Source organism: Asparagus officinalis, chromosome 4 (genome assembly GCF_001876935.1).
Source record: "Asparagus officinalis chromosome 4, Aspof.V1, whole genome shotgun sequence".
Taxonomy (NCBI): domain Eukaryota; kingdom Viridiplantae; phylum Streptophyta; class Magnoliopsida; order Asparagales; family Asparagaceae; genus Asparagus; species Asparagus officinalis.
The window spans coordinates 64,120,917-64,265,095 of record NC_033797.1 but is presented as its reverse complement, the minus strand read 5'-3'; the positions used below and the strand labels follow the sequence as shown (position 1 = coordinate 64,265,095).

At 40.4% G+C, this 144,179-nt stretch overlaps 2 protein-coding genes across 3 annotated transcripts; one reads left to right on the top strand and one right to left on the bottom strand.

Moving 5' to 3' along the window:
• Nucleotides 62,205–101,382, top strand: LOC109837594 (ribonuclease J). Of its 2 annotated transcripts, XM_020405907.1 has the most exons (17): nucleotides 62,205–62,470; nucleotides 64,140–64,368; nucleotides 64,985–65,108; nucleotides 68,340–68,396; nucleotides 68,655–68,846; nucleotides 68,927–69,004; nucleotides 86,026–86,208; nucleotides 86,335–86,415; nucleotides 87,559–87,624; nucleotides 87,717–87,809; nucleotides 92,493–92,618; nucleotides 92,790–92,903; nucleotides 94,670–94,765; nucleotides 94,848–94,945; nucleotides 98,732–99,192; nucleotides 99,756–100,189; nucleotides 100,751–101,382. In XM_020405907.1, the coding sequence occupies exons 1-17, from the start codon at nucleotides 62,356–62,358 to the stop codon at nucleotides 100,835–100,837; spliced, it is 2,634 nt and encodes an 877-aa protein (XP_020261496.1). In that variant the 5' UTR covers nucleotides 62,205–62,355; the 3' UTR covers nucleotides 100,838–101,382. The 2 variants fall into 2 exon arrangements, with proteins under 2 accessions (XP_020261496.1, XP_020261497.1); XM_020405908.1 differs by lacking the exons at nucleotides 62,205–62,470; nucleotides 64,140–64,368 and having other exon boundaries at nucleotides 64,991–65,094.
• LOC109837593 (DNA repair protein recA homolog 3, mitochondrial) lies at nucleotides 102,106–118,947 on the bottom strand. The gene is made up of 8 exons (XM_020405906.1): nucleotides 118,659–118,947; nucleotides 118,150–118,207; nucleotides 110,565–110,782; nucleotides 109,478–109,565; nucleotides 108,089–108,261; nucleotides 104,258–104,404; nucleotides 103,526–103,657; nucleotides 102,106–102,938 (listed from the first exon to the last, which is right to left on the bottom strand). The coding sequence occupies exons 1-8, from the start codon at nucleotides 118,710–118,712 to the stop codon at nucleotides 102,549–102,551; spliced, it is 1,260 nt and encodes a 419-aa protein (XP_020261495.1). The 5' UTR covers nucleotides 118,713–118,947; the 3' UTR covers nucleotides 102,106–102,548.

The following is a 144,179-nucleotide window of genomic DNA, read 5'->3' as shown; positions in this document are numbered from 1 at the left end:
TTATCTATTGTTCACATTGTCCACTATCTTGTTTATCTTGTTTATGTTTATATCACCCTTAGTTTATATATCCTTGCATATATATTTCATCATATAGGATATATCACTTTGTGTATATTGCATTTTCTTGCCCATAATAGATTGTATACCTATCTTGCAAGAATATAGTTGTTAATTATTTTTAATTGGCATTTAATCGGATTAGATTAGCATAAGACCCTAATCACCCCCCCTCTAGGGTCTAACACATCGTACATATCAGAGCTCGCTAAAGCCGCTGTTGATGTTACATTAGGGACCTAAAATACAATAAGATTTCAGAACCGTATAACAAAATGGGCTCGTAGGAAATTGAATTTAATACCCTATATTTTTTATTGTTGCAGATAGACCCCCCTTGACCCTATAAGAGTTTGATTCTTACAAGTAGATCCCCTGAGTGAAAATTTGTTGTTGAAGATAAATCCTTTGAAAACGGTTAATATTTTTCACTCAGCAAGTCAGCGGGTCAATCTGTAGCAATAGAACTACATGAAAAGTAAGTTCAAATTGGCAATAGTACAGTGAGTCTATCTGCAATTAACCCAGAAAAATATGTGTATTTACTTGGGTTTATTATTAATGACAATAAAAATGAAACCAACCTCATCTGTACTTGTGTCTGATATGAACACAGAACTAAGAGGAATATTGAAGGATGAGGCTGCGATCTGTGCAATCTGAGGCTGTGATTTTTGGTATTAAATTCATTTACAGAATCAAGATTCTTTGAAAAATCACAGGATGCCTTTAATTCATCCCAAACCTGATCCTACAGTTGCTGACCATAGTGGGTCACATATCCTTCTATGTGAAAATTTATTTCATGGTAAAAGGAACATTATAGTCATTATAATAACATCAAAGTATGATCAAATTTTCCACTAGAATAAAAATTTACCTTTATTTCCTCGGGTCTTTTCTGAAGCTCAGAAGCAATCCTTTCAATTCAATTTTTAGCAATAAGCATACTTTGAGGGGCACCAAATCCCCTGAAAGCAGTATTACTAGAAGTATTAATATAGCAAACTTGGCCTTTGATCCTCATGTGTGGTATATCATAGACATTTTCAGGATAGAACATCGCACAGTCAAGGACTTAAAGAGACAAGTCTTTGTATTTCCGCCATTATTATAGATCTGAAGATCCAAAGCCATAATCTTTCCCTCATTAGTGAACCCAACCTGCAAAATTTGGCTTTTGATTAAGAGACAAAGAGCGAACTAATGTAACAAATTGAAAACTCCACCACTTTAGTTTCTTGTGAACTTTAATCAGGTGATGATGAATAAAAGCATAGCTAAGTTTCATTTGTTTGATCATCTAGTTTCTTGTGAACTTTAATCAGGTGATGATGAATAAAAGCATAGCTAAGTTTCATTTGTTTGATCATCAACAAGATGACACAGTAATTTCTATTGATCATGAATAAAAGCATAGCTAAGTTTCATTTGTTTGATCATCAACAAGATGACACAGTAATTTCTATTGATCGGTCTACTTTAACAACAAGATGACATAGTTTAATCAAGCAATTTAAAACTTACAAATAGCTATCAAATATATAATGTGAAACAGTTAGATGTGTGTTTCGAAGGAAAAAAGAGATTAATATTACCATCCCCATGTTATATTATATATATCATAAGAAAACTTTAAAAAAATCACATAAAATTTTGTACCTTATAACACTTTCCATTAATTTCAACCTCATATGATTCCATAACCTCTTGGATTGCAGCACTAACATCACAGAGTCGCACATCTATTCCAGATTCCCGTGTATACACAAATGAGAAATTAATAAAAAGAAATGAGTGGAAGACAATATCTTCATAATGAGTCATTATATTATCTTTTTCTTATGAAGCTTCAATAACTTTTGACAAACATATTAATGTGGATAAGTGAACAGAGCTTAGCGTTAAGCGTAAACATGCTCCAGTTATGTGTCCCCTTCACAAGAGTAGCAATTCAAGATGTATCAACACATCAAGACACACCACGGTGTTGTATTTCCCATCCAAGCTCTCCAAATCACAATTCAAGATGTATCAACACATCAAGACACACCACGGTGTTGTATTTCCCATCCAAGCTCTCCAAATCCTTCACCTCGAATCTCGAGGGCGAGGGTGTTGTATTTCCCATCCAAGCTCTCCAAATCCTTCACCTCGAATCTCGAGGGCGAGGGGGATAGTATCGATGGTTTCTTTCTTTTATCTCGACTAAAGGGCCTCGGTTAGAACTCAAAAAAAATATCTAGAAATTTCTCAACCAAGCTCAACCGAGCTCTCACTCTCTTAATAAATTCATTCGCATAATTTCCTTTAGGTTCTTCAATTTTATTGGGATCCATTGACCAGAGACTACATTTTTCGCTGCAAATTTGGGTGCTAACTATCACGAGCATTTCCCATTATTAGTCGATATGCTATCATAGAAAACATGTTCAAGGATAGCCACAAACACATGATTAAATCAAAAATGCTGGCAGACCTATCTTTTATTTCTTAATTTGTTTACCCTTTATCTAGTCAAAGTCTTCAAATCTCTGTGACAACAAGAAAACAAATGCAAAAAAGCTTACCAGCAAGAATGAAATAAGTTCGGTGCTTGTAGCCAAACACAAATGGAGACGCCGGCGAGGGGCCCGTCATCCTTGAGCATCTCTAGGGTTTTCTCGACGGTTTTGGAGTGGCCGAGGCGGACGTCAAGCTGGACCTTGTTGACGCCGTTGGTGGATTCGTCGTAGATCTTGCGCTAGCGCTAGAAGCCAGTGTTGTTGAAGTAGTTGCGGACAACCTCTTTGTCGTCAAGGCCGCGAGGGCTTCGGATTGTTGCTAGCGGTAGCGGTCGGGGTCTAAGAGGGATTTGAGGGGATGGAGACGATGATGATGATGAAGACGAGAGGCAGATTCTTAGTAGATTGAGATGAGGGATTTGAGAGATTGGGGTTAGGGCACGGGGATTTTAGAGTTTGGGGGAAATTTTTGGGGGGAAGCCAGTTTAGTAGGAAGAGAACGGACAAATAAATATATCTAATCTAATACTATTATAAAAGTATGTTATCATGTTAAAATATTTCTTCCAAAAATACCTTCCAAGTCATGCTAAAACACATACATGCATACATAAAAACATATATATGAATACACAAAACACATACATATATAAACCATACCGCTTCAAATCTTTTTCATAACCACCAATTAAATTAAATGTAATAAATACACCTCCAATTTGCATTCACTACCATTAAAAATTAATTCAATTAAAGTCCTTCTTTATTATTATATAATAATAACTCAATATAATAATACTATGTAGTAGTAATAATAGTAATACTATGTAATAACATAGCCTACTATGCAATAGCTTCAAATTCGTATCGTAACTACCAATTAAATATCATCATCAATTTAATGGATTGGGATCCTCTACTAATAAATAGTGTTCCTAATATCTCCTAATAAATAGATCTTAGCCTTTGATTTATCAATCAAAGGCTAAGATCTCATCCTTATCCTCCCCTACTTTTGCTCATGATGAGATCTTGGTCTTTGATTGATAAATCAAAGGCCAAGATCCCATTAGGAGATATTAGGAACCTCCTTATTAGTAGATGATCCCAATCCCAATTTAATAGCCCTACTAACTACAAATTAAACTCTAACCATTCATATCATTAATGTCTCTAGGATCATTTCCTATCATAACCATCAATTAAATTAAATGTAATAAATACACCTCCAATTTGCATTCACTACCATTAGAAAATTAATTCAATTAAACTTTTTCTCTATTATTATATAATAATAACTCAATATAATAATATCTATTAACATGTACTAAAGAAATGATAATAAAAAATAAATATTTATACTTAGATTAATAGGAATATTAAATATTTAATGTTAATAAACTAATAAATACTTAGCAATATATTAACAATTATTTCTAGTATATCAAGTATATCATGAGTAAGCGTAAAAGTCCCAAGACAACAAGGCGTTCGGATTCTTTTAGAGACATTTACTCTGTAATCAATACATATAGGTGTGCGTTATAATTCTTTCAGTTTATAACAACTTATTGTTAAAAATAATAAATACATACATATTTTTCCAGTAACACGCAAACAAAATAAAGATGCATAATATAACGCACATATTGATATTTCAGTTTACAACAACTTATTTGTCACAAGGCGGCAAGATGTTCGAGATTCTTATACCAAATTAAGATTTCCGATCAATGTACCATGAAGCTCAATTGATTCACCCAATAGGTAAATTTTATCCTTCTTTCTTGAGTGAAGGTTTATTAGAAAATTAAATCTCATTTATTGGTTTCGTATAATTATTGGAATCCAGTAAATAAGTTTAATTTTATCGATAAATGGGTGCAGCTACCGAAAAAGTGAGGGCGGAAAGAAGGCACTAGCTTTGGAGGTATCTGAGCAGGTCAATATCTTTAATTCTTCATTCTCTATTTTTTATGTATTTTTGATCTCATTTCTTGCCACATATCCATGTATGTATGTTTTTATGTACACACCTATGTCAATATATAGTACGTAGAAGCTAGAAAGAGACTATTAAGGATTCTGAGCTCTCTAAGTGAGGGAATCCGAATTCTCTCCAATTAGATGATAATTAGAGTAGAGGTTCGACTTCTCTCCAATTAGGGGGATCATGATCTTCTCCAATAATCTCAATATTTATCCTATATTTAGATTTCAATGAATGAATCTACGACACGTAGGATTTCTGCTATTGTTTTGAAAACCACTTTTCTATTAAAATCCTCTATTGTGAAAACCAATATGACAATAGTGAAAAAGGAAAAAGAATAGTTAAAACAAAAGTTCTAATTTTTACAATTTGTACCTAAGATCTTGCCTTAAAATACATAATTGTTGTAGGCGTCAAAAATTGTCTATAGGTTTCCACACACAGCTCAAAATGAAGAGAAGGTGATGAACGTCATTATCCGAGTTAAAAGAGAATTATCCGATACCTAGAGAAGTAAAAGCGAGTCGGCAAAGCATACAAGTCAAAGAAACATCGAAACGTGCGCAACACGACTAAACAAGACAAAAACAAGACATAGTCGCTTGGAAATCGCATCAAAGTGATCCTCACTCGTGCGGGTCACCTTAATGTGACCCTCACACCCTCGGGACACCTTAATGTGACCCTCACACCCATGGGTCACATTGAACTGACTCGCATCTCGGTTCCCGAAAACGCGTATTTCGATGTTTTCTCAGGATTTGTTCGTTCCAGAGCCTCCCAACTTCTTGGATATCATCCCTAAACATGGTTAGGCCATTATTAACTGAAGATGAGGTCAAATCACTTATTCTTATCTAAAAACACCGTAACTAAAGCCTATAAATACAAGCCTAGGGTCCTATACGCAGAAGATCTGAAATTCAGGAGAGGTGTTGTCCCTGTGAAGAGTGGTCCATGAATTTTAGAGAGGCTAATAGATCTTGGCGAACTCCAGCATAAAGAGGGGGATATTTGAAGGATTTGAGGCCCGTTTCATCATTCCTTGAGATCAGACTTTGTTTTGATCTCAATAAGAGTAGTAATCTCACTTTGTTGAGATTATTTACTTCTGCGATTGTTTCCTTTGTGAAGCAAGAGCATTGAATTTTCGTTCTGTTAACCGGATCTGATACGCAGTGGTCTGCGGACTACCGCGTCCCCCATACAGTCAAAGATCCTACGCAAACAGCGGGTGATAAACGTCCTCTGCGTGTACTTTAAAGAAAGTTATAATCTTTTTTATTTTCATTGTGTAAGAAGTCTGATAAAATGTCCTTCCTTTTGAACTTATTGTAACGACTGAAGGTGTAATGAGTCCTGCAATAAAGAAACCAACTTTCGAATCAAACAATTGTTAATTTCTACAAATGATGCATATGATCGGCCCTTGAAATTAGAACAAAAGTTAATGACTCGAATAATTGGACCATCTCTAACTACCACCAAATTAGAGAGAAACTAAATCTGAAGTGAGGGCAGCGTCCATTTTATGGTGAGTTTTTACTTTTATTTTAATAAAAATTTGTTGTAAATTATTTATTAGTTTTAAATTAGTTCTTATTTTTGTTTCCTGGGATGGTTTTATATGATCGAGTAATTGAGATTTTTCTAAACTTTCCCAACTTCCCCTAAATTAACTATTGCTCGGAATTATTTAAATGAGTTTTGATATAGGTTATGGTGTAGTTTTTAAAGTTTATGGAGGGTGAAGAGGGAAGCTTATAAATGTTCCTAGGGCTTATATGCAATTTATAAATTTGTGGGGGTGCATCTACAACTCAACTTAAGAATCTAAATTCGCCCCTGGTTTCACATATTTTGCACATATAGATCCTTAGTTGTATCTAGATTCACTTAAATACCCTAAAGTTTCTATAAATTATACTTTTAGTACTGATTCCAGAGCCATTGGTGCTTAGGAGTAATAGTGCTCGAGTGGTGCATAGTTACAAGAAGTTCCATGCTGAAGGAACTGAAGTCTAAAGAGGATATTGGCTTACGTCCTTGGGCTATGTATTTTGCTTGATTTGTCGGTGATTGTGTAGAGGCTTAACACTATTTGATTTGTTGGTGGTGTGTAGTAATTTGGGGCTCTCATCAAGTACCCTCAGTCATGCAAACATGATAATTCTCCCTCAAGAACTCTCATGCAATGCTGGGGCTCTCATCAAGTACCCTCAGTCATGCAAACATGATAATTCTCCCTCAAGAACTCTCATGCAATGCTAATTTTAAAACACTTTAACTCTTTCAAGAACTCTCATGCAATGCTAATTTTAAAACACTTTAACTCTTACTATTTGTTAAATTTACTATTAAAGCTATCAAAATATTTAAATTTGATTAAGCCTTTTTTATATTTGTGGTTCATCTGTAGTTATCTTTATGAGTGAACATTCAAATATATATTTATACATGACAAGGATAACAACTTTAATTATTCGTTGTGTTAGATAAGTTCTTATATAATTAAAAAATTTAGAACAATAAAATATACAATTTCACGTGTAACGCACGTGCACTATACTAGTTTTATTTTAAAAAAGAAAAATAACAAAAATACCCTAACAGTTTAAACTGTTTGGGTTAAACATCCCAAATAGTTGTACCTGTTTGGCAATTGCGTTTGGAATCTCCTAACAGCCCAAACGGTTTCAACCGTTTGGGCTTTGTTATCCCAAACGGTTTCAACCGTTTGGACTGTTCTGTTTCGTACTAGTGAGGGTGATACAATATCATAGAATCTCCTTACATACTCATTGTTTGAGAAAATATAATTTAAGCAAAGCACAATGCACTAATTCTTGGTAAACCTTTAGTTTTTTTGGCTAAAATATCGGATTAGCCTATAGAGTAACACTCATTTTCTAATAAGATATACAAACTAATGTTGGCATCAACAAAATCTAAAAATTGATACACTTTCCAATAAAGTCTACTCCGATTAGTAGAGTTTTGATTCAAGTGGGAAAATTAAATGTTTTTACATATATACCCTTCAAATCTCCCACACTTACAAATTTGTTCTCTAAAATTCAAGTATTTACCAAAAAAATTCATCTCTCTCCACCATCTTCTCCATCCTTCTCTCTTCCCCTCTCCTACTCTCTCTCCTCTTTCCTCCTCCCCAAGATCCTCAACCTCACATCCTACTCCGGTTTTAACCCTCTTCTCAAACTCTCTCTCCTCGCTCATCTCACTCTCCTCTTTTCCCTTCCTCTCCCTCCTCTCTTCCCTCAAATATTTATCAAAAGCCGGAGGAGGGAGTGAAGGAAAGGGAGAGAAGGTAAGAAAGAAAGGGAGGGAGTGAGAAGAGAAAGGTTGAGAAGATGAGTAGTGTAAATGAGGGGGGGGGGGCATGAGCCAAAGCCGGCCCGGCATCCGGCCTAGACCTAGCCGAGCGAGTGGCCCGCCTGGACCCGGGAAAAGCTTACGAAATCCGCCCGGCTTGGTTAGGCTTCGGCCTGGGTTCATGGTGGGTTTGGCAAAACCTGCACTGGACCCGGCCCTGGCCTGGCCAGGTTTCTAGCCAGGTTGAACTATTCAGGTCTGGGTATGGCCTGGACCTGGACCTAGACCCTGTCGGATTTGGACCGGACCGGGTGTCTACGCCCGGCCCGACCCGAGGATTGGACTCGGTCCAACGGGCAAAAAAATGTCTATTGGACTGAATGACCCAGACCCAGGCCTAGCATCACCCTGTCCACCTGTCTGTGTTTTGACTGTTGGACCGGGCGGCCAGGACTTGGCCTAGTTCGGTATGCCTAAATAGCCTAAAATAGTTATTTTTTATCATTTGACAAAAATACCCCAAAAAAGGCTAAAACGATCAAAATTTGAGGGTATTTTGGTCATTTGACTAGGGGACCGATTCTACAAATAAAGGGGATTTCATTTGATTTTCTCATTCCAAACTCATCTACTGTGGGCAATGAAGATGCAGCCAATAACATATTCTTCTCTTATGACATATATAGGAATAACATTGACCACTCCTTGAAGAATTCCATGAGTATGAAGATAAAACAAAGCTTGGTGATTTAAATCCTTTATCCAAGCGATTCTCATCCCCTAGGAATTCCTAATCAAAAGAAAGACACCCCCCGGCTAAGAGATGTGTTACAACAAAGAGTCAAACTTAGAGAAGCTAATTGTTGCATCTGATTAGAAATAGAATTTGAATCACTCTTAACAAATCTCCATCTTGATTCAAATACGTAGAAAATTCCTCACTCCAAAATAAGCTAACTTACTCCACCTTCTCCAAAAGCCTCATTGGGCACTAAGTACGGCAAAAACTAATCAAGCCCAAGCACTTATTGGACTCGCTAACTGAAAGAGACTTCGGCAACATACCGAATGAATAATCTGCACAATTAGCAAACCACTCCACAGAGCCATAACCTGAAGTAGCTCCTAAATAGCACAAAGACACATAATCATCAATTGATGATATACAAGCTACTTTATCTTCATATCTCCGCAGCAGTCGAATCCAATCATCTTCATGCATGACATCCGAGTACTTTGACTTCTCGAACAAAGCCTTCTTTAATCCACTCTGTGTCAACACGATGATCATCCTAACTTTCCAAAAGCTAAAACTGATGTTGCCGTCAAACTTCTCGATATCTCACTTCGTAGTAGTTGTCATCTTCTCGTTTGATCGATAGCTGAGGGCTCTGATACTAATTTGTTATACAAATTCCCCAAGATAAGCTAATATCAATCACACGAGAGCACGAAAAATATCAAGAATACACGAACACAAAAATATACGTAGTTCGACTTGTAGCCTATGTCCACGGGCGAAGAAGGAGAAAAGCTTTACTAATTGAGAAAAATACAAAGTGAAATCTCTCAATCACTCGATCTCAAATCGCACCCCTGAAAGCACTTAATCTCTCTAACAATCTCTAACACCTAGAGAGCTAACCAAATAGAGAGCCAAATCAAGAAACTCTTAAATCTATTGCTTTAGCTTGCAATACCCATCACAAAGCTTACTGTTAGTGTTGAGTGGATCACACAATCTCTCTTCGAAGAAGGAACACAAAAGGAGAGCATACTGAAAACATAATTACATCTCATGGCTTCAAAGAGAAACTAATTTCTCGTCTTCATGAGGCCTGTAACCTTGACTATTTCCTTGAATTTGCTGCCATCGTAAAACTCATAGATGAATCACCAAAGAGATTGTGGGTAATGAAGATGCAGCCAATAACATATTCTTCTCTTATGACATATATAGGAATAACATTGACTACTCCTTGAAAAATTCCACGAGTATGAAGATAACACAAAGCTTGGTGATTTAAATCCTTTATCCAAGCGATTCTCGTCCACTAGGAATTCCAAATCAGAAGAAAGACACCTACTGGCTAAGAGATGTGTTACAGCAAGGAGTCAATAAAACTTAGAGAAGCTAATTGATGTGTCTTATTAGAAATAGAATTTGAATCATCCTTAACAATGTCAATTGTTAGTTTCGAGAAGTGCAGGCTCAAACCTAGATCAAAATCAACAAAACTGGAAAACTCAGCCTCGATCGACCGACATGCATGGATAAATCGACCGAATCGACTATAGGAAACTAAGCATGAAAATTTGCTTTGGTTGGTCGACCGAAGTAGGGACACTGGTCGACCGATGTGAAGTTAAAAACATTACAGGAGTTTCGGGACGGTCGACCGATGAACTTGCCCCGGTCGACCAAAACAAGCATGAGAACCCTAAAGAAAACAAAGTTTTGGATGATCGACCGAAGCAATACTATCAGCCGACTGATGGCGATCAACCGGTCGACCGATATCAGGTTTGGCGGTTTCCTGGTTTGGGTTGGATTCTGTTTTTGGGCTGAGTATATATATGTTTCCTAAAACATTTTTTAGGGTTATGTGAGGACGTCCTTAAGAGGATTTTGACGGCACTTTGAGATCAGAGATCTTACAGAAAGAGTGACCTATTGCGAGTATTGTAATATTCTTTAATAATCAAAGAATTTCTAGTATGGCTCTCGAGGACGTAGGCACATTTGCCGAACCTCGTTAAATCTGGTGTTTTCTTTTTTGTTTGTTCTTTCTTACAAATTTTCTTTTATTTGCTGTGATTTCTTGCTTGCCTACTCTTGATACAAGATCCGGAAGGGCACGAGTTATAGTTTGTGTGTTCAACCCTAACAACTGGTATCAGAGCTTCGTTCGGAAAAGTTTGTGTTTTGAAAGAGATGGCAGAAGAAAGCAAATCAAAGATCGAGAAGTTTGACGGATCAGATTTCGGCTACTAGAAGTCACAAATGGAGGACTATCTGTACCAGAAGGATCTTTACCATCCGTTGATAGGAAAAGCTAAAGGAAAGAAGAAAGAAGAATCAGGCAAGGATTGGGAAATACTGGATCGGAAGGCACTAGGGTAGATTTGGTTGTCGCTCACCAAATCAGTCATCCATAATATTTTGAAGGAGAAGACGACAGTGGGGCTTATGGAAGTACTTGCGAAGATGTACGAGCAACCGTCAGCCGTAAATAAGGTGCATCTCGTCAAGACACTCTTCAACCTCAAGATGACAGAAAGATGCTCATTCACGTTGCATCTTAGTGAGTTCAACATGATCGTTGATCAACTTATCTTCATCGATGTAGGTAATAAAAATTGCCTTAATTTCTAGCAAAGAAGCTCAAAACTGACAAAAACGCTAATATCTCTCAAAACATAAGGAATTTGGCGAAACAGACAGAAACAAACCGAACCCTTTGGGGTGGATTTAATCTGCCCCATCTCGTCGAGATAGTCGATTTTTATATATAATTCATCCAATTCTAACTTACGGTTTGAAAGTTATAACCCATTCTTCGTAGCATGTTCTAAAATCTGCCTACAAGACTAGAGTTCACCTGAACATTAAAGTTCGCTTGCAATGCTAAGTTCGCCTGACAACTTAGCTCGCCTGAACTGATTGAAGCTTGCCTGACAGCTTTGCATACGAGGTTCGCCATGCAACGAAGCTCAACATCAAAATACGAGGTTCGCCACACATGTGAAGCTCAGCATGAAAAGACGAGGTTCGTTGCATCACGAAACTCGACATCGAAGTTCATCACTGTAGACAAAGATACTCTAGAAGATGAAGCTTGTCATTGAAGATAAGGTTCGAAGCTCGTCATTGGATATGAAGTTCGAAGTTCGTCATTGGATACGAGGTTCATCGTTAGATACGAGGTTTGGAGCTCCTCACTAGATGTAAAGATTAAATGAGGTGAAGCTCATCAAAAGGAAATTCACAAGATTTACTATGCAGTTGGACCCATCTACCGAAGACGAAATTCATTAGTGAAGACGAGTTCGTCAGACTAAGTTCATTGGTGAAGATGAAGTTCGTCAGACGAAGTCAGTGAAGACAAAATTCATCAGAAGAAGCTTGCTTACTGCAAAGTTTGCCTTGTAAGACGAACCTCGCTGCGTATCGAGGCTCGTCTAATTTGAAAAACTTTGTTTCAATCAAAGACGAGATTCGTCATCCACATGAGACCTAGTTGTAACGGCTTCGAAGACTTAGTCAGCCACGTGGGCTAATCTTCAGGAGCACGTTACGGTGTGCGCTAATTTAAAGAAGGCAGTTACGCCCCTCTACCTGTGATCTTAGTACGTCGGTTACGTGCTTAAACCCTATAAATAGCTATGGATGGCTACAGAGGAGGGGGATCGGAGGTTCGAATTTTTAGACTTTTGGCAATTTGGACTTCAAGAATCATTAGAGATCAGAGCTCCTGCGTATAGATTTGGAATTCGAACCTCAGTTCTAGCAGTCTAACGAGCGTCAGAAGCTTCAGCAATCTTGTTTTGATCGTCAACAAGAGGCAATCTCGACTCAAGCATCGAGCGAAGCATCCTTTCGCCACCAAGAGCTCATGTTAAACAAGGAGAAACTGAATTAATCTTCTCTTCATCTGTAATCGAGAGAGAGAGAGAGAGAGAGAGAGAGAGAGAGAGAGAGATTGTAAGGGTTTCGTACCAAGTAACTGAATTAATCTTCTCTTCATCTGTAATCGAGAGAGAGAGAGAGAGAGAGAGAGAGAGAGAGAGAGATTGTAAGGGTTTCGTACCAAGTGATCGAACCTAGTTTTCTTAAAACAAAGGAATCAATCAATCAATTTTTTGACCCTACAGTCAACATCACGTTTGATAACGAAGTGTAGGCCCTCTTGATTCTATCGCAATTATAGGATAGTTAGGCAGGTTGCGTGACCATAATTAGCAACTCGGTGGGGAAGGAGAAGTTGAAGCTGAGCGAGGTTGTCAGCATGATTATATTTGAGGAGGTTAGAAGAAAATCATCCGAATCAGAAGGTTCAAGTTTAGCCCTAAATCTCAAGCAAAGAGGCTGAAGCCAGAAGAAGGGTAACCAGAATAGGAATCGGTCAAAGTCGAAGAAGAAGAGGTCGAACTCAAAGGTTAGGCCTATCAAAGGAAAATGTTGGAACTACGGCCAGGAGGACCATATGTCTTCAGTCTGCAAAGCGCCAAAGAAGGATGCGAATGAACACGAGGCTCATATCGTGCAAGATGCATTGATCCTTGATATGGACAATGACTCAGACTCATGGGTTATTGATTCAGGAGCCTTATTCTATGCCACTGCTAATAGGAAGCTTCTTCACAACTATGTAGCAGGGGGCTTTGGGAAGGTATACTTGGAGGACAATGAGCCTTACAGTATTGTTGAAAGAGGCGATGTGAAGATTTAGATGAAGGGCTCTAAGTGGAATCTGAAGAATATCAGACATGTACCAAAGCTGAAGATGAATCTTATTTCGGTTGGTCAACTTGGAGTAGAAGGCTATGTTTCAACATTCACCGGGAATTCGTGGAAGATCTCCAACGATATTATGGTGATTGCCCGCGGTAACAAAACAAGAACTCTCTAGCTTACTTCACATGCGAGTGACACATTCATAGTTGCAGCTGGCAATGAGAGTGCAAATCTATAGCATAATAGGCTGGGACACATGAGTGAGAAGAGTATAACAATTCTACACTCATAAGGAAAGCTAACTAGAATTAATTCAGTTGAAGTTGGTGTTTGTGAGGATTGCATCTACAAGAAGTAGAAGATGGTCAGCTTTCAGAAGAGTGAAAAACCACATAAAGCTCAGAAGCTAGAGCTTGTCCATACAGATGTTTAGGATCCAGGTAGCGTGTCTTCTCTTGGCACTTCAGCATACTATGTTACTTTTATCGACGATCACTCAAGAAAGGTGTGGGTATACTTTATAAATCATAAGTCAGAGGTATTCGGGAATTTCGTTACTGTGCGGAAAGCGGCACCTTCTTCACCCCCAACGGTGAACTCGGTATGTCCCCTCACGAGATGTATGCACCTTCTTCACCCCCAACGGTGAACTCGGTATGTCCCCTCACGAGATGTATGACGTGTCAGGGCTGCCCCTGGGGGACTTTCCTTACGAGGAGTACGTCCCAGACCAAGATGAGATCGACCAGCTTTCCGATTGTTCCCCCTTGGTAGTGGAAACTCTGTGGAAGTTGCTCTGCCATTATCACATCTGCCTCAACACTTTAGGGGCTAGGGATCACAAGGGGAAGAAGAAGAGGACTCCGGGGATCAGTCACAAGAATTGGGCTGACTATCTGTTCCCGGGGAACGACGTTAAAGGGAGCGCTGCTCTTCCTCTAGGCGGGTCTTTGTTTTGTGTGGGGACTTTAGGTGGCTATAGGACGCTTCGCTCGATGCTCAGGTCGAGTCTGCTTCCCTTGGACCATTTGATCGGGGTTGCTGGAGAGCTTCAGTATGCAGTAGAAGCTCGAGTCGAAAGAGTTCGAATCTGCTTAGTTCGCCGGCGATCGGAGCTCGGAACTAGGCAGCAGTGCTGTAATGCAAGGATTATGCGAACAACTGGGTCTCAACTCTTTCTCAGCAGGCGACCATCGACTCTCTAAGAGAGATGATGGAGCAACTGCTGAATAAGAAGAAGAAGAAGAAGCAACGTCCCTTACCCCGGCAAACTAGGGACAAGGAGTGGGTACCTCCTCACCGTCCAGCGACTGAGACGGAGGATAATCAGCATTCCGATTACTCCTCCAAAACGTCGATAGGAACGTCGCACACTGGGGATAGCACCCATGACAAAAGATTCGACGAGTTCCAGGACCAACTCAACGCGCTAAAGTTGCAGCAAAACATGAACAAACTAGGGGTGGTACGTCCCTACCCTATCGAATGGGACACGGTCCCATACCTAGCGAAGTTCAAGCCAATCAGCTTGGTACAGTTTGATGGCAAGGGGTCACCCTCGCAGCACATCTACTACTTCATGGCGCAGACCGGATTCCTTACAGGGAATGACGCCATCCTCACTCGCCTATTCATAGGTACCCTCAAGGGGGTGACCTTTGAATGGTTCCGCAAACTGGAGCCGGGCTCTATCAAGGCATGGGCCGACGTTGAGAAGCTCTTCCTCGCCCACTTCTTCGACGATGACATGGAAGTGTCAATGGCCACTCTCCTCGCTGAGAAGCAGCGGAAGTCGGAGTCGGTCAACGACTTCGTGAAGAGATTTCGGAATCGATCAGTCCATTGTCGGGACCAAGTTTCCGAGTCGACACTGATTGAGATGTGTCGCAACAACCTGTCGATCCATATCTTGTCCAAGATCGGGGCAGTAGAGACCCAGACTTGGAAGGAGCTTGTTCGCCAAGGCGAGCAAGTTGAAAATATGATCAAGAGGCTGGAGGCCGAAGAGCCACAGTCCAAAAAGGGAGCAGCAGAGCCAGCTGCGCCGAAGAATCCTCCTCGGTCGAGAGGAAAAGAAATCATGGCGGTCGACACCGCCCCGGCACCAAAGGCTGCTCAAAAGCCTAAACCCAGGCACACGCAAGCCAGTTTAGGTCTGAAAACTTTGAAGGGGATCTTGTAGACGGTAAAAAATACCTCTGATAAGCCTACAGGAAATTCGCCCTCAAGAAGTCGCCTGCCTAAGCCGCATGGTCGTCAAACGTGCTCGGTTCCAGATTCGCCTAAATAATCGACTCGCCTGCACGAGTTGAGATCAGTTGGAATAGCGGAAATTCGCCTTTCACGCAACTTGCCTGCCCGAGTCCAAAGTCGAATCCGCCTGCAAATCTCGAGGCCGCCCGCACCCGCTACCCCACGTGCTAAGATGGGCCTTCCCATCTCTCTCTCTCTCGACCCAAAGGGATAGGGCACAGTACCCCAAGGCCGTCAAGCGGCCGCTCACAGTACGTACAGTGCGAAGGACTGGACAGGTGTCGAGTCGACCTGAGCATTCATAAATGCGACTCACCTCGGCTGTCTGAGTCAGGAGACGGATCCGCCAGCATTCGACGAACTGTCCAAACCCACTCGAGTACCAGGAACACGCTTTCCCGCCCCTCTTGGCCTGAAGAGAGAAGACACGGTACTCCAGGCCCGCCGAATAGCCGCCTACAGTACAAGTGAGCAGACAGGTGTCAAACAGCCTGCACCCTCGTAAATGCGGCTCACCTCAGTTGTCCAGGCGAAAGGACGAGAGCCGCCGACGCTTGGTGGTTGGTCAGATCCACGCAAGCATCTGACAGCCGTTGTCACGCATACGAGGAGGGGCTTTCCCACTCCTACGTAGCGTGATGCAGAGCACAGCTCTTCGAATGACTACTGACGGTACGAATGAACAGCAGGACGTCTTCGAACAATGTATGGTCACATCCCATAATTCAAGGAGTAGTCAAGCTGTCCTTCTTCCATTTAAAAGCCTCTTCCAGCAAGCTTTAAGGGGGGTCAAAAAACTTGGAGAAAGAGTTGAGACCCAGCTGTTCGCATAATCCTTGCATTACAGCACCGCTGCCTAGTTCCGAGCTCCGATCGCCGGCGAACTAAGCAGATTCGAACTCTTTCGACTCGAGCTTCTACTGCATACTGAAGCTCTCCAGCAACCCCGATCGAACGGTCCAAGGGAAGCAGACTCGACCCGAGCATCGAGCGAAGCATCCTATAGCCACCTAAAGTCTCCACACAAAACAAAGAGGGCATTCCCTCTGCTTCTGTTGTAAATATTTGATTATTAGTTTGTAATAAGCTTTCTTATTAATACAAACGAAATTTCCTGTTTTCGAGAAATCAAATTTTCACCCTACAGAAGATGGCGACCACAGTGGGAGAAGCTGTTTCATCGAACGAAATGGTGGTGGCTCAGTTTGATGAGGTTGCTGTCGGGACGACCGTGGAGTCCATGGAAATTAAGTTCGACCAGGCCAAGTACGAAGAGTACTTGTCTTCCTCCTCCTCTGGTGGCAATGCGTCCCGCAAGTGCCACAGAGTCGTGCGCCGAGGCCGACCTCAAACGGTCAAAGCCTCTGCACCTACGGGTTCCACCCGAGTCCTATCGGAAGAACTCACTCCGTTGCAATCGATCAAGGCCAAGCCAGAGATCGAGCACAAGGGGCAAGGGTCTGCCAAATGGGTCGCCAAGCGATCCCCGCAGACCCCTACCCCAAAGGAAACGCCGGCTCACTCCGGCACAAACTGCACTGCCACTGCCCGCGGTGACGCTCTCCTCGCTGGGAGAGTTAGCCGACAGCGGCGACAAATGCTCGTCAGACAGGAGGTCCGAACCTCCGTTTCTCATAATGGCCCGAATCATTGTACAGGCCCGAGAGACGCTAGACGAGAGGGCAAACTGCCCGACATCGGAAGGCCCTCCAAGTCAGGAGAGCCGACCGAGGAAGGCAAAGCCGCCCGCCCAGGAGGACTTCGCTTCTCAGGTCACATCCCTGATGCGAATAGATCTCCTCGAGTGAGCGAGCCTACCCGAGTAGGCAAATCCTCGAAGGCTGGCGAGCCTCGCCAAATCCTCGAAGGCTGGCGAGCCTCGCCATAACCATTTGGCGGATAAACGTAAAGGTAGAGAGGAAGGCGACTCCTCGTGAACTCGCTCTTCCAAACGAAGGGTTGAAACCCGCCTACGTACTGGAGCTCGCTCAAACGCGAAGACTCGCCAGTCAAGGCGAGATCGCCCAACTCCAGCACCAAAGCATTCCACCCAAGGCACACCGGAGAGCACGTCCAAAAATCTCCCGTACACTCACCCGAGTGACTCTTCTGAAGCTGGGGGTTGTCACCAACCGCCTACGAGCGATGGCGAACTAAGCAGATTCGAACTCATTTGGCAGACCCTTGCCCCGATCACAGAAGTAAGGATTGGCGCCACCAAAGCCGGTGTGACCAATGACGCCCTCGGAGTAGCGGTCACAGCATCAACGGCCGCCGCCGACAAGGAAGTGGTCACTTGCAGAGTAGGAGTCTCCCTTTGAAGCAGAGACTCTCGCACTGATGAAAGATCCCCAGGGCTGTCAAGCGGCCGCTCACAGTATGTACAGTGCGAAGGACTGGACAGGTGTCGAGTCAACCTGAGCATTCATAAATGCGACTCACCTCGGCTGTCTGAGTCAGGAGACGGATCCGCCAGCATTCGGCGAACTGTCCAAACCCAGGCCTGAAGAGAGAAGACACGGTACTCCAGGCCCGCCGAATAGCCGCCTACAGTACAAGTGAGCAGACAGGTGTCAAAATAGCCTGCGCCCTCATAAATGCAGCTCACCTCAGTTGTCCAGGCGAAAGGACGACTCGTTCTACAGTTGCGGAAGAGCCATTGAAAAAGGGAACGGGCCGGTCAAAGCCCGAAACCTGAACCAAAACTCACGACTTGATCTAACGGCCGGGTTCGAAAACCACGGCCATGATGCATCATGGGGCGAAACACACAAAGCTGACATCATGTTGTCAAGTCACGATCACCACGACCCGACGAGACCGCGCCGCCTTAGCTGGGAAGCGACTTGATCTAACGGCCGGGTTCGAAAACCACGGCCATGATGCATCATGGGGCGAAACACACAAAGCTGACATCATGTTGTCAAGTCACGATCACCACGACCCGACGAGACCGCGCCGCCTTAGCTGGGAAGCACGAAGCCCTATCGGCAGACACATGGCCCATCCTCGCTGGGAGAGTTAGCCGACAGCGGCGGCAAATGCTCGTCAACCGGAGAGCGCGTCCAAAAATCTCCCGTACACTCACCCGAGTGACTCTTCTGAAGCTGGGGGTTGTCACCAACCGCCTACGAGCGATGGCGAACTAAGCAGATTCGAACTCATTTGGCAGACCCTTGCCCCTATCGCAGAAGTAAGGATTGGCGCCACTCCACAACCGTAGAAGTGGTGATTGGCGCCGCCAAAGCTGGTATGACCAATGACGCCCTCGGAGTAGCGGTCACAGCATCAACGGCCGCCGCCGACAAGGAAGTGGTCACTTGCAGAGTAGGAGGGAATGCCCTCTTTGTTTTGTGTGGGGACTTTAGGTGGCTATAGGACGCTTCGCTCGATGCTCGGGTCGAGTCTGCTTCCCTTGGACCGTTCGATCGACAAGGAAGTGGTCACTTGCAGAGTAGGAGGGAATGCCCTCTTTGTTTTGTGTGGGGACTTTAGGTGGCTATAGGACGCTTCGCTCGATGCTCGGGTCGAGTCTGCTTCCCTTGGACCGTTCGATCGAGGTTGCTGGAGAGCTTCAGTTCGCAGTAGAAGCTCAAATCGATGGAGTTCGGGTCTGCTTAGTTCGCCGGCGATCGGAGCTCAGAACTAGGCAGTGGTGCTGTAATGCAAGGATCTGCTAACAGCTTGGTCTCAACTCTTTTTTCTCCAAGTTTTGCGACCTCTCTTCCATCGTGCTGGAAGGGGTTTTTAAATGAAAGAAGGACAGCTTGACTTCTCCTTGAATTGTGGGATGTGACCACATCCTCTTCAGAGACGTCTCGCCGTTCCTCGATACCATGAACGGTCATTCCAGGGATTGTGCTCTATGTCCTGTCACCTACGATGGGAAGGCCCATCTTGTGTGTGAGGCAACGAACGACTGCTATCCGAGTGGATTTGACCAGCATTAATGAACCGCATTTATGAGTTCGCAGATCGATGAAGTGTCTGTCCGATCACTTGTACTGTGCGTGACCGCCCGACGTGCTTTGAGCACGGTGCTTTCTCCTTTCCGGTCAGGAGAGACGGTGAAGTAGGTGTACAGTACTCGAGTGGGTCTAGCCAGCTTGCCGAGTGCCGGCGGATCCAGCTCCAGACTCAGACAGCCGAGGTGAGTCGCATTTATGAATGCTCAGGTTGACTCGACACCTGTCCAGTCCCTTCGCGCTGTGCGCACTGCGAGCGGCCGTTTGACGGTCCTGGGGTACTGTGCTCTCTCTCCCTTCGGGTCGAGAGAGATGGGAAGGTCCATCTCAGCACGTGGGGTAGTGGATACCCAGCTGTACTGACGGTTTTGGGGCTTGCTGGCGGATTCGACTCCGAACTCGGGCAGGCGAGTTGAGCGAAGAGCGAATTTCCGCCATCCTGATCGACCCTGACTCATGCTGGCGAGTCGACCGTTAGGCGAACCTGGACTTGAGTACAGTCGACGTCTACGCGGTTTAGGTCCGTGCCAGAGAACTGGGCGTGCGAACTCTTCTCGTAGGCAAATTTCCTGTAGACCCATAGAGGTATTTTTTACCGTCTACAAGACCCCCTTCAAAGTTTTCAGACCTAAACTGGCTTGCGTGTGGTCTGGAATACTTTGAATGAAGAAATTGTTGGCGAAGCAAGTGCCTTCGATTTCTCTTAGGATTTTTAGCAAATCCTCAGCTATCAACGGGTTTGATGTGCCTTTACCGATTACCGTTTGAATCGGGCTAGCCATACTATTCTCCTCAGTATGATGAGTTGTCGAACAGTTTCTCTTAGGCTTAATGCTAAGATTTCTGCTCTAACCCTTAGCCATCTGGGGCGTGGGTTTCAACCGTTTAAGCAAGGTCATTCTTTTGGCTTTGTTCGTAATTTTACCTTTGAGGGCGAATGCATCGTCAAGGCGAAATTAGTTTTTGAGAGCCAATTTTCGCGCGACTCGTGGGGTTATGCCCAGTATTTGCAGGCGAAACCCTTCCTTTTGTAGGCGGAACCGGATCTGACGGGAGATGAGCCACGTGTCTGCTGATAGAGCCTCGTGCTTCCCAGCTAAGACATTGGATCGTGGCGATCGTGACTTGACAGCACGATCTTCGTGCGTTTCGCCCTGCGACGTATCGTGGCCGTGGTTCTCGGACTCAACCGTCGGATTCAACCGCTAATCTCGGTCCCTTCGATGCACTGAGGGTGATCTGGGCCGTCGAATTTGATCGTGGCCCCGTTTCCTGTCCGTTAGGGTTTTCGCCTTTCGAGGGCAGTCGTGGCCACGTGGACAACTCCGCCCTTCTAAATCAGCCGTTTTCAAGGCCGTCAAGCAGCCGCTCACAGTATGTACAGTGCGAAGGACTGGACAGGTGTCGAGTCAACCTGAGCATTCATAAATGCGACTCACCTCGGCTGTCTGAGTCAGGAGACGGATCCGCCAGCATTCGGCGAACTGTCCAAACCCACTCGAGTACCAGGAACACGCTTTCCCGCCCCTCTTGGCCTGAAGAGAGAAGACACGGTACTCCAAGCCCGCCGAATAGCCGCCTACAGTACAAGTGAGCAGACAGGTGTCAAAATAGCCTGCGCCCTCATAAATACGGCTCACCTCAGTTGTCCAGGCGAAGGGACGAGAGCCGCCGACGCTCGGTGGTTGGTCAGATCCACGCAAGCATCTGACAGCCGTTGTCACGCATACGAGGAGGGGCTTTCCCACTCCTACGTAGCGTGATGCAGAGCACAGCTCTTCGAATGACCACTGACGGTACGAATGAACAGCAGGACATCTCTGAACGACGTGTGGTCCCAACAGCGGCGGCAAACGCTCGTCAAACAGGAGGTCCGAACCTCCGTTTCTCATAATGGCCTGAATCATTGTACAGGCCCGAGAGACGCTAGACGAGAGGGCAAACTGCCCGACATCAGAAAGCCCTCCAAGTCAGGAGAGCCGACCGAGGAAGGTAAAGCCACCCGCCCAGAAGGACTTCGCTTCTCAGGTCACATCCCAGATGCGAATAGATCTCCTCGAGCGAGCGAGCCTACCCGAGTGACTCTTCTGAAGCTGGGGGTTGTCACCAACCGCCTACGAGCGATGGCGAACTAAGCAGATTCGAACTCATTTGGCAGACCCTTGCCCCTATCGCAGAAGTAAGGATTGGCGCCACTAAAGCCGGTGTGACCAATGACGCCCTCGGAGCAGCGGTCACAGCATCAACGGCCGCCGCCGACAAGGAAGTGGTCACTTGCAGAGTAGGAGGGAATGCCCTCTTTGTTTTGTGTGGGGACTTTAGGTGGCTATAGGACGCTTCGCTCGATGCTCGGGTCGAGTCTGCTTCCCTTGGACCGTTCGATCGGGGTTGCTGGAGAGCATCAGTACACAGTAGAAGCTCGAGTCGAAACAAAAACCAAACTCGATTGATGGCAAATTTGAGTTGTAGGCGAAACTCGTATGATGGCGAGTTCACACTGAGTTTGTCCAACAGTCAGGAATTCAACCGTGGGCGAAGCTTGTGCCACGCGTCCAGCTGCGGGCCTAAGTGCTCGCCAGCTAATCAGGAATTCAACCGTGGGCGAAGCTTGTGCCACGCGTCCAGCTGCGGGCCTAAGTGCTCGCCAGCTAATCCTCTGCGGGCGCATTAATGCTCATTTAATGGTGAAGCGACTGAACGCCTCGCCTCTCGTTCTCAACAAGAATTTCTTCGTTCAAATTATTCCAGACCCCACGCAAGCCAGTTTAGGTCTGAAAACTTTGAAGGGGGTCTTGTAGACGGTAAAAAATACCTCTGATAAGCCTACAGGAAATTCGCCCTCAAGAAGTCGCCTGCCTAAGCTGCATGGTCGTCAAACGTGCTCGGTTCCAGATTCGCCTGAATAATCGACTCGCTGGGTCAGCTTTCAGAAGAGTGAAAAACCGTTGGATCTTGGCCGTCCAGGTAAGATCCGATTTGTTCGGCCTTACCCTTCAACTGTTTTAGCTTTGAACGGTCTAATCAAGTATTGAGTGACCGCCTAGGGTTCTTAGGGTATTTAACACCCTCACTCTCTATCAAGAGGATTTACAGCCTTTTCGTTGTCTTCCCCAGAGTAAACCCAAATTCCCCCTTCCTCATACCCCCGATGGCGCCGAAGGTGAAGAGGGTCGCTTCTAAGAAAAGGAAAGAACCGTCTTCTTCGGGCGCTGCTGAGGCTGCCGCGGCCGAAGGTATCTTCTTGTTCAAACTCTCACGTGGGCTGAACAGGTATGCTCGGGTCGAGTCTGCTTCCCTTGGACCGTTCGATCGGGGTTGCTGGAGAGCTTCTGTAGGGTGAAAATTTGATTTCCTAAAAACAGGGAATTTCGTTTGTATTAATAAGAAAGCTTATTACAAACTAATAATCAATTGTTTACAACAGAAGCAGAGGGAATGCCCTCTTTGTTTTGTGTGGGGATGCTTCGCTCGATGCTCGGGTCGAGTCTGCTTCCCTTGGACCGTTCGATCGGGGTTGCTGGAGAGCTTCAGTACGCAGTAGAAGCTCGAGTCGAAAGAGTTCGAATCTGCTTACCTTTGGGAGATTAGCCAGCAGAATATGCAACGGCCAATCCCCCTTTCATGCTGGCTGAAAATGGGTTTTAGTAGGCAAGTGATGACATGGGCCATCCCTTGATTCATGGGATTTGACCATGTGAGGGAGACGGCTTGACTGCTCCTTGAATTATGGGATGTGACCACACGTCGTTCAGAGATGTCCTGCTGTTCATTCGTACCGTCAGTGGTCATTCGAAGGGCTGCGCTCTGCATCACGTTACGTAGGAGTGGGAAAGCCCCTCCTCGTATGCGTGACAACGGCTGTCAGATGCTTGCGTGGATCTGACCAACCACCGAGCGTCGGCGGCTCTCGTCCTTTTGCCTGGACAACTGAGGTGAGACGCATTTATGACGGCGTAGGATGTTTTGACACCTGTCTGCTCACTTGTACTGTAGGCGGCTATTCGGCGGGCCTGGAGTACTGTGTCTTCTCTCTTCAGGCCAAGAGGGGCGGGAAAGCGTGTTCCTGGTACTCGAGTGTGTTTGGACAGTTCGCCGAATGCTGGCGGATCCGTCTCCTGACTCAGACAGCCGAGGTGAGTCGCATTTATGAATGCTCAGGTCGACTCGACACCTGTCCAGTCCTTCGCACTGTACGTACTGTGAGCGGCCGCTTGACGGCCTTGGGGTACTATGCCCTCTCCCTTTGGGTCGAGAGAGAGAGATGGGAAGGCCCATCTTAGCACGTGGGGTAGCGGGTGCGGGCGGCCTCGAGATTTGCAGGCGGATTCGACTTTGGACTCGGGCAGGCGAGTTGCGTGAAAGACGAATTTCCGCTATTTTAACTGATCTCAACTCGTGCAGGCGAGTCGATTATTCAGGGTACATTTGACGTCTACACGGTTTAGGCCCGTGCTAGAGAACTGAGCGTGCGAGTTCTTGAATTTCCTGTAAGCCCATGGAGGTATTTTTTACCGTCTACAAGACCCCCTTCAAAGTTTTCAGACCTAAACTGGCTTGCGTGGGGTCTGGAATACTTTGAACGAAGAAATTCTTGGCGAAGCAAGCACATTTGATTGTATTTGATTTCATTTAGGATTTTTAGCAACCCCTCAGCTATCAACGGGTTTGATGTGCCTTTACCGATTACCGTTTGAATCGGGCTAGTCATATTATTCCCCTCAGTATGATGAGTTGCTGAACAGTTTCTCTTAGGCTTAACGCTAAGATTTCTGCTCTAACCCTTAGCCGTCTGATTAACCGTTTAAGCGAGGTCATTCTATTGGCTTCATTCGTAATTTTACCTTTAAGGGCGAATGAATCGTCAAGGCGAAATTAGTCTTATCTGATGGGAGATGAGCCACGTGTTTGCCGATAGGGCTTCGTGCTTCCCAGCTAAGGCGGCGCGGTCTCGTCGGGTCGTGGTGATCGTGACTTGACAACATGATGTCAGCTTCGTGTGTTTCGCCCCACGACGCATCGTGGCCGTGGTTTTCGAACCCGGCCGTTAGATCAAGTCGTGGGTTTTGGTTCGGGTTTCGGGCTTTGACCGGCCCGTTCCCCTTTTCAATGGCTCTTTCGCAACTGTAGAACGAGTTGTGAAGGACAATCTGGGCCGTCGATTTCGATCGTGGCCACGTCTCTTGAACGTGAGTGTCTCGCTTTGCAAGTGCCATCAGAGCCACGCAAGCCCTTTCGCCTTTAAATAGGTTTCGTCCTTTTCCTCTTTTTGAAAGTTACTGTGTGCGAAAATCTCCCAAAAGAGAAAGAATTCCCGCTTCGTTTCAATGGCGCCGAAATCCAAGAGGTGTAAAGTGAAGGGAAAGGGTCCCGGACGCTACTCCGACCGCCTGTCCGCCGGTGGGACCGCCGACGTGCCTGAGGCGTGCTCGGGGAAGTTGAGAAAGTTTGCTTTAACGTTCTCCGCCTGTCCGCCGGTGTGACCGCCGACGTGCCTGAGGCGCGTTCGGGTAAGTTGAGAAAGTTTGCTTTAACGTTCTCGTGTTGGTCACCGCTGTCGTGCCAGGAAGATGAGTGCTGCTCATTTTACCTTGGTGGGTTAGGCAGTCCCCGTGATTTTGGTAAAACTGCCCCTTTTCAGGCGGATTTTACCTTCATCCGCGTTGGACGATTCCAACCTTTATAGGCGAGATTGGTCTCTATTAGGCGAAAGTGAACTCGTCTTCTGACAGGCGAGTTCGACTTTCGTCTAATAAAGGCGAACGTGGCTTATGCAAGCGGGTCTCGTCATGTCTGGCGAATTTCGCTCCTTGACAGGCGGATCTGCATCTGCCTCCTGATTTTTCTTGACTTTGTTTTGCAGCGACCTTTTCCGACCAAGCCCTCCCGAAGGGCATGGCCACCGGCCTTACCGGGGGTACGGGTAATCCAGCGCCTCCCCGATTTCCTTCCTTGGGTCCGGTGCCCGTGTTCTCCGCCGATAAGCCGGTCGGTTCGACAAGGAGAGTCACCGATGGGTATCACTTAACGCTGCGCGAGTTGACTACTGACATGGTGTTAACAGACGAGGACAGGGCGGAACTGTCGAAGCCCCAGTTTTTGTTTGGTGATTCTGTCACTGATCCTTCCGTTCTGCTGCTCAAGGAGAGCAGGTGGTTGCGCATAGTGGAGGGGACTCACTATTACCTTCCTAACATGCCGAGGGGGTTCTCAATCGTCGAGCTACGGCCTCTCGTGGTCCCTCGAGTGATGAACTGGGACTTGACTCCTACTCAGGACGGGGTCACCTGTGGCGTCTTTACAGGCTCCACGGCGGGATATGGGGTGGAGGGCTCATGTAAGCGCGTGACGGGTCTGCGCCCTGGCCTACTGTCCAATGAGCCACCTGTAGGGGAGTCGACGGCGGTAGCAGAGACCTTCCGTCACCGTTTCTTTCGAGTAGGTGGGAGTTTTCCCCTAAAGGACTTCAGAGCCCCTGGGTGGGTATATTCTGCGCCGGGCAGCGATACTTGGTGGTCCAAAATTACCGACTACATCCTGGCCGAGAATTCTGACCTCAAGAATTCGGAGTTGTATATGGTCATTCAAGCCACTCGACATGGTTTGAGGATTAATGCCTCTTAGTTCCACAGCATCCTGGAACTGTACTGTGCGGAAAGCGGCACCTTCTTCACCCCCAACGGTGAACTCGGTATGTCCCCTCACGAGATGTATGACGTGTCAGGGCTGCCCCTGGGGGACTTTCCTTATGAGGAGTACGTCCCAGACCAAGATGAGATCGACCAGCTTTCCGACTGTTCCCCCTTGGTAGTGGAAACTCTGTGGGAGTTGCTCTGCCATTATCACATCTGCCTCAACACTTTAGGGGCTAGGGATCACAAGGGGAAGAAGAAGAAGACTCCGGGGATCAGTCACAAGAATTGGGCTGACTATCTGTTCCCGGGGAACGACGTCAAAGGGAACGCTGCTCTTCCTCTAGGCGGGTACGACCAGGCTGAAGTGGAAAGGAGGATGGCTGAAGAGGAAGCCACCATAGCTCTCGATCATGACGAGGGCGGGTTCAAATCTGGAACGGTCTTCCATTCGTTCCACCACCAGGCCATGTCCCCTATCTCTGGGAAGGCTCTGCTTGCAGGGTATCTCATGTTGTGGCTCAAGAGGTGCGTAATCCCCACTCACTCTTTTGAGGCTATTCCCGTAGAGGTCGTGTATCCTGCGGTTTGTTTAGCCCACGGGAAGTCCTATTCCCTGGTATCGGCGATGATAGCGTGTATTCACCGGGGGCTCCGCACTCTGACGGACCAATTCTGTCATGTGTCGACTACCAACGAGGGGAATGGAGAGGTCATCAGGACTCCCAATCCTAGAGTGGGGCTGCCATACACCTACTTGATGGCGTGGTTTGTTTACCACTGCGAGTGTTTGATGAGCGTCCCCGCGACACTTCAAGGAGACAGGTTCGTTCCGTTCCTTGAGCATTTGGAGAGGTGCTCTTGGAAGTGTAAAGACATTCCCGATGCGCGGAAGACGCTCTCCCATTTTGTCCACTACAATTTTCGTCGCTTCTTCCCTTACTTCAGCGGAGGAAGATACGGCGAGTCTCTTAGGGATGTGCCGACGGCGGACCGCCCCACAGCTCTCTCACGTGGCGCTTTTCAATGGTTGGTGAATATTCGGCCGGGGTATCACATTTACCAAACTGCTAGGGAGCTATTCTCAGAGGATCCAGTGGAGGACACCGAGAGTTTTGACGCCGGTTTAGACGAATCTGAGGCTCCCGAGGTTCGAGTTCCTCCTCTTGGTCCTTCGTTGGATGCCCCTGGTGAACCACGAGAATCTGAACACCCAAGACAGGTCCAGAGTCCGACAATTGGACAGATGGGGACACCTCTTCTGTCTCCGAGTAGCTCACTTCTCTCTAAACGTCAGCGGGAGGCCGCGGTCGAAAGTTCTCGAGCAGTGGTGGCCAAGAAGGCTCGTAGCGATGAGACCGTCGAGACCGCCCGAGCGGCGGAAGGCCAGGATAATGTCTCCCAGGCAAGCATCCCTGGAGTGGCGACGTCTGGGTCTGGAGCCGTGCTGCCCGCCTCTTCTGCCGTATCGGGGGCAGTTCCGGCGACTTCGAAGGATGCCCCTCCGCAATCTGTCGTGAGCCCGCAGGCGGAAATTCCAGCGACTTCTGTGTCCGCATCGGGAGGTAATCTTCGCAACAGTACCCTTGATCGCAATGTTGATCTTACACCTTTTGACACTTGTATTGGGCCTATGCAGGTGCGGTTGAGAAAGTGATCTCCATTCCTTCCGACGAAGAGGAGGAAGCTGGAGATGACGAGGGGCCCACAGGCTCAGGTAAGCGTAGGTCTTAGCATTATTCATCCTTCCGTACCCAACTGTCTATAGGGTCCCTTTCGAGGGGCCTCTGTTAATCCTCTTCGTGCATTCGTAGCTGATCGCGCCCCCGAAATTGCTGGCAAAGAGGATCCTCTTTCTTGGGAGGGTCGCTCGTCTGGGGAGACGGGCGAATCTGAGGAGGATGACGACGTCTCGATTCATGAGACGTTATCCAGTGAGGAAGAGGTGTTGGCTCGTAAGGATGCGCCCGGCCAAATAGAGGGATCTCCTGCCCCTGCGGAAGCGCCAGCTGGGGATCTTCCATCAGCGCAAGAGTCTCCGCTTCAAAGGGAGACTTCTAATCCGCAAGTGACCACTTCCTTGTCGGCGGCGGCCGTTGATGCTGTGACCGCTGCTCCGAGGGCGTCATTGGTCACACCAGCTTTGGTGGCGCCAATCCTTACTTCTACGGTCATGACCACAGGCACTTCAATTGGGATTTCATCAATGGTGGAGGACGCTGCTCTCTCTCCTTTGGTGCGCGAGCGAAGAAGGAGTGCGGCACGGTCTGTGGCTGATTTCCAAGACACTCTAGCCGGCTGCATCAAACTCGCTTTGGAGGAGAGTTGTCCCTTCGAGAGTTTCGAAGAGGATCTCGACTACATCGTGGGCTTCTTAATCAAGAGGCTTGGCCATACCGCGACGAAACCCTACTTCCAGCGTAAGGAGGAAGTGAAGGAAGCGGTTCAACGGTTGCTCGCTCTTCGCGCGAAGAGCTCCACTCTCGTGGATCTTGCAATCGGTGAAGCCCGAGCAGCGGTGGAAGAACGCGATCGCCGTCTGGATGAGACCATGTCTCTGGAGGCGAAATTGTCAGCAGAGTTGGAGCAGGCCAAGGCTGAGGATGAACGAATGGCCTTCGAGCGACAGAAGGCCGATAACCGCGTTTCTCGCTTGTCTTCGGAGGTAGAAAATCTGAAGCAGGTCATAGTTAAGGCGCAGGCCTCATTGGCCATTCAAGAGAAGGCTCGTGAACAGGCGGCCAAGGAGTTGGAAAGCATTGAATCTCACCGGCAACTGACAGCTAATTCCGTCGAGGAAAAGGACCGAGCTTATAGGGAGGTCAAAGAGACCGTCCAAGACTTAGCCTCACGCACTGAGGAAGACCTTCGCCAGGAGATTCTGAGGAGGCTAGAGCATCACCATGCTAGGGAGATTCGTGAGGCGGAACTGCGGTTGAAAGCCTTGTAATTCGCCCCTTTTGTCTTTGATTGTCAGTTGTACTAGGATTCCTTTCTCTGAATGAAATTATCCTTTTGTTTTCGGTTGCCAGTTGTACTAGGATTTCTTTCTATGAATGAAATTATCCTTTTGTTTCTGGTTACCGTTACTTCTGTGCACGCTCTGTTCCTCCTCTAACATGCGTTAGCTAGAGTGTTAGTTGCAAGGGCGATCTTCAGCTGTCGGCGAATTTCGGCCGTGAGCTTGTCTCCTCTGCGAGCTGATTTCGTCCACAGGCGGATTTGGAATTTACTCAAATTCTGAAAGGGTAATCAATTTCGACCTACGGGAATCTCAGCGGTGAATTCGCCGCCGGATGGGCTCCGCTTTCGGTGGGCCACGTATTGGTTTGTGCTTAAGTCATCCAAGAGGACGTGGGCACGTCGCTCCGTATTGAATGCGGCGTAGTGGGGCTCTTCGTCCCTCACGCCCGATTTGGGCCATTACTGAAGATCGTGCTTAAGAAAAACCGTTGGATCTTGGCCGTCCAGGTAAGATCCGATTTGTTCAGCCTTACCCTTCAACTGTTTTAGCTTTGAACGGTCTAATCAAGTATTGAGTGACCGCCTAGGGTTCTTAGGGTATTTAACACCCTCACTCTCTATCAAGAGGATTTACATCCTTTTCGTTGTCTTCCCCAGAGTAAACCCAAATTCCCCCTTCCTCATACCCCCGATGGCGCCGAATGTGAAGAGGGTCGCTTCTAAGAAAAGGAAAGAACCGTCTTCTTCGGGCGCTGCTGAGGCTGCCGTGGCTGAAGGTATCTTCTCGTTCAGACTTTCGCGTGGGCTGAACAGGTATTCTCCCCTTGACTCCTCTTCGTGTTGTTGTGTTTTGCAGATCGAGGGGAGGCGCCGGCTGCCGAGGAGCATGCGGCCGAGCCTATCCTGATTTCGGACGACGAATCCGAAGGTCCTGCGAACTCCGCCGCCTCAGACTCTGCTCCCCAGCCGGGGGCTGAACCCTACCTCGAGATTCCGCCCATCACGGCGCTCGCTCTAGGCCAAGAGCATGCTCCCTCCGAGTCCTTGTCCTGGCAGGTTCGCATCGAAGAGTTTGAGGGCGCTGTGAGATAGGTGATTTCCCTCGTCGAACTCGGCATAGGCAGTTTTGACAGCTTCAGGCAGTCTCTCCTTGATCGCGTGGCTGATTTGCGGCGATCGAGCGTCTCTTGGAGTCACGTATGATAGGGTTAGAGACCTTGCTACGGGAAGGTCCGGAAGCCAACATGGAGTCATGCCTGGCTCATGTCAGGTGTCAGGAAGCCCTGGAGCAGGAGACCCGTTCCAAAGAAATAGCGGATTTGGAGTCTGTCACCAACTTTTGGGTGGGTCAACAACATTTGCTAGAGGAGCAAATCATTGACCTCAATTGCACTATGGCTCGCCTAAGGGCCGAATTGGGACAGGCGGAGGCAAAGTGGAAGGGGCTCCAGTCCGACGTTGTTAAGGTCAGTAAGAACGCTGAGGCGGAAACTCGACGCCTGCTAGCCTTGCGCCAGGCAGATGCCGCCACCAGGTCGAGCCGCGAAGACCGGATTCGGAAGGCTGCTAAAAACAAAGCTCGGGAGGACCATGCGATTGTGTTAAGACATTTTAGCGTGTTCGACTGAGACCTTTGCCTTATGATTGTGTTAAGACATTTTGTTTATGACTTGTTTATTTATGAAGTCATAACTTTGTTCAAATGTATTGTCTTAAACACTGGGTGCATGTTTCGCTTCTTTGAACGTAATATTATGGCTTTCGCAATTGCAAAAACCATAACTTTGTTCAAATGTACTGTCTTAAAGCATCAATGAGGTTTATGTCCGCTCATTGTGCGTATACTCTTTGGATATGTCGCTTTCTAGTGTTTTGCTCTGTAATTGCCGACAATATCGTACCACAGGCGAAATCTCTTGTGTGATGACGAGTCTATTTTCAAGGCCAAACTCTATTCCGGTGAGTTTACGTTGTCGGCGAAACTATGGCGACGGCGAGTTCGCTAAGATGGTGAAGCTCGGCTCCTGACGAGTTCACGTTGCTGGCGAAGCTTGTATGCAGGTGAAACTTGGTCGCGGTGAGTTTTGCTTGGAAGCTAAACTCAACTGCTTGCAAGTTCGAGTAGACGGCCAAACTCAACTGCTGACGAACTTACGCTGCAGGCGAAACCCGTATGATTTCAAGTTGTGACAAAAACCAAACTCGATTGATGGCAAATTTGAGTTGTAGGCGAAACTCGTATGATGGCGAGTTCACACTGAGTTTGTCCAACAGTCAGGAATTCAACCGTGGGCGAAGCTTGTGCCACGCGTCCAGCTGCGGGCCTAAGTGCTCGCCAGCTAAGCCTCTGCGGGTGCATTAATGCTCATTTAATGGTGAAGTGACCGAACACCTCGCCTCTCGTGCTCAATCCGATCGGTCGGTTTGGGGTTTCGAGAGGACTGGCCTTTATTGGCGTTGAGTTTGAAGCGTCGCAGGACATCTGGACCGCTTGATCGCTTGGGGTGATGAATCTCAACCGTCGGATTTTTTGAATATATATCCGTACTTGTCCCTCTTCAGCAGAGTCCTTACTGCTTTCGAGAAAGAAAAAATCCGCTAGAAGAAGTAGATCTCGTGGTGGTCCACGGATAAACCCCGGCGCAGGCAAAGAACCCACAAAAGCGAGTGGCCGCAAAACAGGAGCTCGCGATTCGTTCGACAAACAAGAGAAAAAGTTGTAATCTTTCTTTTATTTTATTTTGATTTTCATTGCAACCGGATCTTATAAAAAGACCGGATCTTTGTAACCGATAAACTGTTAACAAAGTAATCAATGGAATCAATAAAGAAAGAAACGATTTTTCTGCGGAATCGACACCAAGCAGTACTAGACCGGATGGACGCTTACCTGGACATGGCTTTCTTCGAGGACGCTGGCTCTCTTCGCGGCGAGGCAAAGCTTGAGGAGCGTGGGCGTGAGGCGAGGAGGCTGATCGAGGCTGCCGGGACGGTGGATCGGGAGCTCCAACTCCTTCGCCAGGAGGAGGAAGACAGCCAGGCGGATTTATCCAGGCGACAGCAGGAGCAAAAGGAGAAGGCGAGGATCCGGCGTGTGGCGGAGCGTGCTGCGGTCAAGGCTAAGATTGGCTCTTTTAGCCTGCTGAAATTTTTGTAATGCTCTCGCTGTCTAGGTCCTCTTCCTTTTCTCTCTTTTTTTTTGTTTTGTAAACTTAGTTGGTGCCTCAGGCATCACAACTTGAAAACCTATGCATGTAAACTCTGGCCCGTTGTGGCTCTTTTGCTTGTTTTGTCTATCCTTACTTTGCTTGCGCAGTTTTCTTTTTCTTTGTCTGCGCTGTTTGGCATCTGAGTTGAACTTGGCGAGCCTTTGACTATTCTATTTTAGACTTAGTCGTTTTAGGCTCTTGTTCTGCCTTCTGTTGCTCGCGGCGTGGGATCGGGTTAACTCCGATCTTCACGTTGTAGATCAAATGGGATCGAGAAAGCAACACTTGGCTTGCAGCAAGGAACAATCGTTCGCTCCTGCGGCCAACTGCAGAGCTCAACTTCAACTCGCCTCTCGGCGAGTTGTTTCTTGGGGAACCGACAGACAGGTCGTCTGCCGAACCGCCTTCGACAATTGTCGTCATTTGGGAATGTGACAATTGATTGTGGTAGGAGCCATCGCGTGGTAGACCACTACCCATCAGTTATCCTAAGGGAGTGTTAGGATATCTGGAATAGGTCAAATAGTTTAGGGACGTAGGAGTATGACTATTGACAGAAGTAATAGCACGTCGCGCGGTAGGCCATTACTTAGGCTGTGCTATTCGTAGGAATAACGGCGCCAATCATCAGAGGTGATCATTAACTTGATGGGGTCTTGTCGCGATTGGAGCAACTGTGGGGGCCTACCATTCTTCCGAGGAAGATTGGCAAGTGAATTGTGCCAGAGGTTTAATGTTAACGTGACAAGGACTGTCGTGATCGGAACGACTTTGAAGACCCACCATCCTTTAGAAGAGGATTGGAGAGTGATTCTGTCAGAGGTTTAATGTTAACGTGACAGGGAATGTCGTGATTGGAACGACTTTGAGGACCCACCATCCTTTAGAAGAGGATTGGCGGGGGAACTGTGGCTCTAGTCCTAACTATCTGAAGTTTTGACCAAGTGGGCGTTTGATGTCGCCTGCCAGAGATGCTAGTTTCGCCTGTCTTAAGAGGTTCGCCAAGACAAGGAGCTTAGCTCAAGAAGTAGACTTCGCCTAGACTGATAGGCTTGCCTGATATGATCGATTCGCCTGATCTGAGCGATTCACCTGATTTGAGCAGTTTGCTTGTACTAGCAAGCTGGCTCAAGAAATTGAAGCGTAGGAATAGTTTTACCTCTTATACCATTTGGAGGGTGTGAGGGCCAGTTTAGACTCGTGCACTCGTGGGAGTTTGTGAAGGAGAACTAGGGGTAGTACTTCTTCATATACTTGCCGTTGATGGGCATCATGATCTTATCGCCATTCGGCTTGACGAGGCGATAGGCGCCGTTCGAGTAGACTGTCTCTACTACGAACGGTCCTTCCCATTTGGACTGGAATTTCCCCTTCTTCTTGGAAGTGAGGATCATTGGTCGGCGAACAGAGAGCACGAGCTCTCCCTCTTTGAAGGCTCGGCGTTTGACTGTCTTGTCAAAATTCTTGGCCATTCGAGCTTGATAAAACTCAATGTGCTGATGAGCTTCCAGTCATTTGTCGTCCAATGCTTCGAGCTCTGCGAGTCGTAGTTGGTGGTTTTCCTCGGCCGTCATCCCTGTTGCTAAGGCGACACAGAGGGATGGAATTTGAATCTCTAATGGTAATACGGCTTCACAGCCGTATACCAACGAGTAGGGCGTGGTGCCAGTCGGTGTGCGAACCGTTGTGCGATATGCCCACAGGCTCTCACCTAGCTTTTCGTTCCAGTCGCGTTTGCTAGTGGAAGTCAGCTTGGTCAAGATCTTGATAATTGTTTTGTTGAAGGCCTCGGCCAAACCGTTCGCTGAAGGGTTGTAGGCCGTGGAAGAGAGGTTCTGTATTCGGAATTTGTCACAGAACCTGATAAATGCATGGCTAACGAATTGCGTGCCGTTGTCATGGATGATACGCCGGGGTACGCCGTATCGGTATATGACATGATGCTTGATGAACTTGATCACGTCAGTAGTCTTGACTTCTCTTAAGGGGATAGCTTCGGCCCACTTAGAGAAGTAATCTGTGATCGCGAGGATGAAGCGATGGCCTTTCGCCGATGGTGGAGATATTGGCCTAACTATGTCCATTCCCCATGCTTCGAAAGGCCAAGACGCCCTCGTCGGATGCAGATCCTCAGGAGGCTGGTGCATGTAGTTGTGCGTCAGTAACCATTCCAGGCCAGAAGTAGCCTATCCTCCACAGGCGATCCCAAAGTTTGGGCCCAGGCTGATGAGCCCCGCACGCGCCGTCATGTGCTTCGCGTAGGGCCTCTTGCGCCTCTGCCTTTGAAAGACAGCGAAGCAACAAGCCGTCGTATGACCTCCGGTACAGCGTTTTAGTGGTTGAATCGTAGTAGAACCTCGAGGCACGCCGTCGGATAGACTCTCGTCCTCTCACATCTTCGGGCAATATGCCGTATAAGACGTAATCGATGATCGGGAGGCGCCAGTCTTCCTGATCAGGCTGATCCGGTGTTTGGTGAGTGGTGTTCGCTTCTGGGACGTCTCCTAGTCGAAAAAGTTTTCGGCTGGCAACAGTGACTCGTTGGGTCGTTCCCAAAGGTTGGGCTAAGTTAGCCGCCAAGGATGCGAGAGCATCCACATGGGTGTTCTTCGAACGGAGCACGTGCTCAATGCGGAAGCTTTCGAACAGCTCTACTAGCTTGACAGCCGCTTTGTGGAGCGGGATGAGATCGTCGTTCCTGACTTCATATTCTCCGGTTATTTGCTTAACGATGAGTTGGGAATCGCCGTAAGCCTCCAGATGCTTGATCCCTAACTCCTTGGCCAACTCGAGCCCTATGAGCAACGCGTTGTACTCAGCTACGTTGTTGATGCATGGTTCCGTCAAGGAAAAGGCCTGGGGTAGCACATGACCATGCGGAGAGGTAAGGACCACCCCCACTCCTGCAGAGATAGAGCCGCTCACGCCTGCGCGAGACGCGCCGTCGAAGAACATCTGCCACACCTCTGGTGACGAAGTCACATTGGCTTCGGGAGGTTCATCTGGCAGATCTTCAAATAGATCGGTCTTCACCCCCAGCGGGTGACTAGCCATGAGATCGCAGATGGCTTGTCCCTTGACTGATTTCTGCGGCATGAAGTGGATGTCATATTGAGAGAGCAGAAGCGCCCACCTGGCCAGGCGCCAGTTCAACGCTGCAGGTTGTGTCATGAAGACCCGGATGGGGTTCATCCGGGAAATGACATGGATCGTCTGGCCGACCAAGTAGTGCCGCATCTTTTAGATGGCGAACACCAAGGCTAGGCATTCCTTCTCGACCATTGGGTACCGTTGTTCGGCGCCCTGCAAGGTTCTGCTCAGGTAGTAGATGCCTTGCTCGTAGCCTGCGTCGTCGTTTTGAGCCAAGAGGGCGCCTAGAGAATGTTCCATGGCCCGTATATATATGAGGAATGGCCTCCCTGAGATTGGCGCCGCAAGGACAGGTGGGTTTGAGAGATAAGCGGCTCGTCCCAGACGAAGGAAGTACCTTTCTTCAACAGTTTAGAGAAGGGTTGGCATTTGCCCGAGAGATTAGAGATGAATCTTCGGATATAAGCCAGTCATCCCTGAAGGCCTCTAAGCTCTTTAAGATTTCGGGGCGGTTGGAGCTCTTGAATAGCTCGCACCTTGTTTGGATCAATCCGGATTCCTTTCGTTGTGACGACGAAACTGAGGAATTTACCGCTAGACATCCCCAAGAATGACTTGGTAGGATTCATCTTGACTTGATGAGCCCTCATGAGTTCGAACATCGCCTTCAAGTCTTGGAGGTGATCCTCCTTATGGCGACTCTTCACGACCAAGTCGTCTACATAGCATTCGACCGTCTTTTGTAGATGATCTCGAAAGATCATGCTCATGACACGCTGGTAGGTTGCGCCAACGTTCTTGAGTCCGAAAGGCATGACAGTGTAACAGTACACCCCCATGGGAGTTCTGAATGCAGTGTGCTTCTCGTCCTCGGGGTGCATTTTGATCTGATTGTACCCCGAGAAGCCATCAATGAATGACATCCTCTCGAACCCGCACGTGTTGTCGATGATGACATCCGTGATGGGTAGAGGAAATTCGTCTTTAGGGCATGCAGTGTTGAGGTTCCTAAAGTCGATGCAAATGCGGATCTTGCCGTTTTTCTTCAGGACTGGAACAATATTTGCCACCCAGTCGGGATGTTGCTCCTCTCTGATGAAACCGGATTCGATCAGCTTCTTTACTTCGGTTTCGATCGCCTCCATGATTTGGGGGCGAAACCGTCTCTGCTGTTGTTTGATCGGCTTGGCGTCAGGGCTGATGTTGAGGCGATGCATGGCGACCCGCGGATCCAGACCAGGCATGTCCTCGTAGTTCCAGGCGAAGACGTCAATGTATTCCCGTATGAGGGCGATGATGTCTTCTTTTTCCTGTGGAGGCAGACTGTCACTGATGAATATGGGCTTGGGATTCGCCTCCGTACCCATGTTCACCTGGAGGACTTCGTCTTCGGTTGGTGGTTCACGCTGCTCAAAGCGACTGTTCCACTGGGCGTTAACATGGCGATCCCATGTCTCGTCATAGAGCGGGAGTTGTTCGTCCTCCACCATTTTGGCGGGGTCTACCGTAGCCATGTTGACTGTAAGGCCATCGAACAGATCCCTCACGCTGACGTCCGAGTCCCAAGCCGAGGTTGTTGACGATTGATCCCCTGAACATGCATAGTCGAAATCCTCGTTGACGCAAAAACACAGATCTGACGAGGAAGAGGAGTAGCCTAAGCCTCTCCGAGTCCTGTTGAAGTAATTCGAGGGCTTCCCTTTGGGTACGTAGGCGGGTCGGATGACCGTTCTACGCCCTCGGCCGTAATTTAGGCCCTCCAAACGGGTGAGGTCGTACCCCATGTCGCTCATCATGCATTTCGCAACTCGACTGTATTACGAAAACTGGGGCGTTGGGTCTTCGTCCTCAGATTCGTCCCTTAGCGTGCGTAGGGGATGATCTATTCGACCGAAGATAATGTCTTTTCGATACCTACTCCGTGCTGGCACGACGAACACAGCTTGTGATAACTTGATCGGCTGTGCCTTGGCGACGTATGACGAGCACACTGGCAAGTGTAGGAAGGATCACTGTAGAGTGTCAACCACAAGCTATTAAGTACATCATCCTCGGATGTGGAACAAGACAACAAATAAACAAAGTCGGATTTCTCATTCATGATAGTTTTTTCTGCCTGAACAGCGTTGGTTACATGGTGACTTTCGTAACCGATTACAATCGACTCGAAGTCGTTCAGGATTAAACTATCGCCGTACTCCGGCTCGCTATCCGCCTCGTTGCCGCTCCCCGGCTCCTCCGCTGGTGGCGCGTCGGGGTCCTGGTACAACAGAGAATCTGTGAAGTAGTTTTCGACGCCTTTGAAGGGCTGCTTGTCGGCCACTACTGTCCTGACTCGTTCATAGTTGTCCACATACTTTAGGCACTGGTGTAGTGTGGACGGGACTATTCTGTTGCCATGGATCCACGGGCGCCCTAGGAGTATGTTGTATGAAGGTTCGGCGTCGATGATGTAGCATGTCACCTCCGTCTTCATGTCGCCTATCCGACATTTCAGGCGGATTTTGCCGAGCGGCCGAGTCCCCGTGGTGTTAAAGCCGAAGATGGTAGTCACAGTTGAGGAGAGGCTCTTTGGCGGTATCCCCAAGTGTTTGATCAACTTCAAGGGCACGATGCTCAGCACTGACCCTGGATCGACATGAATCCGATCTACTTTCGACGAGCCGACGTATCCTGTGAAGTACAGCGGCTGGTCATGAGATGTGCTCTTGATAAGCATATCTTCAGGGGTGAAAGTGATGCACGGGACTCGTCTCTCAGAGACTTGGCAGCAAGGTGCACATCCCTGTTCTGCCTCCGTTTCCTTCGAGAAATGGGTATAGAACGCCTCTGAGTCGGCCAGCGCCTCTTGGAGGGCCTCTCGGGTGGACCTGGACAACCGGAGGAGGTCGTACATGGTGATTCGCACGGGAATGCTTTTCAGTTGCGTGAGCACGTTGAACCGGAAAGGCTGGCGGCTTGTGCTTGGTCCATCCGGATTAGGAGGGGTTGCTGCGACTGGCCTCGCGGGAGGTCCTGCCAGGTTCTCCGCCCTCGCGGGATATTCTTTCGTAAATTCTTTCCCTGCCCTCGTGGCAAAGACATTGGTGTCTTCTTCAGAGTCGGTCAGGGCGATCACTGCCGCATCATCTCTTCCTAGGATGGCGGAGACAACGTTGCAGTGCTTCCCCTTAGCCTCCTTGGAAGGTTGTGCGGTCCACTGCTCGTCATGGAGAAGGTCTGGGTGAACCCACATCACCTGCCCCGATGGTAGAGTTTGTGGAACTAAACCCTTTCCCCGCTGGTTGTGAGGATTATCATTAGTGATCTTTAAGACCGCCTTGGGGATAGGAATTACCCCCGCTGGAGCTTAAACCTCAGGGAGATCTGTCCCGGAGCTTAAAGTGATCATATTTGTAGTCACTTGCTTTTGGACTTTCTCCTTCTTAAAAACCCCCGCGTCGTAGAGGGCCTGGAGCTTGTCCTTGAGGACGTAGCATTTGGTTGTGTGATGGCCAAGGAATCTGTGATATGCACAGTAACTTGGGTCACCGGTTTTGTCCGCCTCCTCAGGCTTGGCGGCTTCTGGCAACTTAATCCGCCCACTCTTGAGTAGAGTGTCGAATGTCGCCACCACCTGATCCTCTTTGAAATCATATTGTCGCTGGGGCGCGATTCAAACTGCCTGGGTTTAGGCTTTTGAGCAGCCTTCGGCGCCGGGGCAATGTCGACTGCCATGATTTCTTTTCCCCTCGACCGAGGAGGATTCTTTGGCGGAGCTGGCTCTGCTGCTCCCTTCTTGGACTGCGGCTCTTCGGCCTCCAGCCTCTTGATCATGTTTTCGACTTGCTCGCCTTGGCGAACAAGCTCTTTCCAAGTCCGGGTCTCTACTGCCCCGATCTTGGACAAGATATGGATCGACAAGTTGTTGCGGCACATCTCAATCAGTGTCGACTCGGAAACTTGGTCCCGACAATGGACTGATCGATTCCGAAATCTCTTCACGAAGTCGTTGACCGACTCCGACTTCCGCTGCTTCTCAGCGAGGAGAGTGGCCATTGACACTTCCGTGTCATCGTCGAAGAAGCGGGCGAGGAAGAGCTTCTCAACGTCGGCCCATGCCTTGATAGAGCCCGGCTCCAGTTTGCGAAACCATTCAAAGGTCACCCCCTTGAGGGTACCTATGAATAGGCGAGTGAGGATGGCGTCATTCCCTGTAAGGAATCCGATCTGCGCCATAAAGTAGTAGATGTGCTGCGAGGGTGACCCCTTGCCATCAAACTGTACCAAGCTGATTGGCTTGAACTTCGCTGGGTATGGGACCGTGTCCCATTCGATAGGGTAAGGACGTACCACCACCAGTTTGTTCATGTTTTGCTGCAGCTTCAGCGCATTGAGTTGGTCCTGGAACTCGTCGAATCTTTTGTCACGGGTGCTATCTCCAGTGTGCGACGTTCCTATCGACGTTTTGGAGGAGTAATCGGAATGCTGATTATCTTCCATCTCAGTCGCTGGACGGTGAGGAGGTACCCACTCCTTGTCCCTAGTTTGCCGGGGTAAGGGACGTTGGGTCCTCTTCTTCTTCTTCTTCTTGTTCAGCAGTTGCTCCATCATTTCTCTTAGAGAGTCGATGGTCGCCTGCTGTTCTTCCAGCTTTTGAGTCATTGTCTGCTCGGTGTTGAGTTCGGTCATGTGCACTCTCGCTGCGCGTCTTGACTCTGAGCGGGCGAGTCTGAAGATGTGGCCTACGCCGAATGAACCTCATCTCACGTTATGGAGGGGGAAGCTAGGTAGAGAGTCATCAAACCAATGTTTTGCCGCCCTACGACTACGTGTTGCGCTGGCAATGCCGTCCTGGCGCGTCGAGCGAACCGAGTGTTAGGCTCTTAGGACGGAGTCCGTAGTCGCCTGGGCGAGTCGGAGAGTAACCGCCTTCGCTCCCTTATCCGTCATGTTTAATTGTGGGCGGATCAGGCGCGCTCTAAGGTCGCGTGCCCGCGGCGTCCGCTTTTGGACGACGCCTTCGACCGGAGGGCCTTGGTCCCGAGATGGACTGTTTGAGAAGCCTCTCGAACACCGAGGTTTCACCGTTCGGAGCATGGCAGTCCGGCGAGCGAACCCGTGTGGATGAGTCTCTCGAGTGGGCAAGCTGGAGGATTCGCCTCATGTATAGTGGCGTTTGCGAGCTCAAGTAGATTCTCTGAGGTGTTCCGTGGGCGGTTGGTGACAGCCCCAGGCTTCAGAGAGTCACTCCGGTGAGTTACGGGAATTTTTGGAACGAGCTCTCCGGTGCGGCCTTGGGTGGAATGCTTTGGTGCTGGAGTTGGGCGATCTCGCCTTGACTGGCGAGTCTTCGCGTTTGAGCGAACTCCAGTACGTGGGCGAGTTTCGACCCCATGTTTAGAAGAGCGGGTTCGGGAGGAACCGCCTATTTCCTTTCCTTTACGTTTATCCGCCAAATGATTATGGCGAGGCTCGCCAGCCTTCGAGGATTCGCCTACTCGGGTAGGCTCGCTCGCTCGAGGAGATCTATTCGCATCAGGGATGTGACCTGAGAAGCGAAGTCCTCCTGGGCGGGCGGCTTTGCCTTCCTCGGTCGGCTCTCCTGACTTGGAGGGCCTTCCGATGTCGGGCAGTTTGCCCTCTCGTCTAGCGTCTCTCGGGCCTGTACAATGATTCGGGCCATTATGAGAAACGGAGGTTCGGACCTCCTGTCTGACGAGCATTTGTCGCCGCTGTCGGCTAACTCTCCCAGCGAGGAGAGCGTCACCGCGGGCAGTGGCAGTGCAGTTTGTGCCGGAGTGAGCCGGCGTTTCCTTTGGGGTAGGGGTCTGCGGGGATCGCTTGGCGACCCATTTGGCAGACCCTTGCCCCTTGTGCTCGATCTCTGGCTTGGCCTTGATCGATTGCAACGGAGTGGGTTCTTCCGATAGGACTCGGGTGGAACCCGTAGGTGCAGAGGCTTTGACCGTTTGAGGTCGGCCTCGGCGCACGACTCTGTGGCGCTTGCGGGACGCATTGCCACCTTGTAGGGTGAAAATTTGATTCTTCCGAAGAAAGGAGTTTCGTTTGTATTTATAAGAAAGCTTATTACAAACTAACAAATCAAATGTTTACAACAGAAGCAGAGGGAATGCCCTCTTTGTTTTGTGTGGGGACTTTAGGTGGCTATAGGACGCTTCGCTCGATGCTCGGGTCGAGTCTGCTTCCCTTGGACCGTTCGATCGGGGTTGCTGGAGAGCTTCAGTATGCAGTAGAAGCTCGAGTCGAAAGAGTTCGAATCTGCTTAGTTCGCCGGCGATCGGAGCTCGGAACTAGGCAGCGGTGCTGTAATGCAAGGATTATGCGAACAGCTGGGTCTTAACTCTTTCTCCAAGTTTTTCGACCTCCCTTAAAGCTTGCTGGAAGAGGCTTTTAAATGGAAGAATGACAGCTTGACTACTCCTTGAATTATAGGATGTGACCATACATTGTTCGGAGACGTCCTGCTGTTTATTCATACCGTCAGTGGTCATTCGAAGAGCTGTGCTCTGCATCACGCTACGTAGGAGTGGGAAAGCCCCTCCTCGTATGCGTGACAATGGCTGTCAGATGCTTGCGTGGATCTGACCAACCACCGAGCGTCGGCGGCTCTCGTCCCTTCGCCTGGACAACTGAGGTGAGCCGCATTTATGAGGGCGCAGGCTGTTTTGACCTGGAGTACCGTGTCTTCTCTCTTCAGGCCAAGAGAGGCGGGAAAGCATGTTCCTGGTACTCGAGTGGGTTTGGACAGTTCGCCGAATGCTGGCGGATCCGTCTCCTGACTCAGACAGCCGAGGTGAGTCGCATTTATGAATGCTCAGGTCAACTCGACACCTGTCCAGTCCTTCGCACTGTACGTACTGTGAGCGGCTGCTTGACGGCCTTGGGGTACTGTTCCCTCTCCCTTTGGGTCGAGAGAGAGAGATGGGAAGGCCCATCTTAGCACGTGGGGTAGCGGGTGCGGGCGGCCTCGAGATTTGCAGGCGGATTCGACTTTGGACTCGGGCAGGCGAGTTGCGTGAAAGGCGAATTTCCGCTATTCCAACTGATCTCAACTCGTGCAGGCGAGTCGATTATTCAGGAGAATCTGGAACCGAGCACGTTTGATGACCATGCGGCTTAGGCAGGCAACTTCTTGAGGGTGAATTTCCTGTAGGCTTATCAGAGGTATTTTTTACCGTCTACAAGGTGTGGGTATACTTTATAAATCATAAGTCAGAGGTATTCGGGATCTTCAAGAAGTGGAAAACCATGGTAGAGAACAAGACAGATCTGAAAGTGAAGTGTCTGAGATCGGACAATGATAGAGAATACGAGCTGGAGGAGTGAAAGAAGTTTTGTGGCCTGAACGGGATTCGTTTAGAGAGGACTACTCCAGGGACACCGCAAGATAATGGTGTTGCAGAGAGGATACATGCAAGTCTTCCTAAGATGTTTTGGGCGGACGTGGTGCATACATCAGCTTATTTGATTAATCATGGGCCATTAGTTCTATTGGATTTTGGGATTCCAGAAGAAGTTTGAAGTGGAAAGAAGGTTAATCTCTCGTATTTACGAGTATTTTGGTTGCGTGGTATATGTTTATATCAGTGACCATATCAGGAACAAGCTAGAAGCTAAGTCACAGAAGTGTACATTCATTGGATACGGCATTGATGAGTTCGGATATCGTCTTTGAGATGAGAAGAACATGAAAATCATCAGGAGTAAAGATGTGATATTCAATGAAAATGTAATGTATAAGGATAGGGACAATGCCAAAAATAGCCAAAGCAGTGGAAGCAACACTAAGGATGCAGGTGGATCCGAGTATAAGGATTTGGAGGAACTTCCAGATATGGGAGACAGTGTCAATTCTAACCGAAGAACGGAGGAGGTGCAGAGACTACTACCCAGGGCGTGGAGCTTAGGAGGTCATCCAGGGTACCCAAACCGAATCCTAGATATCTTTCATCACTTGATTACTTACTTTTGACAGATAGCGGAGAACCGGAATGCTATGAGAAGGCTATGCAAGTTAGTGAATCTCAGCAGTGAGAGCATGTGATGCAAGAAAAGATGGATTCTCTCCACTCGAATGAGACATTAGAGTTAGCTCAACTACCTACTCAGAAGAAAGCCTTACATAATAAGTGGGTCTACCAAGTCAAGTAGGCGACTGATGGAAGCAAAATGTACAAGGCCAGATTAGTTGTGAAAGGATTCCAACAGCAGAAAAGAGTGGATTAAACAGAGATATTTTCTCCCGTCATGAAGGTTACAACCATCAGAGTGGTGTTGAGCTTAGTAACTGCTGAAAATCTCTACCTTGAGCAGTTAGAAGTAAAGACTGTCTTTCTTCATGATGATTTGGATGAAGAAATCTACATGAAGTAACATGTTGGCTTTGTAGAAGAAGGAAAGAAAGAGATGGTGTGTATGCTCAAGAAGAGCTTGTACGGTTTGAAACATGCTCCGAGATAGTGGTACACAAAGTTCGATAACTTTATGCAGAGCAATGGCTATGGAAGATGCAATTCGGATTATTCTTGCTACTTCAAGAGGTTCGAGTCCAGCTGTATCGTGTTATTATTATAGGTTGATAACATGTTAGTTGCAGGACCGTGTTTAGAATAGATAAACAAATTGAAGAAGTAGTTGGTAAAAGAGTTTGCTATGAAGGATCTAGGTGCAGCGAAGCAAATTCTTGGGATGCGAATTGTTTGGGTCAAAAGTTGCCTTTTTCATTGTTATTGAACTTGTTACAATCTTTTATCGATTATACATTCAAAAAATAGAAAAATTAATCTTTTTATAAGATCATCTTACATAATGAAAAATAAAACATTACAACTTTGTCAAACAATACACAGATCCTATTTATTAGTCTCTATTTGCTTGGGATCTTTGCCTGTACCGGGGTTTATCCATGGACCATCACGGATTAGATCCGGTTGACAGAAAAGTTAATTAATACTCTTGATTCACAAAAAAAACAATCACAGAAGTAATAATCTCAACCAAGTAAGATTACGACTCTTTTCGAGATCAAAACCAAGTTTGATCTGGAGGAAAGGGAGAACGGGCCTCAGATCTCTCGAACTCTCCCTCTTTATGCTGAAGAACTCACCAAGATCTCTTCATTCTCTTTGAAATTCATGGCTCCCTTTAGATCTCCTTTTATGAGGGTGCTAGGGGTATATTTATAGGCTTTAAATGTCATGTTTGTGGATAGGAGTGCCATGTTTGTGGATATGATAGAAGAACAACCGTTATTATCCGTTTAGGTGGGTTTTCGGTTATATAACAACTTCCACACATTTAAGGATAACCCCACATACTTATGAATGACCCCAAGGAGTTCTAGAAGCCAATTTTATCAGAAAACACGTCGGGAGCTGACTTGGGCGCGAGTCACTTCGACTATCTTGCACATGTCCGAGATAGCTTGGACTATCTCGGGTATTTTGGTCTTAACTCTTTCGTACAAACTCGTAATGTGATGATTCAAAATGCATTGGAAAGATAACAAAGAAATCTATGAATTTTATATTTTGAGATCTTCAGATTCGAATCGTATCATGTCTAAAATGTGTGAAACACAATTGGTATCTCGCACGTGCGAAACGGTTTGGACTGTCTCGAGTGTTTTGGCTCTAACTCCCTCATCCGACCTCGGAATGAAGTGATCCAAGGTGCATTAGAAAGCTCACGAAGAGCTCTACAATCTCCCATAGGTGAGATACCCATGGGATGAGTGAGACATGAGTGGTTCTTACTCCTTTGTGGGTAAAATGTAACCCCAGGTCGAGTCGCTTCTTCGTTATTGTACCATCTCGTTGATTTGTATGTTTTATCAACTCGCTTCGTGCATTTGTTAGCTTCTCTATGATATCAGATAATCCTCCTTAATGTGGATAATAATGTTTATCATATTTTTTTCATCTTGAGCTGCGTGTGGGAACCCATAGGTAATTTTTGACGCCTACAGATACCCCCTCCAAAGTGTTTCAGTCTCGTTTTTTTATAAAAAAGTCTGGAATACTTTGGATATGATAGACCCAACCTTCAGTTGATGTAAAAGGATATGTAATTGGCTTTAGTTCTTGACTTCTTTAATTTTTAGCCTATTCAGTATTTTGTCAAATAGCTAAAAAAATTTCGGTGCTGCGTTTATCGTCTGACCGTTGTCTAAGTCTCGAACTAAAACTAATGTAGGGTGTATGTAGGGAATATTGCATATGAAGAGAATAAAGAAATGTGATTTTTATTCCTTTGATCTCGGTTACAATTTAATTACAAAAGACGAGGAGAACGAAATTGGTTCTCTCTTTGTTTAAAACTGGGTTCTTCACGGTGGCGATGGCAGTGCCTCCCTCGAATGCTTGCGTCGAGTTTGCTCTCCGTTGACGATCCGCACGTCTTGATTCACTGGAAACGATGTCTTCTCCTCACGATTTGACGTGTGGAGAACGTTGCGTGGCAAGTTTGAAACTCTTGATGAGTTGATAACTCTGAAGCGAGTTTTAACTCTTGAAAAAGAGTTGATTTGAACGAAGATCGGTTAATAAGCCAAGGCTAGAGGAAAGCTCTGGTGGTCGATCTTAGCTGAGAAAATCCCCCCGAACCAAAAGAGCCCCCTGAACTGAATTGATCTTCAGTTATTTATAGAGGATTAAGGGGGTGAAACCGCCCCTTAAACCTCTCCTAAGTGGGGTGTAACCGCCCCCAAATCGTGGGAAACGGTTTTAAACGCTTCAACTCGGTTGAATGAGTCAAACGCCCACGTTGGCGGTCAGGACCCTAACCTCACGTCTTAGGATTGAGACGCGAGGTTGGGTGTTGGCTGAACATTGATGAACGCGAGGGTCGCTCGCGTTTTGGTTTGTTGTAGCTTAGAAACGCGGGGGTCGGTGTTGGCTGGACCCCTACGAACGTGAGGGTCGCTCACATTTCGCCTGTTGTAACGCTGGGTTCGACCCTGGCGTTTTGATGTTGTGACGCGGGGTTCGACCCTGGCGTTTTGATGTTGAAACGCGGGTTCGACCTCGGCGTTTTGATGTTGATACGCGGGGAGGACCTCTGCGTCTTGTCTTGAAGAGATTATCACAAAGTAATCTCTTTTATCATAGCGTTGCAAAGATCATTGTCTTGTAATCTTCGTCTTGGCTCCTTGAGAATATGAGAGTCGTCAGATTGTAACTCCCGATGTTGATTGTGAAGGCTGTTGAAGTAGAGCTTCCATCAGTTGTCGTGAAGGTCGTCAGATTGTAACCTTCAGCGATCTACGTGAAAGTCTTCAAATTGTAGTCGTCGATTTGTAATCCTTTCTGTCAGAGTATTGCTAAAGACTGTCGTTTTGTAATCTTTGCTTTAACTCTTTGACATGTGAAAATCTTCGAATTGTAGCCTTCTGGAAGTCGTCAGATTGTAACTTCCATCATCGGTGTTTGATGGGGGATAAGCTATCTATTGTGATTTTTAGACAGCCTACAGAACCCCCTCCAAAGTTTTCGAAAGTTCGCGGTTGACTGGGACGAATTTTCGGAATACTTTGGATCTTAACTCTGATCTTAGAGTTGTTGATTCCTTGTCGTAAAGGAGTCATTCTCTGTATTTGCTTCGAAGGCATCTTGGTTGACGGGATTTGTCACATAGGGCATGTGTGAAGGTATGTGCCATAATCCTGCTTCTGGAATATTGGGGGTGGACCCTACATTTTGAATCTTGAGACGCGGGTGTGACCTCGGCGTTCAGTTTTTGCATCGCGTGTCTGACCTCAGCGTTTGATTTTTTGCATCGCTGGTCTAACCTCAGCATTTTGACTTGAAACGCGGCTATGACTTTGGTGTTATTAAAGTTAGAACCCGGGTGTGACCTGGTGTGACCTCGGCGTCGTGATTTTTGTAGCGCGGGTCTGACCTCGGCGTTTTGACTTGAGACATGGAAGTGGCTTCCGTGCATTTTTGACTAAGTCTTTGAAACTTGTCTTTAGCTTATCTGTTTCAAGTCTCGACTCAAGTCCATTAAGTTGATGGGCCTTCAAACATAGGATTTTTGGCAAACCCTCAGCCATCAACGGATTTGATAAGCCTTTACCGACTACCGTTTGAGTCGGGCTAGCATGTGAATTATCTAGGTCCGTTCCACATGTAACGTTGTGCTAAGAGAATGAACTCTCTTAGTCTTGATGCTATGATTTTGAATACATAGACTTTGTCATTTTCACGGGAAAAGACTAACCGGCAACGCGTATTAGGCGTAGGCTTATCTCTAATTAGGGATCGAGATAAAGTCCCCCATGCGTGTGAGGCATGGGTTTTGATGTCCTTTTCACGGTAAAAGACTAACCGGCAACGTGTGTTAGACATTGACTTATCCCTACTTAGGATTCAGGATAAAATTCCCCATGCGTGTAAGGCATGGATTCTGGCGTTATTAATAACGACCTGCTAGCTTTTGCTATTATTACGGGAATAGGCTACCCGGCAACATGTGTTAGACATTGACTTATCCTTACTTAGGATTCAGGATAAAATTCCCCATGCGTGTAAGGCATGGATTTTGGCGTTATTAATAACGACCTGCTACGATATTGAATACGTAGGCTTTGCTATTATTGCGGGAATAGGCTACCCGGCAGCATGTGTTAGATGCAGACTTATCTCTAATTAGGGATCGAGATAAAGTCCCCCATGCGTGAAGACATGGATTTTTGGTGTCGTTTCTTCTTGTGTGGCTTGAAACATCGAAAGAAAGTTGGAAGTGCCAGAGGTTTAGTATTAACTTGGTATGAGTTTGTTCATGGATTTTTTGGTATCGTTTCTTCCTGTGTGGCTTGAAACACCGAAAGAAAGTTGGAAGTGCCAGAAGTATAGTATTAACTTTGGCATGAATTTTCACTTAAAGTGAAATTCAAAAATTTTCTTTATTATCACTAGGATAATTCTAGAAAATCTTTAATCTGCTGGGGATTTTATAATGAAAACTTGTTATTCTTGTTGGAAAAAAGGATTAACAAGTTCATTAGGGGGGGTGACTGTTAGAGGTGTTATGTTAACCTAACAATATTTTATGGACCTATCGCTCTATTGAAGAGAGTCGATAAGTGGATTTTGTCAGAGGTGTAGTGTTAACGTGACAAGAAAGATATTGCTATGGAAGCAATTTTGAGAACTTATCGCTCTATTGGAAAGAGTCGATAAGTTGATTTTGTCAGAGGTGTAGTGTTAACGTGACAAGAAAGATATTGCTATGGAAGCAATTTTGAGAACTTATCGCTCTATTGGAGAGAGTCGATAAGTTGATTTTGTCAGAGGTGTAGTGTTAACGTGACAAGAAAGATATTGCTATGGAAGCAATTTTGAGAACTTATCGCTCTATTGGAGAGAGTCGATAAGTTGATTTTGTCAGAGGTGTAGTGTTAACGTGACAAGAAAGATATTGCTATGGAAGCAATTTTGAGAACTTATCGCTCAATTGGAGAGAGTCGTGTGTTGCGATCGGAGTAACTTTGTGGACTTATCATCCTATTGACGAGGATTGATAAGTGGGTTTTGTCAGAGGTTTGATGTTAACTTGACAGGAATATATTCTTGTTACTTGCACAAGATTTTAGGAATAAGCGTCTCGCTGGGGAAACTTGCTAAATGAGTTTATCATCAGGAACAATGAGTTTTGGTACCTGTGATTTGAATTTGATTTTGAAGACTTAGTGTCTTGCTGGGGAAGATCACGATTTGAGCAATTTTGGGGACTTATCATCCTATTGACGAGGATTGATAAGTTGATTGTTGTCAGAGGTATATTGTTAACGTGACAAATTGGGAGTGATGCAAGTTGAATGCATACTCTGTGGGGATGATGATCGTCAGAAGTGTAATGTTAACTCGACGATGTGAAAGATTCGTTACTCTTAATCCAATGGATTCCAAGTAACCAACCCCCAGTCTTGATTAAGACTTAGCAGGGGAAGAAAAAGAGGTAGACAAGGCACATTGCCTAGTGAGGCACTATCCATGAAGTCGAAATAGAGGCACATCACCTGGTAGGCCATTATCTGATGAGTTTGACTATCAGAGGTAACTGTTAACGTGATAGTTTTGTGGACCCGCCATCCTACTTAAGAGCCGCCATCCTATTTGAAGATGATTGGTGGGGGAATTTGGAGAAAGCAGACTATCAGAGGTGATCATTAACGTGATAGTTTTAGTGGACCTGTCATCCTATTGAAGCGGATTGACAAGTTGATGAACTATCAGAGGTAAATGTTAACGTGATAGTTTTGGTAGATTCTGTGGTTGACAGAGGTATTTTATTAAACATAACTACTCAGAAAATTTATTACTCAGAATCCAATGAACTACAAATAAATCAACCCCCAGTCTTGAATAAGTGCATGGGGAAAAAGGGTAGACATGGCACGTCGCCTAGTGGGCCACAATCTAACGAGCTTGACTATCAGAGGTAGTTGTTAACGTGATAGTTATTGGAGACCCGGCATCCTACTGAAGAGGATTAGCTTCAGTGGTCGTAGTATCTTCCGGTTCTGATTGGGAAGAATGAGCTTGGTCCGATTGCTCAGGAGAAGATTGGGCTTGGTCCGATTGCTCGGGCTGATCTTGCCCACTTTGTTCTTCAGCTTTGATCCTGGCAATAATCTTCTGAGCCTGTTCGCCTTGAGAGATCAGTTGTCTCCAGTAACGGCATTCTGCAACCTCTATTCGAGCTAGGATGTTGGTCTGCAGGTTGTGTCGACAGGTCTCTACTAAGGTAGACTGTGTCATACCTGACGAACACCGGAGAGCCATGGTTCGGAACCTTTTAACGAAGGCTTTGACGGACTCCCTTTTCTTCTGCTTAGTAGCGAGAAGGGTATGGATGAAGACTTCTGTATCCTTTTCAAAAAATCTTGACAGGAAGAGTCTCTCTAAATCTGCCCACCTTTGGATACATCCGGCAGGTAGTTTCCTGAACCATTCAAAGGCAACTCCCTTAAGGGTGCCAATGAACAATCGAGCCAGTATGGCATCGTTTGATATTACATTCCCAGTCTGTGACTTGAAATGATAGATATGTTGATTCGGTGATCCCGTGCTGTCAAAAGTTTGTAGCGTCGGGACTTCAAATTTTGGAGGATAAGGGGCTGCGTCCCATTCGGCAGGGTAGGGCCTGACAACTCCCTCATCTTGGAGCTCGCTTCTGTTAGCAATGACATTGAGGCGGGCTTCCAATTCCTCGATTTTAGCCGACTGAGGATTTTGCTCATACTCCGTCTCTCTTCCTTCATCAGAGGAAGATTCCAGGTTGTGGGCTTCTTGGTCAGAAGCCGTGTCATCAACCATTTTTCCCTTCCCTTTGCTTGTGTGAGGTCGGGACGAAGACGTTCTTTCCCTTCGGGAAGATTCTTGCCTGAGTGGCGAATCTGTCTTCTGAGATTTGGCCTTGTCTGCGACGAGTTGAGTCAACAGGGCCAGGAGTTCATTGATGGCCTCTTGCTGAGATTTGAGCATGGCCTCCTGCTCATCAAGTCTCTTCGCGAGATCTTCATGGTTTCCCGTCATATAAGCGTAGCTCTCATGTTCAACAAAAGAGCTTGATGACTGGGACTCTGCAATGGCTGAGTGTTCATCATTGGAATTGGTTCCCCTGGCTAAACTCCGATAGTTGACAGGGGGAATGGCTCCTGTTCGCGTCCGAGTATGTTGATAAACTCCATCAGACTTATTCAGGAAGTCTTTCAAGCCAGGAGACTGATCGTTCTCTGACTCATCGGAACTAGGAACTGATGATCTCCCTCTGCCGATCATGTTAGAAGTGACTCTAAGGTATTCACCCTCAGAAGTCTTCTTCTTGTGCGAACGCCGTCGTTGGTTGGGCAAAGCAACGTTCGTACCGAGAGGACCGTAGGAATCATTCGTTCACATTGAAATGAACGAATGACTTGTTGCATCGATCTTTCTCTCGATGTGAACTCTCTCGAATCTGTTATAAAGATTCGAGGAGAATTACTCACTGATTGTGAGGTTTGAACTGGAACCCCCAGTCCATGATTGGACAGGACTGGCTCTTGGTGAATATGGATCTGGTTGAGATGCCTTGAATCCATAAACTTCTTATATCCGCCCCTCAACCTAGTCGCGCTACGCAGAGTATTCGGGGGTCTCGCTGCCCGGTCAGCGAGCCGGGGGTCCAGGGGGCGGCGCGCCCCTGGCCAGGGGGTCCGGGGGGGATGGGCGAGGGTCGCGTTTGGCACCTGAGACGCGAAGGTCGGATTTGGAACTTGGGACGCGAGGGTCGCGTTTGGCACCTGAGACGCGAAGGTCGCGTTTGGCACTTGAAACGCGAAGGTCGCGTTTGGCACTTGAACCGTGAGGGTCGCATTTTGGTTTGGCGACACGAGGGTCGCGTTCTTCATTGTCGACGCGAGGGTCGTGTTTTGACTTGGAAACGCGAAGTTGAAGTTCGCGTTCAACGAAGGCTTGAGGTCCGCGATTTGGCTGTAAAACGCGCCATTGAGGGCCGCGTTCAGTCTGGTTCTCGCGAAGCTCATGTTTGGGCTCATAAACGCGAAGTTCAGGGTCGCGTTTAGGCTCACGAACGCGAAGTTCGCGTTGGTTGGAGGATCGATTTTCTCGAAGTTGTGCTCGTCGCTGAGACCTTCTTCTTCGACGAGCAGCGTTCTTCTTGGCCTGTTTCAAAGCCTTAGCAGCAGCGTCGTTGACGTTTATGGAGCTCGTCTCCTTTATAGGCCGTTTAAGGCCTGTGGCACGTCGTGTTGACGCGGAGGTGGGATATTCAACTCGCTGTGCGAGTTCAGCAGAAGTCGAGCCCGCTCCTGGAGCGGAGGGGCTGTTCGACAAATTTTGGCCAAAGGAGAGGATTTTCTTTGGCGTTCCAGCAACAGTTGGAGATTTAGTCTCCTTGGAAACTTTGTGGATCTTGCGCATAGCCTTGGGGCTAAGGGATCCAGAGGAGATAGCCTTCTCAAACTTGGCTTGATCAAACTCTACCACGAGAGTTTCGACGATTATTCCAGTGAGATGAACATCGGATTGCGCCACCACTTCTTCATCAGAGAAGCTTGTCCCCAGCAGAGTCGCCATCTTTTGTGGAGAACTTGCGTGGCAAGTTTAAAACTCTTGATGAGTTGATAACTCTGATCGAGTTTGAACTCTTGAAAAAGAGTTGATTTGAACCGAAGATCGGTTGTAAGCCAAGGACAGAGGCTCCCTGTTGCTGAAGTTGAAGATGATCTTCGTTGGAAGATGATGTCGATCTCCTCAAAAGCCTGTCTCGATCCAAGCCAAGAAAATCGAACCTGTGTGGTTCAGATGCCAAAAATCCAACCTTTAACTCAGTTGAGTTTACTCGCTTTTATAGGGGATTAAGGGGGTGTAACTGCCCTCTAAATCCGTTCCTAAGTGGCGAAAATCCCTCAGAACGTGGGATAACGGTTTTGAGGCCGTTCGGCTTGTGTTTGAACAAGTCAAAACGCCCAATCTGGCATTCAGAACCCAACTTCGCCTCTTAGAATTGAGACGCGAGGTTGGGTGTTGGCTGAACATTGATGAACGCGAGGGTCGCTCGCGTTTTGGTTTGTTGTAGCTTAGAAACGTGGGGGTCGGTGTTGGCTGGACCCCTACGAACGCGAGGGTCGCTCACATTTCGCCTGTTGTAACGCGGGGTTCGACCCTGGCGTTTTGATGTTGTGACGCGGGGTTCGACCCTGGCGTTTTGATGTTGAAACGCGGGTTCGACCTTGGCGTTTTGATGTTGAAACGCGGGGTTCGACCCTGGTGTTTTGATGTTGAAACACGGGGAGGACTTCCGCGTCTTGCCTTGCAGAGATTATCACCAAGTAATCTCTTTTTGTCATAGCATTGCAAAGATCATTGTCTTGTAATCTTCGTCTTGGCTCCTTGAGAATATGAGAGTCGTCAGATTGTAACTCCCGATGTTGATTGTGAAGGCTGTTGAAGTAGAGCTTCCATCAGTTGTCGTGAAGGTCGTCAGATTGTAACCTTCAGCAATCTACGCGAAAGTCTTCAGATTACAGCCTTCTGGAAGTCGTCAGATTGTAACTTCCATCATCGGTGGTTGATGGGGGATAAGCTATCTATTGTGATTTTTAGACAGCCTACATAGTGGTTTCTAATCTTAGATCATGTCATTAAGTCGATGTTGAACTAATTATCTTAATCGGGGATTCGCATCTGAATCACGATCAAACTCCCTAGGATTATCCTTTGCTTTGGAATTGATCGAAGCCTTATTTTGGTAAAAATTGTCGACACATTAACCTTCATCGCAATATGTTGACTAGCATTGACTTTTATCGCAACACATTGACCGTTGTTGACTTTCATTACACGCGTTGACCAGCGTTAACTCACGTCTACGCGTTGATCAGCGTTGACCATCATTACAACGTGTTGACTGACGTTGACTTTCATTACAACGCGTGACAGTCCTAAGTGTAGAGGCTGTAATGCTAACTATTGAGGCTTGGTTCTTCTACATGTATGGATTTTATCTTTATGTCTAGTTAGTTATTTACTTAACCACAGGGGAGTTTTGGTTATAGGATCAGCTATTGGAGCTGATACGACTATCATTGCAAATGCTTTCAAAGTTCCTCGTGGAGACTTCGGCTGGAATTGATGTTGTCTTGGGTGCTTAAGTCACGAGACCAACTAATAAAGCTGGTGCGTCAATGACTATCAGACTTATAGGATTTTTAGCAAATCCTCAGCCATCAACGGATTTGATAAGCCTTTACCGACTACAGTTTGAGTCAGACTAGCATGCAGATTGTTTAAGTCTGTTCTGCATGTGACGTTGTGCTAAAGAATGAATTCTTTTAGACTTAACACTATGATTTTGAATACATAGACTTAATTATCCATTGTGGGGTGCTCATAAGATATTTGGCAAACCCTCAGTCACGGATATGATGTGGCTTTACCGATTACAGTTTAAGTCATCAACGGATATGATGTGGCTTTACCGATTACAGTTTAAGTCGGGCTAGCATACGGATTATTTAAGTCCGTTCTGCATGTAACGTTGTGCTAAAAGAGCTAACTCTCTTAGTGCTACGATATTAAATACGTAGACTTCGTCTTTCTCATGGGAATAGACTACTCGACAACGCGTGTTAGGTGCTGAATTATCTATTCTTAGGATTCGGGATAAAATTTCTCATGCGTGTAAGACACAGATTATAGTGTTATTAATAACAACCTATCACAATATCGAATATGTGAGATTTTGCTTTTTTACGGCGACAGACTAACCGGTAACTCGTGTTAGGCGTTGACTTATTCCAACTCAGGATTCGGGATAAAATTTCTCATGCGTGTAAGGCACATATTTTAAAGTTAAAATATTGTGTCTTCTCTTGGGGCGAAGATGAACTTGATGCTGAAGAGGAAGAATTTTATATTCTATCTCCTACTAAAAGAGAAACTCAAAGTGAGATCTCCACTCTAAGAATCGAAAGAATTTAGATAATCCTAACTGTTTAAAGGTTTGATTATCAAGTCTGAAGGGGGATTTCTCGTTTATCGAGCTGAAATTTTGATCTTGGCTCTAACTGTTTAAAGGTTTGACCAGAGGGTAAATTGAGACGATCCTAACTGTTTAAAGGTTTGATCGCCCGATGGGGGTGGAGGTCTTTCGTTTATCAAAAGGGTATTCCGATTTTGATCCTAACTATTTAAAGGTTTGAACAAGATGTATTTTGAGACGATCCTAACTGTTTAAATGTTTGATCATTCAATTTGAAAGTGGACCTCTCGTTCATGGAGGGAATCGAGAGGGGATTTTGGTTGTGATCCTAACTGTTTAAATGTTTGACTAGATATGATTTTGAGACGATCCTAACTATTTAAAGGTTTGATCATTCAATTTAAAAGTGGACCTCTCATTCAAGGAATGAATCGAGAGGAGATTTTAGCTTGTAGACCTAACTGTTTAAGGGTTTGACCAAGTGGGAGTGGGATGGTACAAATAACAGTGGGAGTGTTAATTTATACCAATCACTATATTAATACAGTGGGAGTTTCTGGTGTCAAGTTATAATGACTTTAATACGAGGAGGGTTTGATATTTCTAGTATTATGTTCGAACTCTAATAATAGAAGTGTTGAGTGCACAGGCACAGTGAGAATTTGAGTGAATCAAACCATAAAGAATTTTAGTGGACCCCACCATCAATTAATTTGATCAGTGAGGGGATTAAACACTCCATAATTAGACTGTGGGGGTTTTTATGAGGGAAGATTGACCGGATGAAGTCATTGAATCTCATCTCAATGAAAGAGTACTTGAGAAATCACAGTGAAAGGGTTTTAATCATCCTGAAAATAATTAAATAGCCACAGTGGGAGGTTCTTGTTTATTTTTGGTTTTGGGTTATCCTTAAGAATATCATGTGTAGTATTCTCTAGGAACTTCTCATCCAGGGTAAGGAACAATTTAGTCTTGTGTATCAGTTGGAGGTTTGGGAAACAGTTTATACTCGTATACCTTATTGAAGTACAAAGAAGGAGCAGTTTATACTCATATACTCTTCGGAGTGTTTTTTGTTCTCATTTGGCTTATTCTGTCGTTATGAAGCCGGAGTCGATTAAAGATTGAATTTTGTTTTTAAGACCAAAACAAACCTTGGTGGGATGAAGAACCCTCCTGTGGTACGTACAGTAGTTTGGATCCGTAATCCTTTTAGCTCCCTCCTGATCTTTAATAGGTGATAGCTCGATTTTGTCGTTGGCGAGGAGGTACTTGAAGATAGTTGGAACTTTCTCATCCTAGAAAGAGTACTCTTTTTAGAGTCTCAGATCAGGAGTCCTTTGTTATTTCTGAGGTTGCCGTTGTGACATTTGATTTGCATCGATAGCAGTTTCATGTGTGTTAACCATCGACTGGCCTCTCTCGAGCTTTTTTCTTTTGAGGAAGCGCTCGACCTGTTCTCCATGCAGTTTTAATTCTTTCTAGGTGGTTGAGGGGACAACTCCCATGATTTCGAGAACAAGGGAGAGATTGTGATGGCAGGTCTAGAGTATGAACTCTTCTGTGATCGGGTCTCAGCAGTTCATCGCTTTGTTTTGGAAGCGTTTGACGAATGTGTCAACTGACTCTCCGTCTTCCTGCTTCTCATCCAAAAGAGCTCCAATTTATACTTGAGTATCATCATCAAAGAAATTGCCAAGGAATAAGCCTTCCATATCATCCTAGCTATTGATGCTTCCGAGCTTGAGACGGCGGTACCAATCAAAGGCGTGCCCGCGAAGGGTGCCAACGAATGACCAAACCATCAAAGGCTCATTGCCAGAGATCACTCCCAAGTAGGACTTGAAAGAAATTAGGTGCTAAGTGAGTGAAAATTTCCTGTTAAACGGCATGAAGTTAATCGGGTTGTACTTCGTCGGTTACGAGATTGAATCCCACTCTCTTAGATATGAGCACGAAATGCCCGTTCTCCTTACTTCTTGAGCGGACATTAATGCATTGATCTTATTCTCTAGCTCTTTCATCATCTCATCGTCGTCTATATCTTCCTTCGAAGGATGTTGAGGAGAATGAGTTGGGCCATCCCCAGCGTTGTCATTGTCGATGGGACCACTCCCAATGTCTTTGTTGTCGGGAGGGGTATCCATATTGATATTCTCCTCCACTTTTGAATTGTTCACTACTTGATTAGTAGTGTAGCGACAACTAGATTCACCGTGCTAGTTTGATAACTCTTGGAGTTATTAGTCATCTAAATCCTTGACCCATTGCACGACCATATCTATTTTAATTTTAAAATCTTCTTTCTATTTGGCCAATGCTTCTTGAAGAAGTTGAGTCACTTGTTTGGTAGTGATCATGAATACTTCTCGAGCTCGCCCCATGCTAGACATTGTATCGTTAGAGGTGATTGCGGAGCAAGTATCTGAAAGTTTGTCTTCTGAAGATAGTCCTTCATGCATCCTCGGGTAACCCCCATTTCTGACAGCTTCTAGCTGGAGCCAAGATATTCATTAGGCTATCCCTGAATTGTCTTTTCTTCCCGGAGAAAAGTTGGGATCAGTGTCACTCGAAGCGAACATAGATTTTTCTTTGTTAGCCATGTTGATGGTGACTTTTGGGAGTTCGTCATCTCGAATGGCCGATCTTCTTTTGGGAGAACGTCTTGATTTGGGTTTTGACACTTCAACGGAAAGACTTCGGAATACCGAGGCTCTTTATGGAGCGGTCTTAGGACAACTACATTCTGATAATACTGCCCTAATTAACCTCTTACAAGGACAGTGAGAGTTCATTTCTGGGGTATTTCTCTTTCGAGACTTACCCGCAACCTGATAGTACAACTCATCGGCATTGTGGTCGGAGCAACCTATTGGCTATTTATCAGGTATAATGTCGTCTTCTGCCAGACACATTTTCTTCTGAATAAGAAATGCCTTGTTGGCGTTTGTAGGAGTCACACGTTTGGAATCACACCCTTGTGAGGGTGAAACCCCTAACGGGCTCTTGTTCTTTTGTACACCCCCAAGCGGGCGGTTACAGGAACAGTCTTGTTAAGACATCGTGCACGACCCCCAGCTTGAAGAGTCGCTCGGGATTTGTTCACTGGTCCTAAGCGTTCTTTGATAGGAGTTTTGCCTTGATCTTCGTGTAGAGGATCCAGACGATTCTTTAATGGAATTCAGAATTTGGATAGACCCAAGCTGCTGTAGGGCTTCGTCGGAGGTGCAGGAGCAGGAGGAGCAGGATCTAAAGTTGACAAAGGCTAGGGAGCAGTCCTAGAGTTGGAATTAAATAAGAGACGCGAGTGGTGTCTCTTGTCGGGTAGAGCCGCTGTTTTGGCCTTCGGCACCCAAACCTGCTTAGGTCTTGGTGGCTCTTTGACCATCTCTTCTTTTTATAACTCTTGTGCTTTTCGAACAAGGATCCGGGCATAAGCAAGAAGTGCACGATGCTTCTGGATGCGCTCCTCGAGAGTAGAACGGGTTCATTTGTCATGAACCCATTTGTTAGTCAACGGTTGGGAGGAGGATCCCGGTGTTTGTTATGGCGACGGCTTAGCCACTTGGTGTCTTCTAAACTCTAGATCCGTTTGGTAGCGGAGTCCATCCACTTGTTCCAAAGCCTTGGCGAATTGTCGGGCAAGACGATGGTGGCACTTTTGGCGAGCCCTCTTCGTTAGCATTGGTGCGCGCTCGACGGGCAACTCCTTGACCTTTGAAGAGTTGTCACGATCGTCAGATCCGACTTTCTTAGAAGCTGGAGAGGAGTCTTCCACAACACTTGGGTGAAGATTATCACCCCGAGTCTTCAGATCTGAAGACCAACGAACCTTCCACAGGAAAGTGGTCTTCCTGCGCTTGCAGGGAGAAGAGGATCCGGAGGAGGAGGAGACGTACTCCTCGAACTTCTGTTGGTCGAATTCATACTCGACCTCTTCATCCACTGGGATCTTGATCAACAGCTGTGACACGACAGCCTTGGCAGCGAGGCTGTTGGCTCCCACTATGGTCGCCAGCGTGTTTGGGTCAAAAGTTACCTTTTTTATTGTCATTGAACCTGTTACAATCTTTTATCGATTACACGTTCAAAAAAATAGAAAAATTGATATTTTTATAAGATCTTCTTAAACAATAAAAAATAAAAGATTACAACTTTGTCAAACAACACACAGATCCTATTTATTAGTCTCTGTGTGCATGGGATCTTTGTCTGTGTCGGGGTTTATCCGTGGACCACCGCGGATCAAATCCGGTTGACAGAAAAGTTAATTAATGCTCTTGCTTCGCAAAGAAAATAATCGCAGAAGTGATAATCTCGACCAAGCGAGATTACGACTCTTCTCGAGATCAAAACCAAGTTTGATCCGGAGGAATGGGGAACAGGCCACAGATCTCTCAAACTCTCCCTCTTTATGCCGAAGAACTCGCCAAGATCTCTTCCTCCTCTTTGAAATTTGTGGCTACCTTTAGATCTCCTTTTATGAGTGTGCTAGGGGTGTATTTATAGGCTTTAAATATCATGTTTGTGGATATGAATGTCGTGTTTGTGGATAGGGTAGAAGAACAACCGTTATTACCCGTTTAGGTGGGTTTTCAATTATGTAACAACTTCCATATATTTAAGGATAACCCCACATATTTATAAATGACCCCAAGGAGTTCTAGAAGCTAATCTTATCATAAAACACGTCAGGAGCTGACTTGGGCGCGAGTCACTTTGACTGTCTCGCACATGTCCGAGACAACTTGGACTATCTCGGGTATTTTGGTCTTAACTCTTTGGTACAAACTCAGAATGAGATGATTCAAAATGTGTTGGAAAGATAACAAAAGTATCTACAACTTTTATATTTTGATATTCTTCAGATTTGAATTTTATTATGGCCAAAATGTGTGAGACACAATTGGTGTCTCGCAGGTGCGAAACAGTTTGGATTGTCTTGAGTATTTTGGCTCTAACTCCCTCGTCCGACCTTGGAATGAAGTGATTCAATATGCGTTAGAAAGCTCGAGAAGAGCTCTACAACCTCACATAGGTGAGACACCCATGGGATGAGCAAGACATGAGTGGTGCTTACTCCTTTGTGGGTGAAACGTAACCCCAAGTCGAGTCGCTTCTTCGTTATTGTACCATCCCGTTGATTTGTATGTTTTATCAACTCGCTTCGTACATTTGTTAGATTCTCTATGACATTAGATAATCCTCCTTAATATGGATAATAACATTCATCGTATTCTTTTTGTCTCGATCTACGTGCTGGAATCCATAGATAATTTTTGACGCCTACACGAATCAGTCGAGATGAAGCTGAAAAGACGTTGAAGTTGAGTTAAGCTGAATACATTGAGAAGGCACTTTAGAGATTCAACATGGAGAATGCCAAGCCCATCGGCACGCCCCTTAGAAGTCAATTCAAGTTATCTGAAGAGCAATCACCTAAGACAGATGCAGAGAAGGAGCACATGAGCAGAGTGCCATATTCAACAGCCATTAGTAGTTTTATGTACACGATGGTTTGCACAAGGCCGGATATCGCCCATGCAGTGTGAGTTGTGAGCAGGTCTGCAAGCAACCTAGGAAAGCAGCATTGGGAGGCCGTGAAGTGGATATTATGATACTTAAAAGGAACTACGGATATGTCATTGTATTTCAAGAGGAAGAAATTGGTACTGCAGGGATACGTGGATGTAGATTTTATTGGTGATTATAATACGAGGCAAAATATCACGGGGTATGTTTATACCTTAGCATCGACAACAATGAGTTGAGTCTCACGTTTGCAGAAGATAGTAACATTGTCCACGACTGAGGCAGAGTATGTTATAGTGACTGAAGCCAGCAAGGAGATGATTTGGTTGATCGGGTGCCTGGAAGAGCTGGGTTTGAAGCAGGGGAATGACGTTCTTTATTGTGATAGCCAGAGTGCTATACACCTTGTAAAGAATCCAATATATCATGCCAGAACGAAGCACATAAACGTACGTTACCACTTCATACGGTCGCTGATAGAGGACGACAATTTACAATTGGAGAAGATTTTGGGGAGTCAAAACCCTGCGGATATGTTGACAAAAGCAGTGACCATCGAGAAACTTGAGTTGTGCGCAACTTCAGTTGGCCTTCACGCGTAGGAGACGAAGGCGAAGTCACACTAAGAGGATAGGCGGGATCACCAAGATGATATTGATTGAAGAATGGAATTTTTTCAAGTAGGAGAAGATGCTTGCGAAGATGGCGAGGAAGAGCTCGTTGATGGCGGTTTGGTTTCCAAGTGGGACATTGTTAGTTTCGAGAAGTGTAGACCCAAACCTAGATCAAAATCAACAAAACTGGAAAACTCAGCATCGGTCGACTGACATGCATAGATCGATCGACCGAATCGACTGCAGGAAACTGAACAGGAAAATCCGCTCCGGTCGGTCAACCGGAGCAGTGACACCGGTCGACCGATGTGAAGTCAAAAGCATTACAGGAGTTTCGGGACGGTCAACTAATGGACTTGCCCCGGTCGACCGAAAACGTGCACAAGAATCCTGTAGAAAACAAAGCTCTGGACGGTCGATAGAAGCAATACTATCGGTCCACCGATGGCGATCAACCAGTCGATCGATGCAATATTATCGGTCGACCGATGCAATGCTATTGGTCGACCGATATCGGGTCTGGCGGTTTCCTAGTTCGGGTTGGATTCTGTTTTTGGGTTGAGTATATATATGTTTCCTAAAACGTTTTTAGGGTTATGTGAGGACGTCTTTGAGAGGGTTTTGACGGCACTTTGAGATCAGAGATCTTAGAGAGAGTGTGGCCTATTGCGAGCATTGTAATATTCTTCAATAATCAAAGAATTTCTGGTATGGCTCCCAAGGACGTAGGTACGTTTGTCGAATCTCGTTAAATCTGATGTTTTCTTTTTTTATTTGTTCTTTCATGCAAGTTTTCTTTTATTTGCTGTGATTTCTTGCTTGCCTACTCTTGACACAATATCCGGAAGGGCACGTGTCGTTGATCGTGTGTTCAACCCCAACATAATGAAATCGGTCCAACTTGAGAAGTTGTGATATTTTCATGTTACGGACGCAGACTAAGATATTCCTTGGTCAGCATGTAAAATATCCCAACTGTCAACTTCTCATTTGTTAAATAATGCCAAGTCAGAAAGATGACACGGTGGATCCGAAGCGCCACGCAATCCAACGGTGCAAAATAGAGACGAAAGCGATAAGAAAAGCAGAGGGAGGCGAAACAGATATTTTATTTTTTCCGCTGTCCTCAATCCAAAACCCCAAACCCAGCTTCTTCACTCTCCTCTCTCCCAAAACCCCTCATTTTCTCCGTTCAAAGCCTCATCTTTTTTTTCCTCCCCTCATTCTTCTTAGGCTTTGTCTTAGCAGTAGAATCTCATGGCGTCTCTCGCTGCTTTCCCTTCTCTATGCCCTTGCCGCCTCTCTCGAAGACCCAGCAGCCTCTTTCGACCCGCTGTATCTTGCTCCGTTGCTCCACCTTCAACTGTATCAGGTCTCTCTCTCAATTTCTGTACGAATTTTTATGAGCTATGGTTTAGATTAGAATGTGATGTGGATTTTGAAGTTCAAATATGCCTTCTTTTTTTGGGGGCGGGGGGTTGGGGGGTTATATTTTAGTTTGAAATATGGTTGTGTACCGGACGCGAAGCCTGCTGTGCCTATAAAAGATGCCCTTTTTTTACTTGGAGAGAGTTCATACAAGACAAGTTGATGAGACAACAGCAATTGAATTCGAAGATGATGGGCTGAGATTTTTCTGGGAAATGTATTCGTCTTTTGCTAGCGTTATTTGTTTTAGGAAATTAGAGCTTAAGTTGAGATTCTAAAGAAATGTGTTTTCTTTTGGACTGGAATTGTAAAGATGGTGGAATTCAATTTATTGTTTATTTTGGTTATAAGGTAGAGCCAATTTCATGCAGTCTAATTTCATGTAGTCTGTCTATGTAACTCCTCAAGCTGCAAACTATTTCTTAATAAAGGCTAGTAATTGAGTATTTTAAAATTAGTTTATAGACTTGTATAGAAAGCGCTATTACTGAATTTTCTAAGATGTAAAAAAAGTTTCAGTTTTAGATAGATTTGAATGGTTGATTTAATTAGATTCAACAGGAATCACAAATTTATCAAAAGACTGTAATCTCGTACTACAAATATAATCTCACAATCTGAAAGAGGAGGGCACAACTATTTATTTATTTGTTTTATAGCAGTTTGTTGTTTGAAAATTGATACCCCTTGCCGTAGTGTAATGATGTACCTTTTTTTTCGTCCACGATATTTCTGACATCAATTTTTGTTGCTTAGATTAGAGCATGATGTCTTTTGGTCATATCTGACCTATTCCTCAAGACTTCCATATTTACCTGTCTTTTATTTATGTAATGACCATTCACAAAGCAAAATGTCGTGTTAACTCCAACATTTTAGGGGGGAGTTCTTACGCCTCCGTTTGGTATGCAGGAATGGACTCAAATGAGAATGGAATGGAAGAAGGAATGTAATGGAATATATGTGGGAATGGAACTTTTGTTTGGGTGCGTTTGTAGAATGAAGCTAGGATAAAAATCTCATTCTCATTCCTCATGTTTGGTATCATTAATTCACAAGTGAGAATGAAATCTAATTTTCTAATAATGCCCTTACAACAACATAGATTTTTAAAAAGATAAAAAAAATAATAATAACTAAACAATTTTATCTTTAAAAATAAACATTATAAAAATAGTGAATATTTCGTGTTTCTATCCTAGAATCCATTTCCCTATATATGCAAGCCTAAGGAAAAACATCTTAGTCAATTGTTCATACATATCCATGTTATTAATCTGGTTATGTCGCTCAACGAGATAGGATTTTTATATTTATTTTTGTTATCAATGGGGGTGTAATTGAAAATTACATAACTAATTGATTCCCACTTGAATGGGAATGAGTGGGCATTCCGACTTCTAAAAAATGGTTATGTTTGGTATTGGGAAATGAGAAGTGGGAATGACCATTCCATTCCACCCCATTCCCGCGTACCAAAGGAGGCGTTAATGTTAGCCTGACTTCCGTACCGTGTTATTGAATTTATCTGTTTTATTTAGTGTTTGTTATTTACTGTAATGTGTGAACTAATTTGGCGATGAAATTCCTACATTGATCATTCCTCATCATAGGTGGTAAAGAAACAAAGTTGCCCCGTCGGAGATCAAGAAGGAGAGATGGGGCTGGCAAAAGCATGGAAGATTCTGTGCAGAGGAAGTTGGAACAGTTTTATGAAGGATCAGATGGTCCACCACTCCGTGTTCTTCCAATTGGTGGTTTGGGGGAAATTGGGATGAATTGCATGCTCGTGGGAAACTATGACCGTTATATCCTGATTGATGCAGGAATCATGTTCCCAGAGTAGGTTCCATTAGTCAATTTTAATGACATCAGTTATATATAATCATTTTCTGAATGGTATTTTGCTATGACTTCTGGTTGATACTTGTGTATAATGGTTTAGCACATTATGCTAGTTGGATCCTCTTGGGCTTACATCGGGCTTCATTTGACTCATAGTAACGTTTTTCAGTGAGCGGTTTGTTTTGCTTAAATAATTTTGGCAGGAGAAGGTGAATTTTGGAGTTAGAAAATTCTACTCAGCAACCATGGATACTTTATGTAGCTTTTATTTTTATTATTCGTAGAAGTGTAAGCCCTCTTAAAAGAGCAAAGAAACTCAAATTCATCTTATATTGCCATCTGAATACCCTTTAGTGCACCCAAAATGTTTCTCACTGAAATTTTTGAATGAATAACTTATTCTTCTGAATGCTAGTTTTTATATTTGGTCTGCATAAATACTATTTGGAAGAAGTATTTAATATTGTGCCTGATAATTTGCATTCAATTGTATATTTGCTTTTCCTACAGTTCGTGTTCGTTCCAAATTTTCTTATGGTTAACGGCTAAATTATTTTTGTGAGTATTTCCCTTTATTCATTTAACTTTATTTGTTGCTACATGCATATATCAGTTATGATGAGTTAGGGATCCAGAAGATTGTACCTGACACAACATTCATCAAGAGATGGAGCCATAAAATTGAAGCAGTTGTTATAACACATGGCCATGAGGATCACATTGGTGCGTTGCCTTGGGTAAAGTGTTCCTTATACCTCTTGGACATGATGTTTTTTGTGCACTTGTTATCTTCTCGTTACTTCATTTGTTTGATAGAATCTTTACCATAACAGTTTCTTTACAATTTGGAGTTCTTTTTTTTTCTACCATGAATTCAGATCCCCTTAGTGTCACACCCCGGACTCGCGGGCTCGCTGGTACATAGTAAGCCGTGAGACCTATTGAGTGTAACACGTTGTTTGGCTCAAGCCACTGTCAAAATTGGCTAGCCAATGCTACACTTGAGACCTTTGATTTACGATGTGAACACTCTTAAGATCTCTTTGTTTTCTCGATGTGGGACAATGTCTGGGGGTATTGCAATCCTCTTACCTTAAATATGTGACATCCTTGTTGCAACATGACAAGAATTCATCTCAGTATCAGCGCCAAGCAGTGTGAACTCTAAAGGTGTCTCCTATGAGTTCTAGATGTGATTCACACCGTGCTCACGCGGTGTAGCACTTAATCCGGCATAACACTTAGCTCTACACTTCTGGCTAGCTAATCGCCCTAATATATTTTTCTGGCTAGCTAATGCTACACTTGAGACCCTTGACTTATTATATAAACGCCCTTAAGTTCTCTTTGTTTTCCCAATGTGGGTCAGTGTTAGGGTACTGCATTCAAAACAACCCGCATGCGAACGGGCATTTCTATCCGTACACGGGGGATGAAAAATTCCAATTCTACCCCCTAATTTTTGCATGTATGGATAGAACCGCCTGTTCACTTGTGGGTGGTTCTTGGAGGATTTAAACTCCTCAGTGGATATTTGAACATAGCGTTATCTTTTTTCCCCCTCTTTGGTTCTTTTAGTGCCAAAAAGTAAAATAAGTTGGGATGGGCTATAGAGTGAAAAGGAATGTTTGTTTTTTAAGGTTTTCCCAGATGTTTGTGATAACGGTCAGGTTTGTATTTAAATAAAGCGTTTGCGGTAGCTTGGCATGTCTCAAATTGCTGCAATTGTTTTGCTAGGTCAGTGCCAGTGTTCTATTGACTATAGCTTAGATTCATCGATTGGACACTCAATTCCAACACCAAAGAGCTAGTCCAAAACATGAGACATCTATGCAAAGAACTGTTAGGCTTAGTTCATGTCGAAAGTTGTTATGTTTAGAAAGTTAGTTTCTTATGTATTTGGGATTTGGATTAGTCTTCTTTAGTTCTTAAGGTAGAAAGGATAATCTATTAAAACTCTTTGAGTCTCAGTTAACATGGTATTAGAGCCTCGTCTCCCTCCTCACTAACCCTAATCCTATAACCTAATTCATCCCTTTCTCAAATCTACCACCTTCTATCTTTTCACATACTAAGTAACAGTTAGCTTCAAAGTGTTTGGTCCCCTCGTATAAGCTCATGTTTGGAACACATGATTCTCGGCAATGTGAATAACATCCTTACTTCCTTATCATCACTGTATAAGCTCATCAGACATTATGGTGCAACATCAAGCTTAGTGGACAAATCTTTAACCCTGACTAACTCACTAGTCATGTTTGCCGTAGCACGATATTCTGACTCAACACTAGATTAGGATACCACACTCGGTCTCTTGCTCTTCTAGGAGAGAAGATTTCCTCCAAGAAGGACGCAAGAGGCTTTAAAGGGTTAGCCTTGGTTAAGTTTGGTTTTGCACCCAAATGTGCTATAAGCTTATATAGTGATAATAAGCGTACCATTAACATATTTGAGAATCTTCTGTTCCATGAGCAGACAAAACACACTGAAGTCAGTTGTCGGTTTGTCGCTTAGTACTTGATAAGATAGACAGTCATCAGTTAGCAGATCTTTTTACAAAACCTCTTGGAAAAACGTGAGTGGATTTCTTTTGCGAGTCTGTGACAAGCTGGGCATGTAAGGTACGTATGCTCCAGCCTGTAGAGAGTGTTACCAGAGGACTTAGTTTATTTGGAAAGTTAGTTTATTTGGAAAGTATTGGATTAGCCTTCTTATGATCACAGGTAGTGAGAGGTAAAATATCTTTCTAAACTCTATGAATCCTCTGTTAACAAGAACAAAGTGCATGCTTTGCCTTCCCTGCAAATGAGGGTAGGCCGGCTCTAGGGTTGCACTCTTAAAGGAAGAAGAGACCCTCTGAGATAGTTGCACTTTCATGTGATAAAGATTTTTTAGTACCTTTTCATGTTTCTTCTCTTCTCCTTTAGTAATCAGGGTTTTAGTTTATGTTTAGTTTTTGCTTCCCTTGCTGGTGAAGGAAGTGCCTCATATTCTCAGAGGATTATCATTAAAATTATTGACAATTCCTTCAAATATGATTGCTCAAAGGATAGATGATTGCATGTGTTCAGATTGGTCTGCAGTTTGCTCTAACTGAGCCAAATATGATTGCTCAAAGGATAGATGATTGCATGTGTTCAGATTGGTCTGCAGTTTGCTCTAACTGAGAAAATCATCCTCAATTAGACAATATGTTAGTAGTCTAAGACATAACCTAGATCATTCATTTCTTTGACTCTCCTTGACATCCTTGTTGCTTATAGTCTAAAGATTTTTTAACTGAATTGAACTTTTCCTCTTCTCCTTTGTTTTATATTCCAATAAGTTGTTTTGAGCATCTATTTTAGAATTGTTTCTAATTTCTATAGAACCAGGGAATTGATGCCAAGTGGAATAAACAATATTGTCCAGGTTGAGTCTACTGCGAAGTAATTAAGTTCAGGTGTGACTAACATTGCCAGTATTGGCTATCTGGTTATAACACTAGTTTATCATGTAAAATTTTCTGAAGTTACTCAAGAAAAGTATAATGCTGTAACTTGATTTGAGAAATAGTACTGAATGGGAAAATAAATATGACTAAACTACCACATTTTCCATATACTTGATTTAAAAGTAATAAAGAGATACATGTCTAGGCTTCCAATCATGTTTGGTTCTGTTCTAATATTTTTCTTAGCTTTAAAAGGTTTTCTGCGATAATCTCTCTTTCTGACATATATGTTTTTTTCCTCACATGAGGCACATTATTTGTTTCTGAAGTGTATCTTTTGCTGCTCACATGAGGTTGCTGATGTATGTGAAACCGACTAGTATCATCATTATGTCGTTGCAGTCTAAACAACACTGAATTTTATCTTTGTATTCATCTTAGAAAACATGATATGTCTGTAACATTTGTTAATTTTTCTTAGCTTCCTACTTTATTTTTGATTAATTTATTGCTGATCATTGTTCCATGTTAACAGGTCATTCCAGCTCTGGATTCACGTACCCCAATCTTTGCTTCATCCTTCACGATGGAGGTATGTTTCTATGAAAATTAGCATATGCTACAAAAACACTTCTGTGTTCTAAATTGCACTTCAGAGATGAGCAGCAACATGCTCAAGGTTTTAGATCCTATACTTTTAATGATACTGCTTTAGTTTGTCGGGGCGAGGAGGCTAAAGGTTTTAAATCCTATACTTTTAAGGATGCTGCTTTAGTTTGTTAGGGGGCTATGGATCCTGTCTGCAGTTCGTAAACTGATAATAAACCATTTTTTGGGTAACTCTGTGCAGCTTATTAAGAAGCGGTTGAAAGAATTTGGAATTTTTGCCACATCAAGGTTTAAGGTATTTACATGTAAAAGGAAGTTCCTAGCTGGACCATTTGAAGTGGAGCCTATTCGTGTTACTCATTCAATCCCAGATTGCTGTGGGTTAGTCCTCCGCTGTAATGATGGCACAATTTTCCATACAGGAGATTGGAAGGTAAGCAACTTTTGTAGCTGATTTTATCCTATCCCAGCACTATCTTTGTAACTGCATGAAAAGAATATTACTTTTTGCAGATTGATGAATCACCACTAGATGGGAAAGTTTTTGACCGCGAAACTTTAGAAGCACTATCAAAAGAAGGGGTGACTTTAGTAAGTTTTCCTACTGGTTTGATTCTTTGCCGCGCTTTCTTTTGTCTTGCCTATGTTGGAATTAATGTCTTTATGGATCTTATATACTCTGCTTGATATGAGGTGGATAATGATGGCAATGACATCATTTGCAAACACATAATGTAGTTTTCTAGTGAGGGCTACTTTAATTGCTTTCTGTAATTATAAGGAAACATGCTTCCTTCACTTTCAAGAAAAAGTATTTTTTTGTGTTTGTTTCGCCAAAAAACACGGGTATAGGTGATTTCCACCACTTTCCTTAGTTTGATTCATCTTGAAAAAAGAGAATAGCAATTGATATGTGAATATATTCCCTCATTTTCCTTAGTTTGGTTCAAATTAAAAAAAGAATAAAACAACATCATGGTCACCATAGGTGTGCTTACCACTCAACAAGAACAATTGTTATCAACATAATTTTTTTTGAAACTAAAATCAAATTGAATAGACTCAATTCATCCATAAACACCTCCCATTATTAACCTAATAACTTATGCACATTTGACACGATAGTTGAATGATAAATGACACTAAAAATCAACCCTCCTTCTGCAAGTGAACATAAATGTGCAACTTCCGATCCCTAACAATGAACGTATGCTTACCCTAAGGCAAGATAAAAAAACCAATGAATATTGACATCTTCGACAATGCAGTCAAGGTAAAAAACCAGCGCAAATTGTTACACAAAATCGTCGATCAATTGCTTATTATCAAAAGGGAGGAAGTTGTAGCATTGTTTGGCGTAGTCGATGTTTTTCTGAGCAAGACAGATTGAGTGGTGAAAATTGTGTAGAAGTATGCAATCAAATGCAAGGATTTGAAGAAACAAATTGAAGCTTGCAAAACGGCATGTGAAATCCAAACAAGAATGAAGTTCAAATCAAGTTCAAACAAAGTTTGGTCATTAAAGGTTTATGGCTCAAGCTCAATTATAGTTCTGGAGTTAATAGCAGTTTGCCCCTCCATTACATTTTGTACGAACGTAGGTTGCGATTTTCATATATACAATTAAAATCATTGCATTGAAACCAAACAAATAACCTAGGCTCCGTTTGGATACCATGGTGTTTTACTTGTTTCCATGATGTTTTACTTGTTTCCATGATGTTTTTGTCAAAAATAAAACACCATGCGTTTGGAAACCATGATATTTTTTGAGCTAAATCATCTTCAAACAAAAAACACAACACTTATTTCAAAACACCTTTAAGTGTTTTAAGTTTGGTGTTTTGGTTTTGAGTTTGAGGAGGTGTTAATATAATATCTAACATAATATATTAAATGTAATTAATATATAGTTATTATCAACATACTTATTATATTATACTATACTATATTATAGTTAATCTAATATATTAGTAATATTTATTAAATAATATAAATATATAATAATTAAAATATCTTATATAATAATATAATAATGTAAAAATAATATATTTATAATACAATAATATTGATTTATATCATAAATTGTTAAAGTATTATTAATAAACTCTAACATATTAGAAACTATAATATATTATATAATATTAAAATATTTGTAATATGTGAATTTATTAATAATATAGTAGTAATAACATAATATTAACATTATTAATAATATTATATCATATTAATAATAGTATAATATTATATTAAGAATAAAATAATATTATTTTAACAATATTTTATAATATATAACAATAAAAAATTGATATACCAAAATAATTAATATATAATTATTTGAAAATAATATGTAATAATTATAACATAGTAATAATTATAAAATAATATAACTCATTAAAGTATAATATAAAAACATTAATATATTATACACTAAATAATTTAATATATTATAAAGTAGAATAATTTTTAATACTAAAATAATTTATTGCTAACAAATATTAATGTAAATATAATATATTCATAATATAATAATATTGATTTATATCATAAATTATTAAAGTATTATTAATAAACTCTAACACATTAGAAACTATAATATATTATATAATATTAAAATATTTGTAATATATGAATTTATTAATTATGTAGTAATAAAAACATAATATTAACATTATTAACAATATAATATTATAATACATTATACAATATTATATTATATTATATACTTATAATACTATAATAATGTAAACTAAATATTATAAAATTTTATTTATAATATATTATATTATAATTAATGTATAATATATTAATAATATGTTTAATACTAATGTTGTAATAGGTCAAACTAATGTTGAACAAAAACACTCAACATGGTGTTTTGAAAACACTTTAAGGGAAAAACACAACACCATGGTGTTTTTCTACACAACAAGGAAAACACCATGGTATCCAAACGAAGCCTAGGAATTTATGAAGCCTGATGCGAAGGGATAATAATAAACCAAGAACAAAAACTGATTGCAGCCATCTGTCATATATCTAAGAAAACAATAACATGAAAGCAACCATCACTTTCAAATCCATGCATAAACTGCCAAGTCAAACAAACATCCAGAAAAAACAAACTGGTGACATTGGTCTCATATAACCAAGAAAAAGAGACTGATGACAGCCAAATCATATATCCATACCATGTGACCAATCAACAAAGGGAGAAAAACCAGTAATAATGCATGCAAATAGTAATAACAATCTAAGCCACATCATATCACATTGTTATGGCTTGTGGGCTCAGTTAAAGGTCATTGTAATCAAATATAACTATCCAATACATGTATAATATTCACATTAAACCTGAAGCCAACTAAGGGATGATGCCAACATTAAAACCAAAATTTAATGCCAACTTTGTAAACCCAAATACTTAAATCAAATGCAAACATGTAAACTATCATAAGCGCTCATATCTGATGCTAACTCTGATGCAAAAACTGGTTGAAATTCATGAACAAATCTAATGCGATAACTCTGGTGCAAAAACTGGTTGAAATTCATGAACAAATCTAATGCGAATACTTGAAGCCAACTAAAAAATAATCCAGCAAGCCCATGAACCCAGATCACAGATGAAAGAAGCATCAGGTAGATCAAAAGCATAAATAGAACACAAGACACTTAAATTTGAATATGAAATCCAAGCTCATGACCCCAGATTTTATGAAACAAAAATGCTTAGATTTGGTCATTATCTTCATAGTATGCCTCACCATGAAGTATATAATAGCACTATTGGTTGCAATTATCATAAGGACCCGACAAAATAAGCATTTAGCTCATGGATTGCCTTGCCAGTAGATTACTACTATAAACTTCGACTGCATATCTAAAAAACAAACTATCATCATAGCAAAAAACTTGATAACAACCAATCTCATATAACCATGAAATAAACTGATATCCTTACCCGTTTCACACTCATACATTACACTAGAAATGTGTAGTTTACTGTCAAGCCATCAAGGTGAAATCAGTCACACAATCCAACATGTAATCCTGTCAAACATGTACGACAAGCAATCAGAGAATCAGTATAACCTGTCAATTATATGTACCATAGCCTAAAAACTGAATAAGAAGCATGTAAACTCACATTGATGAAGACAATGACTAATATACATTAAGATAAAGACATTAGCATTGATGATGCATATAAGATAGTTTAATACATCAATCATAAATAGTCTCATGAACACAATATCACATACGATGTGAATTGTAGCTTAAAGGATGAGCACTCATCAAGCTCATTTACATACAAAAAGAACCAATTATCATTGTTGTAGTCAGTCAGTTTCACAAAAAACATCCCAAAAAGCATCCTTCCACCACACTAAGTATTATATTGACTCTAAAAATATGCAGTCAAGGTCTTCTTTTGCATAACAGTTGGCCTCCCTGTAAATAGCCTAGCTATTGTTTCATTTGCATGCGATTTTTGATGAAACTTATTGGAATTTCTATGAAAAAAGTCCACTTTATGTGCAAATATAGCTTTGGCTAACTTCTCAGTCCATTGCATATTAACTAATCACATGGATGATGTGAATTGTTTTGCTTCATTTAACATCTCATGTATAAGCATCATATCTTCACTAGACCTCCCTCTTTCCCCTATGCGTCATTGACATCTCATTTCTAACTTTGTTTTCACTATAAATTGGTTTGAACTTTGAAGTTTGAGGGCATAGAGGGGTTCCTAGGTGGCGGAATGTCATCTTCAACTAAATAGACATAGTGAGGAGTGTTGTCCTTGGGCATAGTATTATCATCATCATCACCAATGTTAAAATGAGAACTACCACCAAGTTTGTCCTTACATCTTTTGCGTAGTCTTTTCTAGCTTGATCATCGCCAATAATAATTGTAAGGTTTTCGTAGTATTTCATAGGCTTGATGTATTCTCTAAGCTTGCAACTAGGAATACTCTTGTCCTGCATAGTTAAGAATATATTAACCCCAAACATAGACGAACAAGAACAAAATACTAATTATTTAGACAAAGAATATTAATAGTATGTGACGCCGACGTAGAAACAGGGAGGCCGATCGGATATTGTTCCGATGCCGATGAACCCTGACAACAGTAGGAAATTCACGAGATTGAATTCACAAGCTCTAAGTTTCTCAAAGTTGAAAACGAAAACGAGGAAAAAACTCTCTTAAATGAATAATTGAAAAGTTGATTTATAATTTACAAAAGGAACTAATATTTATATCCAACTAAATCTATCCTAACTCTAATAAAAAAGAAACTCTTTAAGTCTAAAAGGAAAATACCAAATCCCAGAAGGAAATAATAAAAAAAAGGAACTCTTTCCTAATCTGAAATCCGAATCGACACGAGGCGTGGCGAATAGTAATGCCTTTCGTGTCGACTGGACATGAGCCGACTAACATGTGTCGACTGGCTCCCTTTGCGTCGACTAGGACGTGTTGATTGACAGGTGTTGACTAACACCGCCCTTCGTGTCGACTGGGGCATGTCGTTTCGTCGTGTCGACTGAGGTCTCGGCTGGGATCTCGTCCTATCGACTGGGGTCTCGGAGTCTCGCGGTCTCGGGTCCTTTCGACTGGGGTCTCGAAGTCTCGGGGTCTCGTCTCGTCTGGTTTGTTGTCGACTCGTCTAGTTCGATTCGTCGAGTCTTGTCTTGTCTGGTTTGTTGTCGACTCGTCTGTTTCGAGTCATCACGTCGCGTCTTGTAGATCTCATGTATCAGTCCCTCTTTCGAAAGAACTCGTCTCTGAGTTCGCATCACTTGAATACAACCAAGGTTTTAAATATCGGTTATCGGGGATTTATCGGACGGCCAAAATCCTTATCGGATAGCGGAAATCGGGGATATATCGGGGATAAGTAGTATTTATCGGAGTGATATACTAAATAATGTGTATATATAATATACCAATTAAAAAATGTAATCTAATCATGCTTAATGAAATATAAACATACCAAAATGTAAATCATCATGTTTAGAATCATTAACTAACTGTAGAAAGCGAAACTTGCATCATAGCCTTGAAAAAATATAATGTTAGTCCAAATTGGCCGATAATCCCGATAATCCCGATAAAAAAGTCTTACTTATCGGCCGATAAGTGCCGATAACGCCGATAAATCGCCGATAAACCTAGAAAAACGATAACCGATTAAAAATCCAATTTATCCTAGCGGAGAGCTCCCAAATCCGATAACTCGGCCGATAATATCGATTATCGGCCGATATTTAAAACAGTGAATACAACTCGATTGAAAGATGATAGTCAAAGATATCCGTCACGTTGAATATCGCCGACATAGTCATTCCTTTAGGAAGATCCACTACATATGCATTATCATTGATCTTCTTAAGAATCTTGAAGGGACCATATCGTTTCGGCTTAAGCTTGATATAAGTTTCGGCCGGCATCTGTTCTTATTTTCGCAAGTAAACCATCACCATGTCTCCTTCATTGAACACCTTGAATCGCCTCTTCTTATCTGCTCGTGCCTTGAATTTTGCATTGGTTTTCTCAAGTTTTGTACTCCTTCCTGAATATTGATAGCATTCTCGACCAACAAACTTACTGTCTCGCTGACCTTGCTACTTGTTGGCAACTTTAACAAATCTTGGAGATGTCGAGGTGTCTTCCTATAAACAATGGAAAAAAAAGACATATCTGTGGAACTATGAACAGTCAAGTTGTAGGCGAATTCAACTTGAGGGATAGCTTGAACCACATCTTTGGCTTCTCTCCACATATGCATCGAATCAAATTTTCCAAGGTTTGATTGACCACTCTGTTTGTCCATCCGTTTGAGGGTGTGTTGTACTAGAATACTTTAATAAAGTATCAAATCGTTATCATAAAGTAGTCCAAAAACTCGCCAAGAACCTAGTATTCTTATCCGAAATAATCGAACTAGTAACTCTATGTAGCTGAACCACTTCTTAAAAGAATAGTCGTGCAACATGTGGTGCATCCGAAGTCTTGCAGCACGGGATGAAGTAAGCTATCTTAGAAAAACGATCCATACCACAAAGAAGATCGAATCCACGCCTCTTTGTGTTCGGGGAAATCCCAACACAAAATTCATACTCAAATCTTCTCATATATCATTGGGCACAGGTAGAGGAGTATACAAATCAGTATTCTACACTTGTCCCTTTGCAACTTGCCCCTTTGCAACTTGGCACACTTGACATCTCCTTACAAGTGTTGCCATGTTTTTCCTCAAACTTGGCCCATAGTATCTCTCTTCAAGACTCAAAACAGTTCTGTCTCGCCCAAAGTGTCCACCAAGCCCGTCATCATGTAAGTCTCGAACTATCTTCTCTCTTAATGACGTTCTGGGAATACAAATCTGATTTCTTTTAAACAGAAAGCTGTCCATGATAACATAATCTCCTGCGGGTTGTCTTGTTGAACACTTTGCTCAAATCTATTGAAAGTCTTCATCATCAACATAAAGCTCTTTTAAACAGTCAAAAGCAACAACTTCACCTCGCAACACGCTCAACAAGGATATACGCTGACTCAAAGCATCGGGTACCTTATTGTCGACTCCTGATTTATGTCGCAAAGTAAAATTAAACTGCTCAAAATACGAAACCCAACGTCCATGCATTTTGTTGATATGTCTTTGATTCTTGAAGTGTTGAAAAGACTGATGATCGGAGTAAATTACAAAGTCATTAGCAATGAGGTAACTTTCCCAAGTCTTCGAAGAACGATAAACATCATATAATTCCTGCTCATAAGTACTCCACTTTTGCCAAGCATCATTCAACTTCTCGCTCAAGAAAGCAATGGGGCGCTTCTCTTGAGAGAGGACTGCTCTAATACCTACATCGTCACACTCAAGTTCAAAGTGCTTGTCGTTGAAAACGTCAATATAGGTGCATTAGTAATCTTCTTCTTGATAAGGGCAAAAGTTGCATTTGGTTCTTCAGCCTACTCGAAAACACCCTTCTTCTTCAAGCTATCTGTCATTAGAGCAACTATAAAAGTGAAGTTATGAATGAAACGCCTATAAAAAGATGCTAATCCATGAAAGCTTCTTACTTCAGTAGCACTTTTTGGAGTCGGTCAATCCTTGATTTATTTGACCTTATCTTCGTCGACTTGGATTCCCTGCGAGCTTATCACAAACCCCAAGAACACTAGCTAAGTCGTCAAGAACATGCACTTCTTAAGGTTGATGTAAAGCTCGTTCTCCTTTAGCACTCGAAAAACTTCTCGGAGATGCAACATATGTTCCTGTTCATCTCGGCTATAGATGAGAATGTCATCAAAGTAGACGACTACAAATCTTCCTAAGAAAGGCTTTAAAATTTGGTTCATCAAACGCATGAAGGTGCTTAGAGCGTTCGATAACCCAAAAGGCATCACTAACTATTTGTAGAGACTCTCACTACTTTTGAAAGTAGTCTTCCACTCGTCGTCGGGTCGGATTCAGATCTGATGATAGCCACTCCTCAAGTCGATTTTCAAAAAGATGCTCACACCTCCCAACTGGTCTAGCATGTCATCTAACTGAGGAATTGGAAACCTATAGCGAATTGTGATCTTGTTAATAGCTCGACTGTCCATACACATCCGCCAACTTCCGTCATTCTTTGGTGTCAACAGTGTTGGAACTACGTATGGACTCATACTCTCTCGAACATGGCCCTTCTTAATGAGGTCCTTAATGGTATTCTATAGGATCTTTTTCTCCTGTGGGTTCATACGATAATGAGGAAGATTAGGAAACACTGAGCCCGGAATGAAATCAATGTGGTGTTGAATATCCCTCATGGGAGGAAGTCTCTCTGGCAGCTCTTTAGGAACCAAAACTTCAAAGTCCTTGAGCAATGACTTCATCTTATCTGGGATCTTAATGAGTGTCTTCACTTCTTCCTTGACTGCTAAGGCAAACCTCTGCTTTACTTTTTTCGACTCGGCCAGAAATTCACCCTTGTTGTAAAGAGATATTTGTTTGGACTTTTGATCTTTGGGGTGCTTTGGAGAAGGTGGAATAGGTGGTAGGATGATCTTTTTATTATTGTTTGGACTTTTGATCTTTGGGGTGCTTTGGAGAAGGTGGAATAGGTGGTAGGATGATCTTTTTATTATTCCATACGAAAGAATATTCATTCTTCTTGTGGAGAAGGTGGAATAGGTGGTAGGATGATCTTTTTATTATTCCATACGAAAGAATATTCATTCTTCTTGTCGTCATGCTTAGCATCGACGTCATACTGCCACGGTCGCCCCAATAATACATGGCTTGCATCCATGTCCACAATATCACAACAGTCATGATACGTCTTCCCTAGTGATAGTGGCACACGACATAATTTAGTCACCTTAATAGAGGGGCCCTTCTTGATGCATCCTAGGGTATAGGGTACGGGTTTTGTTTCTGTTGGTAGTCTCAAGTGTTCTACCAAAGCATTCGACATAATATTCTCATAGCTTCCGTTGTCAGTGATGAGGGTGCACACCTTGTTGTTTACTGAACACCTAGAAAAGAAGATTTGATGTCGTTGTGATGAATCTGGAGTCTTCTGGGCGCACAGGAATCGTTGAACAACACACGACACGTTATCGCCCTCAATCTCGGTAACTTCTTCCTCATAATCTTCGTCAGATGTTATGTGTCCTTCTGCCTCTTCATAATTCGCTAGATTAACCTTCCGTCGCTGCGGGCACTCGTTGGACTTGTGTCCTGATTGGAGACATCGGAAACACTTCCATGCAATCGGCTTGGCATACTGATTTGATTGAGTCATCTGGGGTGGTGGTTGAGTTGTCGACCGCTCGGCTGATCGTGGTGGATTAGACTGATCAGTCATCCATGGCCCTGCCAACTCACCTCTTGTCTTCTTAGCCGCACTTCCCTGATCGGTTCGCCTGAAAGGTGGTGTTTTGGAGGCCAATCTTTTCGACTTTAAAACCATATTATGGGCTTCGTCCATGGAGTATACATTGTGAATGACCACATTCTCTTGAATTGAGTACTTTAAACCGCCAATATACTTAGTTATGAGTTGTTCCTCGCTCATCGACAAATCGCAATAAGAAGTAAGACGGAAGAACTCTTCGGTATAGGCGCTTACTGATCTGATCCCTTGACGATATTGCTCGAACTGGTTGTAAATGGTCTGATGGTAGTCGGGTGGTAGGAACCTAGCCTAGCGTAATTGCTTCATGCGTCGTCATACCCGAACTGGTTACTTACATTGTCGTCGCCTAGTGTTTTGAGTCTGGTCCCACCATGCCGCGACTCCTTTGAGACGATATGCTACAAACTTCATTTGGTTTGCTTCGGGCACATTAGCCATCTCAAAGAACTTTTCCACTGCATATAGCCTATCCAAGAAAGTCTCTATGTCCAGACTTCCTCCAAAGGAGGGGAGTTCTACCTTCATCCGGTACTCTTGGTCGTGATGATGTTTGCCCTGTCGGTGATAATTGCGACAAGGGTTGAAGCTTCTGCCTCGACCTTTGCCATAAGGTCGCCCTCCTTCGCTCAAGATATTGTCATACCATGATCCCTCAAATTGGACACCATAGTCTGCTCTTTCGTTACTGGATTCATCATGTGAAGGGGGTTGGTTGGGATGTCGTCTATGATGTGGAGGGGGTAGATATGGAGGAGGTTGATACGGAGGGGGCTGATATGGAGGGGTTTGATTTGGAGGAGGTTGATATAGAGGGGGATGAACTGGAGGTGGTTGATATAGAGGGGGATGAACTGGAGGGGGTTGGGGATTGTACAATGGTAGATGTCGGGGTAGCCTAACTCTGGATTCGCTTAGGTGAAGACCGTCGGTGAAGTTATTCCCATTGTTGAGGTGAATGATAAGTCCTTCAATGACTTGTTGAAGGTTCTAAAGAGACGCCTCCAACGTGCCAAATCTTCTATCCATAGAATCCATCCTTGCGGAAAGATCCTATAGAGAAAGTTCATTCTCGTCATCACCTGCCATTGTCGAGGATGTTAAAGCCAAAGCTCTGATACCACTTGACGCAGACGTAGAAACAGGGAGGCTGATCGGATATCGTCCCGATGCCGACGAGCCCTGACAACAACAGGTAATTCACGAGCTTGAATCCACAAGCTCTAACAAAGTTGAGAACGAAAACAAGGAAAAAAAACTCTCTTAAATGAATAATTGAAAAGTTGATTTATAATTTACAAAATGAACTAATATTTATAGCTAACTAAATCTATCCTAACTCTAATAAAAAAGAAACTCAAGTTTAAAAGGAAAATACCAAATCCCAAAAGGGAAAAAAATGAACTCTTTCCTAATCTGAAATCCGAGTCGACACGAGGCGTGGCGAGTAGTAACGCTTTTCGTGTCGACTGGACATGAGTCGACTAACATGTGTCGACTGGGACGTGTCGACTGGCAGGTGTTGACTAACACCGTCATTCGTGTTGACTAGGGCGTGTCGTTTCGTCCTCTCGACTGGGGTCTCGGCTGGGATCTCGTCCTATCGACTGGGTCTCGAAGTCTCGTGGTCTCGGGTCCTTTCGATTGGGATCTCAAAGTCTCGGGGTCTCGGGGTCTCGTCTCGTCTTGTTTGTTGTCGACTCGTCTGGTTCGATTCATCAAGTCTTGTCTTATCCGGTTTGTTGTCGACTCGTCTGTTTTGAGTCGTCGCGTCGCGTCTTGTAGATCTCCTGTATCAGTATGACACCTCTAGTCGTCTATCAAAGCAATCCTCATCTATAATGATTTGCTTCTTCACATCATCCCATCCGGCACCACTCAAGTTATGACATTTCTGCATGTCCAAAAATCTAATGCGGAGAGTTTTCATATGTGTTTTCACATTATCAGTTGTGAATTTTGATCCTAATTGGTTATTGATTTCAGTGGCTGTTATACTATAAGTAGTCGTTTTGAAAATCTTATTAGCCTTCATCCCTTATTGGGCACAGTTTATAAGGAAAGGAATTAACACATCATCATGTTTTCTCTTATATAATTTGATAAACCTCCCCTTGCAATTGTCATTGTTTTTGGTTTTATAAGCAAGCGCTTTCTTTTTTCCTTTTGGGATTAGGGGATGTGTTTTCATCACCTTCAATATTAATAGCAACTCTTTTATTGATTCGACATTGTTGATTAGATGACCCATGCTATGACTTTGACGATGTAAAGTTGTAGGAACATTTACCATGTTGAAGAATGAAATTGGTGATGGTTGTGGCACACACTAATAGTTACCATCTTGCATTTGAAAATTGTTCCATGCATTAGGAGCTTTCCCAACATGTGAAGGATTAATCGACATAAATTCCATGTGAACCGACTAGGGGTGATGAGTTTCTTAGGGTCTAGGAGATGGGGTTAATGTCGTACTTTTGCCTTTGCCCTTATCAAGTTCATCACGAACTTATCGACCATACATTGAACATATTTAGAGAAAAGTACATACAAGTGTGAGGTGCGTAAAAAATATGTACTAAGAAATTAGCAAATGAGACTTAAAGATCATAATCATGCATAAAAACATAAGAAAGATCACATAAGATCATTACACAAGTGCTGCACAAAGAGTGTTAAAAGTATTTTTCATAAAAATCATAACACAAGGCAAATTCCTAATACAATGCATCATCATAAAGAGACAAATTCACATGCCATTTTCATTGTGTTTCTACTTCGATGACTTTCACAATAGTCAACTCGCATCTTTGAAGCTATTTGATTTCTACGATCCTTCCATACGTTTTTTGATTGTGTTCCCTTGCAGTTGGGTTAAGAGAAATCAACAAGATTGTTCTCATCTTCATTGGCAACATCACCTTTATCCTCTTTAATGCCAACGGTCTTATTGAATATTTCATCATTTGGGTCGATGATTGCAATGTAATTATGAAGAACCGTGCATGCTAATATGATATCAACTTGTGCGAGAAATGGGTAATAGGGCTTAGCGGTGAGAATCTTGAAACAATTCTTCAAACAACTAAATGTAGATTCAATCTTAGACCTTAATGTAGAATGTCTAAGATTGAATAATTTCCTTCTATTTTACGATGTTCTTCCTATTTGTACCTTCAAATGATAACGGACATCACGATATGGGAAGATGAAACCCGACATGGTCGTGTATTCCACATCACACAAATAATATTTTCCTACAATTTACATGATGTAAATGTGTATATTAGAATTTTTATAACATTGACTTGTATATCATTTATTAATTGAAGTAAATATTTAGAATCAGAGATTTAATGAAATTATCATTATATACTCTCAAGCCATGAGGCTGCGGTCTAGATAATGCATTTTGAATGACTCTATAGTCGTTTGCAGAACCTTCTCACCCTGCTATTACGTAAGTGAATAACTTGTTTGGAGTACAGGCTGTTAAAATATTTGGTGACTACTTTGTGACCATTGAATTATGCAACAAGATTGGTGGGTGACATAGCATCAACATGCGTACCATCTATCACACCAATGCAATCCCAGATAGTATAAAAATTTACTAACAACTATATTTATTTAATTAAATAACATGCTTTTTATCACAAAGTATAGAGTAAATACCTTGAAATAAGGGTAATATTAGGGGTTGTTAAGGATCTCTTGTAGAACTTCACTGCGTGCTTGTTTTAAGAACCTTGGACGTATGTGGCAAATTGCTTCTAACACTTTCTTGAAATATCTACTTACATTCTCCTCAGATCTAATAAATGTGACCTAATAATTTGATTTTTAGTTTTATGATATTCAAAGTCATAGCAAGTTGTTTCTTCAATGTAACATGTCTTGAGTCTCGTAATAAATCATTCCTCATGATTTAAGCTTCATAAAGCCACCACTAAACATTCTAACATAGTTGACGCAACTATCACTAAAACCATTATATATTCGGTTCATGTGATCCTTTCTATTTTCATATTGCTTTAGTTTCTCTTTAGTAGGTCCCATACGTATGGACCCACGTCGACATTGCATTCTCCTCATGAATGTCATGATCATAACTAAAACATATAGTGCATCCCCCAAGCACATGTTCGTTACAGTCTCTTTGTCAAGATCATCATTCATCTACAATACTTGGATTGTATTGAAGTAGATACTAACATTATTTTAAAGTATGGACTATAGGAATATTTTCACTAAACGGAAGTTTAAACTAATAAGACCAATTTATATATACACATATGTAACAATAGCTCATAAATAGTCATACTTGATGCTATTAAAATATATATAATCCAGCTTAGAATTATTACCTAACTTCACATAAAAATATGGATATAACTTCACACAAAAATTGACAGAAACTCTAATATGATCATAAATTGACAGAAACTCTTAATTGTTATAGAATTACCCTAACCACGGTCTTTATGAGCAAAAATTATGGATCGACCTAAATGGATTCAAGTATATTCTAAATTTCAAAGAGGTAGTTGCATCTAACTTCACACAAAAATTGACATCGTTGCATTTAACTTCACACAAACAAGACACCTCAATCAAAATTCAAGCTTTACCATCCAGTTCTGAAAAAATTCCACCTTTATATTAAACTATGGCAAAAAAGAACAAAAAAAGAAAAAACCTAAGCATATATATAACTAGACCACAATCATCTTTAAAAAAATCATCAAATTTGTTGTAATTTACTACATGTGGTGAACAATGAAATTGACCATCATTAAAAAATTTCAATTTCACAAATAAATAAGAAATGGAAATAAGGGCTTAGAAATTACATTTGATCAATAAGGAGTTAAGAAAGATAAAGTTGAATTTGAACAAGATTGATTCTTTGAAGTATCTGTTTAATCTAGGGTTTCGTCAAATCTAAGATGCAAAGCATCAATTTTAAGCTAGATTAAACACCCAAGCCATTCGATTTGAAGCACCTTCGATCACATCAACACCAACAGAAGATTAATCTTTTTCCCCAATTTGTGAATCAGGATTAACCATCGACTTGATTGATCACCCAAATTTTGATATTTGAGGTGCTGATGAACACATCTTGCCTAAAATATTTCTAGGAATTTTTACTTATGAGAGAGATGGAGAGAGCAATGGAGGCGGGAGAAGTTGGAGGGAAGGGTGAAATGAGAGGGATATAAGTGGCGTTTGTAATCCTAGGTGATATGGATCGAGTGGGTAGTGGGTACGAGAAACTATAAAATGACAGAGCTAATTATTTAATCGGTGTTTTAATGGGTTTTCGGCATTTTTGTGTGGGAACATAATTTCCTTAAAAGTGACATGGCTCTAGCTTTCCTCCACTCTTTCGTTTTCTTTTTTTGGTAATCCAAACATCAGAAAAATAAAGAAAATTTGACAAATTTTGGTGATTATCTTCTTTATCAGGTTTCTTTTTGGACTTTCCTTCAGATTTTAACCAAGCAAACAGGCCCTACGAATAAAAACTGTATTAGTAAAATTGTTCTCAAACTAGTGTAGCATAATCGTATTTTGTAGAAAGAAAAAATATTGGTGGGAGGAGAGGAGAGAATATTACCGTGTCTTTTTGGGGGGTGGGTGGGAGGAGGGGGGATGGAGGTTGGTATTGGTAGATAGGGAGAGTTACACTTGGATGCTATATTACCTGGGTACTTCTAATTTGAAGTCGTACCCATACCGAACACGTGTCTATACCCGTATCTATACTCCTTGGACACGCCTTGCATACATGCATACATTTATTCGGGCCTATTCTCAATTTTACAATACATGTTTTAATTTAAAAAGCAATCATACACTTTTGGACATGTATCCAACAATTCACATTCACTTCTTGAAAGTTGTTGGACGTAGGTCAGCTTTCGAATTATGATTTTGAAGGGTCTCTTGGATGTCTAGTTAAAAAATTAGTGACTTTCCAATTTATAATCAACATAATAAAAGAAATATAAAATGTTATAGGAAATTTAATTATCATCCTTGTTCCCATGAAAACTATTAACTCCAATATATAATATATGTGTATATAAATAATTATATAGTTGTGTCCCTGAACCCCACCTTTTACAAATTTGCAATGTCCTGTATCCATACCCGTACTCATGCAACATAACTTAGATGAAATACTAACACTCTCAAGTTCAACCATTGGATACTTTTGCTGTGATAAAGTATGGAGGAGTTATTTGTTGTCTTTCAGAGGCTTATGCGAAATAATAAATTTCATCTAATAATTAAGGTTATATTAGGATATTTTGAAAATATAGTTTTGTGATGAACAGTTGATGAAACAGGGTTAAGATGCTTTATTGTTGCTGGTATAATTGACCTTGAAGAAGGGGGAATTAAGTTGTTTAGACCAAGCACTCTCCTTTCAGAACGTCAATTTCTATCCTATTTCTATGACAGTGGCGGAGCCATATTAACTTCAGGTTGGGCAAGTGTCTAAACCTGGATTTGAAGATACCATGCTTTATCAGGCATATAAGTATTTATTAAACAACATTATGTTCATGTATATCCCTATATAATCTTTTATTTTGATTCGTACCCCCAATCAATAACTTCATTTCTAAACTTATGTAGACTTTAGTAGCAGAGTTCACGGTTCATGCATTCACTTCTAATGCACCTACACTGATGATACACACTTCTAATTCGGGTATAAATTTTTTGGCTTATATACATAGAAATAAATATTTTGTGGAATGAAATAATTCATTTTACCTCTTATTTTACTTTTTAAATAGAAAAAAGAGAAAAATATTCAAAATTTGTTTTTTCTTTTGTCTTACTCCAAAAGAAATTTACATTTGGGTCTAGTGAATAAATGGATAGAGCCTTACGGCTCCAATTCTAGTAAAAAATAAAAAAAGGCAACGAGCTTCTATTCTGAATTTGAATAATTACTCGATCTAATTAGACGTTAAAAAAATTAGTGCCTGATGCGGGGAAGGGTTCTCCTGTGAGTGGTCCCTTGATTCTTTTTTTTTTCTTAAAAAAAATCCTAACTATTCTCTTTTATGGATTGGAAATGAATGTGTAGAAGAAACATTATACTGACAAAAAGAATCTGTTCCAAAGTCAAAAGAGCGATAGGGTTGCAAAAATAAAAGATTTTTGAACCTCTAGTAATTATAAAATAAAGAAGATAAATCTAGGGGAAAAGAAAATGATCTGTTGATTGGACTTCCTGTTTCCGGGGTATATACCTACATACCCTGTTCTGACCATATTGCACTATGTATAAAAATCCTGTTAGAATGTTTTAGTTCCTAAGCTGGATTAAAATCCTACCTCCACTACTGTCTATGGACAACTATTCATATTATGTTTTTCTTTTGGATGTACTTGGTTCATGTGATCTGTATAACAGAGCAGAATCAGTATGACATCTTTTGAGAACTAAGATATCCTTTCAGGAGAGTTCTACCCTGCTGTCTATGACAGTTAATGGAAATTTATTCCAGTTGTATGCCTACTCTTTTCTCGATCAATTCTACTTATATTTTTCTGTTATATGTGTCTTATGCCATCTTGGAGCTGAAGACAGTTTGAACATATTTATATGCTTTTTTCCTTTTGAGGGAATTTAACATCTATACTTGTAATCTTGCTCAGATGATGAGTGATTCAACCAATGTGCTTTCTCCTGGAAGATCTATCAGCGAGGCTGTTGTAAGAGATTCATTAATACGGCGTATTTCAGAAGCAAAAGGAAGAGTTATCACTACACAGTTTGCTTCTAATATACATCGACTTGGAAGTGTCAAAGCTGCTGCCGATTTAACTGGTCGTAAACTGGTAAGATGCTTTAACCACCTTGTTTCATTCATCAATATTGTGCTCCGTAATCAACAAAAGGTGTATGGTCCTTGTTTCACCAAATTTCTTTTTGCAATAGTCTATTGATTTTGAGTAATGTAACAGGTATTTGTTGGCATGTCATTAAGAACTTATCTTGATGCTGCTTTCAAGGATGGAAAAGCGCCAATAGATCCTTCAACATTGGTATGTGGTAGGCTCTTAGATGCATTGTCTCTTTTTATAATATAAGGTTTTTCTGCAGTAGGGAGTTCTTGGTGTGTTAAACTAAAAATGTGTACAGGATCTTGCTTGCTTGGAAGTCGTGAGACAGTTTCTTTGCATATTTTTGAGTTTGATAGTTTTCTATTTTGGTTGCCTTTTTAAGATTGCATATCAAGAAAGAGTATATATTGATTTCTGAAAGGAGACGTTTTTATGGGGAAGGAGAATATAATAATGAGGAATACAGAATATTGAATAGTTAAAAAACCTGTTCCCTACTATCCTAATATCTGTTCGAACCAAATAAGCGATTAGGCATTGCCTTGCATTCCATGCTAAGAGACTATGGTACCATTTGTGCCTTCTTGGCAGGGATTTATGTGAACATGTTATGTGACTAGAAGGTGAATCATTAGCTTGCACCTAAGTTTATGACTTTCTGACCACTGAATTAGCTTTCAGACCTATAGTAACCTAAAAAACATTTGTATATGCAAAATAGTCTGTTTATTCACTCTAGGTCTTGTCTATTAACTTCATTCTGACAAGTGTGATTAATAATTAAGTCCGAGTAGGAGCTGAAGCTATTTGCTCTTTTTAGGGATAAAATCTAGTTCCTTAGTGTCTGATTTATAAATGTATATTGATTTTTTATATGTTGCATACGACGCATGAAAATATGTAGGTTATTGCTCAGTCAGCTCAGCATAAGCTGTCCATACACCTTCCATCGTCATGTCTAATTATGCTGAATTTCTCATTTGTCTGCATAGCTTTATTGTTTTACTTTGAGTTATTAATTGATATTGAAGACATTATCTCTTGATATGACCTGTAGTAAGGTCAGAGAGTTTCACAGTAAGTAAATAAATGGAGATATTAAATTTAGATGAATCTTAATATGTTATGGCCCTTTTGCTTCTATTATGCATCTGAGTACCACATTTTCAGTTAATCTAGTTCATGTATCATCAAGGGTATATTTTATATGAATCAGGGTATATTTTATATGAATCTTTTTATTTAATCAATGTGTGTACGCTTGCACTAAAGCCTACATGTTTGTGTGTGTCTACTATTTTTTGTGTAATCATACAAACTCATGATTTCTGCATATTTGTGAAGGTGAAAGTGGAGGATATTGATGCTTATGCTCCAAAAGATTTGTTAATTGTAACAACTGGCTCTCAAGTAAGATAATTTACAGTGCATCACAAGATAATTCAATCGTACTGCTTGCAAGGTTTAGCTACCTTTTGACTGTTTACAATGTTGTGTGTCAGGCAGAACCGCGAGCTGCTCTAAATCTTGCATCGTTTGGTAGTAGCCATTCTCTCAAGCTGAACAAAGAAGACCTGATTTTGTATTCTGCTAAGGTATGTCTATATTTATGCCTTTATGGTACAACCAAGATGGCATAACATACTTTTTATTTTCCTTGGAGAATATATGAGCTTCAGTACTGTTTGGTGTTTATATACCTCAAATGGTTGTTGGAATGTCAATTTATATGTGTGAAGCTTATTTGTCTACTTTATACTCATGTGCTTTACAGTATATGAAATGCTTAATTCCTCAGCTGTGCTGCTGATTTCTCAGCGAGTTTTTGACTTGTAAATTACCTTTTAGTTGTTCTGAAACTTGTCAGTACTCATTATTGGTAATTCATAGAATGTAACTGCTATCTTGTCTCACACCTTTTTTTGTCAGTTCTGTCTCTACCTCTTTGGTCATGTCGGTAAAAAGATTTGGGAGAAGACACTAAATGTAAAGTATTTAAATGTCTGAGTCGCATTATATCTGCATAGTTCAAGACAACAAAAAGGGTACTTATATGTCTAATTCACATTAATATTGTGATAATTTTAAACTGGACTGGTTGTTACACAAAGAGTGAGCGATTGGGTTACAATCATAAAAGTTGATGTGCTATTTGATTCAAGTAGCGACATCTCTTATCATACTCATGTATTCAGGCATTATCTGTTTGCTTTTCCTTTTTTGTTTTTTTGGAGTCTTTTATTTACCTCTGTTTATGGATCATCATGTTTGCATCACTATGGTAATGTTTTTGTGTTGAAATAGGATATACATTTGTTCCTTAATCTATATTTTGTATATTCAGTCTAACCATGTCTGTGACTAACTGAATTTGGATGGATGGTGAGTTGGAAACCTTGGTAGTGTAGCCTTCGAAGTCTTCCCCATTCACGCGTGTATAATCTTGTTATTCAGCATGACAGCATCCACGGCTTTTCTTATCATCTATCCTATAAATCTGTTACAAATTCATGAATTTTGCCATGGGTTTTTATTTCATTTCAATGGTAATAATAATTATCCCGTTATTTGTTCCTCCTTGATCATATCCAACTCCAAATTCCTCAAGTTAAAGAAATCTTAGTAAAATAGGAGGCTTTTATGTCATGCAGATTATTATATTTCACTTATATAGTACTGATGGTTGAGTGTAGTTGCAATACCCTATATGTCATAATAAAGATGTACTACACAATATTCATGCAAATGTCTTTAACTATAAAATATCTAAGCGGAACGGAATAAAAGTAGCAAGCACTTAGTTTTAAGTAAAGTTTGAAATTATTTGAAAAAAAGGCAAGCAAGAGCAGAAAGAAGCAACATGAAAAATAGGAAGCAGCAGTTAGCAAAATAAATGCCCTGGTTTGGGAGAAATCTTAGAGAAAAAATGGTAGGATAACTTCTATCTTGCTGCTTTTTGTTGGTTAGGTCTTGTCATTTTCGAATAGGTTTGTCCTCGTCTTTTTTTTGCTTCGCTTAAGGCTTGCATCTTTTTTGTGGCTTCAATTTGAGCTCCTCATCCTCATCATGCGCTTGAACTTGCAATTTGGAATTAAATTTTCTGATAAGATGAAAGGTTGAAGGTAAAGAGGAAAGGATGAGGTGGAGATGGAGAAAATAAGGTTTCGGTCAATGTAGCAGTTAAAAAGGTTGAGTTAAGGGTTTTAAAATGCATTACCCACCTAAACCTAATTCACACAATGACTATTATGTTTGTCAATATTTGGGGTCAAAATGATGTGATAGATTTTTGAAACATTTTAGTATAGGGAGTGGAAATTATTATATTATTGATAATTGAATCAGTAGTCAGGCTCAGAAATCAGATGTGGCCTTGGTATCCCGATCTGTACTGTAAATCTTCATTTTGTTTTCACATGTTATCTGGAAGATAAATTCACAAGGAGGAAATGCGCAGCATGAGACATACCGTAACATAACTGGTTTCAACTTGTATTGGCCTAGTAATTCTGTACTCAAGTTGACTTGCTTGGTGGACTCCATCATTTAGTCATTTTCTAGTTTGAGGGACATTATTAGCATTAGTTTGGGTCAAGTATAGTTGGTCCTGGACTAGATCCTTGCGTTTTTATTTTATTTTCATTTTTTCATTGGTATGCATACTTAGTAAAAAATAAAGGAATATTTGTTTGTGAAAATCCGTGAATTTGGTTCAACTCTGAATCAAATTTGATGGTAATTGTAGAGAAATAGAAAAAGGCAAAATTAGTATTCATTTAACCCTAACTTCTCTTAAATAGAGATTAGGAGGACATTACAAGATAAGTATGAGATAAAATCATATCAAATCACATCTCACAATATCTCAACTCTATCTCATAATATCTTTAAATCTAAATACCAATAATATCTAACACTCCCTCTCAAGCTAAAGCGTATATTACTATATATGTCCAGCTTGTTACAAATCGAAATAAAATAGCTTAGTTGCAAGAGCTTTGACAATATCATCTTTGTTCGGAACACTTGAAGACGTCATCAATGAAAAAAGTATTGTCACAACTAATAGAAACCTTAGACGGCGGGCAAAGCCACTAGAAACTCTAAGCAGGTCACCCAATAGAGAAACTCTAGGAGGATCAACCGGTAGAGAAACCCTAGGCAGTCAGCCAGTAAAAACCCTAGGTGGGTAGCTAGTAGAGACAACTGAAAGAGGACCAGTATCATTGCCGATAATCGACAAAGATAATAGCACACAAACAATATGTTTGTTACTGTTCATCACGGTGAACTGTAACCGAGGCTACTATTCATCTCATGAACAACAACCTTGATAAACAGTAGATGATGCCTTTTTTAAGGATTTTTTGTGGAGAATTATCTATGAAGATTTAGAAAATTGTGATGCTGAAGATGAAGTTGTGATCAATGCCAAAGAGTCGTTAAAGCCGCCAAAGATTTCGTCGGAGTTGCCGAGGGGAGCATGAAGGACATGCAAAACCCGTCGAGATCTAGAAAGATGAGAGAAGTTGCTATGATTGAGTAGGCTCTGATATCATGTAGAAAATAAAAAAATGCAAAGTTATTATTCATCTAACCCTAACCTTTCTTAAATAGAGATTAGGAGGATATTACAAAATAGGCATGACATAAAATCATATCCAGTCACATCTCACTATTTCAACCCTATCTCATAATATCTCATAAATCTAAATACGAATAATATCTAACAGTAATATGTGGCATAGATGTATGCAGAAATGTTTTGATTTTAAACACTAGAACTTATTAGATTGTAAACTTTGCAATATTTTAAATTAAAACAAATCAAAGTTGATTTTAAAAAACTAAGTGTAGCGGTTTACCTGATCAAATAAAACTATTATTATTGTTGCCAAGGCTATAGTTTGACTAATATATTTTCCAAGTTAGAAGTAGAAAATTGTGGAAGTAAAATAAATTTTTGATGGAGTCATACTAGTAGGTTATATGTTGCACCTAAGGAGGTCACTAAATTTTTGAAAGGAGATGTAATTAGGCATCGATTTATATAATGCACACAACATTCGTAGTCTCTGCTTATCTCAATAAAATTACAAAAGTAAAACAGGTTGTGTCAGACCTATGTAATCTATTTTATTATTCTGCTTCACAAGACTAAAAAGGCTTGATTCGTTTATGTTCTGTGTTTTCCTCTGATCTTTTTACTTAAAATCATATTTTACTATTTCTTGCATACCGAACCATCCTAGTACTCTAAAAATTGACATTCTAGATAATGGAATTATGGAAGTCAGAACAATGATATTATAAGGAAATTCTTTGTTAAAGAAAGATATTATGAGTCACGACGAGAGATTGCTATTTGTACTAAGATTAGATTGAGAAGTAGGTTGGGATACTCTTTGAACCTCTTTCTAGAAGTTTCTACAAAAAAAGGGAAGGCTTGAAGGGATATATAAGATAATTGTTGTGAGAGTAGCAGTAAAGAAAAAAAAAATCAAATAACAAACAAGTGCCCTCATTGCTTCTGTGAGTGGGCATGCATGTGTTCATTAACTGACGCATGCATGTCTCTAGTTAGACTCGCCTCCTTCCTAAGATTTGGAAAGTAAATCTAAAATCAGATGGTTGGTTCATCTTGATCTACACCATTAGGATGCCTACAATTTTAAAAATTGATTGATTGTGGGTGTTATCATCTAACAGACGGATACTTGAAGGATGTTTGGAAACAATAAAATTTGTCACAACCATTTCTGAGTGTTAGATCATGTCCAACGGTCTGGGTTCTAACTACAGTTTTACTCAACGTGCTTCTTCAGCCATTCATTATGAGGCGACTTGATATGTAGGTAATACAAGTGAAAAAATTTCAAAAATAATTTCCTAGATGCTGTAATCAAGTTGCTGCATAGGGTTGCAGTTTGTATGGTCCATCGTTTATTACGTACAAGCAGGAATTGCTTATATGCAAAGTCTGTGTTATATGTGTTTGTGCACGCCTTGAGCTCATAGTATTTCAGTTCTAAGTTTATAGTGACAGTTCAAGAGTGGTTCATGAATTAATCAAATTAGCTTTTCAATGATCTGCAGCTTACTTTATAAGAAAATGTATAGCATTGAATATTAGCTCATAAGTTTGTTTTCCGCTTTCTCACTTCTGTTTGAATTTCTTCCTAATTTATAATGCAATCCATGTATCCTATAGGTCATACTCTTCATTATGAAATTTGGCTCCATCATATGCTCGTCTTCATTTGTGATCTTAACTATAGGTGATTCCTGGAAATGAGACTCGTGTAATGAAGATGCTAAACCGCATATCTGACATTGGTTCAACAATCGTAATGGGCAAAAATGAGGGCCTTCATACTTCTGGACATGCGTATCATGGAGAATTGGTGAGTTTTGCTTCTATCATTAGTAAGTTGTAAGCTATACATTCTGTTTGTCTAGCCTATGACGTGATCAATTTCTACCATTAGTAAGTTGTAAGCAATTTGCCTATTGGCATGTCATTCTTAACTTCTGTTTTGTGAAAGTTCAGAATTTATTCGCTCTTCATCATGCAGGAGGAAGTTCTGAGACTTGTGAAGCCTCAACATTTTCTTCCAATTCATGGAGAGCTTTTGTTCCTCAAAGAACATGAATTGCTTGGAAAATCCACTGGCATCCGACACACCACTGTAAGTCTTTACTATTAATGCTTATGCTCCTAAGTTATATATCAGAAGAGCAGATTCTGGATTAGTATGTTTTTACTGTCAATAGATGCAAGATCAAATGGATATTATTTTTAAAATCCTCAGGTTTATACTCCTTTTGTGCCTCATTTTTCAAATTCTGGCAAAATATTGTTGTTTTATGTGTGGAACCCAAAGGCAATATGCAAATAACAACCCTTCTGTTCTGAATTTTTGTTCAAGTTACTAAGCAGAACATCTTTAATGTTATTCAGCTGAAATTTGGATCGTAGCAGTTATCAAATCATGTTGACTTTAAGCAGGTTCATATGGTTACTTTTGTTGGTTCTTTGAATACTTTGACTCTTCTGGTTCATTTATATACGGAATTTCCTTGATCCATATTTTTTTAGAATCATCCATACAGGTTCTCTTTGTATTGTTTCCTAATCTCCGATCTTTCCACTTTTTGTTGGTCATCTCATTATTTCTTGCATATGACATAACCAGCATGCCATCTTGTGGAGTTGGTGCAAATTTTAAGTTTCAAGGTGTTTCCATTCTTAGAAATTGCCTTCCCTATCTCAGTAATCTCATGTATGCAAAGGGAAAACTAATTTGCAATCTGATGGTTGGAAAAGAGAACTTCTAAAATATCTTGACTCTCAAGCATTAACAGGTTTGGAAGTATAGTTGCCTTGTAGAATTAACTTTTGGCTTGATAAATATTAAGATGTACTATACATGTATTCATTTTGGATGGACAATAGCTAACGCTGGAAATATATTATTTAGATGGCTATAGAGTATAGACTTATTAGAAGCAAGGTTTTAAATATCAGATATCGGGGGAATATCGGATGACCAAAATTCATCTCGGCTTGCGGATATCGGGGATATATTAACGATATGTGGTAAATATCGAAATGTCATAACGAATTTTTGCATATATAGTATAATGCACTAAAATGACATCTTAACATACTTACGAAAATCTAAGCATACAAAATGTAAATAATATATGTTTAGAATCACTAATTAACCTTGTAAAACTAACAAAAGTGCAAATCAACGTTGCAGTATATCGTCTGATTTTTTTAGGCCAAAATGTCATTTGTTATAATGGCAAACTCATGATTTTTCATCCAAAAATTGCCAAACGATGTATATTGTTTTGCGACAAACCATATAAAAGGATATATCAGGCCAAGATATTAGCTGATATATCAGCCACATTGGGGATATATAGCCCAAAATACCAAAAAAGTGGTAAAGGATATTTAGAGACCATATCGGTTGCGGCAAGCCCTGTAAAAGGATATATCGGGCCATGTTGGGGATATTAAAACAGTGATTAGAAGAGAAGCAATGCCCAGGCTTTCACAAGTACTTTGAATAAAGCTAAATAAGATCTGATAGGAAATTATAAAAGGAAAAGTAGACAGTACTTCCAGCTCTATTTATACTCAAGGATGACCCTTCAAAAGTACCATAAAACACATTTCATATTTTCTGTGACCCACAAATTTAATCATAGTTAAAATGAGGTAGCTTCATTGTAAAAGGATGTGATTCTTATTTTCTATTTGAATTTTGAGATGTTGAGTATATCCCTCAACTAGCTGGTTGGATTTATTGAATTGAGGCATGTTCCTAGTATAGAAAATAAGCATGAAAGAAGTTTTAAACACTGGAAACAACAGCCCAAAACTCACTGCCTTTGAAAAGGTAAAAGGATCTCATATGCTGGGTACTCCTGTTTTTGACAGGTGATAAAGAATGGAGAGATGCTTGGTGTTTCACATCTTAGAAACAGAAGAGTTTTGTCAAATGGATTTGCTTCACTAGGAAAGGAGGAACTTCAGGTCAGTGACCTGAAATACTCATATCTTCCATTTCTTTTGATATTTTTGGTTCGAGAAACTAATACATGTTTATCTGCTGCAGTTGATGTATAATGATGGTGATAAAGCGTTTGGAACATCAGCAGAGCTTTGTGTTGACGAGAGATTAAGGATTGCAAATGATGGTATTATAGTTGTGTGGTAATGGCTCAAATCTCTAGTGTGTTTCAATAATTAATATCATCCTATTCAGATCATGCTTATCCATGTTAGGCCTATCCTTGGAAATTATCCCTGTAAACCTGCAGGCCATATCCAGGTTTCCACATTAGGTTACCATGTGATATCAATGGCAAGTAGACTTTTTCTTGCATGCAAATGCACATGACAAGAAAATGAAAATATAAAATTTTGGACTTCCAATGCAATTTTGATTTGTGAAAGTGTGTTTATCAAGAAGATGATAGGTTCCATCTTCTGTTTGTTATTTATTAGCTTTTATGACTTGCCCTCACCAAATACTTTATTAACAGATTTTCTCCATTACCATTTCCACTTAAGTGTCTTATTAAATATTTTTGTACGTGTATTGCACGTTGATGGATGGCATTTTGTTTGTTATTTATTAGCTTTTATGACTTGCCCTCACCAAATAATTTATTAACAGATTTTCTCCATTACCATTTCCACTTAAGTGTCTTATTAAATATTTTTGTACGTGTATTGCACGTTGATGGATGGCATTTGAGCACACTTCCTCTCCCGTTATAGAGCAGTATAGGTGTCGTTAATTATAAATATATAATTTAGTCATAAAGAATCTTTAAAATCTCATGGCAGCTGTGTATTTGCACATTATTCTTGAAATGCTAATAAGCAAGTTTGTGTGCATACATAATTACCTTAACAGTCAAAAATAAAAGTTTGAACATGCTTAGACCCCCATATGCATATAGTATGGAATATGTGCTCGAAAAGGAATTCTGTTGTTTCTTTACATCACATGCAATGAAGTAACAGTCAGTGAAAATATAAGTCATTCATGTGTTGTGAAAGGTCCATCAAGCCATGTGATCCTTTCCAGAGAACGTCGGTTCAATTTGACTCGTATTAAAATATGGTTGGCCAATCTAATTGTCTTCATGACCTAATGATTCTGGTTGGAGTTCTTCGTCTTTTGATAATAATATATTATAAAGTTGAGAGTTGGTTTCTTACCCTGGATGTAAGAAAAAAAAAAGGTTAAGCTGTAGTTTCGTGGTAGCATGTATGTGGATGAAATAGAGGAAACCACAGAAAAGTGGGTGATGCAATGCTGGTATACATGCTCAGCTGAAAACAGTTGAAGTTGAATTTCTGGTTCCTATGCCTAACACAGTTGAGCAACTGATTCAGTGAGTAGATCATCTCCTTTTTCTCTGAATAGCACATTGACAACCAAAGTTCCAAAAACATAAATAGAACTTTTAAAGCCTGTTTGGATTTGTAGGGGGTGAAGGGAAGTTAAGGGAAACTAGGTGAGAGAATGGAAGGGAAGGGAAGGGAGTTCCCTTCCCCTTGGTTACACCCTAATTTGAGGGGTAACAAATTTTATACTATTAGGGGGTGAACCAAGGGGAACTAGGGTGAATAACTTCACCTCCTAAATATTCCCAAACAAGGTGAATGGAGGTGAATGGTTCCCCTAACTTCCCTTCACCCTTATTCCCCTCAATCCAAACAAGCCCTTAGTATGTTTGCTAGATCATGCCGATTTAACCTGTTTACTAACCCTTGAAAATCCTTAAAAATTTCTAGTAGAAGAGAAGCAAACTAGGCTGCTGGTGGGACTACCTGCTGAAGTTTCACACACAAAAGAGACCAAAACCTACATGAATGAAGCTATTTGGAGTTTACCATTTTGTCTTATCAGGTTTTGAGTGTAATCAATTGAAAGATGCAAAGAACACAAATCAGTTTGTGAAGTTCATATCTTTAAATAGTGTCTTATAATTACCCCTTTGTGATGAAGAGTTTAAGTAGTGACTATGGAAATCTTTTTCTGGTTGATGATTTTCAATTCCTCATCACAAATAATGCATGTAGGCAACACATTTTCCCCATGGGCATATATCTTGCCGTCGTATTTCACATCTTCACAATATTCTTCTTAACAACATAATGCCAGCAATTGTGGCCATATGAAGCTCAAAAGTTTAATTAAACCATGAACTTGTATGTCATCGCTGAACTTTTTCAGTAATACAATGTGTGTTTGATGAGAAAAATTGAGCCTGTTGTGGAGAGTTTATTCTGTCAAATTTCAGGGTTTTCATCTTGCACATTTCGATTATCACCCAAAGTCAACAACAACATCAAAGCCTTTGTGTCAAAGTGTTTTTTTTTTTTTTGGTTTGGCTACATGTATCCTATTTTTCCATTTTGTTCTGATAAGACCTGTCTTCTGTGTTTATCATATCCTTCTTAATTAAGTTAATATTTCCAAACAAGTTCTCTTAGGTTAGTTTTTACTCCACCTTGTTACAGTAATTATTATCCAAAGAGTTTCATCAAATTTGCCTAGCTGTAAGAATCCCTGTAGTTCTCTGGACTTGCAATGGATATGTCCTCTCAGCCAAACTCACTGGTTGAAAGATAATCTTGTACATAGGATGAAAGCTACTAAGAAACAACTCATAATACTTCCAACATTCACAACAAAAGTAATTCTTCTCTAGTGTAATGGGAACTATATTAGATGCTTGAATCAGATCAATCGTGTCCATCCTGAAAGATACTTCAGATAAATAAGTAAATATTAATGAATTATTTAATATTTCAGAATTCCAACAATAAGCAGAATAACCAAAAATAATTAACAAGCAGTGACAACAAAACTTGGCGTAGTGTCAGCTTTTGTAGGATAATGTCAAAGTACAATGACTAAAATGTGGCCAGTGTTTAACGTACCGTGCCTCTATTCTTCTTGAATAGGGAACCTTTCCATGGCAACTAATTGCTGTTGGAATCAGATTACGAGGAAGTAAAAGACTGACAAGAACGTAATTTTCAGAGAGAGCAATAGACATAAAAATGGGCCTATGAAGTTATTATCAGTATTTATGTCCGAATTGAGAGTCCCCTGTAAGTAAACTAATCGACATACGTGAAGCTGTCAAACCATAAATATTTGTGATGTACATATTGATGGATAGATGCTTACAGCTTACCTCCAAATTCATGACAGATCTGACAACCTTATTCCACTGTAGACTAAACTTAATGGGAACAGATGAAGCTTAAGCAGTTATTCTTACCTTATGCCTTTGCATAAATGAGAATTGTGCATTGCATGAATATGCAGTTGTAGCTATATTGATGGCAGCTAGAAACTTAAAAGGATGTAGGTACCTTGCTGTTTACTGTTGGGAGCTGACAAACATAAGCTTTCTGACTTACTACAATTTCCTTATACAGGCTTCTTAAAAAAATTAAGTGCAGTCATCGTTCGCTTCCATTTTTTGTTTCTTTGTTTAGGGTCTGCTTTGTGATTGGTTTCATCCTTGTTATATTCTCTGCATAAATGTAATATATGTTGTTTGTTGGGAGCTACTACAGAATTTCTTGAGTTCAACACTGAAGTGGTTAGGTTTAGAAATGAAGCCAGTCATCTTTAAATGTCTTAACATCAGGAAGAATTCTTACTTAGAAGTATGCCTTTTCGAGTTGCCTAACAAGTTGAAACTGCGAGTTGAGAAGTTTATGTTATTGATGTAGGAGAAGCTTTTATGCACTGTGTCCTAGTCCCTCTGTCTGAAAGCTTAGGTCTTTTACTTTAACTAGGTAATTTTCCCTCTATTTTTTGGTGTCTAACATCTCCTCTTTATGGAAATTTCCATTTTTTAAGGCACAAGGTTCTTCTTAATCTTTATCTATTACTTAATTGTGTATCTCAAAATCAAAGTCATAATCCCGATCAAATGTTTGTCCTTTCGTTGCTTTCTTCAGTATGGAAATATTGCGGCCTCAGAACATCAATGGTTCTTCACAAGTAAGTTTGAAAGGGAAAATAAGAATCACCACGCGGTGTTTGTGGCTTGATAAAGGAAAGCTGCTAGATGCACTTTACAAAGCTGCACATGCTGCACTTTCGAGCTGTCCAGTAAATTGTCCACTAACTCACATGGAAAGAATTGTATCTGAAGTACTGAGGAAGATGGTACGGAAATACAGCAGTAAAAGGCCTGAAGTCATTGCAGTTGCTGTGGAGAACACTGTTGGAGTTCTCACTGAAGACTTCAAAACAAAATTATCTGGAACATCTCTTAGTGGTTTTGGGCTATCTTCAAAAAACAAATCATCTGGTGCCCATCTTGGAAAGATATTAAGCTGGAAGTCTGCTTCAGCTGATGATGAAGCCACTAATGCGACCAACACTTTGGGCAACCAAACAGAAAATGTGGCAGAAGGTACCTGGGTGTTTAGATTACTATTTTAATCTTATTGGTTACATTGATTAATGAATGTGGCAGTTATATCTAAGTTAAACTTTTACTTGTTAGGATAAGCATCCTGCATAAGTTTTAAAACCATTCTGTTGATCTTGTTATACTGGACTTTGGAACACGTGAGTATTTCAGATATGTTGGGTGCAAACAAGTAGATTGCCATTGTTTGCATATGTGATATGCACATAACTGAATGTCTAACAGTAGAATATCAAGATGAATGAAGTGGATACCCGGTTCACATGAGCATCAAATTATTTGTAGCATATAATTTGAAGCTTGTTGCAGACTGAGTCTGTCATTTCTCACAATCAAATACCTTATTGATTAGAATGTTACCAAAATACTTCTCTTATGCAATATCACATAACTAGTTCCCAGTTTAGCTTGATCCCTCTGCTAGCTGAAACTTACAGATCTTTTGGCGACATGCATATGTTAGTTAAGACATACAAATTTTCCAATGTTTGATTTTGTTCATCTTTATCTAAGAGATGTTGTCTTTCAACCCTATGTTATTATAGGTGAGAATTCTGAAGATGAGCAATCAGTACCTATGGCAGATGCAATTCCAGGCCCAGAGAAACTATCACCTTCACTTGGATCTCCAACTTCAAAAAGTACCTTGGAATCATTAAAAGGGTCTTCAACCGTTCAACCACCAGAAGTTATTATCACCTCAGAAAACTCAAGTAAAAATGCTAAAGTGTCTGTAGAGGAGAACAAGGCATCAGAAACGAAGGTAGTGGCTCGTACGCCCTCAAAACGGAACAAATGGAAGCCTGAAGAGATTAAGAGATTAATTACAAAACGTGCTGAACTAGATGATCGATTCCAGGCAGTTAAAGGGAGAATGATTCTTTGGGAAGAGGTATCTTCTAGCCTATTAGATCATGGAATTACTCGGAGTCCAGCACAGTGCAAATCTCTCTGGGCATCGCTGGTTCAGAAGTATGAGGTAACTATTGTTCTCTTCCCCTTAAAATAGCTCATCTTGACCTTTCTAGGTTTTGTTACAAGTTCCGTCTAGATCAGTCTCAGGAAGACCTTCAACGTTTAGCCTTATAAATACATGCATCCTTCCTCCTAATACGGGTCTCATTCAAATGTAGACATCACTTGATGTTAAATTAGGGGGAATCTTATTGCTTAATGGGAGGTAGAAATTCATTTCTTAGTTTTCTATCCAAAAGTCAACTCCATTCCCCAATGGTCTTGCTGCTCTAAACTTGTCAACTGGGTGGAGATGCCCAAGTACAACACTTCACATTTTTTTTCAAATCTAGTATTAATAACGGGTTTTCTAGGTTTTTGTTACTAATACTTGACCTGTTTCACTGAGAATAAGCCATATTTGAATCACGGATGGTGAGCTCAAATTGGTTGTAGGATTCTCCCATCTGCATTAGGCTTGTTTGTAGCTATTTATGATAACCCATCTTTGCTCTCACAAATGTAGAATTACATGGTCTTATGGACGGATAGTGCTTTCATGATTTGCTTACTTTCTTTCATTCAGGAGAGCCGCACTAATGAGAAAAGCAAAAGGAACTGGCCTTACTTTACTGCAGTGGATAAGATTTTATCAATACGGGAAGCAGCATGATGAGCAAATAATACATCTATCAGAAGCTTCACACCAAAATTTTCACATGATCAATGGCATTGCCTACAAGTGCGTGCCGATGACTATCTTGCTTTCTATTCCCTTGGATAAACAATTGGGGGGGTTGGGGGAGGGGTAGAAAGGACTTTGTATCAATGACAACACATGGTGAGACGGCTCAGAGGCCAACAATAACATAACAAGGGCAGTTATCCAGTTGGTCCTGGCTTATATTCATAAGATGGGGTGAGAATTCAGAGAGGAGATTAAAAAGAAAGCAATATCTGGTCATGCATCTTTACTTGTACAAGTACCCTGCCTGTGAAGTGTGAACAGTTTTGGCTCCATTCGATTCGAGCAATAGAAATAATTTTATATCTCTATTCTTCTAGTCTGCCAAATTTATCTATTTTTAGTGTCTGTTGACGACCTCTGATTTTCTATTTGTTCAATTGATGGATAAAAGTTGATAAATGTATTTCGTTTGAGGGTTTTTGTGCTTCACAGTTGCTTTGATTATTGCATGCTGCAGAATGTTATAATTACTACGAGCGCTGGTCGGAATGATTTTGTATTTTTCTGCTGGACCTCCCATTTCTTTGGTTTTTCGCAATTCTAAAAGTCTCTTAAGCAAGATTTTGCTGAGAGAGTTGCTAATGTTCTGGTTGAATCGCCTGATTAAGAACCTCTGTTATGAAAAATCCCCAGAAACGGAGACTGCTCCAAGTTAATTATTCTACCGTGTAAGCAGCTCATACAACAAACAAATTCAGAATTGTTTGTTAAATTTGCGATGGAAAGTGTACTCGATAATTTCATTAGTTAATCCTCATGGGACAGAAATTCTATGTTTACCACATGAGCGTCTGTCTAATTTCAGCGGTTAGTGCCTGGACCTCGGCGAGCAGACTTCGCGAGTTGCTAGTTCACTTGACAATCGTCCGCCTAATGATAACAGAAGTAAATGGATAATTAATATAGTAATGAAACCTACAATTCTAACGTTGACGTTAATAATGCTTGATAATGTGGAGTGGTACAGTTAGCATTGATCCTAATAATATCACGGGAAGCTCAACATCAAATAACAGCTTATCTTGAAACTTCAGGAAAAAGGACATGTTACTGTGCAACCTGACCGATGCCCAAGTGCACTATGAATCGGTACACTACTATCATAAAAATAGTGATCAGAAACATGAGACTTTTTTCCAGTACAAATATAATAATTTACTCCCAAGAAATCCGAAATTGCAGCTCCTTTGAACAAACATACATAAATCATTAAGGTAGGGAATGGAACATCATCTCGACTTTTCCCCCCCATTTAATTCAAGATCAACGCCAAAGGCAGTATTTTAACAATGTGATATGGATAAAACAAAAACAATATAAAGATTGAATTAGTCCCAGAATCCAGGTGCTTGAACAGCTTACAACACAAATCCTTATAAGGCTTATCATCTTCGTATTTAGCTGAATCAAAGCCCTTTAAATTCATCATCTTCTACCATGCACCTAAATTCGCAACATAATTACATGTCTTACATTGAATTTCGAGAAACATCAACGAGCATAAAACTCCTTTCCGACTTCCAAACAGAGAAGGCCAAATTTTGATATCAATTAAACAAAAACCAGCTTCACATCTGATAGCAACATGGCCAACAGGATTAAGAGAGCATGCACTCCGAAAGAGTCATAATGATTATCATGCCTCAACCACAGCAACCTCCTCATCGGTTGTCTCAGATGTGACAACCTCTTCCTGTACATCTTCACCTGGAACCTCACTTTCTGAACTACTTTTCTTCTGTGTCTCTGTATGTATTAGTTTCTCCCTCAGTTTCATTGTTAACTCTTCTTGGGCTTCTCTATTCTCAGCAAAATATCGCTTGATGGCCTCCTTGCCACGAAAGGTCTGGCCATTCAAAGTATAGAACGCACCACTTCTGGTGATGAACTTGTGCTTGCAGCCTAATTCTATTATCTCTGAGTCACGGGAGATTCCCTTTCCGAACTCCAGCTCAAACTGCGCGGTCTTGAATGGTGGTGCATGCTTGTTTTTCACTATCTTTACAAGAACTTGACTTCCTACAGTCTGTCAAAATGGCTTATATTGTTATCTATATTTCAAATGCTGAAAAAACCAAATACAGCATGTGTAAACTAGATGTAGTTATGAATAAGGTAACAAAGAACATTGTGCATCTAAGCATGGTACCAAAACGCATCACAGTGAATAATTTGACAGGGACATTGCAAAAGGAAAAAAAGAAATCCTTAAGACTTATTACATAGCTTGAAAGGAAGTGAATGTGCTAGTGCCTGGACAAGGGTGCATTATGGAAAATGGGATTGTTGACCTGTGAACTCTAGCATGACTAAATTTGACCCAAATGCAAAATATACAACACTTGTCCATCCACACGTGCATTTATTTTACACTCAAGGTTTTCAGATTTTAATGGTAGAACTTAAACATATCGATATACTGCATACACCAGGATCCTCCCTAACATATGTTTCACATTCCAGGTTGCAGCTCACACTTCTGAGAATAAGTTGCATTCTCATTCTGTGCCAAAATATGTCAATACTGAATAACTTAGTAGTCATTATGCATATGGTAGAGGTTCTACCTTTGAGAATATAAAAATAAAAAATCATGGATACAAGGTATTTTACCTCTTCCCCTTTTTTAACCAGTCCGATTCGTTTAATATTCAGGCGAACAGATGAGTAGAATTTCAAAGCATTCCCCCCAGACGTAACTTCAGTTGGGCCACCAAATCCGAACGTTTGCAGCTTTGACCGCACCTATAAAAGGCACAATTTGATCATATTCCTTGATAACATGTTTTTCAGATGAAATTGGGAATGTATGACTTCAAATAGATAAAATGCTTCCTTTAACATATCATTGGGCTAAATGTGGACAATACTTTCCAGGGTCTCCACAGTGGAAAAGAGGGGGAAAAGACAACAAGCAGAAAGACAACTCTGCCCAGCAGAAGATTTCAGAAAGGGAATGAATAAAATTTATCGGCAACAATTCAAAGTCACAGAAGAAACGGGAGCAATGGAGGCATATGAACATGGAATAAATTCAAAGTAATATTTCCACTGCAAATTAATTCCTAGTTCCATGTGCTTCAAGCAGCAAAAATCTGAGTGTCTGTATCACATTAAGCAGGGGCTGCTATTTCGTCCTAGGCTGCATGGACCACCAAATTTAAATGGCCACGTAATGAGAAAAACCAATGGATAAAGCAGACAAATGGTTATGTCAAGCTAATGCCAAAAAAATATGGGATAAAGTCACTGTCTGTATCTCTAGTGTATAGAGGATGGTACCAGTTTCATCAAAAAGCACGAGCAAGTTGAGCCCAAATTGCATTTTAATTTAATGAGACCTACCTGGTTAATAAATACCAAGATCGTCTGAGATAAAGAAAGAGAATGGCTCAACTTTCGAAGAGCTTGGCTCATCAGTCTTGCTTGGAGGGCCATATGTGCATCCCCCATCTCCCCTTCAAGTTCACTTTTGGGCACTAGGGCAGCAACCTGCAAAAACTTCAGTTGGTAACACCTGTATCTCCCTGATGTATTACAAGCGATAATGTAGCACAATCTATACTATACAACATATAGTAAGAGAAGGCCCCTTTTCTTGCTTGTGTGAGCCACAATCTTAGAATTCCAAAAATGCCTCAGACCTGGAAAAACAATTGGGGGGAAAAAACTACAGAAATGCCCTCACACTGTGCAGGTACGCAATCAGCACTGGGATACTAATCATTAGGTGCACAGGTTTAGATACGACTCAGATTTGATGCTTACCATATCCGCTAAAACTGTGTGTGTGTATATACATATATACATACATACATATATGTATATATACATGTATATGTATAGAGAAAAATGGGTATTCTTGGTACCAAGTACAAAAAGTTATGCTTGGTAGTGATGTGTTACATCCCCTCTACTCATTCAAATGCGGGACCACATTCACATAGGTAGGGAGTGGATGAGGATGTGACACATCACTACCAAGCACACAATTTATGCTTGGTACCAAGCATACCCATATATATATATAGGCCACATCACTACCAAGTTGTTTGGAGCAACTTGGTACCAAGTTTCTCCATTTTTCTCATATATATACATACATACATACATGTGTGTATACTCATTTACATGTGTGTGTGAATGCAAATATATACGCGGATAGAGAATGGATATGAGAAACCAGATAATATCAAAAATTATATATAGTTTGTATGGTACAAGAGGGTTCATTAATGTATTCATTATATCTGAAAAGCTAATATTAGATATCTCGTTCATCAAAATTAGTGTCAAATCCATTAATCTAAGTATTAAAACCATAGCAATTGTATGATCAACATCTATTCAGATACTATCAGATAATGATTTGGATATTTTACTATATAACCAATATCCGAATCCTTACAGATACAAATACAGATATATCCGCGGATATGGACTTTTTTGTGCACCCCTACTAATCACTCATTAAAAAAATGTGATATTTACGCCTTTACGGTTATAGGCAGAGTAGATAACTAAGCAAAACAATGTTGCAGCCATGACATAAACAGCAAACATATATATATGCACACACACACACACATAAGATAAAAACCCTACTGTTCTTTATGAATTAAATAAAGTGTTGATTTATTAGCACACAGCAGTAAAATACTGGAACTGTGCCACACTTCATATATAGCAAGCTTAAATCACTTCAAAGTTCAAATGGATGACAAAGGATTTCAGACACACAATACACAGAAGATCACCTTGTCTGAAATACATACTAAACAAAGATTTCAAAATCAGCATGATATATTAAAACATGACAAATTCATCTACCATAGATTATAGTACTTGCATACGCATTTTTTGTAGAACTGTAGAGACTAGGCTCTTGGAAAGAAGCAAATTAAGGAGATGAAGCTATAATAAACTCATTATACTATAATGGATTTGACTCATTGAACCCCTGAAACATAAAATTCAAACATGAACTAATCATAAATTGTAAAGCACGGGAAAGTCATGCCATTCCTTTGATACGCTTCCATATTGATGCTCTATCCAGTCCTCTATCTAGATCCTTAGTGTGATTTTTATGTTCTCCAAACGCCCATTTTAACATGATTTAAGGGTTTAAGTGGTGACACAGGACCAGACACATATGGATCAATCAAACACACGGCTGGATGCAATCCTAGACATAAACTATATGCGTGTAACTAAATGCAGACACAAACACATTTGTTCAACTTATATCTGTCCATCCTTTGATGACAATAACTCAAGATGGTTTAAAAAAAAAAAAACAGCATTGTGAAAGACGCTTCTACTTTGAAGCTATACACATAAGGTATCCTTGGTCCTTTAAACAAATATTAACCCTAGGAGCAATGGCTCTTTTTAGTGGATTTTACTTAATTATACATGTTATACAAAAATACGGTCAAATTATGAAGAGAACACAAGTATTATGTTTGGAAAACAGTATATTGGCCAGAATTATGTAGATCCCCACATATTATATGGAAAGCAATCCTCGGATAGATGGAAGCAAGTTTCTGTATAAGCTACGTCATTGGAAAAATACATTCTCTTTCAAGTATTTGATATATTTCAGAGGAAGTTTTTGAGAAATGGATTGTAATAACTCAGACCAAAAACATTAAGTGAGGAATACAGGCAGGTGACCAATCTATGATGATTTATGTGGCTTACAACGATCTCATGTTACTGAGCCAATGAAGTGAACACCATCCAGTGATAAATTCTGCAATTACTCTGGTAAGAGTACCTTCTAGATAAATGCATCAAATGTACATTGACTTAACAGTCCATACAAAGAGTCCTCACTAAAAGAATTTAAAAACAGGCTATAGTTTCTTATGCGACAATATAAAACACAATGGCTGATATTCAGGAAGGAACATTCCAATCCCCACTAAAGCTCAAGGATTAATACATTATTCATGGCTTATTTGCACCCCTATGAGAAAGCGAACTGTAAATCACTAAAATTCAACTAAAAATTAAAGCTAAAACAACAAATCATGCATCTTTACGTTTTTTCGGAACAATGTCAATTACATGGAAAGTGAATCTACCAAAACAGGGTTCTGTAGTGGGAAGAGGTTGGGCAAATAATGTCAATTAAAACAACCTAGAGTGTATATCATCTTGCCAAGACAATCATAGAATCATATGCCTGATCTCAATTTGTTGTGCATTCCGAGGCATGGCCTTTGTCTAGACCCTTAAGTTTGCACATATTTGTGGATAGATATTATCAAATTGCACCAGCAAATACTTTGAGCAATTGGCTCTCCAACTGTTCGACTGTCATTTAAATTTTTGAGGAACCCTCCAGTTCCATAATTTCCATGGTCAAGAAATGGAACCAACCTTAACTTTAAACGCAGCTAGACTAGGTCAATTGTTATTAAAACCTTTATGCTAGGTAACCCCATAGCGGAAAAATGAGATTCCTGCATACTTCAGCTTCCAAATCTTCAAAGAAATCTTCTGATAAAAACTTTTTGTTGTTGCTTCAGAATTACATCTGCTGCATACTAAGTCATGCCAAACTCCCATGCCACAAACTATTTAAATTAATAGAACTATTTTCTAAATTACACCTTCTTAACAACAACAATTAATTATCTATTTAAAAGCATGTTTGATGTATGACGCTTCACTTGTTTTTTTTTTTTTTCAGTGAACTAACTTTATGAACAAATAACTTGAAAAGGAAATATATAGTGGCCTGGATCTAGGACTGGCTTCAAATACTATTGGTTATGACAGTATAACTGACGTTGCAAAACAAACATTAGCTTAGACTGGTCCTGCATAACAAAAACATTAGTTTAGATCTTCTAAATACCTTTCTGTTAACAGTATGCTGATACCACTAACTCAATCTTAAGTTGACAAGCAAATAGCAATATATAATGATAAAAGAGGGGTGGAATCATCAAATGGTTAACTACCTGGAGTATTTTGTTCTAATGTCACTAAAAATTATTCTTACAAAATCCAGAACCATAACAGTGATTCAAGAGAAGTGATAATAAATAAGCAGATAATCAGATGAAAGCAAGTTATAAGATCAACTTGGTCAAGGAAACCAAATGGATGATAAATGCAAATATTTGGATAACGTAGATTGTTAGAGTTCGAACTCACACTGTCTACAACCACAACATCAATTGAACCACTTCGAATTAGGGTGTCAACAAGACTAAGTGCCTGCTCACCACAGTCGGGCTGTGAAAGAAGCAAATCATCAGTTTTCACGCCAATAGACTCTGCCAATGCCGGATCAAGTGCATGCTCAGCATCTACAAAAGCACAATAACCTAGGGAAAAAGAGGGAGCATAAAACATAGTTAACAGAAGCAAAATCCATGTAACAAACTTAGGAATTATAATCTATGAAAAAGTAAAGAATATTTCAACATTTGAAACTTCCAGAACAGGTCAAAAAAAAGACATACAAAGTGTCAACACTATCAGCTACTGCCATTACAGGGTTAAACAGCAAAATGTTCAAGTAGCATAAAAAAAAGGCTGACGGCCAAGGGGACTCCCACTGCTTAAATACTCGGCTGCACAAAGAAAAGATAGGATGGGAATACAATAGAAAATTGGCGAGAGAGGAGATGAGGACAACGGAAGAAACAGTAAAAGGACGAACTAAGGTGTGGAAGGGAGGGGAGATGAAGAGAACTAGAGAAGAGAAAGGCAAGACAATTTTAAGAGAAGAAAAAAAGGAAAAATCAGAGAAAGATGATAAGGGGCTCTCAGTGCCATTCGTAGCCAGTCCATATTTATTATCACCATCATTCTCCTACCTTGCTCTTTCTCACCACTGGCCCCTAGGACTAGGAAAATAGGGTTGAGATAGACGAGGATCATGTGAGGAAAAAATTGATAGAGAGAAAAGAGGCTCTAACCAGCCTGCAGACCCATCTGATAGAGACCCCAGGGAACAAATTACATGTGCCGAGGCGCTCTATGACATCTTAAAGCGATCCTAGGCAACTTGCTTCAAACTGATCTTAATAGAAGGTTCAGGCACTAAGCAAGGTGATGAGCAGCTTGACCAGTCTAGGAACCCGCAGCCACCTTTAAGAACGATGCTTATGCAAAAAGAAGAATATTACAATTAAAACCGAAAAAAGTGTAAACAGCACCAAGTATGAAACGAGGGCCTAAAAAGTTGATGCTATGTAGCTCTATGTTTGGCGGTATAAAGAATTACAGCACAACGAGTGCTCTGAATCATATCTGACTCATAGTTACAAACATTATCAAGATGAAGAGACTTATAACTGTTGATACTTCACTCATAATCATTGATTTAAATGCATTTTATAATTATTGTTTCCTTAGGCTATCATGCATATGGATCCCTCTGAATTACAAATATATTTATGCAGATGAAGGTTACAGTCCTAACCATCCATATTCCCAGATTGCACTGCTAATTGGTGACCACATAGCCACATAGCCAATTTAAAAACATACTATGTATGTTGATATACAAAGTTAAAAAGAAGATACGAGTCTTACCCCCATTTTTTTGTGATTCAGCAATCACATGAAGTGCAAGAGTAGTTTTTCCTGACGCCTCCGGACCATATATCTCAACAACACGTCCCTACCAAAACTACAAGGGATGAGACAAATGAACAACAAAAGGTAATGGAAAAGAATTGGGTACAAGAGCCAGAAACTGTGTCAAAACTATTTACTTGAATACCAATCGGGTCATAAATGTAAGTGCGTCAGAATAAAATCATGAAAATACTGCAGTATGGACAAGATGCAGAAGTAATAGCCTTAATCCATCAAAGTAGGAAAGCTATTTGAATCCACATTTAGATGTTATTCATGCATCAAGGATGAATTATTTAATAATCCATTTTTATGTTTTTTACAAAAAAAAAAACTTTCAAATAGGCTCACTGTATCTACCTTGAGGTAACATGAACCACAGTCCAAGGCCAGCAGGCAGAGGTAACACCAAAGCGATAAAGAAAGAAGAAATATACAACAGAAATAATTAAATAAACGTAGAGAAGTTTACAATTATTCATCAGGTATAAAGCATTCGAAAGGTGTTTGTCCCTCCTTAATACTGAATTCCCTTGCCAAAGGAAAACATGAGAAGATAGAAAATTTTAGCCATCATAAATATGAAAATACTTTATAGCCATCAAAGGAGCTCAAGAGACCAATTCCAATGAGACACATATTCTAATTTATGTATATTTGAAAATATATACTGAATTTATGTATATTCTAATTTATATATTTGAAAATATATATCATGCCCCCTTATCATGCTTCCTTGTTCATATATTTGAAAATGAGACGCATATTCTAATTTAAATATATCTGAAAAATATAGAGCCATCAAAGGAGCTCAAGAGACCAATTCTAAATTCCATAAAAACCTGACAAGGGAGCATGATATATTTTTTCTCAACAATGGCATCTATAGAAAAGAAAACCAGATCAGTGCATCCTACAGTCCAACATACTGGCACAAAGAGAAAAATAGAGGTCTAAGGCATTTCCCCTCAGTGTATGATCATTACAAACCTATAGAAAATCTTTTCATGATTAAGAAAAAGAAGAGGCACACTGAACTGACCTTGGGAAGTCCACCGATACCCAGTGCTATATCCAATGAGAATGATCCTGTGGAAATGACAGGAACTTCTCTCGGTACATTAGAGCGACCAAGCCACATGATTGCACCCTTTCCAAACGAAGCTTGAATTTGATCCAAAGCTTGATGTAGAGCCACGTCTTTCTTGGACAGATTCTCCTCACCAGATTCGCTTCCATCTGACTTTGACTTTTTTCTCCCTGGAAATAAAGAAATTGCATACTAGGTTTATTTTCACAACATGAAACAACTGGCAGAGGTAATGGTCAATACAGGGAGCTGATGCAATGCAAAGCTTAACATTGAAAGGGCTTGCAAGGAAAAAGAATCATTTGCATGTATAGAGAACGGAAGCATTGTGCTGCTTTATATGCTAACCAAGGAAAAGAAGCAGGGGCGGATTTAAATAGTGCATAGATGTGCACTTGTGCAGCTGCGCCCCTGAAAATTTATATATGGCATATCTTGTAATATTTATAATCTGCCTCCCTATAAATTTTTAAAAATTTCACCCCAACCTATCTAAAAACACTTAATAAGTTAGTAGCAAATTAAATTAGCCTATTGGAAAGGAAAAGTCCTTTTAGCTTTTCAACAACCAAAGTCAAATAGGCCCAATAGAGATGATAAAGTGTACCAAACACATTCTAATATTATATCTTTATTTTTAGGGTAAACCGATACTGTTGCCTCCCTCCCAAAAAAAAACAGAAAAAATTTGGATCCGCCACTGAAAACAACAATCTTTTTCTTTGGTGCAAGCTGGGTTTTCCTATTGAGACAGTAAAGTTATCAGATATGACATGCCTGGTGTGTAAATTTCACAACCTCGTCTCCCACCCACCCTACACACACAAAAACTTTAGGGTGTTTCCCACAAAAAATCCCTAAACTTTGTCTTTGCCACTTAACTCCCGAAAATTTTCCCACAATACCGCCATGATTTTTTATAACTTTCCCACAAAAACTCCCCAAAACGTCTCTAGAAATTGGACGACCTTATTATCTACCCATTATTGTTCTTTCCTCATTTTATTTAGGGCTCATCTTCTCCTCTTATCCTCTTCTCCTTGCTTTTTATGGGGTTTGGTGGGCAAAGCTGAAAGTTTTCATGGTTGTTTGAGACTCTATGGAGTTGGGGGTTTTCGTAGGAAAAGTTTCGGTATTTATGGGAAAAACAAACTTCGAGGTGGAGTGGGTAGGTTGTGGGAAACAGCCCAAAGTTTTGGGATTTTTTTGTGAAATTTACCCTTTATTTTAGTTTGACTATAAGCAATTGAGGCATCTTTAGCCAAAAGAAAAAGGTTTATTTTTGCAAAATGATTTCATATCCTGTCCAGGAAAAGATAGAGAAGCTCCCTATTCTACCGTGATGGATAATCAATTTCAAAAAAAAAAAACCATCTACATGCATAACCACAAACTTTTACATTTTTTATCACATTGACGTTCAAATGCATGAAGATCAAAAGAACTTAAAGAAAAAGTGACTAATTGTTTTGAAAATATTTTATTTAAATATAAGCTCAAATTTTCAACTGGCAGAAGCAAGTGAGATTGCTGAAGACAAAACATTTTCCTGGAGGATTCTCATTTCACCCTAATGCTGTATGTTCAAGTAAAAACAGCACAAGTGGATGTCATTGCACGGATATAAGGGGGTCACAGGCAAAATTCCCAAAAGAATTCTAACAATGACTCCAGATTTGTCTCCTTAAAGATTACAAATTGTAAAACCTCGTAAAATTGAATTATTATGTGATAATTTGAAATAATATGCGATTAATTGAGATAAGTGGATATTTATCGTGATAAATATCATTAAATGGTGCATGAGTATGATAGCAAGTGTTTTAGGTGCAAACAAGTCTGTATATGTGAAAGAATCGAGTCGAAAACATGCACAAAGGCAAACCTGCACAAACTGAAAATTTGCGGTCCGGTCGACCGTTGCGTAAGTTGCGGTCGACCGCCTGACAGGTTTCCAGTTTTTCCTGTTTTGAATTGGTTTCGTTTTTTTAGGCCCAACTGCACATAGGTGTTTATATAGTCTTTTTTCACGAAAATTCACATCTTATTTCGGAGTTTTAAAACCCAAGAGCCACCAAACCCTCTTTTAAACCCTAGATCTTATTTTGTGAGAGTTCAAGAGCTTTTGAAGCGGTATTTCGACTTGGTTTTGACGTGTGACTTAGGGATCTGCCTTGGCTTTACATCCTTCACGTTTTCAACGAGTTTTCAGGCGAGTTTCATCTCTGCTAACCTTACTCCCACGTTTTTAAATATTTTATCAATGTTACATTAAATGTTGGGCGTTCCTAGACGCCAGACTTGGCGCACAGCGTTCAGACGTCTAGATGGGCGCCTAAGCGATTTTTGAGCGTTTTTTTTCTTTTTTCTATTTCTAATTACGATACAAGATATATATATATACTCATGATAAAGGGGTAAACTAAAGTATTAATTATTAAATATACACTTAAACTAATATTTCCAACTCTTATCAATCATCTCAAATACTAAGTTATTGTTGTTAATTACTAAGTTATTGGGCATAGAAAAATTGCTAATTACTATTTTTAAGCTCTTTTTATAGTTATACTAATTACTAAGTTATTATTGCTCACTGACTTTGTTTTTCTTTTTTACAGATTATACTAGTTGAGAGTTCAGTAGCAAGCTGCAAGGATGAAGGAACAATCAAATTTCCCAACACAACTACCAAATTAAATATCGATAATTCATTCATTAAATATGTATATTCATAATTTCATATTGTATTCCTATTTTCAAAATTGTGAAGTTTGTGAAGTGTGAAGTTTGAACAGCAGAAAAATTAAAAAAAAAGGAAAATAGAGAAACTGAAAAAATTCTCTAAAAACAATCATCTAAATGTAATTAACAATTAATTTTTTAACAACTAAGTAAAGGTTTTCATAAAACAAATTCTCAAGAAACAATTACGGAAAAATTGAAAAAAAAATGAACTGTGTATAGACTAAAGGAAAACACCAAAACCATACACTGGTTTGAGCAACGCTGCAACAGTATTATAAAAAAACGATAAAAATGCACTGTGTAATCTATAAGAAACCCTATTAATGTTAAACCAAAGGTCTATATCTGAAATGATGAATAAAATAAGCAAACAACCCTCTTTACCTTGTTACAGAGATGAAACGGATCAAAGACGTGATCGATGACATGCTCGGAGCCTCGCAGGTTGAAGACGAAATCAAAGACATGCTCAAAGGTTGAAGATGAGCCTAGAGGTTGACGACGAAATCGAAGACGAGATGTTCGTGACGGCGTCGGGTGAGCTTGGAGCTTGAAGACGAGATCGAAGACGTGCTCGGAGGTTGAAGATGAGCATGAAGGTTGAAGACGAGATCGAAGACGTGTTCGGAGGTGGAAGATGAGCTTGGAGGTTAACGATGAGATCGAAGACAAGATATTAGTGGTGGTGTCAGGGAGACAAAACAGGTCGAAGATGAGCTTAGGGTTAGTTTGCGTTTTGGGTTTGGGGTTTGGGTTTTGGGTTTGTGCTTTTCAGCGCCCAGGCGGGGGGTTCTTTGAATTGTGGGGCGGCGACGCTTACGCGGCCCGTTAAACCATGGGCCGGACCGCCTAGACGCTCCCAGCGCCTAAATGTGGCCGCTCAGGGCATTTTAACACGTCCTGGGCACCGCCTCCGTCTAGACGGGCGTCTAGGCGGCCGCCCAGGGTGTTTTTTACAACGCTGTGTTTTATTGAGTTTTAATATGGTTTTATTGAGCCAAATCAACTATTTTGAGTATAAAAATAGCTCTTTCATAATATTTGAGTTAAAGATCAGATCTTTTCGTGTTTAGATGATTATAAACAAATTTTTAGAAGTGGTTAAGATCTAAAATTAACTAAGCAAGAGTTTTAACTGCATTTGGATGTTTTACACGACGTGTTGAGGCTTTTACACATGTTTAGGGTTTGTATATGTTATCTCATACAAATAAATATTGTTTCATGTGTTTAATAATCTTCAGAGATGTTAATCTAGTATTTATAATGTTTTATTCAAGTTTTATAACGAGTTAAACAAGTTAGAATCACGAAACACGCACGCGAACACAAACTGCAAAATTGTAGTTACCAGGTCTCTGGCCGCTGGCCGGTCGACCGCGGCCTAAGTGTCGGTCGACCGTCAGTGTATTTCGGCCTTGTGCATGTTTTGACTCAAATTGTTGTTTATTGAGGGGTTTTTCTCGATTGACATGCATTGTTCTAGGATGTTTATGATTTGTTTAACACTTGAAATGTTTGTGAACATGAGATATAGATCCGCACATCGAGATTTGTGCACGAACACTTGAATCATGTTTCTAAAATGAGTATACATGCATAGTTGAGGTGCATAACACATGTTGAGTTGATTTTTGTTGGTATAACACGTGTTTGCGTCAGGAACAAGTTCTGTTGTAGAATTCATTATAACTGTTTATCGATTACAATGAATACAAAAGAGTGAGCTTCGTACTTTGTAAAACTACTCCTTATAACAAAAATCAAATTACAAGCTCCTTAGAAACAAACGCAGGATCGTTGTTTGGATCGCTGCTTGCGCGGAATCTTTGCCTGTGCCGGGGGTGCGTTAGCCCGTGGACCACCGAATCACGAATTCTGATTGAATCGTGAAGGCTTTAGGAATTCTTTCTTCGTTTAGAAACAAGAATAGTTTCAGTGAATATCTTATCGAAGTAAGATGAACACTCTTCTCAAGATCAAGTCAAAGCTTAGATCTTAAGGAACCTCCTAATTGTTGGAAAGAGATGAACTCTTGAAATTTACCCAAGCCTCTTTGCTCTCTGTCCTTGGATCTGCTCCAAAAATGCTTAGCCCCTTTTGTAACCATCGTCCTACTACTTAAATACTATTCTTTTATGAGGTTAGTGGGCCTATTTTCAGTTTGTAACTATCTCCCCACGTTTATGGTTAATCTCAAGCAGTTATGAAGCCAAAAAACCGTTAAAAAACGTGTTGTAAGCAACTCTGTGACCGAGACAGAGTTGTGTGTCTCGCACTTCCGAGACAGTTTGTACTATCTCGGGTATTTTGGCTCTAACTCCCTCGTTCGATCTCGGAATGAGATGATCCAAGATGCGTTGGAAAGCTGACGAAGAGATCTATAACTTTTATCTTTTGGGTTTCTTCAGATTTGGTGTGAGACAGTCATAACTGTCTCGCATTCCGAGACAGTTGCGACTGTCTCGCACTTCCGAGACAGTTTGTATTGTCTCGAGTATTTTGGCTCTAACTCTCTGGTTCGATCTCGGAATGAGATGATCCAAGATGTATTAAAAAGCTTACGAAGAGATCTACAATTTTTGTCTTTTGACCTTTTTCAGATTTGGTGCGAGACAGTCATAACTATCTCGCATTCCGAGACAGTTGCAACTGTCTCGCACTTTCGAGACAGTTTGTATTGTCTCGGGTATTTTGGCTCTTACTCCCTCGTCCGATCTCGGAATGAGGTGATCCAAGATGCGTTGAAAAGCTTGTGAAAAGCTCTACAACCTCCCATAGGCGATACACTCATGGAGTGGATGATACACACATGATACTTCATCCTTTTGTGGGCGAAGCACAACTCCCGGTTTAGTTGTTACTTCATCGTTTAGCATGTTTCACAGACTTGATGTGCTTTTTAGCTTCTCTACAATATCAGATGATTTCCTTTAACTTAGATAATCTTGACTCGGATAGTAACATTCATCGTCTTTTCTTCATCTCGAACTGTATGAGAACCTATAGGTAATTTTTTATGCCTACAACATGATCATGCATAATTCATCAGTTGTGGATGTACGGTGTGGATGTTTTCCTCGCAATGAGATCGGGGTTTTACCACACTAGGGAGTATTTGGACGTTTTTCCGTAATGAGATCTCGACGGTACCAATACTCGAAGATGATCGGGTTTTTTTTCGGATTGGTCTGATATACCTATACTCCGTTGTACGATCATCTGGATGTATCATCCGGAATACGGAGATATACCTATTACCACAGAACGATTGAGTAAGGACGTTAAATCCACATGATATTATGAGAACCTTACAAGAGTATCGTTAATTGATATATATATATATATCCGAGAGTTGGGTACACATCGGATACTTAGCATACATGATATGGTCTATGGTAATATTTATGTTGGATGATATTTCATTATCATTGCGCCAGCTACCCGAGGGTAGTTTGAGACTGTGACTTTGGCTCTGTATGGTTGAGGTTTGGAGTTGTGGTATTTTTTCCTTTAAGTATTGTTTTTCATTCATAGGTTTCGGATTGGTATTTAGCGATTCACAATTTGAGACATGGTATATTGGTATATACATGAGGTTTTTTTATTTGGATTATTTCGCTCGACGTACTAATTCTCGTGTTATGGGTTTCTAAATATCAGTCTTCATTTAGAGTTATATGAATGATTTTATATCTATATATACTAATAGTATTTTCTTATATACTCCTACCCTTTCCTCCTGGGGACGGTGGAGATGATCTCGCTAGCGCTTTAACAGTCATTGTTTCCCCTCTTTTCCAACGGCGAGTCAGTCGCACGAATGGTCACAGGTTGATGTGGTTGCATCTTAGCTTCCATCCAGTATATTATATTTATTGTTATTTTTTAGAGCTCCACAGTAGATGTTTATTTGCAGACATTAGAGTTTATATTTTTATTTTGTAGAGGCTGAGTGCCTTAGTGAGATTTCATTTGACCCTTGTATTAAGATTTATTTCAGATTCAGAGTTATTTTACTCTTTTTTAGTTGGGCCCTGATGAGGGTTATTTATACACTTCTTCTGTGTATACTCTGTTCATTGTACTATTTCACTATTCTTTGTTTGTTTTGTACCTACACCTGTCTGTTGATTCCTATAGAGAGATAATAACTATGATGGTGAAACATGTTGTTGCACGATGTTGGTGCATGACATGTTTGATATTCTTGGATTCACCTTAGACTGCAGCCTTGTGTGAACCCAGGGGCATCATACAAATACTTCTGCACAAGTGGGCAAAATATATTGTCCAAAGCCAAGTGAATATATGCCAAATCCGAAGACCAAAAATTCTTTCAAACAAATTTATATCAAGTGGTTCATTAAAAAAAAGGAATACTGAGATTACAGTCTCAGGATGATTTTGCAGTTCTAGTTTTATAGGCTAATGACATTCAGGTAAAAAACATAGAATTGCATCTCTAAAAAATGTAGTTCTTAAATTTTATACTAGCTTGTAAGATGCACAGGGTTGAGTTTCACATATGTAAGGTTCATGAGGTAATGGAGGTGGTTAAATAAAATAGATGAAACAAGTTGAGTGTACTGTAGATCTAGCAGCAATCTAGCTTCTATAGGAAAAAATTTTAAACAAGCTGCACAAGCTCAAAACTGAGAGACATGACTTGCCGCAAAATATTCAAGTAGTGACTTAAAAAAATATCCTTTTAATTGTCTCACTTTCTACAGGTGTTTGAAACAGTATATGGGCAATAATCTTTTAGTGGAAATAGAATTACATTCACCTTTAGCAGAGAAGTTGCGGGCATGAGAAGCAGACCCCACAATTCCTTGTCTACAATTCTGCCAATAAAAACAACATCAGAGAACTCGCATTTTTATGCAATATATAAACTAACGTTAGAATGAAAACGAAAAGATAATGGTAAACTAACTAGATGGTGTCATTTTGCAATTTGCAGCATTAAATATTGATGATATGGTTCCAGAAACTCCTTTAGGCAATTAAATGTCGTATGTTGGTATTCCTTGGAAAAAGTTACGGTATTTCCTCATTGGCAATTATTATGTTTGTTCTATATTGTGGCTCAAACAAAGAGGTCATTTCCAATAGAAACATAAATTTGATTTCAAATCGAAAAACAAATCAAGCCCTAATTATCAAGCACTTTTCATTCCATAGTCACCCTTCTCAAACAAAAAGATCACCTTTTCCCCCATAAACCGCCAAAAATACACCGAAATAACAAATAAAAATTACATAAGAAAATAAATAGGGTTCATGGAAAAGGACCTCGGGCGATAATAGGGCTCGATTCAACAAAACGCTACGGAGAAGCCTCGCCATGGCTCGCTCTCCAACGAAATCCTCGATGAGGAGATGCGATGAGAGGAAAACTGAAGATTGAAGACGCTCACGAAATATTTGGTAGAGGCAAGAGAGAGGACATTTTCTGTTCTCAAAATCGAGGGGTTTAGGGTTTTAGGGATTTTTCGCCCTTCTTCGTTTTCCCTCCTTTTCTGCGGTATATGTCTCCTCCTCGTAGTTTTTGGGGTCAGAATGCTCAAGTCGGGCGAGGGGCCATTTTGACGAACGCGTGGGGATACAGGTCCAGTTAATGGAGAATTTTAGAAAAAAAGAACGTTTTTAAAATATAATTTGCAAAATCGATCATTTCTCTAAGGGCTTGTTTGGATTGAGGGGAATGAGGGTGAAGGGAAGTTAGAGGAACCATTCACCTCCATTCACCTTGTTTGGGAACACTTAGGAGGTGAAGTTAATTCACCTCCATTCACTTTGGTTCACCCCCTAATAGTATAAAAATTGTTACCCCCCAAATTGGGGTGTAACCAAGGGGAAGGGAATTCCCTTCCCTTCCCTTCCTTTCCCTTCCCTTCCATTCACTCAGTTTCCCTTAACTTCCCTTCACCCCCTACCAATCCAAACAGGCCCTAAGGGCTTGTTTGGATTGAGGGGAATGAGGGTGAAGGGAAGTTAGGGGAATCATTCACCTCCATTCACCTTGTTTGGGAACACTTAGGAGGTGAAGTTAATTCACCTCCATTCACCTTGGTTCACCCCCTAATAGTATAAAAATTGTTACCCCCAAATTGGGGTGTAACCAAGGGGAAGGGAATTCACTTCCCTTCACTTCCCTTCCCTTCACTCAGTTTCCCTTAACTTCCCTTCACCCCCTACGAATCCAAACAGGCCCTAAATAATGAGCAAAATCGATATTTTTTGTCACGTCATCAAGACTAGATAAAAAGCGATCGATTTAAAAAAATCATTTTTAAAATACACGGGACTACTGGTCCCATGAAATTAATAATTGCTAATTACGAAACTAATTAGGCTTAGAATATACACGGGACTATTAGTCATGTGTATTCATTCCTCTTTTTTTAAATCTTAGCCACTATGACCCTCTTCCAGATCTCTTGCCTCCTTTCTCCTTAATCTCCTCCGTTGCAGTGGTCGAGGACGAGGGCGGTGGTCGGAGGGCGAGGGCAATTGTCGAAGGTCGAGGGAGCCTCGAGAGCAAGGGCGTGGTCAAGGGAGCCTCGAGGGCGAAGGCAAGGGTGACCTCGAGGACAGTGGTCAAGGGCTAGGGTCAAGGGCGAGGGTGGTGGTCGAGGGAGGTCTCGAGGGCGGTGGTCGAGGGAGCCTTGAGGGGAGGGCGAGAGTTGGTGGTTCGAGTGTGGTGTTTCGAGGGTGGCCTCGCAGGGCTGTGGCTCCGAGGGAGCCTTCGAGGGGCGACGACGTGACAAAAGGAAGGCGATTGGGTCGATGGGCGCGGGTAAGGGATCCTCAAGGGCGAGGGTCGAGGGGAGACCTAGGGCAGTGGTCGAGGGCGAATTGGATGAGAGAAGAGAAAGATGAAGAGGAAAGTTCGAAATTTTAAATTAACGAGCTTAAATACACAAGACTAGTAGTCCCGTGTTGTATTTTAAAGATGATTTTTTTAAAATTGACTTCTTTTTTACCAGTCTTGATGTCGTGGTAAAAAAAAAGTGGATTTTGCTCATTATTTAGAAAAATGATCGATTTTGCTAATTATATTTTAAAAACAGTCTTTTTTTAAAAATTCTCCTCTAGCTAATTTGTGGATCCAAATCAAAAGGGTGTAATTGTCATGAAGGTTTTGTTTTTTTTTCAAAATAAGATTGATTAATTAGCACATCAATGCGTTATAGTTTCCCCTACTTCACACTTATGCATCCTCACTTGTTTTTATAGCATTTATCTAGCCTGAAATTTTTAAAATTTGCACTTTAATATCTTACAAGATAACTCGAGGATCTCCGTTGACTATAAGACGAGGTGGAAGATATTGATATCGTCTCTTTGTGAAGCTTACGTCTTGGCGGAAAAGAAGATCTTAGTTGATGAAGATAGAAAGTTATTCTTTTATCTGCGCGGGTTTGTTTGCAAACTCTCTAGTGAGAAGAAATTACTCTAACTAAGAGAAAAGTCGCTCTTAGATGTTTTGTATAACCCTTTGAAAGGATAAAACTCCTTATGGAGTGGTGGCTCTTGTTAGGACTCATGTGATGAGCCTAATTCTCTAATCTTGTTTTGATGATTTAACAAACAATTTATAACGTGTTTTCTAGTGTTTGGTTTTGATTGATTAACCCAGGTTGAATGATTCAAGAGCCATATTATTAATGGAGCATATACAAGTCAAGTCAAGATCCTCGATCGAGCTTCATATGCAGTCTATATGGTATATTAGTGTAGGGTGTGTATTTTGTGTATCAATACTTTTAAGCTCAATTATATACACATACACATTTCTTACTTTCATCACAATTTAGGAATTTTTAAGTAATCTTAGTATTATTGACTTATGGACAAAATAATCTTTGTATACATCTTTTATTTAGTCCATAAATCAATTCAAAATATTTTTACAACTTTGTTTAAAACATATGTCAAAATCAAGTGTTCATATAAACACGTATTTTTGAGTTTTAGCAAAACAATAAGTTTTCACAAATGGAAAATACAATTTGAAAATTTTCTTTTGTAACATGTTCATTTTCATGTTTATAAACATTTCCCCAAGTTTTATAATTTTTGGAATTTATTTGATATTTTTAAAGTCGATTCAAATTCAGTTTTTTCAAACACTTTTGTCAAATATCAATTCCCGGTCGACCGCACAAGGCATGCCGGTCGACCGACCAGAACAAAATTTTTTGATTTTGTTTCTCAGGGCATTCTGGTCGACCAAATATGACCTTCCGGTCGACCGATCAGAACTCAAATTTTTAGCTGATTTCTTAGAGTGTTTCAGTCGATCGACAACTTGTGTCCGGTCGACCGATGCACATCCTTCGGTCGACCGGCCATTGTTATCTGGTCGACCAAACTAGTATCCGTTGGCATAACAGCTAGTTTTCTAGATTTTGTGTTTTTTATTGTTTTTGTTGTTTTGTGATGGTTTCTTGGGCTAGTTTCTTCTACCCTATATATACCTTATTACATTTAACACTACTATCAACCAAGAAAGTTTTAATTAAGTTTTACAAGGGCTTAATATTTGTTTAAGTGTTGTTTTAAAAAATTTTGTAAAGAAACTTTCACAAGAGAAAGAGGAGAACGATTCTATCGGTTTGAGCTTTATTTTCATCCATCTCTCTTTCTTAAATTTTAGAGAAGATTATTCTAAACTCAATCTCTAGCCTTATACAATTATTTGCTATTTATTTATTTTATTAAGCTAGAATTTACATTGAGTTTAGTTTTGATTATTACTCTTTGTTCACACACATCCCTATTGAGCTTTTAGGATTTTCATACACTATATTATTGGGTTGTAGTGAGTGATACATTGAGTATGAGCTTCATTGAGTTCTCATCTTGTTAGAGAATAAAATCTTTGTCTTTGAGAATATTTATGAGGATCACTTTGTAATACGCAAGTACACTGATAGGAGTGTGCGGTGAGAGATGTGGTCGATTCCAAGAGGAGTGGCATCGGTAATAAAGCCTAGTGAGAGGTTGTAAATCCGAGCACTTGAGGAAGGCGACACGGGCTAGGCCAACACTTAGAGAGTGTGTTGTGTGATTACATTGTGAGTATTGTAAACATTTATCGGTGAGCGTTGAAAACCGATTGTAGTATCTTTGAGATAGTGGATTCTTCCCGGGAGTGGGGAGTGGAGATATATGTCGGAAGGACCAAACTCCGTGACCATATTGTTTGTTTGATTGTCTCATTGCGCACTATCTCATTTGTTTAGTAGTTCATCGCCCTTGTTTAATTTTATATACTTTCTCATATCTTCTTGAATATCATACTTGCAAGAATAATATTTTGATAAAATTTATATTGACATTAAAATCGGATTAGATTAGCACATTACCCTATTCACCCTCCTCTAGAGTAATTTTAGCTCTATGGTGATTAGAAAACCTAGTGAACAAACCCCGACAGAGAGGTCCTAGGTTCATGAGAAAATCCAATGAGGGGAGTTTTGTAACTTAAATGACCAATGAGAGAAGAAAGTATTCGCCCATTAAAGGCACCACATCATCCCTAACTCACACTAGTAGATTATTGTCATTTGGACACTAAATTTCCATGTCATCCATTACCCTCTCACCCCTTGCTATCTTTTCTTTCTTCCTCTTGTCTCAACCCATAGCTAATAAACCTACGATAAGACTTTGCGTCTTTCAAAATAACCCAATGGCTGATGGTCTGGCGGACAACAACTAAGACTCGGAAAACAACTAGCAATGAACCCAGGAACCCAAGAATTAATTAAAAAGGCCCAAAAGTTACAGGGTTAAATTCTAAATCAAAGATTTATGAAGAATCTAAAAGAATGAGAGTATGTAGCATTAGTCATTCATGGTCTCGTTAGTGAGTCTTAGTCGAGGGTGGAGACTCTCAATCGACTGGACTCTGTAGATTAAAGAGAAGAAGGAGATGAAGAGATCTATGAGATGATATGGAGTATTAGTGCCCAAGTATCATAATTAATTGACCGAGGCAGGGATGATGTGGCACCTTTAAGGCATTGGATGCTTTCTCTAAGGAGAGCACATGTTAGCCCAAAGAATCCTCTAAAGCAAGTGTAGCTTCGCTAGATAATAGGAGGGCTCAATCCTAAGATGAAGAGATCTGGATAAATATTTGAAGCCCTTTGATTGTGGGCTAAGAGTTTCTACTTATAGAGGAACCATTGTTTACATGGTTTAGAGGTTTATGATGCGAATAAGCTGCAAACATTGCAAGTACACAACAATCAATTATAGTATGTAAAACTATCGTTCCATGAAAAGGGAGTTTATTGGAAAGAAATTTCTATTTGGTTCCTTAAATTGTGTAGGAAAAAGAATGAGAGTGTGCAGTGTATTTTGGGTTGAGGGTTGTCACAAAAAAATGTTAAAATAAGAGGGAAGAATGAGAAAAAGAGAAGAACAAAATAAAAGAAACTAAAAAAGGAAATCAAATCAAAATAGGAAGCAAATAAAAAGATGGAGGGAATCAAGTGAAAGATTAGAAATCTAGGATTGAATCCATTAGTTAATTCAACTTGAATTTAAGATTTGCTCTCTTTTTATTCTCATATTACCAGAAATTATTAAGCATAAACCATCAAGTTAAACATATCCAAACAATACCACTCATGAAAATAGATAAATAACTAAATGGTAACTTTAGAATTGAAAAAGCATAAACTATCAAACTATTTAAAATAACTAAAGTCTATTAAATTCTTCTATCAATTAGTTTTGTAGTTGATTAATCTAAGCATGATTAGTTTAGGCCCAAAAGAGAGTAATTCAAAAACTAAAAGGAAACTAAACTAGTTTTATCTAATCCTAGAAATCCTAAAGAGATTAGCTACTCATAAGAGGAAATAAAAGAAAAAAATTAAAATCTAAACTATAAAGCATAAAATAAAAATAAATCTAAACTGCAAAGCAAAAAAAGAAGAAGTGAATATAAAAAACTACACTACAAAGCATGAAATAAAAAAGCAAGAAAATAAATTTACACTATAAAGCATTAAAAAATCTACACTACAAAATATAAAATAAAAATAAGAAATAAAATTCTAAAACATGCAATTCTAAAATAAGAAAATAAAAGAGAAAAATAAAAACTTCCATGACAAGGGGTTGGCTTCTTGTGAAGTAAATATTTATCTTCATCTTCGTCATCAACATAGATGAAAAGAACAAAATTTAAAAAGGAGAAATATTTTTATTTATTGCAAACTAAAGTTTACAATTTTAAGAGGCTTTCTCAATTAAAAGTGGTCCACTTCTCTGAAAGGGAGTTAACAAAATTTTTACATATCCCTAGCATTCACTCTCTACCCTTATTAATAGAACATAAAAATTAACCACAGCCCTTAGATTAGTCTTGAGCTTCAAAAAATCAAAATCAGCTATTAATACATTTCTGTTACAACATAATTAATTAGCTTATCGATTAGCTAATTGGCTAGCTAATCAATTAGTGAATGATTAGTTTCAAACATATTATATTTTCTTCTATTGACTCATTGACTCAATTTTTCATGGATTTTGGCTTTGCGGATTTCTTCTAAGCTTCTAGTGGGTTTTAAGAAGAGGTATTTTAAACTTCTTTTAGCACTTATTTGATAAATCATTTATTACCTATAATTCATAAAACTACCGTTATTTTTAAGTTAAGTTATTCAATAAAATAAATAATAATGGTATAAAAGTGCAATGAAATATAGTGATTAGTTTATACATTGTTAGACTTTTGCATGTGCGGGGAGGGGGTTAGTTTACATACTGTTAGATTCACTCGAGCTAATCTGGTAACTTTTTAGTGTATGGACACCAAAGGGATAGCGATGCAGCATCCTTTACAACATTGGTAGAAATTATCTTTTACTAGTGTCGTAGTGCTACGTAAATGCTCTCATCGGTTGCTTTTATAGCCCCACGTAAACTTTATGCAGAAACTTTGTCTTGTAGAACTCTGATATCTCTAATTTGTTATAGTTTTGTCTACTTGTTTGACTGCTAGGTTCGCTAAAAGTTTATGCACTGTTAATGTAACGCTCCCGGTTTCACACAAGGCTGCAGTCCAAGGTGAACTTAAGGATGTCAAACCTGTCATGCATCCACATAGTGCAATAACATGTTTCTGAAATTATCCTAGAGTGGGGGTGGATAGGGTATTTGCTAATCTAATATGATTACAATGCTAAATTAAAACATATTAACAATTACCCAAGCAAATATGATATTCAACAAGTTATTTGCAAGGATACATAATTAAACAAAGATGATATAAACAATGTGTATAAGATATGAGCAATAAGAGCAAATAAAAGAGTACACCAAAAACAAACTGTAGGTTGTCTAAAAGTTACTGCAGATAGTTGATCTCTGTCAAACACCAATGATGTAAGTTACAACCTGACGACTTCCATATCAACAACTCGACAATGAAAGTTACAATCAGATGACTTTCGTGACAACAGATAAATGCTACAATCTAAAGATTTTCACGTAGATCGATGGGGGTTACAATTCAATGACCTTCACGACAGCCGATGAAAGCTCTGATTCAACAGTCTTTATAAACAACAGCGAGAGTTACAATCTGATGACTCTCATATTTCAAGGATCTAAAACGAAGATTACAAAATGACGATCTTTGCAACGCTCTGACAAAAGAGATTACAAATCAACAATCTCTCCAATTCAAAACGCAGAGCCCATCTCTGCGTTCTAGATTCAAAACCCAGTACAGCCATTATGTTTTCTACCCCCGACGCAGATCTCAACTCTACGTCCCAGTCATTGGACGCAGAGTTTGTGCTTAGAACGCCAGTTTTGGCGTTTGACTCATTCAAACACGAGCTGAACAGTTTTAAAACTATTTTCCTATGATTTGAGGGATTTCCGCCCTACTTAGGAGCGGATTAAGGGGTTGGTTACACCCCTTAACCCCCTATAAAATGCTAAAAACTTAACAGAGTTCGGGATCGACTTTTTGCATCAAAAATATCACATAAAGAGAGATCGATATTTTGTGGTCTTGGAGATCTTGGAGTGTCCTTCAGCAACAAAGGTTTTGGAGCTTAGATCTTAGCTATAAACTGATTTTCGGTTAAATTAATTCAACTCTTTTATAGAGTTTGCAACTTGCTCTGAGTTATTAACTCGTTAAGAGTTATTTTTCACACTTGCCACACAAGTTCTCCTCAACGACAATTCAAGAGGAAGATACCGTGTTCCACGAGGTGAAGCGTTCAGATTGTCAACGGGATATAAGGATCTGAGCTCCCATCGACACCGAGTAGAACTCATATTAAACAAAGGGAAGAGTCTTCGTCGATTATTTCTTTCTTTTGTAATTCGGGAAACCGATTGAGAGGAATTGTAATTTCTTTTTCTAAGCTTCTTAGAGAGAGATTACATTGAGAGAAATTGTAATCCATTGTTTTTCTAAGTCTGTTAGAGAGAATAAAACAATTTCGATCTCTATTTCCTTCTTTATTTTCCCAACAAATAAAAAATGGCGACTCCACTGGGGACTAGCTTTACAGATGAAGAAGTGGTTGTGCAATCCGACATCAACCTCGCTGGAACAACGGTCGAGACTCTTGTCGTGGAGTTCGATAAAGCAAGTACAAAGAGGTACTTTTTTCCGGATCCCTTAGTCCCAAGGCTACGCGCAAGGTCCGCACGGTCACCAATAAGACCAAAGATCCATCCACTGCTGAATCATCAAAGGAGGCCCTCCCCTTTGTTCAAGACTGCTCGAACAACCCCTCTTCTAAAGGAGTAGGCACAGCTTTTGCTGGACTCGTTTATCGAGTCAATGATCTCACACCCGCACCAAAGCAACGGGTATAGGGTCATAAAAGGCCCATTGCAGCGATGAGCTCCATCAACAAAGATGACCTCGCTGCAAAGGCCTTAAAACAGGCCAAGAAGAATGCCACTCGATGTAGGAGAAGATGCTTGCGATGAGCCTATCTCCAAGAGAGCCGATCTCTCAATAAACGTGAACTCCGCATTTGTGAGCCTCAACTTGAGCATTGCGTTTTTTGCTTCAGAACACAAGCCTCACGTTGATGAACCCAAGTATGAGCCACGTGTGATCAACCTAAAACGTAGCCCTCAGGGGCACGTTCAAAAATCAAAACGCAGTCCTCAGGGATGTGTTTCAACAACTGAGCGCAGTCCTCAGGAATGCGTTCCAACATCAGAACACAGTTCTTAAGGATGCGTTTCTACATCAAAATGTAACCCTCAGGGGAGCATTTTTAAAACAGAACGTAACTCTCAGGAGTGCATTCTAGACCTAAAATACAGATCTCAGGACTATGTTAACCAGCTAGAACACAACCCTCAAGGAGGCGTTTTACCAACAAAACACAGACTTCAGCCCATCGTTAATCAAACTAAACATGACCCTCGTGTTCCTTCTTCAGGACACGATGTGATTCGTCGTGTTAGAAAAGATCAACATGGGTTTAAGATTTATGTTTGCCAAGAACCAGTCATGTCCACTGATGGATAGGGGGTTCCAAATCCAACCTCATGCTCGGTGAGAGATTCTTCTTAAGTCTCTGACTTATGGGAACTTCTGTCTAGAGAAAGAGCGGTGGAACAAGCAGCTCACTCATGCCAATATGAACGGATTATTTCTGCGGTCCTCTTAGAATGCCAATATTATAGTTTGGCACCTTGACGATCGGTATTCGACTAATTGACAAACGTCACCCAACCTACCAAGCGACGACGACACTACAAGAAGAAGGCTCCAGAGACCGAATATCCTGCGATTACTATCAATGTGATCGGAATGGGAAAAGCCTCATCTCCTAGCTCTAATGACTCTAAAACAAGTCGTTCGTCGACCGTCAGAGAAATCTATGATGAGTTCGAAGGAATATATCGACATGCTCGGACTCGGATGGGAGTCATTCCTCCTATCAATTATAAATGACTAGCTAGAGGAACAACTTCTAATGATGAACACTCGACCATCATAGAATCTCAGTCCTTAAGTTCTTTTGTAGCACATGGGAAGCTTGTTTACATGACAGGGAGCTTAGAAGACATGGTGAGGAGGGTCGATGAACATCACGCCATGCTCCAAGCTCAGCAGGAGACTCTCAATCAGCTGCGAGATCTGATGACTCGGCTTGTCACAGAAAAGGTCCAAAAAGCTAAATCTTCCTGAAAGACAAAGTCGTCAAAAGGGAAAGATAAAGTGAATGAGAATTCAGACCATAAAACTCACAGCATAAAGTCTACCTCTGAAGAAGAGAAAGAGGGCGAGAATGAGCACAATCCTCAGTTAGCCAAGATAGAGGAATTGGAAGCTCACCTCAACACAATTTCCAATAGGAGCGAGCTCCAAGATGATGGAGTAGTGTGACCTTATCCCGCAGAATGAGACACAACTCCCTATCCGCCAAGATTCAAGGCCCTGACTCTACAAGCTTTTGACGGCACAGGATCGCCAAATCAACACATCTATTACTTCAAGTCACAAACTGGAGATGTGATAGCGAATGATGCCATATTGACTCATTTGTTCATCGGCACCCTCAAGGGGGTTACCTTCGAGTGGTTCATGAAGTTGCATGCTGGGTCGATCTATTCAGAAATGGGTAGATCTAGAAAGGCTCTTCTTAGCTAGGTTCTTTGAAGATGACTCTGAAGTCTCTATCCCGACCCTTCTCGCCACCAAGTAGAGGAAGGAAGAATCCATAAAGACCTTTGTGAAGATGTTCCAAAGTATGGCCCTACGATGCCCATCAGGTATGACACAATTTACTCTGCTGAAAACTTGCAGGCACAACTTGCAGACCCATCTCCTAGCTCAAATAAGAGTAGCATAATATTTCTCCTATAAGCAACTGGTCTCACAAGAAGAGCAGGCAGAAGAGATTGTTGCCCGGGTCAAAGCTGAAGAAGCTAACAAGCCAAAGCCATAACTGCAACGCAACTAAGGCAATGCTCCCCGATCCAAGGGAAAGAAGACTCTGATCACCAATACCAGCACTTGAGCACCACCTGCGAAGCAGGACAATGCATCAAATCAATAGAGAAAGCCTAAGCAGTACTCTTTCAAAGAGAAGCATGTGGACACCTTATTTCAGCTACTTCGGAAGAATAATAAGCTGAAGCTTCCCGAAGTCAAGAAGCCTGATGAGGTAGGAAAGGTGGATGACCCCAACTACTACTGTTACCATAGATTCCTTGGACATCCTATAAGGAGATCATATATCTTTAAGGATATCATGCAACATCTGGTCAATGCCAATGTGCTTAAGCTGAAGCCAAAATAGAAGACTGTATCTACCAATTTGATATTGGTCTAGTTCAGAGATTTTCCTTTCGGCGCGACCGCACAATGTTATCCCTATCCCTAAGAGAGAAATGCACATGAAGAATGTTGACCCACACGATCAGAAGGATAAAGGTTTTGTACCTATTACCACTTCAAAAAGAGAGATGATGTGGGTCCATCCCGATCTAATTGAAGACCAGCAGTAGATGAGCATATTCTCCAAGAAAAAGAGAGGTAATGCTAAGTCATTCAATATGATTATCCCCTCTATAAATAAGAATGATAATCATCTCAAACCTCTCACAAAACTCAGAAGAAGAGAAAATTGTTCTTGCAGTAGATCAAGGAGATAACCTTGACACCCGATCAGGGAAATCATATTTGAAAAACTATGGCCAAAATGCTTAAGGAGCAGAAGAATAAGCCAAAGAGGCTAGGGGTTATGCTCTTAAGAAGCAAACCAATAAAGAAAAACAGAAGGAGCTTCGCTTCAACCAGAACCTTCTCCAACAGGAGACTAGAGGATCAAGCACTCCTTCTGATTCAACGTCATAACACAATTGGCTAACATCCCTGTAAGGATCACCCTGTACGAGCTCCTACGACTATCCAATACCATAAGGGAAGCTCTAATTAAATATTTAACAAACACAGAGAGCTTTATTACGCAAGTTACTCTAGTTCTAGAAGCTTCTAAAGGACAATCTTGTGTACAATGTCTACAAGCTGCAAGAAGTCTGCTATGCATATTATTTACTCAGAAAGATATGCAGATTAAACACAAGAATGATAGACCTCTGTACTACACGGGGTATATCAGCTCTTCTGAGATCAGCCGCATACAGGTTGATCCGGGCTTAGCACTCAATATCATGTCATACCGGGTCATGCAAGTCCTTAGGATTCCCTTGCATCAATTGAGTTCTACTCAGACAACCATTTTCAGCTTTAACGCCAATAGCACATGACCCCTGGGTAAAATCAAACTTAGATGTCAAATTGGAGATCTCAAGTCAAAGGTTAATTGCTACATCATAGATGGGGATACGTCGTACAATCTACTGTTGGGACGACCTTGGATTCATGTGAATCGCATTGTCCCATCTACTCTTTATCAGGTCATGAAATATGCCGACGAGGAGGGAGAAGTTAGAACCTTGATCGCTGAGAGGCAACATTTCAGAGGGGTGGAGAACTTCCACACCGATTCGGTCTTCTACCTGGATTCTCAAGAGCCAGAGCAGTCAAACGAGGCTACCGATAGTAGCAACGAAGCTGATATCGAGCCCGATCCTGAGGAAGATTGTCCATGGGAATTGAATTTCAATATAATAGGTCAGAATGAGAACAATAACAATGTACCGAGTGAGTGCGAGTGAGACATTAATGAAGATTTTAATTTGGCGTACTTGTTTGATGTGTCCTCTGAATATGAACAAATAGAGTCTGATAAAGATACAGATACTAATTCACAATGCACATTGCATGCCAAGGCATCACTCACTTTGCCACTCAAATCATCCTTCGCCGCATTCAAAGAGATGGAGGATGTGCAGAAGGCTTTCTTCATGGTCCCGTCAAAAAGGAAAGGGCAAAAGTTGATCTACTTCAGTAAGGTCAAACCTGAATTACTCAAGCGAGAGAGTTCAGAGGAAGACCGTGGAGTCCCCTAATTCCATTATCATGAACCTAACTCCATCAAATTGATGAGAAGAATGGGTTACGACTTTAATAAACAGGAATGTTTAAACTTCAGGAAAGGAAGACAGTCACCAATTCGGCTTTCCACTCGAGAAGGAAAACCTCCTGAGTATTATTAGAAGACTAGAAGAGGGTTAGGTTTCCACGACTAATGTGTCCTTTCCTTTTGATTGCTTCTGGTTGCCCCCTTTCTTTGGGTGAGACTCGTGAGGTTCTTCAGCGTCCATCCTCTTGAGCATATTCTCGACTTGTTCTCCCTACCACACCAAGTCTTTCCATGTGCACACTTTAACTGTGCCCATCTTCAAAAGTACATTGATGGAGAGATTGTTTCTGCACATTTCAATGAGTGTAGCTTTCGTGACTTGATCACGAGAATGTAGTGACTGATTCCTAAATCTTTTGACAAAGTCACTAACAGACTCCGTCTTCTTTTGTTTTTTAGCCAGGAGAGCGGCCATAGATACTTCTGTGTCATCATCAAAGAATCTAGTCATGAAAAATATCTCTAAGTCCTTCCAACATTTGATAGACCCAGGCTTCAATCTTCTGAATCGTTCAAAAGCAACCCCTTGAGGGTGCTAATAAATAACCGGGTCATGATAGGATCTTTGCCTGTTATATGTCCAGTCTGTGCTTGGAAATAATAGATATATTGTAAAGGGGAACCCTTGCCATCGAATTGCACGAGGTTTGTAGGATCTGAAATAAATACACTAGAACACTAGAGGGGGGGGTGAATAGTGTTCTTTTAAAAATTCATGCAAAGTAGATTATAAATTACAAAGAAAAATGGTAATCTCAGAAATTTACAAACATAAACACAAAGTTTTATACTGGTTCCACCAATCAGGTATATATCCAGTCCCCAAGCAAATCCCGCTTGAGAGTTTCCACTATGATTTTGAATAAACTTACAAAATCAAAAGCAAACCTGACTAATTTATAAGTCTCTGTAAATTGCAACATCAATTGACAAACACCTTGCCAATTTGCACACCAATCTCTAAACCAAGAGATTAACACCTCTCACAAATCGAGAGAACTTTTGAAGCAACAATTTCAATTCCTATAAGCCTTGATTTGTAGTATAGTATAGTAGTGGCTTAGGAATGATTCTAACTTCTGTAAATTGCCTAAACAATAAGTATTTGAATAATGTTCAAAGGCAATTTCAGAAACTTTTCTTTTTCTCAAAATCTGAATGTTTTTCACTTGAAAAATGCACAAAGATCAAAGCTTATGGGTATGTAAGTCTCTGCATTTTTCTGAACAAATAACCTATTTATAGCCCTTGAAAAGACAATTATTTGAACTTTAAAAACATTTAAAAATGGCAATAAACAGTCATAAATTCAAACTTTAAAATCTGGAAAAACTATATATGTAGTCGACTACAAGACAGAATAGTCGACTACACTGAGTTTAAACAGACTCTGTGAAGTCAGAAAATTTCTCAGTAGTCGACTATAAAGGTCATTAGTCGACTATACTGTAATTAGACAGAAACTTGAAAATTGTATTTTGCCTTCAGTAGTCGACTATAAAGTCAAGTAGTTGACTATAAAGTCAAGTAGTCGACTATACTGTAAAATAACAGAAACTTATATTTCTATCATAAGCTTGAGTAGTCGACTATTATTCAAATTAGTCGACTATACTGTAAACTGACAGAAACTTATATTTAAGTCATATACATGAGTAGTCGACTACTATTCTAATTAGTCGACTACTAAGAGTAAAAAATATGAATTAAATGTTTTGATACTCAATAATTAACTATAACTCTAATGGTTAACATAAGGGATTTCTATAGTTAACCAACACACTAAGCCTGTGTTAGTGTGTTCTAATATTTATGTGTGTGTGTGTGAGTGATCAAGGCTTGTACAATAATTCTAAGTAAAGAAAATATAAAATATATTTTCTCATATGTTCTTCATCTTCTTCACTTCATAATGCATTGAATTCAACTTGCACTTGTTCATATTTTGATATTGAAAGTTGCATATAAAAGTTAGTGCATTTGTATAACACACATTGTATAAATTGTTATCATCAAAATAATATCATGGAGACATGATATTCAACATTCTCCCCCTTTTTGATGATAACAAATAATTTCTCCCCCTGCATATATGCAACATTATGAAATAAAATACTTACTCCCCCTGCATATATGCAAATTTAACATTACATAAATCTAATATTTATACCATTTCTCCCCCTTTGTTATCAACAAAAAGAGATAAACATTTTATGCTAAACATGACATTATTTCTTCAACATGAGCTAATACTTCAAACAAATCATCCAGATTATGAACACAACAAATCATCCAGATTATGAACACAGTCCATAACTTCACCCATCCAAATAGGTAGGCAAAGACTTGCCATAAAGACTAAAAGTTCCACAATGTTCATCACCATGATCTGTTTAAAATATATAGCACATATATTAACTATCCAAACAACATCATAGTAATGTAAACACACAATCAACATACTTGACATTGTAGCAACACAACATATTACATATGTCTTAATAACAACCCACAACTACATAGTTTTTGATACTTAAACATAGATAACTAACAAAAAAACATAATTGTTTTGAAACTAAACACTAAAACATCCAAATCTAATATGATGCATGCATATACTTTTAAGGTGCTGGAGGAGGTTGATGTCATTGAAAGTATGCACTAAGCTTTGTGTCCAAGTCATCAAACTTCTTGATTAGCTCTTCTTGATTACTAATAATATAGGAATTCTGATAATATAGAGCTCTTTGACCAGTTTCAAGTTCAAGAATACGTGCAGATAGTGTGTTGTATTGTATATCTGAAAAACATGAAGGTTCTGAAGGAAATGGTGGTGGTGGTTGACTAGTAGAAGATCCTGCTTGAGTTGAAGATTGTGGAATATCTTGTGGAATTTCTTCTTGAGGAGGATGAGGTTTATCTTGAGGATTTTGTTCTTGAGGATTTTGTTCATGAATTTCAAAATTTGTTAACTTCATCCTAGTTAGGGCATTGGAATCAAAGAATTCAATGGAACGGACAACAAAATTTTCAGACTGAAGATCCACATGAAATTTGTCAAATATTTTTGTTAAGAAGGCACCATAAGGAAGAAATCTTTTTGGTATTGTCAGAAGATTATCATAATAAACTTCAGCCCAATTAACTTGGATATTTCCCATTATAGCATATAGAGCTTTTGCTAAGTCTAGGGAAATAAAATGAAAACTCCCAGTTTTTGGAAACAAGTTATACGCTAAGATTCGTGCAATGAACCTAGGAATTGGACAAAGTTTGTTTGAATTATTTAAAGGTTTACTATAACCAGGAATAAATATATGATTAGATAAAAGATCTGAATCATTCATCCTAATTGACCTAAGAGAGACTCCTTGAAAAGGAATATTGAAAATTTTACCAATTGACTTTGTAGTCAATTCAATTTCTATTCCTTTAACAAGAGTTTTAAGCTTTTCAGTACCACCAATAGTTCCAACACGTTCTATATTAGTATAGAACAATTGAACAAGAAAAGGATATGTGGGTTTTTTATTTTTAGCAGAGAAAAATTCAAGCAATCCTACATTATCAAAATATGATCCAAAATTCCATGGAATAAAATCATCAAATTTCACAAATCGTCCTAGAAGAACTTCAAAAGTGGATATTTTGTTAAATTCTTCAAGTAAATCAGGGCTTTTTAAGTATATGATGATTTCATCGTTAACATTAGTATGAACTTGCTTAGCTTTCTTAGCTCTAGACATGATGAAATAGAAAAATTTCAAAAGGTACGAAGATTAAGTTGAGAAATTACCACACACTGTTGAAACCTTAGAATTAGTCGACTAAGATTGAGTGTAGTTGACTACAGAACCTGTCAGACTTCAGAAAACACTGAAATTGATGAAGATTTTGAGAAGAAAAATAAAAATAAGATGATGCCCTAACTTGGATTCAATGGGTTCTGAAGAGGGAAAGAAGAAGCATCGGTTTTTAAGAGAAGAGAGTGGGTAGTTTTTGGTTTTTATCATTTTTCTAAAAAAATTAAATTGTATGGTTCAGATTTAATTGTAAAAAGAATGAAAGGTTAAGATTTTATCTTAAATATGTGGCTAGGATTGATAGAGTTGAAAATATATGGTTGAGATGAACTCTACTTAAGTGAAATGGGTATTGGGTATTGGGTATTGGGTTTGATTAAAAAACCTAATAAGCTTTAAAATTGTAAAACTATGAAATCTGTATTAATAGTTGACTAATAAGGAAAGTAGTCGACTACATTGTAATCGACAGAAAGTTAAATTTCAGATTTTAACTCAGGGTAGTCGACTATAGGTGAAATTAGTCGACTACACTGTAATTTACAGAACATATTATATGCAATGCTTGTGCATGTAGTCGACTATAGGTCAAATTAGTCGACTATTAAGGGTATGTATGCATATGTGTTTGTTTTAAAATTTTAATTTAAATCTTCAATTGAACATATACCTTAATCCCTTCTTAATTTAACATGAATTTCTTCTTTTAAAGGTTTTGTTAATATATCTGCTATTTGTTTATCAATAGGTATAAATTCTAATGAAATGTCACCTTTAAGCACATGATCACGTAAGAAATGATGTCTAATATCAATATGTTTTGTACGTGAATGTTAAATAGGATTTTTAGATAAATTAATTACACTAGAATTGTCACACATTATGGATGATATGGGACAATTTATGCCATAATCAGATAATATTTGTCAATATATTCAGCTTCAGTTGTTGATAATGATACTGAATTTTGCTTTTTACTAAACCAAGATGCAAGTGAATGTCCTAAGAAATGACATGTTCCACTTGTACTTTTTCTATCGGATTTACATCTGGCAAAATCAGCATCACTATATGAAATTAAATCAAATGTGCTATGTTTTGGATAAAACAATCCATAATTTGTAGTATCTTTTAGATATCTAAAAATTCTTTTCACTGCTTTAAGATGTGATTCTTTAGGATTAGATTGAAATATAGCACATAAATATACACTAAACATAATATCAGGTCTACTTGCAGTAATGTAAAGAAGTGATCCAATCATACCTCGATAAAGCTTTTGATCAACATTCTTACCATTTTCATCTTTGTCAAGTGATGTAGTGGTACTCATTGGTGTTGGTTTGCTTGTTGTATTTTCCATTCCAAAGCGTTTGAGTAAATCTTTTGCATATTTGCTTTGATTGATGAATATTCCTTCTTTCAATTGTTTAATTTGAAGTCCAATGAAGAAATTCAGTTCACCCATGTGACTCATTTCAAATTCATCCTGTATAGTCTTAGCAAACTCTTGACAAAGATTGCTGTTAGTAGAACCAAAAATAATATCATCTACATATATTTGGATTAGTAAAATATCTTGATTTATTTTCTTAATAAATAATGTTGAATCAACTTTTTCAATTTCAAAACCTGAAGTTAAAAGAAACTTCTTTAATCTATCATACCAAGCACGAGGTGCTTGTTTAAGACCATATAATGCTTTCTTAAGTTTAAAAACATGATTTGGAAAACTTTCATGTTCAAAACCTGGAGGTTGTTCTACAAAAACTTCTTTTTTTTATAAAATCATTTAGAAAAGCACTTTTAACATCCATTTGAAATAATTTAAAATTCATAAAACATGCAAATGCAAGTAAAATCCTAATTGATTCTAATCGTGCAACTGGTGCATAAGTTTCATCATAATCAATTCCTTCTTCTTGATTATAACCTTGAGCAACTAATCTAGCTTTGTTTCTAACAACTTGACCAAATTCATCTAATTTGTTTCTAAAAATCCATTTTGTTCCAATAATAGATTTATTTTAAGGTCTTGGTATAAGATCCCAAACACTGTTTCTAGTAAATTGATTTAGTTCATCTTGCATTGCAATTATCCAAAAATCATCAAGTAAGGCTTCTTTTATATTTTTAGGTTTAATAGTTGAAATAAAAGCAGTATGAGCAATCAAATTAAAATGAGATTTAGTAGTTACTTTATCAGAAATATTTTCAATAACTAAATCATGTGGATGATTTTTAACTTCTATAAAATCTTTAGGTAAATCATTTTGTAAATTATCATCTTTTGTAATATCTAACATTGGATTATCATGAATAGTATCAATTATATCATCATTATTATTTAAAATAATGGGTGGTTTTGAAAAATTTTCATCAAAAGAAACATGTAAAGATTCTTCAATAACTAAAGTTCTTTTCTTATATATTCTATATGCTTTACTATGATTAGAATATCCAAAAAAAATTCCTTCATCAGATTTAGAATCAAATTTATCTAAGTTATCCTTTGTATTTAAAATAAAACATTTACAACCAAAAACTTTAAAGTAAGATACTTTAGGAATTTTATTATAAAATAATTCATAATAGGTTTTCTTTAAAATAGGTCTTAATAAAACTCTATTTAATACATAACAAGCTGTTGATACAGCTTCTGCCCAAAAATATTTTGGTAAACTACTATCACACAACATGGTTCTAACACATTCTTGTAAAGTTCTATTTTTCCTTTCTACTACTCCATTTTGTGGAGCAGCTCGAGGAAAAGAAAAAGTATGTGATATACCATGTTTATCACAAAAATTTACAAATAATTCATTTTCAAATTCACCTCCATGATCACTATGTATAGAAATAATAGAAGTAGATTTTTGATTTTGAATTCTTTTGCAAAATATAAAAAACTCATTAAAAGCATTATTTTTATGTTTAAGAGAAATTACCCATGTAAATCTAGAATAATCATCAACAAGAACAAATGCATATCTACTTCCATTTAAAGATGCTACTCTAGATGGACCAAAAAGATCTATATGAATTAATTCTAATGGTCTATTTGTAGATATTACATTTTTAGATTTGAAAGAAGATTTGTGCATTTTTCCTTGTTGACATGCATCACAAAAATTATTTTTAAATGACATCTTAGGCAAACCATTTACAGAATCATTTTTAGAAATCTTAGACATATGTTTAAAGTTAACATGTCCAAAACGTTTATGCCATAAAATAGAATCATTAGATGATGCAATAAGACAATGTTCATTTAAAATATTTTTCATAGATAAAACATATATGTTATTCTTTTTATGGCCTTTAAAAATAATAGTAATTAAATCAATATCATAAATTAAGCAAGATTTTTTTTTCAAAAACAATTTTAAAACCTTTATCACAAAGTTGACTAATACTAAGTAAATTATGTTTAAGACCATTAACCAATAAAATATTATTAATAATAGGTTTGTTTGGATTACCGACAGATCCAATACCGATGACTTTTCCTTTGTTGTTATCTCCAAAAGTAACGGTACCACCATCCTTGTTTTGAAAAGATAACAACAATTGAATGTTTCCAGTCATATGTTTAGAGCAACCACTATTCAAAATCCACCTATCTTTCTTGGGTACCTGAAATAATAAACATTTACAGTTTTGGTACCCATACTATGTAGGGTCCATTAAATTAGCCTTTAGGAAACCAAACCCATGAAGAGTTTGATTTGCCTAAATAATTAGTTGATAAACAAATATTTTTAATAAAATCAGAAATATAAAAACTCTTATGTAAAGAAGTTAAATCTTTTGGAACCCAAATAGAAAAGAGTTTTGATTTCTTTTTACACAAATTTTCATTTCTATATTCATACAAATCACAAGAAGGTTTTACAAAAATTGTTTTCTTTGATTTATTTTTATTAAATTGAAAACCTAATCATTTTGTCTTTTGTGATTCTTTTTGAAAAGAGAGTATATTATTAAGATTTTCTTTACCTTTATTGAATTTACTAACATTCAAACATATATCCACATATTTTGATTTAAAAGAAGAAATATCTTTATCTAAACTGTTAATATGAATATTTAAATCATTACATTCTGTTTTTAAATAAACATTCTCATTAGATAAACATTCATTTTCTTTAATTAAAGAATAATTTTCTTCTTTCAATTCAATTACTTGAGAATTAGAAATAGTAGAAGAATTAAAATCAGAAATTTCTTTAAGTAATCTTTTATTTTCACCTTAAAGAAAATTATGTGAAGTCTTTAATCTCACAAAAGTTTCATATAATTCATTGAAAGCATCTAAAAGTTCTTCATTGTCACTTACTTCATATTGTGTCATAAAACACATATGAGCACTTTCATTTTCTTCAATATCTTCATCTGAAGATGACTCATCACTATCATCCCAAGTGATAGCCATTGCTTTCCTTTTCTTGTTATTTTGAATGTTGTTGAAGTTGTTAAAATAACTTGATTTTTGCTTATTCTTCAACATTGGACAATCTTTCTTCATATGACCTGGGTTATTACACTTAAAACAAAGAGGGTTATTTGAAATTGAACTTTTAGATTTAAAATTACCTCGTTTTATAAATTTTCGAAATTTTTGTGCAAACATGCTCATTTCTTCATCATCATCATCTGAATCTTCTTTATCTGAAGTAGTATTGAATGCAAATACTTTCTTGTTCTTTGTTTCTTCATCATTCTTTCTATCTTCAATTTGAACTTCATACGCCATAAGATTTCCGATAAGATTTTCAACCGTAAGAGTTGACAAATCATTGGCTTTTTCGATTGTGGTAACTTTCTTTTCCCATTGTGGAGTAAATGATCGAAGTATTTTTCTTACAATCCCCACTTGTGTGTATGTTTTTCCAAGACCAATGAGAGAATTTGTGATATCGGTGAATCTTGTGAACATTTCTCCAATAGTCTCGTTTTCCTTCATCTTAAATAATTCGAATCTATGTACAAGAACAGAAATTTTAGATACTTTAACTTAATTTGTACCTTCATGAGTTACCTCAAGTGTATGCCAAATATCATATGCAGATGTGGCCGTTGACACCCTATTGAACTCATTCTTGTCAAGTGCACAGAATAGTACATTCATGGCTTTGGAGTCCAAATTTGCATTGTTTCTTTGAGATGTAGTCCATTCTGAGAAAGGAGTTGTTGGATTCTTATATTTTGTTTCCACAACGTTTCAAAGTTCATAACCAATTGATTGAAGGTAAATCTTCATTCGACACTTTCAATAGTTATAGTTCAATCCATCGAACATTGGTGGACGATTTATAGAATGACCTTCTTTGAATTGTGATGTATTTGTTGATGCCATCTTTCACCTCGCTCTGATACCAAATGTAGGATCTGAAATAGATACACTAGAACACTAGAGGAGGGGGGGGGGGTGAATAGTGTTCTTTTAAAATTTATGCAAAGTAGATTATAAATTACAAAGAAAAATGGCAATCTCAGAAATTTATAAACACAAACACAAAGTTTTATACTGGTTCTACCAATCCGGTGTACATCCAGTCCCCAAGCAAATCCCGCTTGAGAGTATCCACTATAATTTTGAATAAACTTACAAAATCAAAAGCAAACCTGACCAATTTACAAGTTTCTATAAATTGTAACACCAATTGACAAACACCTTGTCAATTTGCACACCAATCTCTAAACCAAGAGATTAACACCTCTCACAAATCGAGAGAACTTTTGAAGCAAGAATTTCAATTCCTATAAGCCTTGATTTGTAGTGTAGTGTAGTAGTGGCTTAGGAATGATTCTAACTTCTGTAAATTGCCTAAACAATAAGTATTTAAATGATGTTCAAAGGTAATTTCAGAAACTTTTCTTTTTCTCAAAATCTGAATGTTTTTCACTTGAAAAATGCACAAAGATCAAAGCTTATAAGTATGTAAGTCTCTACATTTTTTTGAACAAATAACCTATTTATAGCCCTTGAAAAGACAATTATTTGAACTTTAAAAACATTTAAAAGCTATAAACAATCATAAATTTAAACTTTAAAATCTTAAAAATTGTATCTGTAGTCGACTACAAGGCAGAATAGTCGACTACACTGAGTTTAAACAGACTCTGTGAAGTCAGAAAATTTCTCAGTAGTCGACTATACAGGTCATTAGTCAACTATACTGTAATTAGACAGAAACTTAAAAAATGTATTTTGCCTTTAGTATTCGACTATAAAGTCAAGTAGTCGACTATACTGTAAAATAACAGAAACTTATATTTCTATCATAAGCTTGAGTAGTCGACTATTATTCAAATTAGTCGACTATACTGTAAACTGACAGAAACTTATATTTAAGTCATATACATGAGTAGTCGACTACTATTCTAATTAGTCGACTACTAAGAGTAAAAAAATATGAATTAAATGTTTTGATACCCAATAATTAACTATAACTCTAATGGTTAACATAGGGGATTTCTATAGTTAAACAACACACTAAGCCTGTGTTAGTGAGTTCTAATATTTATGTGTGTGTGTGTGAGTGATCAAGGCTTGTACAATAATTCTAAGTAAAGAAAATGTAAAATACATTATCTCATATGCTCTTCATCTTCTTCACTTCATAATGCATTGAACTCAACTTGCACTTGTTCATATTTTGATATTGAAAGCTGCATATAAAAATTAGTGCATTTGTATAACACACATTGTATAAATTGTTATCATCAAAATAATATCATGGAGACATGATATTCAACAAGGTTGAGTGGTTTGAACTTCAGAGGATAGGGTACGACATCCCATTCAGAAGGATAGGGTTTGGTCACCCCTAGCTCCTTGAAGTTTCCTTGCAACTTTAACGCATCCACTTGTTTCTGGAAGTCGTCCAGTTTATGGTCTCGCTGTTTTGTGCGAGGGTTGGATTCAGCCTCCGATGACTCAGAATGAATTTTGAAGATTTCTTCCTCCTTGTCCTCTTGGTTCCGACGGCTAGTTTCTTCAGCAGCGGGTGAAGGTCGCCTACGCCTTGACCCTGAGCCCTCGGTGGTAGCTTTCTTCTTTTTCTTTTCTCCAAGAAGTTTCTCTATCATTGCTTCCATGTGTCTGAAAGACTCTTGTTGTTGGAGGATAGTTGCTTGTTGGTCTTCTAATCTCCTTGTCGTATCTTCTTCATTTCTGGCCATGTGAGCACTCGTCTGTTCATTTTGATCGGTACTAGAAGGCTGTGATATTGCAATAGCGGAGTTCTTAGGTTCTTCATTGACATCATCAGATATGCCAGAAAGTCGTCGATAGTCCAAAGGAATCATTACTCTAGTACGAGTATGAGTATGTTGATGAACACCCTGTCCTCAATAAGCACTCCTCGTAACCCTGGGGAAAATTCGGGGTCGGAGGATTCTGAGGAATCGGTTAAAGCTTTGCCTTTGCCTTTGCCTTTACCAACCATGTTAATCGTTACTTCAATGTGACGATTCTTAGACACTTATTTCTTGGGACAAAAGTGTCTTCTTCTAGATGTCAAAATCATCGATGGCTCCAACAATCTTTCAAAAACTATAGATTTATGTGGTGATTCGCCACATGAGCACTAGAAAAGCACTACAGAAATAAGTTTCTCATAGCAACAATGAGATTGCATCTGACTCATTCTACGTTTACGTGCGAGATAGTCACGGAGATCCGTGGTGGAACTACCCCCAGTCAATTCTGGCCATTTAGTTTTATTCGAGCAGAACCCTCTAAATGATAGAGGTTGACGAGCTTGGGTAGCTGTACAAACTTCATCATGACGAGGTTGGTTGGTTGAACGAGCTTGATACATTCGCCTTCTCATTCGGCCATCAACTCGAGGTTCATTCTTTTGACAAGCCTGAGTTTGGTCAGCTCGAACACTCACTAGGGTTGGTCGAACTTCGCATTGAGAATTAGTTTCATTAACTGAGCATGTTTGGGTGCGGGGATGAGGTTCGTCATTTGAACGTTCCTTATCCAATCGACCGTTGGATTGATCTCTTTTTGGTTAATAGTGGAAACCATCCAACGAGACCAAGGCTCAAGCCTTTCTACGAGCTTGATTCTGTCGTCGACGTTGTCGTGCACGTCTCGAAAGTGGAGCAACAACAAATCCTACCTCGGTCAAGACTGGGCGAGGTTCAACAATAATAGTCGAAGTTTGGCTAAGTTGATTAGTAGAAACTGAAGCTCGGTTAGGTTGTTTGATAACCCACTTCTTAGCCTGGCGGCTAGTTTTCGGAGCCTCCTCTTTAGGAGGCAAAGATTTCTCCTCGAGACTAACTCGAGCTGAATCATCAGAAGCTACATGGGTTGAAGTCTCATAAGAGACTTTTCGGCACTTTCGTGCCTTCGTGGGACTCGAAGTTCCAGAGGAGAGGAACTCCTCATACTTGGATTGGTCGAACTCGATAAGAGTTTCAACCTCAATTCCTACTACAATCTGATCTGATTGCACCACCACCAGTTCATCGTAAAGAACGACTTCTCCCACTATGGTCGCCATCTTATGTTTGGTCAAAAAATTAAAATGGATTGATTCTTATTTTAAGAATGGGTTCTATCACTTGATAAGAATCCCTTACAGTCACTCACTCTCTCGATTACAGAGGAAGAGAAAATCGATTTGACTTCTCTTTAGTTTGAGGTGGGTTCTAGGTGGCGAGAGGACGCTTCACTCGATGCTTGAGTCAAGATTGATTCCTGTTGATGATCAGAAACAAATTGCAAGAGCTTCTGATGATGGCTTAGGCTGCTGGGACCGAAGTTCAGGTCTTAGGCTTGTGGACAAGAGCTTCACTTGCAATCTCTAATCCTCTAAAATGGGATTTTCCAAAAAGTCCTTTCTTCATAGTTGTCATGCCCCGCTTCCCAAAATACCGGGGAATCAGAACGTGAACAAGCTCGCGACGTATTAGATTAA

What these genes read in the sequence shown, in the direction of transcription:
- LOC109837593 (XM_020405906.1), bottom strand. Translation starts at nt 118,712, where the DNA reads ATGGCGAGGCTTCTCCGTAGCGTTTTGTTGAATCGAGCCCTATTATCG. An exon ending in TGAATCACAAAAAAATGGGG is followed by an intron (nt 108,262 to 109,477) that starts GTAAGACTCGTA and finishes CTTTTTCCCTAG; the next exon opens with GTTATTGTGCTTTTGTAGAT. An exon ending in TCTTGGTATTTATTAACCAG is followed by an intron (nt 103,658 to 104,257) that starts GTAGGTCTCATT and finishes TGCCTTTTATAG; the next exon opens with GTGCGGTCAAAGCTGCAAAC.
- LOC109837594 (XM_020405907.1), top strand. Translation starts at nt 62,356, where the DNA reads ATGGCGTCTCTCGCTGCTTTCCCTTCTCTATGCCCTTGCCGCCTCTCT. An exon ending in ATTTAACTGGTCGTAAACTG is followed by an intron (nt 86,209 to 86,334) that starts GTAAGATGCTTT and finishes GTAATGTAACAG; the next exon opens with GTATTTGTTGGCATGTCATT. An exon ending in TAGGAAAGGAGGAACTTCAG is followed by an intron (nt 94,766 to 94,847) that starts GTCAGTGACCTG and finishes TATCTGCTGCAG; the next exon opens with TTGATGTATAATGATGGTGA.